Source organism: Semicossyphus pulcher, unplaced genomic scaffold (assembly GCF_022749685.1).
Source record: "Semicossyphus pulcher isolate SPU_LCO1_2020_fin unplaced genomic scaffold, fSemPul1.0.p SCAF_22, whole genome shotgun sequence".
NCBI lineage: Eukaryota > Metazoa > Chordata > Actinopteri > Labriformes > Labridae > Semicossyphus > Semicossyphus pulcher.
Genome location: NW_027211696.1, coordinates 4,414,866 through 4,541,702, shown reverse-complemented (window position 1 = coordinate 4,541,702; position 126,837 = coordinate 4,414,866). Strand labels below are relative to the sequence as shown.

The following is a 126,837-nucleotide window of genomic DNA, read 5'->3' as shown; positions in this document are numbered from 1 at the left end:
CTAACATGATGGACCTTTCGAGGCCTTGAAATTAACCATGTTCATTTGCTGACGCTGTGTTTCGATCAGATCTCGCCATCTGACTGTTATCTCTCTGTCTCCTCCCTCAACAGCAATGTCACTGCATGACTGGCACACCAATGAACTGACCTGGCCCGTCTTTGGCCCTCGCTGGTCACGCGATGCATGAACTTCCTGCCTGCCTACTGTTTGCATGACTTTGCATTGACTCGAGCCTGCAAATAACCAGCTCGGCAGCAGGAGCATGAGCACTAACAACCCTCTGCAGTGTCATGCATTGTAACCCTCCTGACAAGCCTGAGGAGGCGGGGGTTTGGGAAAAGAAAACCCTCACCCTCCTTCAGCCAATTTAACTCCTCTCTACCTTTCCAGCTCCATACCCCTAATACCCCCCTGCTCTTTTTTTATCCACTCCATTCACCTCCTCTCCTCTATCTCTCCTCCCTTCCTAAATCTTCATGGACAAGCCTGCTTGTGCTTCCCCACCTCATCGAGTCTGTTACAACTGAACCTATGTTATGACAGTGGCAGAACATGGCAGTGTAGTCTGTCAATTAACTAATAGGCCTTTTCTCTAGTACGTGTGTGTAACTTGGCATTGGCTTGCTGCTTCGGGATACCTCAATGACATATTTTCACAAATCTGTTTTTGTTGACATGGTTTGAAGAGAGTAGTGCGAGTGAAACGATTGAGAGGTGAAGCCTGCAAGTCGGTCTGCATAACAAAAAAAAAAGGACTCTCTAAACGTGTAGGCGTGCATCTCCACGGGTCTGCTCGGCCTCTCCTCATCATGTTGCTAGACGGCATCTTAGAAGTTTTACCTCAAGTGTTAGTGAGTACAACAAGTTTTAACCTAAAGGAAGAGCTTATTGGGCATTACTGTGACGCCCTGTAGGCTTTAGGGCAGTTTGCAGGATGAGCAAGTCAGTAATGAGTACAGTCAGTGTTTTTAAATGAATAAAATTGTTACAGTTCTGCTTTTACACAGGGTAAAATCCCCCATTAAGCCTACTTGCAATTCTTTAAGAATGAATTTAATATCAGTGTAGCATCTAATGAAATTAGCATCAAACATATATATGATTCTGTTGCTGACGATAACATAGTTGACGAGCAACAAGCTCTGCTCACAGTTGTGCCAGGTTCAATACATTTGACCATAAACCTTATTTGATTCTCATTACCTGAAAATAAAAATGGAACATAAGGATATGAAACTGTACGTTAGCTCACGTAAGCTAATGTGTAGTACATTCATTTGGCTGCATTGCATCAAAGATGCAGCTGATTCCAGATCAAACCGGTGTTCGACACACCTTCAAAGGCTTTTGCAACCACTTCAGAATATTTGTATTTTTTACATTAACGGGGGAAACTTGTCGAGGAGGTCACACTTTACATTTTGTGTAGCTTTTTGATTAACCTCTTATTTAAATCGTTTTGCCAGAGCTTATAAAAAGAGATGATTGAATCCTAAAATTGAGTGCCTTTGTTTAAAAAAAAAAAACAATAATGGATTTTTTTAGATATTAAGACAGCAAGGCATGCCTCTGTTAAAACACCAGTTTTATTGTGTTGTTTGAAAACAGGGAAAAAAATAAGTCCGAGTTGACTTTTAATCTCATGATTAATTTCTTGACTAACAGCTCGTATAGTTGAGATGAAGTAGGCTTAATGAGGGCTTTTCTTCTGTTTTTAACCTATTTTATTCATAATTGTTCTGTTGTGTAACCCTGTTTTAAATCATGCCGTGCATTTTTATCTTAATGGCTTATTTATTCTGTTGCCGCTTGTACAGCAGTGTTGTTACATTTTTTTTTATTTTACTAGTATTATTATATCACCACTTATACTGTTACAATGGGATGTGTTAGTTTCCTTATGACATCAAATTACTGTTAAAAACTGGTCTTATGCAACAGAGGGAGGAGATGGTCTGAAATAACGCATTGTTTTTCTCCCCGTCGACAGAAACATTGTATAACAGTGGTGTCACCTCACATGAGTGTAAAAGTAACATGTACCTCCTAACCTTTCTGGAAGCTTCTTAGAAAGTAAGAAACTTTGCTCTTTTGAAAATATACATTTTCTCATTTACAAAAAAGCACATTTTACACTTTGGATTCATTGAGTTGTTCGTGAATTTACTGTGACCCGACTACAATCTTAAAGTTTTGGTTAGAGAAACGATAACTAAAGCCTCATGTACTGTTTGGGTACGCACGTGCAATCGCATTATAATGCTCAGATTTGTTGATTACACAAGGAGAAACCGAAGTTCCAATTTGTTTCCCAGAAGTGAAATCTAACCTGCAATATAACCTCAAGTTCGGAGGTGATACGTTTTGTCCAGTTTTATACCTTTTTTTTTTCTGTCCAAGTAAACGACTCGCCATTAACATCCACAGCTTGATCTGTCAATTATACTACACAGAGCTCTTTCAACCGTCCATCCCCATTAGTCATTGGTTTGGTAGGAAATGTGTAAATAATGGAACACATTACATGATGTTTAAATTTATATCAGGGATGTTGGGAAAACACTTTATTTAATATCTCCCTGCCAGAAGGCATATTATGTTGTCTCCTTCTGTTCCCCATCAAGTCAGTCACTGTATTATGTTGCTGATATGTGTCTGTGTATACACTTATATTACTGGCCATCAATTAGATAATGGGGGAAAGATTATCACAGGTGTTGCAGGATGCTATGCAGCATGCTGTAACCCAGAATCTTTCCTTAACAGTCGTATTTGAGAACAAAATACTGAATGAGTATTGAAGTAATTGTTACAAAACGCAGTCATCAATTGGTGTATTACTTGAGCTAAAATGAACACCCAGTGTTCCCTAATGTTACTTGACTGCTAATTGCACTGTTGGCCAGTCAGAAGTGTAATAAAGAGATAAAACAAACAGGCTGTCAACAGGTCAGAATCCATCACTACGCGTGCAGTGTTTGCTGTATTTTTTTACTCATTGGCAAACCTTTCTTTACATACTGAAGTAGCAAATAACTTTCCATTTGCCAAGTTTTATATCGCTTGTATACAAACACATTATGTACATACTTTACGTGACAGTGGTAGAGGAGATGTCGGGCCATTTGAGAATGAGAAAATAAAACTCATGTCTAGTTAGATGGATTTCATAGTTATCTGTCCGATGAGGACCTATTGATGAAAATGTGCTTCCTACACTGCAAAACTTGGAAATGACATTGTAAATAAAGCTTGTATAAAACAGGCTCTTGACTTTTTCTTTTACATAACACGATGACCAGTACAAATATTTAAATGCCATCAATAATAATAATAACTTTATTTGTATAGCACCTTTCATGCAAAGATGCAACCCAAAGTGCTTAACAGGACAGGATCAGAATCACACAATTACAATTAAAAACAACAATTTTAATATATGACAAAAAAAAGAATAGCAATAAAAAAAGAACAACCAAATCAACTTGATAAAAACAATAACATATTATCAAAGATACAGTAAAGTGGACCCTAATTAAAAGCCAGCTTAAAAAAGGTCTTTAATTTCTTTTTTTTAAATTCCACAATTTGGGGCCATAAAAACTAAAAGCTGCCACACCAGAATTCTTGTGGAGTGCAACTTCAAGAAGAAAGGCAGTGGAAGATCTGTGAGTACGGGTTGCGATACAGAATGAGAGGCAGTCGGTGATCAATGCAGGTGGTAAATTATGTAAGGCCTTGTAGATGAGTAAAAGTACTTTAAAATCAATTCTAAAAGAAACTGGTAGGCGGTGCAGAGACGAGAGCAGAGGCGTAATGTTAAAAATTCTGGCTGCGGCATTCTGGATCAACTGTAATTTTCTAAGAGACTTTTTGGGGAGACCAGTAAAGAGAGAGTTGCAATAACCCAAGCGGCTGGTGATAAAAGCTATTTCAGCATTTCACACATCTGTCTGGTTTAAAAATGGTCTTAATATTCCTCAGAAGAAAAAAATGATGTTTTTGCAACCTTGTTAAAAAAGCTAATAAAATTAAGATCACTGTCTAAAATGACTCCCAAATCTGTAACATGTTTTAATTTGTTTGGAGAGGCTGCTAAAAACATCTCTACCGTTCTGTTTTTGGGCTGATGAGGAGAATTTCAGTTTTATTACCATTTATTCTTTAAAAGTTTTTACTCATCCAAAGGTCAATATAAGACACTCGAGAAAGTTAAAGAGAGAATTTAAATCACTGTTGTCAGTAGGGACAGATGTGTATAGTTGTGTATCATCAGCTTAACAGTGTTATTTGACATTTTGATGACTGATTATTTTACCCAAAAAGGGAAAAGAGAATAGGACCTAAAATACTTCCTTGAGGAACCCCATAATCAATATCAAATGTTGCTGAGACACAATCATCCATTGTTTTCTACAAAGGTGGAGAGTAGCTTGAGCCCGAGCATTTACAATTTCATATAGCAGACGCTTTAGTCCAAAGCGACGTACATCTGAGAGTTAATACAACACAAGCAACAATCAAGACGGGAGGGAACGAAGTCAGTAAGGGCCAAAAACACCTTCAAGTGCGATCGGACACTGGTGCCAACAGGCAGTGTATAGGGCTGTTTTAATAAAAATAATCATCATCAGCAACATCAACAAGATCAGTATAGTCATCATCATCATGAAAATCCTAGTCAGCATAAATTACATCCTCGATGTCATCATCATCAATACCATAAAGGTCAGAGGTGTTCATAAAGAGCTGGGTCTTTAGCTTCTTCTTAAAGGTGAAAGGGACTCTGCGGACCGAATGGAGTTTGGTAGCTCATTCCACCACCTGGGGACCACTGAGGTGAAGAGTCTAGTTAGCGACTAGAGCCAGATATGTTCCTCAGTTCGAGACCAAAAACAGCTAAAAGAGACTAAATATTGGACACTGAATGATAATGTTAATCCTTTCATAAATAATGAAGAATGAAGCTGGGTCTGTAAATGCCCTGTATATAGTTTCTGCAGGTAGAGATCTCTAAATGATATGCAGAAGAGTGGGACCATAGGAATTGTATTCATAATTCCACAAACACCATTACAGATGAAGTTGTATCTGATATTACTCCAGCAGAAATCATGTTCTTGTAAGAGGTAATGTTTTTAAGTTGTTCCCACTTGCTTGATGTTATTTTGGGGCATTTTTATGCAGACATGTTTTAAAGTCATATCAGTTACAGTTCATCATAAATTGTCCTTATAGAGATACTTATAAGTGTTTTGTTATTGTTGTTTTGTTATTATATCAGCTTATATCATTGTGAAATTTCAGACACTTCCTCTCTTACAAACTGAATCTGTGCACACAAGCACGTACCCTGCCTGGGAAATGAAGCCTGGATGCCCCTCGAGGCTGCAGACACAGGAACTCGCCTGTATTAGTGTCCCATCCGTCATTCCTGAGAGCTTCTTTTTCTCCCTCTAACCTCGGCCTCTGGGTGCTTCCTCCTGACATTTCCCGGCAGAGGTCCAGAGTCAATAAAAATACACTTCTCTGGTTTCTCACCCACGAAGCAAGACAAGAGAGGGAAACTACACCGCAGACAAGAGGACCAGTCAGTGCGATGGACTGACAGGGAGAAAGTGAACCAGACAACTTGGCTGACAATGCTAAAGCAGATTCAGAGCAGCAGGACATTCCCCAACCAAGGGTATAAATATATAAATATTATAATTGTATTATAATGATATAATATTATTATAATAAGTATATTCTTTATAATATATAATTATTGTTATAATACTTTTTCTTATGTCTTTTATCTCATAATTCTGACATCTTCAACTTTTTTTATCTCCTTTGAATTCCGCTGTTTTTGCAGCTCTGCTACATTTGTGATTGATTGTGTTTCATGCCAACAGTAGTGTTGAGTGCGTCTGTAATTTGCCTTTTGGAGCATTTCTTTCCCAGAATATATTTGTTCTATTGACGGGCTATAAATAGAAGTTCAGCGCTGCCATGACCCTTGGAGAGGTAAGTCTACTGTCTTTCAAAGCCGCAAGCTCGGCTAAGTAACTAGCTCATAAGATAGCTTGGCTGATTCACTGGTACGTTGGCTAACTGCTTTTTTTCTGAAAAATGTATTTATCATTTTGGGCATAGATGACATTTTTATTGCTTTGTTGTCTACAATGACTTTTGTCTGTAGGTAAGGTCGAGCTAAATTTAGGCGTACAGTGGTGGTGCAACGGATCATAGTTAATCCATGATCCATTCTGATTACTCCCCATGGTCAACAGATTGATGCAACTTAACTTCATAGTGTGAAATACAGTTTTACTGCCGCTAAATCCTGTCAACACAAAGAAAAGAAAAAGGACACGGAAGCATAAAATCACAGAATCTAGGGAAAAAACTGTTGAAGCACCAGCACAATCTCTCTTTTGACAGTTTCTTTCCACTGGCAATCAAACAGATCAAACATGCGTACTGTGTATGTGATTCATGTAATTTAAACACATTGTTTAGTGAAAATTAAATTGAACATATATATCCATCATTAAAATCAGTGATCACACCTGTGTTTCTCCTGATACAACATGTACATGTGCATTGGACACAGATGGACATGATTTAATAGTGTCTTGACAACAAGCTGCATAATTTACTAAAATAATATAATTGTGGACAATTATTGAGCGGTGGCTCTTCTATATAAAATGGTGAATGTCTCAAACATTTGTGGACACATAATCAGACAAAATATTTTGTGAAATTTCTGTGGCTTTATATTTATTTGGTTACTGGTCCTTTAAATGTTGTAAATGTTAATTATTTATATTGTGTGACCAAACTTGTGTGTATTACTGAATAACAGGATATGATGGTTCAGCTATGACAAGCATGATGTCTGTGGTTGAAATATTTGACTCATAGTGTCAACCATCTATTATGTTGAATAGAGATTGACATTTGTCTTTATCATCCCAAAGCAGAAGAACATCCTGTTGCATTACATTACTCTATTAGATTATTAGCGCCAACAAAACCGAACTTGAGTACTTTCAAGACGCCCTTGTTTGCAAAGGATTGAACTTTTTGATATATTGAAACTGGATGTTGCTGATTCTTAGACTCTGAAATGTTTATCATGTTTCAAATATTAAAATAGTTACTTTACTAATATATTTATATATCTTATACGCTGATGTAAACTGGAATGTATGTGTGTTCTGTTTCCACTTCAGTCTATTTTGTCATCAGTGTTTCAGCTACAAAGAATCAGAGGAGTAAAAATGAGGTCAGGGAAAGTGGATGAGTAAATAAAATAACACGACAGTGCAGACAGTGAGTCATGAACATTATGAACGTGCAGGACAACACACACTTGTGTGGTCCGGCCAGAAGTCACAAACTCTTCTCCTGTTATTTGAAACAGGATCACATGGTCTGAATCACTTTCCATTATGGTCAGATCTCTTCAAAACAACACAGGAATGCACTGTAAAACCTTTACAACAACAATTTCACTTCTCGTCCATTTCAATGTCTCTTTGTTCAAAAGCACACTAAAATCTATACCTACACATATATACTATATATATAAATTGACCTACACACACACACACACCTACATGCACACGCACTATCCCAAAAAGTATTGTTTGTTTCTTTATTTTGTCTTCATTGTTTTAGTTTTTTGGTTAATTTATTACACTTTTATTTATTATTATTATTATTATTATTAATATTGTTGTTTTTTTTGTTTTTTATTTAATTTATTACACTTGTATTTATTTATTTATTTGTATTATTGTTTAATCTTGTTTTTATTTAATTTATTACAGTTTTATTTATTTATTATTATCATTACTGTTGTTTTTTATTTTATTTATTACACTTTTATTTATTGTTATTATTATTATTATTGTTTAATGTTGTTGTTTTTGTTGTTTTTTTATTTTATTTATTACACTTTTATTTAATTTATTAATTATTCTGTATTTACACATTTGTATTTTGGGTATTATTAGGGTGCTGTATATACTGTATTTTTAGTAAGGTAACTAATGTATTCCTTTTTGTCTCATTAATGTCTTAGGGCTGTATCGGATAATCCTCTCACAATACGTCACCGTTTCCTGTGTACCGGGTTCATGCACTTAGCAATAAAGCTTAAAAATAAATAAACAAATAAAGCACACTAGAATCCTTAATTAAAATGACACCTTTATGCCTGCTGACCTTTTCAAGCTAAATAGAAATAATGAAGGTGAAAAGATTAGACAGAACACCTAGTTTACAGAACATTGTTGCTTCTACCAGGAAATGCTGCCAGGAAAAGAACACTATTGTTAATATCCCCCCAAAAAACCGCTGTCATTGATCCCAGATGTTTTCTTTCTTTTCTCAATATTGAAGTAATTACAGGATCATTCCACCGGCAGGAAAATCAGAGCAAACTAGAGCCGTCAGTCCCCTAATGAAAGGGCCTGTTATTATTCCTTCATAACTTAGCGTTTGGCCGACAATATGGGCTTTATGACACTTTCAATTTCCATTTCAATCAGACTGGTGGGGGGCAATGGCCGAGGCCTGATAACACAAGGCTCTCATTGATGCACACACTCCCAACACACACACACATCAGGTGGTGTTTCAGCACTTTGGATTGGAGCCTGGCGGATACCTGACCTGGGGTTTTAACACACACACACACACACACACACACACACAGAATACTCACACTGTCAGCCAACACACAGGCAACCTCTCTGCTTCTACGTGATCATTTTTGGCGTGACTTCAATGAGACACAGGTGAGAAGTGCAGAGGGGAAACTGAAACCTGGTGCTCAGCCTGTTGACACAGTGGGAGAGTAAGAGGAAGGCCGAGTGGCTCTTTGGATTGTTTTGACCCCAGTGTGAGGGGAGCAGCTTGACTGACAGCAGCAGTGTGCAAGAAGCTGCGGTTTATAAAAGGCAGAACATGCAGGCCAACGCAGGGTCGAGATGTTTTTGGAGGCATAAATCTTTTTCACTTCACTTTAACATTTATTTATTCCGGACTTTTTTGCGCCTCCTCTCTGGTTATGCTTTTAAAAATCATCTCGATGAGGGAAAGGTTACAGAGGTCACGAGAGGAACACATCTGATTTGTTTCCCACATGTAAAGCCTGATATTTGAAAACCAGATTCTGAGGATGGAGGATGTTTTTATCAACAGTTTATGGATTCATGATCGTTGTTCAGCCTCCCACCAACTTTTTCTTCCCAGATTTTCTTTTTCTCTTTTGACTCTATCATCCTCTAGACCAGTGGTTCTCAAATGGTCTAGCCTCAGGATCCACCACCTCCTCCTTTATGATGAGTCGCGACCCACGTTTTTAACGAATCAAATTGATTCAATTAAAATCTGTGCAGTTTGCATAAGAAGAACATATTCCCTCTACAATTTATTCAATTAACAAAATGTTTTGTTAATTTTTCAACAGAAGTAAACTAAAAAAAGTGTGACATAAATGTAGGGCTTGTCAACTTTCTAGAATGTAACTACTACTGCACACATGTCATAGGAAACCCATGTTATTCAAAAATAAAAGCACAGCATAGACTTAGCCACAACTTTTTTTCAAGCACACATCCGCGACCCACTGAAAACAGCTCAGCGACCCACTTTTGGGTCCCAACCCAGCAGTTGAGAACCATGGCTCTAGACCAACCAAGCTCATTATAAACCACCGTTTTATTTATAAACCACTTTTTTGTTATCTTGACTATGATTCTGGGTGGCACAGTGGTTCAGTGGTTAGCGCTGTCGCCTCCCAGCTAGAAGGTTCCTGGGTTGAGTCCCGGTCCCCCTCGACCCCGTGACCCTGGACAGACTAAGTGGTTTAGATTATAGATGGATGGATGGACTTTGATTCTGACTTTTTACTTCATGTCACATATACCAACGGGACGTGGTAATGCCAGAGCAATCTCACCCTCAGCCACGATGATAGAGATGTTGTCTCATTGCTTATGGCCGGTCAATGTGCATGAAGAAAGTTTTTCTTCTACTTGGGAGAGCAAAACATAGGGCATCCCAAATAAGCATGCTGATCAGCCGTGTGTTGTTTAGACAGTAAACTAACATTACTAAAAATGTGTTGAATTGCAAAAATATACATATCTCATGATGTAAAATGTTATGACAAAGGGGCTTAGAAAAAAAACATCTTGATTAAAATTCCACATGCATAACTTAGATGAATACCCAGCAGAGCATAATCAAGCAACCAAAACAAAGTGGTAAAAGAAGAAGCAAATTCATTTCAAACAAGAGACTTTGCTGTGAAGGAAAGACAATGGACTCCCAAACAAATCATGATTACTTCACTACAAATACGTTTTGACCACTTGTAATGCTAATGAGCAATGCTTGGGCCTGATGTATTGTTTATTCTTGCGCACAAGCATTTGGACGACACAACAGACATGCTGCCAGTGGTTTCACATTACTCCAGTTACCCACAGGTGGTGGTTACGCTCTATAAAAACTGCAATGCTCCAGCAAAGGCAGGGAGGTAGACCACTACAAGCAGGTGAATGTGGGTTTAAACAATGCATGTACAATACCTCTTTCCAACCAAAATTAGCCTGTTGATGCGGGTTTTTCAGACACGGGAAGACCCGCTAATAAATGCTGATTGTCTGTTTTCCCATTGCCAGTGAAGTATACTCCTGTCGGTCCCTTTTCTGCCTCTCTCTCTCTTCCAGAGACAGGGTTAGTAAACAGTGAAGATGTTACGGTGGTTAGGTCTTTGTTGTATCTATTACTCATTCAGTCTGTTTATCAAACTCAGCGCCGCAAATTTGGAATGATGTGCAAGTGCTGCTTGGATGTAGACGGGCAGAATTTGGAGCTGAGATGACAAGGAGTCACAGAAGTTACCGACAGAGCATCACAGCGGAAAGGGGGCAGAGATTAACGCGTCAACATGGGTTTCCCATCAATGCTGATTGGAGTCGCGGCGATAATTACCCGGGTCTACTGCAGAGTGATTTGACCCGGGTCTGAATGCCGATTGTAGCCTTTCCCATTAAGCAAAAAAGCCAGGTGTTATTGGGTGTTAGCAGGTTTATAAACCAGTGGGAAAGGGGCTTTACAGAAAAACGTTTTTGCGGTTCCCGTCACCGTCTGGATGGATACTTTATTGATCCCGAGGAAAATGTAGGCGTCCAGACCTATGACATCACACATCTGTCAACATTGATAGGAACACAAAACCTGGGTTGACACGTTAATCTCCGCTCCCTTTCCAGTGCGATGCTGCCGCCCGTCTCCGTCCGAGCAATGCTTGAAAATCGTTCCAAATTTGTCGGCTGAATGAGTAATAGACACAATGAAGACATAACCACCGTAACATCTTCACTGGCCTCCATGCTGCTTACCAAAGAGTATAACGTAAGTTCTTTGTGCGTACTATTGTTAACTAACCCTGTTTCCGGCGCATTTGTGACGTCAGACGGTGACCGACAGGAGTATATAAAATTGGCATTTATTAGCGGGTCTTCCGGTGTCTGAAAAACCTGCGTCAACGCTTTAATTGTGGTTGGAATGGGGGATGATACATTAGGTAGCAGCATGCACCTTCAATGTTGGTTTGTAGTCCACCAATAAAACCCAAGAAGAAGAAGATTTAATTCAATATCTGCAAACTGCGAAATAACAACCATGTTTGTGTTGTCACTACTGTGTCAACCTGCATTAAGAGAAGATGGAAATCTCAGCTAAACCAAACGCAAACAGACCTGTAATAGTATACGACTGTGTATTTGTGTGCAAATACAGTGATATACATGACAAATGGCATTGTTGAGTCTAATTTATCAGAGCATGATTAAAAAATATGAGCACCTTTAATTTTAAAGATGTTAGAAAATTGCGTTATCCTAGTTTTTATGTCTCTGTGGGTTTTATCAGAAAAACAGATGCTCTGGAGCTGTATGACACGTGCATGATTCACATGCAGGAAAAACATGATATAAATTGAGTATACCTATTAACACTATTTTTAAAGATGTTTACATCTCTGTTGTTGGCTTTTGCCTTTTCATACCCATAATTCCAGGTGGTTCGTCTGTATTTAACAAGCTTGATAAACCGAGTGCATGTGGGCATTTATTTTACCACATGTACAAGTCATCAAGTTCAGGTGTAGCAGACACTGTACACATTTAAACTCTCTCTTTTAAACAGAAACACACACACACACTCACACACACAGCGAGGCCGAGAGAGAAGAAAAGTGCCGGACCAGAGGGATGAATGTCTGAGTGATCTCCACGCTGTTTGAGCCAGAGTGAGTCACATTGGGCGCCGTGACCACTAAATCAAAGAGCTGTTTGAACAGCTGCATTCCTTCACACCCCTTCATCCTCTCGCTCTCTCGCGCTGTGCAGTAATACTAATTCTGCTTTTGCAGCATGATTACCCCTCTCCCCGTCCCTGGTCGTGTTCTGGTTTGATGGAGATCAAGCCTAATGGAAAAAGAGTGCAGGAGTGAGGTAAGCCGTGCTCTGACTGTGGACAGGTGTCTGTTAGAGGGAGGGCGTAAAGATGAGACAGAGAAGCTCTGTGAAGCTTCTCAGTAGTGACTGCAGCTGATTTATAGAGCCATGACAGGCCGAGTGAGTCATTGTGTAGCTTCCATTACTTTTCACACATACAGATGCCCTCCTCCACAGTCATGTACTGTGGGGCCATTCGTTTTTAGTGGCAGGCACAATAATTGTTTGGACAAACCAAGCGCTGAAAGATTTCTTTTGATTCAGTCCTAACTCTTCTAATATTTGTCGGTTCTTTGGTGATGGTTCTGTATTGCTTGAAATGCGTCCTAACATCACTATGTTAGCTGCCGCTGTAACGGGGAGCTAAAACTGACAGATTACCATTGTGGTGGGGTGTCACCGACTTCCTGCTGTTAAGGGGGGCTGTCAGTGATTCACTGCTGTTTGTGGGACATGCTACGATAGCTGCCAAGTGGGAAGTAGGGTGCGTGCCCACAAGCTAACGAACAGTGTGGACCCACTGCACACGACCAATTCACCTACTCTCATGTCTGCCCAGCCTTGCTTATTGCCATGAATTGAGGAGCCTTTTCAATCAAACCAACACCCCACAAGGTTTATTTACTCAAAGTGTATCACCGTTTTCTTTAAATGCGTGATTACGACACAATGATGGAGAAAAGATGTTAAACAGTGGCGCCGCTTGCCTAGTGCGTGTTATAGTTTTTACAGCTTTTCTCCCTCATTATATCATAATTATCTATTTTAAGAAAAGGGTGTTATACTGTTAGCAAACAGCTAATAATATTGGCCAAGAAGGTTCTGATTGGCCAATAGTGTGATCATTTCATTTCCTGAAAAACCTGTGTAACACAATCAGACACATGCAGTGAATGGATAATCCACCAGGGGGGCAGAATATCAGACTCAGAAGACCTTTCAGTTTTGCCAATTTTGAAAAAGTTAAGGCAAGGAAAACGTTGAAGTTGTTACTGATACTTCAGAAGGAATATTTACTGGATTGAAGCAACACATAATGACCTCATATTTTTTTTAACTTATTTTATAGTAAAACCCTGTTGAAAATGTTTGTATCAGGTTAGATACAGCGGGTGTTTAAAGTAACAAATAATTAAATAAATGTCTGTTAAGTCACTATCTATTGTGGAATGAGGTAACACAATGGTGACTGAGCCTATGGCCCACTGATGAAAGCCTTTGCATTTGCAGTATAGTATTATTATGGACTGGGTGTCTGTGAAATTCGCCGAAAAAATCACAAGCGGCTCCCAGTTAGTGACACGTTTTCCGTTAGCCAGCAGTGATTGGTCTGCCAGAGAGGGTAGGCGGAGCTCAATGGCTGCTTTTCCGGTCTCTGCAAGTCTTGCCAATAAACAGTAATCTACTATGGCTGAACAAACAAAGAAAAGATGGATGACTACAGATACAACTTCAAAAATAAGTGAAAATCCAAAGAAAAAGGAACAAATTGGACACCTCTGGTTAAATTGGGAAGTGTGCCCCATGTTACTTACTTTGAGCTAATGTATCTGTGAATTTATCAATATTCATTTTTTTAGAACGTTATGCATTATGCATTCCAAAAATAAACTAATTGAAGGTTTAAATGTCATAATTGGAAATATTAAGAGTGGAAGTTGATATATTTAAAGTCTTTATTGTGTTGTTTTTTTTACATATGCTACCTGCTTTATCACAATAATGGATCAGTTATTGGCTCTCAAGCTTATAATTTTCTTTTGCAAATTGATTTCCACAAATTATACATTGTTGTACATTATAAAACAAATGTTATTTTCTAAGTTTAAAGACGTTCAAAGAAAAATGTAAAGAATTATTTGAGTTTAAGGGGTTAAAATTGTGTTCTGTTTGACGTGTGCTACATTTTTGTGGGTGGTAATATCAGCTCCACTGAAGTACTTTGAAGGGGTAAAAGAAATTTGTGGTGTATGCTAACGGTAAATTGCTCATCACAACATTTGGCCTGACTTTGATCAAGCTCTTACTGTCACCATTATTACTCTAACCTAGACCTGTGATCCTCCCCTCCTCTTCCATTTTCCAACAACACTGAAACTTCCTTGCTTTAGGGAAGTAAAGCATTAAAAGAAGTTCTCTAACCCTGGCATTTTGCCCTGATGAAGACTTGTTGGCAAAATAAGATTTCTTTGTAGAGGCTGGAATCCTCCATGATTGGGCCTGTGAGCTTTACATGGAGGAGGACGTTTCTGTGGCTCACCTACAGCTGGAATCACACAGCAGGTTAGAGAGCCAAGAAAATCAGATATATCTGTAATTAATATCCCATATTTTGACACCACTAATGGATGTCTGAATATTTGCTGTCATAATGTCATTAATCATTATTTGCACATTTCAAACTTAGCTCTTTGTGTTGTCATTTTTTAAAACTTAAAAGAAATGTCTGAGGCCTGTGGCAGTGACGAATGACTGACACATGACTTTAAGCATATCATGAAAACTAATGGTCTGAATGCACGTGCACTCTGCACATCAGAAGGCGCGCAGCGAGTCTCCTTGGAAAGGCCTGGAAGTTGAGGGTGGAGTTGGAATGATAATCGTAGGAAAGATAATTATTATTTTTCTTTACCTAACACTGGCTTGGAGCAATAAACAACTCCTTATCAACTTTTGACCCCAGCTGGAGACAGTCCTCCATGGAATACATTTCACTGTTCTAACTGTATTTTGCCTTCAGCACATCAAATGAACATAACTGAACATGTTTCATAAGAGAAAATCTAACCATCAGTGGAACAGATAACAGGTAATGTTACACACTTTTATGTCGTATTGTTGCGTGTGAAGTCTTAAACTTAATCCCTATGTAGTGTGAAGTAAATGGAAAGACTGTTGTACTGCTGTTCACAGCTCCCTTTAACCTCCTGACACTGCTTAGATGTTTCTATTATGACTACATAAAATAAGTATTGGATGACAAAAATTCAAGTCATAGTAAAATAAGTAAAAAGAAGTAAATGTGTTTTTATTTTCTTGTCAGACACCTCAACATGTGGACAGGAGAAATCTGGGATCAAACTGCTCCCCTCTAAAGAATGGCCAACCTACCTCAGACCTCATTCTGCGCAATGTTAGTGTTAATCACGTTTCATCTATAGATACTTCTTACTGAATTTGTCTGAATCAATGACTGTATATAAAGATGGACGACACGTCTCCATCTGCTCTCATTGAACTTTCTTGAAGCCAAAATACGCCCCGACGCGGGTGCCGGCATCTTACGCTGGTGATGTGATTTGGAGCCAGAGACTGCGCAGTAGGGATCGGCTGGGGGAGAAACTTCATGGGAAAAAAAACAAATCTCTATTTCTATTCTACATAGAAATGTTGAATCTGTCGTTATCATCACTTGTTTTCACTATTGAAACCTTTAAATGGTTAATTAAAGCAGACACATGAAGGTTGTTTGCATGAAAATGTTACATATATTGGTAATTAAAAGATTAAAATCTGTAAAAATATAATATTGACCCTCTCCTCTAATAACGTTTTTATTAGCATATTGATAACAAGCCCAGAACTTTTCCCAGGCTGGACTCCTACAGTGTTTGAATTAGCTTGGTGTTCAAAGATATCCTCCAATACATAACTCTGTGTATTCATTTTAATTTCTGACTTTGATAAAATGACTTTAAAAATGTCTATATTGTTCTTTGAATCAATTCTCCCCTGAAAAAGCCACTGTAAGTCAAAGCTGGTGTTCTCTGTAATTGACAGAAGCAATAATATTTGAAATTGGCGCCACAGCTGTGGAGAAAGTTGTACAAACAGCTTGTGGTTTTGCCCATTCTACATTCCTACAACACCCAGCGTGCATTGCGCCCCTCCCTCTGAAAGGAACGGCCCAGTGAGAGACGATGGAGTGAAATACTACCGTTTTCGCTGCAGGCAATGTCTCAGAGTGGTACAGAATCTGAAATACGACGAGAATATACCGGTGGATCGTCTAAAAAATCTTTTTGAACGATTTTGAAGGAGACATGATATCGGAGACTGGCGTCCTAGATTGAGAAAGTTTAGTTTGGCGAGCTACCTGGCCTTTACGTTTTACGTAGTCTGGCGGAGGAAGAAGCGGATAGCGTCCTCCAAAGGCACAGAGACAAATTGCATTTTTTTTTGTAACATAATGGCATTAGCTCCCCATAATAACATGATAGGACTGAGGTTGAAAATCAGCAAACTGGCCCTTTAAGAGAGGATGAGATTTGCTATGTTTGGTTCTAATAACTTTTTAGTATGACAGCTTCTGATCACATAGTATCTCCATGTAGACGTGTCATTTGACTTTTTAAAAAAATCTCTTGCAACATTTTATTTTATCATACATTTCTTTTGCATGTTTTCATTTCTGCTAATAACCCAGTTAGTTGTCATATTGACTGATTACAAAATGACCCACAAACTTCTTGAATTGATAGAAAAATAAGTGCATCATTACCTGGAATGTACTTGGATACGAATAAATGAAATCTGAAAAATGTTCCCTAATAAAACGGTAGACACAGGACGGTGGTGGGGGTTGGTGATTAAGGCCCTTTGGATCCAGTACGCGGTGTGTATGTGTGTGTGTGTATGCCCACAGGACACCCTGGATTCCAGTAAATGCTTTTTACCATGAACACCATTTTTGCTTTGATGCTGTGACTAACGGCGCAGTCACACAACCACTTCCATCACCACTAACCGAGCAGCCATGCCTTTCCTGCTACGGTGTCATTTGCTGTTAATGTCACGTTTGTTTTTGAAATCAAACTATTCATGTTTACACGAAGCAGATAATTGAACGTGTTGTGAATATCAACAACTGCAATCATGCGGTCTGCTTCCCCGCGAAAAGCTAAAGGGTCAGCGTGTAAAACTCTGTGAGGTTAAGTTATCTGGAAGGTTTGTTTGCTCATGTTGGGAAATCGCACATCAGAATAGATGGATTACAGTAAGCAGCCAACACAAAAACACCATTTACATCATCACTGTAGTCGGGTCGGATTATGATTTCACACAAATAAAATCTGTGGGGTTTTATGTTATTCTTACTGTCCCCACATCTTTGAACAAAGGAATGTCCCTCTGTGAACGGCTCTGGTATAAAGTCAAAATAAATCAATTTAAAACCACAGCACTGTCTCCCTCTCCACTTTTTTATGCTGGGGAAAAAGGAAGTTTTTAGACATTGTTTACTGGGATTACATAGATGAAGCTCTAACTTCCTATATTAGGCTGCTCCTTACAGTTAAACATCTTAGTCGCTGTTCAGGTTTCCTTTATCACTGACACTGATATTTTATTTTGCTGTTGCACTGTCCTGGGCATCATTTATGTCATGCACATCATCAGTTAGCTTTTTAAGTCTTTTGTTCCAAAGGAATGTACAGAACAAAGACCAGCAGGTAAATAAATCATTTGTAATCTGTAGGCTATCAGTGCAGCAGTCAATATGTCTAGTCAGTCTCGTGACTTTGAGCAATGGCTTCTTCTATCAGTGGAGCTGTTTCTTTATCCTTAATCAACACTTGTATAGTGACGTTTTGTGATATATAATAGCGAACTCCTAATATATCCTTTTATATGAATGGTAAATGGACTGTACTTATATAGCACTTTTCTAGTCTTTCTGACCACTGCATGTCACATCCACCCATTTACACACATGGCAGAGGCCCAACTGTCAATCAGTCATCACATTCATACCTGTGGGCTTTGCCACCGGGTGCCATTTAGAGTTCAGTTCACCTTCGACCTTCCACTTGAAAGACGACCAACTCTACCAATGAGCGACAGCCACCTCATTCTTATGATTGGTGTTAGCCGACATGCCTGGCTGGTTGTAATGACGATAGTACAGTCATGGCGTCAGATTGTATTCTTGTAGAGTAAGATGCAAAGAGTAGTAGCCTCCATGATGCCACCCGTTGGTTTATGTCGGGCATTTTGACTCCACCATCTTGATTGTGAAGCCACAAGTGACCTTATCTGAACGACAGGGTTAATACCAATGACTGTATATAAAGATGGACGACACGTCTCCCTCTGCTCTCACTGTCAGAAATGGAAGCCAAAATAGCCCCTGTGACGGGCGCTGCCATCTTGCGATGGTGACGTCATTTGGAGCCAGAGCTGCGCAGTAGAGATTGGCGAGTGGAGCTGCCGTAGTCACTTCCGCTAACCAAAACACATGTAGGCCATGTCTACACGTAAATGGAATTTTTCAAATGTAGCTTTTTCTCTGCGTTTTGGCCTTTTGTCCACACACAAACGCCGTTTTAGGTAACTGAAAACTGATCTTTTGTAAAACTCTGGCCAGGGTAAAGACTTTTGGAAACTGTAGACGGGGTAAACAGTGTTTTTGGCTTGTGGCGTCAGGCTGTGCGCCGTTATCTCCTTTGTGAAGTGTCACAAATGAGGCAACATTCCTTGCAAAATGACGGACGTGACATAACAGTGATGCTTCTAACCTTGCTAACAGGACTTTTTACATGTGTACACATATATATATGTACAGTTACTCGTACGCTATATTAAGGAACAGAGGCGTCGGGATGCACTATGCCATTGCAGCCCGCCAGGTAGTCTTCCAGCAACAGATTTTTAAGACTTTTGATTGTCCACGATTTTCTTTTTGTTCCTTGCATGACTGGGTTATATTGCCACCTGTTGGTGTGGCATTCTCATGACAGCGTTTCTGTTGTGTTTTCATTTGGACGGGGATTTTTTGGGAAACGAAGGAGGCAAAAACTCTGTTTTCAATAATACACGTGTACATGTAGACATGGCCTTAACTTACTGAAAACTAACAGCGACGATCCCGCATGTCGGCGTGTTTAACAGCTGAACAGCTTCTTGTGTTGGTCTGAAGCAGACATTCATAGGTACGGAAACTTCTATGACTGTAGTGATTGTTTAAGTTACGTCTCCTCTCGCTGTTCCTACTCTGCCAGTCCGGAACAGGAAATGTAAACGTAGCTAGTAATGGGCTAATACACTAGCAATAATAACATATCACATTCAGCAAAAACACAAAGGAGGGATATTTGTACACTTTAACATATGAAATTTTACACGCAACTTTTGTCTTCCCATTCCTGCCCGCTTCATAACCAGTCGTGACCAGACCTCCTCTACCAACCAACACAGACAGGCCATGCAAGTATGCAGACAGTCATACTTCAAATACAGTAAGACATGCGCCCATACACACGCACACACATACAACAGGCACACATAATTGCAGATAGCAGTGCCAGGTCTTTTAAATGAGTTTAATATGCTGTGAAAGAAGTGGACCATGGTTGATATGACTGACCATCTGTAAATGGACTGAGTCACATGAAGTCAAACTGTTACTGGAAGCCTTACACAGCTTCTCCTCTCTCCTCTTCCCTTCTACTCATCTGTAAAATGAATGGACACATCTGTCCAGCAGTCTGTTTACTGAAAACCATGTCTTATGCGGTCTTTATTTGGGATTATAAAAACATCAGAAATGTGTGTAGACAGACTGTGCATCCGCACATACAAATCCTGGACTATAGATAGCAATCTGGAAGCAATTGCCAGTGTGCATACACGCTCGAGCCATTTGTTTATTGCTATTTATGCTTCTCCAACTTTACTTTAGGCTAAAACAATCAGAAACTGAGGTTGTGTTTATACTTAAAAAGTATTAGAACTTCTGTTTAGCAAATAAATAATCACTAATTTCTCATTTTAGTACTCGTAATGAGAGAGTGGGTCACCTGACAGGATCAAATACATCCACCTCCCAGTCTGCGTAAAACGAAACATATGTGCTCGTTTCCATATTGTGAAATCCTTTTGAAGACTGTCTAAAGAGGGAGAATCAGAGGTCTGCTCGGGAAGCCCTCAGAAGAGCCCAGCGCTGTTTGATCTTCACAAACAGAGACGCTTTAAAGTGGAAATGTACAGATGGGCCATAGTATCAGTATTGACAGGGGGTCACTGAAGTCCATAACCGGCTTCAAACAGATTCCCTTTCATGAAATAATAGAGCTGCATAAAAATGTTGCATGGTTTGTTTCGGAAGATTCGTTTCATGTGTATATGAAGGGACAGAAGCAAAGACTATAAAAGGCAAGCATTAAGAATGTCATTGATCATTTTCACGAGATGTTGTAAAACTATTCATCAAAACAATCTATCCATAACCTTCACAATAAAACACAGAATGTTGTTCTGCTCTGTGAGCAGTTACTGTGTTATTTAGTGGATTCCTGACTTGACCCTTGACCCCCCCCTGGACTTCCTCCTGATCCCACTTGTAGTTTTTGTGAAGCGCTTAAACACACGCTTTGATTTTGCTGCCCGTAATCCCAATAAATGATGAAAAAAAGAGCAGCAGTTAACAGGTCCTACCTCTGACATATGTGATACTGCACAGAGCCGAACAGGATGACGTATGTCGGATGAGTATTTATGTAAAATATCCTCTGTGGGCTAAGTGGGGGAGATAATGGAAATAAAAAACAGGTGTGCGAGTGTGTGTGTGTGTGTGCCTCTCTACAAACCACACGCTTCCCAACCTTTTCAGACATTAAAGACGGAGCTGCTGCAGGTGTTCCTTTTTTTTCCTCCATTTGTGCAGATGCAACATAAGCAAAGCTCAGCATACAAACACATGCACACATGAGTAAATCCTATTTTTACCTCTTTTATTGTGAGCTGGAAACAGCTTGGATCAATTACGTCGAGACAGATGTAATTTTAATCAAGCTGCATATGGATGATTGACATTTTCTTTTAACTTACACAACATAACTGGACATGGTTTATATTTTTCCAGTGCTGTCACCGGTCTTTGCATCTGATTTTCACACATTTTTAAGTGGACTTTTTTGTGCCCAGGTGGTTTTTTCTCACCTTTTTCCAGTCTCGGAAAAGGGTGTGAACACAAAAGAGAATTTGAGATTAAATGAGGCTTTTATTTTTGGAAAGATTTTCTTTGGACTAATAAAAAACAGTGAGGCAGAACAGCCAGATCCTCCGGTCTTCAGATCAGAGCGTGCTGGAGCGACATCACTCAGTCTGTTATTCTGTTTCTCTCTCTTGTTTGTGTTTTGGCTCCCATCCCTCCCTCCATCCGTCTTTCCATCCGGTGGTAGAAAATAAAATCAAACAGCTCTAGATGGCAGGACTAAACGTGGTGCAGTGCTGTCAAAGCCCAGACTAGTGACAGAAACAAGTTGGAGAAAACAGAGAAGACTGAGTGGAGGAAAGCACAGCTGGTAATAATAAACATCTCCACTAGGAGGAGCTTTAGCAGAGTCATGTAACAATCAATTGCACACAGATGGACAGAAACTATGCGGTACTGCTCCATCAAGTAAACTATTAAAACATATATGTGTAATCTATATCTATATAATCTAACTCCTCTTCTCTATATTATTTCCATTTTAACTGGCATTATCGTGTCCTCTTGCTCAGCACAGAAATTAATTTGTTATAAATGTAAAAAAGTTGTCTTTTAATGTATATATTTTTTTCTTTTCCCCCCACTGTCAGTGAGTTTCCACAGCTTTGATATCACAGAAAATCGCGTCTGTGCCTCACCCTGTTTCCCCCCCAAGCCTGATCTTTGACTGCAACCATCAACATTTGAAAATGAAGCGCCCTAAGTAATTCCTCGCGACAACAACCCGTTTTGTATTTACTCAGACGTCTGACAACATCAACATGTGTCCGCTGCCCCCGTGTGAACCAGCAGTTCGACGGTAGGCCGCCGAGCATAGAGCCAGAGCGCAGAGATCGGCCCACACTGTGAGTAAAATCCAATACCTGCAATTTTACCTGACATTATCTAGTCCCTTCTCAATGATTTTTAGAGGGTCTGTGATTGAAGGGTAGGAAGGAAGTCAGGGGAGAATTTGCATTGCACAGTTTAACTGATCTAGATTTCGTATTTCCATGTATTTTCTATAAAGATTTATTCTTGTCTCGTGCACCAGTGTCTGGCTCGGAGCTTATAACACAGCACCTAATGTCTGATAATGAAATACAGAACAAGAAAACCAATGATCAGTAATAATATGTCAAAGTACTTCATTTTTGCAGCCCATTAGGCTACAAACACATGGGCCCTAGTTATGCTCCATGAGGAACACCAAACTATTCAGGTATCATACTATGCTTTCCTTTAAATTTATGGTGATAAAACTCATTCTTTGAGTGACCTTGTGTGCTGATCTAAATTAAAACTTGCAGTTCTATGGTTTCCAAGTCTGTGCTCGGATGTAACGCAGAGCAAATTGCTGTTATTGCGGGTTTTCTCATGTAAATGCAGCCAGTTTGTGAGGCATTAACTACCTATGGCATAATCTATCCACGGGATCAGCAATGGCTCCTTTAGACTGCCCGTGGGCTTTTTACAGAGCGACAACAACAAAGTCATCGGTCTGAAACTTAAAATAAAGAAGGTGGTGATTCTGTGAATTAACACCAGGGCTACAAGCTGTTATCAATCGAGCTATTAGTCCGTCTGTTTTCCTTATTGTAAATCTTAATGGTCCTAGAGGTCTGCAGGCTAACACACCTTGTTTATTGACATGACTGATGTGAATGGAGACTTTACATGTCGCGGGCGGGGTGATGTTTAATCAGATTACTGCTGAGTGTGCGTGCGTGTGTCTCTGTGTGTGCGTAACAGACAGAGAGAGAGAGAGAAGGGGGATGGAGGGGGTTTGTCCCGGGGAGGGAGGGTTATTCAGGCGACCCAGGGGGTAGGTAGAGTTGCCGGACGGAGATGCTCACACACATACACACGTCGCGCGGAGAGAGAGAAAGTTGCAGAGTTGTAGAAACAAACACACTCGGCAGGCAGGCAGGCAGGCAGTGTGTGTGTGTTCAGAAAACTGAAGCTTTTTAGACTAGAAAGTGCAACTCGTGGGTGCAACTTACTCATTCACACAGACTCACATTCAGCAACCGAACAACTAGGAGAAGAATTAAGATTTTTTTAAACCATCTTTTTGCTCCAGGTGCGTTGACGCCGCGCGAACCTGTTGCTCTTTTTTTGGCTTAAAACTCTCAAACTTTTTTGCAAACTCGCGTAAACTTTGCTGGAAGACCATGCAGAGAAGGGGTTGCAGTGAAAGCAGGGTGATATGACCCTACGTAAACTCGAATGACCACCTCTGTCTCCCCCAAACACACGTGAAACAGCGGCAGCAGCAGCAGCGCGTCCATGTCCAGGCTCGAGCCAGCATGACTCTGTCCGGCGGTTTGTCGGATACTTGTCAGCTCGTTTTACGCGACCGCATGGAGCCGGGGCTGTGGAAATAACTGAACTTCACTCATGCTTTCTCGGGAATAGTCGCTGCAACAGTCTGGGAAGCGAACACAAGCTGCCGTGCACACTTTTGGAGAGAGAGAGAGAGGGAGCTACGATGCGGGGCACTTTGGGCGCTTTCATTCAGTCCTGTGTGATCCTCCTGGTCCGAGCAGACCAGTGGAGGCTGAAGGACTCCGCCAACTGCGAGCTTAACAAGAAAGTAAGTCATTGTGAATTTAGAATAAAAGTTAAATGCACTACTTATGTGTTGCAAAAGTAGTGGTTATATCTAGTTCTGTATCTGGTTATATTTGGATTTCTTAAATCTGACACATTTTGTTTTATTTTGAAGGACCGGTGTCAGAAAGGACACTTAACTATTTCCTTAAAGTGCCATTTCCCCCCTTTTACTGTTTGACAGTGTTCACCTTTTCGTCTGCAACTGATTACTATGTTCTTGGTTATTTTTGAGGAAATCGATTAACTCTTAAGTTCATAAATAAAGAAACTGTTTTAAAAATGTTCTTTAATAGTCCCCATTGCCCAAGTTATCCTCTCAAAATTGCTATTTTCTTTTCGGCAAAACACTCCAAATACTAAAGACATGTGATAATTTCTAAATATAATTATACTGTACTAAAAATAAATACTAATATATAAAGTGTTTGGCTTGATATAGGCCTGTATCTTAAAAATAATCAGATCCCAACATGTAACTCGACTAATCAACTCATTTTGTGTATTGGCTTTGAGTAACATGTCTTTACACACTGTCCATACAGGTGTGTATATATAACAAAAACATCATCACTTCACGACTCATTCTGTTTGTATTGTATAGTACAAGTGACTGTGATTTCAGTCTTTCCATGTTAACCTTTACGGTGATCCCAATGCTCACAATCCAACAATCTCAGGCCGGATTCAGAGTGAACAGGAAGGCGCAACATTCAGCCCTGTGTCTGACAATCACTGACATGTGTATTGTTGGTTTGGCACTTGGGTCCTAAGTGGCCTGTTAATAAGTCATTATCAGTCTGTTAGGAGTCGGTCTAATAAACAGCCTCTCGCAGACAAAGTGGGGGTTTTGCTGGATGGTGTCAGACAGACTGACTGTTGGTTCACGTTGAGTAGATGGCATGAAGCAACTTTATGTGAGAAATACAGTTTAGCTGTTTTTTATTTAGCTGGTGCTTGATTCCATTTCCTCTTTTTCGGTTATGACTTGCAGATAATATTTCTCTTAAATGTTTACATTTCCCCATTTTAATAATCAATCACTTTATCTACACTCTCAAATGTGAGGATTCCCTGCTTTTCTGTGTGTTTTAACAAAGAGAAACTGAGCAGTTTTGAGCCTTGAGAACATGAAAGGTGCAATTTTACCAAAATAATTAACAGATGAATCAATTCTTAAAAATCCAATTGTTAATCTTTCTTTCTTCCCCCCAGCAAGCTGACCTTAACTCCTTCCTGTGGACCATCAAACGGGACCCTCCCTCGTATTTCTACGGCACAATCCACGTTCCCTACACACGCGTTTGGGACTTCATCCCCGAAAACTCCAAGCAGGCCTTCCAGGAGAGCAATATTGTCTACTTTGAGCTGGACCTGACGGACCCTTACACCATCTCAGCTCTGACCAGCTGCCAGCTGCTTCCTCAGGGCGAGAACCTGCAGGACGTCCTGCCCCGGGACATCTACCGGAGACTCAAAAGACACCTGGAGTATGTGAAGCTCATGATGCCTTCATGGATGACCCCGGATCAGAGAGGGAAGGGATTGTACGCGGACTACCTATTTAACGCCATCGCCGGGAACTGGGAGAGGAAGCGGCCCGTTTGGGTGATGCTGATGGTGAATTCGTTAACTGAGGCTGACATTAAGACACGAGGGGTGCCGGTGCTGGATTTGTACCTGGCCCAGGAGGCGGAGAGGATGAGGAAGAGGACAGGGGCTGTGGAGAAGGTGGAGGAACAGTGCCATCCACTCAACGGGCTTAACTTCTCACAGGTAAGTTTGAAACTGTACTCAATTTTTTTGAAACCGAGTGAGAGGATGTTGGTTGTTTCTGTGGATTTAGCTGTTTTTTAATAACTTTTTAACAATGAATAATGATGAATAGACTTGCAAACTTGTGTGTGAGGGCTTCAGGCAATCCCACTGTCAAATCCCAAGCTAGGATGGATTTGACCCATGCGATTCTGATGACACAGGCTGTCTTGGTAGTTTGTTTAAACTCACAAACACTAGAATATCACAAACAGAAATACATACAAGAGGTGTGGATTTCTTTTATTTAATTAATGGCAATACTTTTTTCTAGCTAACGTGTGATGTCACAATATTGTGTCCCATTTCTTCTGTCCAACACCTAAGCACTACACACCTTATGTTAATTAAGTTTGTGTGGGGCTGGGCCGGAGATACGCCCATACATGTTCTGATCACCTCCTGTAAAGCTACTGCTTTTACTGTGCCACTTCCTGTGTGCTTCACAATGTACTTTAATGTGAATGCAGTGGTAGGCCTTTACTGTAAAATCGCATGTTATGACAATGATATGTGCAGTAAGCTAACGTAGCTAATGTAGCCTTTCTCCAACTAGATTTATACCCCTTTCCCACCGAAATTAGGGCGTTGATGTGGGTTTTTCAGACCCGGGAAGACCGGCTAATAACGCTGATTGTCTCTTTTCCCATTGCCAGTGGAGTATACTGCTTTCGGTCTCTTTTCTGCAAATTGTAATCTTTCCCATTCAGCAAAAAAGGCGAGAGGTAGCAGGTTTTTTGTCCAGTGGGAAAGCAGCTTTAGATACTCTTTGCTCTTTTAGGAAAAGTTGTTTTAAACTTATGGTGTGGATGTAAAACGTTTTATTCCAATGTTTACAGAAGCTTAATGAGAGGATTTGCTCCGCAAATGAAGACTTAATAAAGTGTATTTATGACAGGAAACTTTTGGCAACCAGTGTTAAACACTTTTAGGAGCTATATTGTTTAGCAGGTCATCCTTGGTTTTGTATGTGAGAAAACAAGTGGTTTGGTTAAGAGATGCAGAAGCATTTAATGACATCCAGGTGAAGTCTTTGCCTCGTTTGACACAGAGCACACAACCTGCTTCTCGGACGATTTTCTCTGTCTGAATGGTGCATCCATCCTGTCATTAAGGTGTCGAATGATTCATGCTACGTGATGCAGCTGTTGTTTTTACCTTTTACCATTTTCAGTTTGTTACAATAGTCAAAACATAAAATCTTCTCTTCTCAGGATGCGTAATACTAATGACAAAGACCAGTTGTATATATTCAGAGTAATTTCGTCATAGAACAGAGGCCTGTAGTTTTATCTCTTCCTCGTTTTCCCATGGCTGAGCCGAGTGCAGGAAGGTGTGCTGTTAATAATCAGCTGTACAAACATTGAGGCGTGCTCCACCACGCTCTTTGTTATTAAAGAAAAATGGATCCTAATGACTCAAGTCTGAAATCACCGGAAAAAAAAGGAACCTTGTTCCTCAAACCAGCACGCTTAAGTCCCCCTGTCTGCCGGCCTGTCTGTCGGCCTGTGCCCCTCCTGACCTTTTCAGCATTACAAACATCTCTCAAAGGCAGCAGTCACTATGAAATCATGTTGCGTAGTATTGAGGAATTTCTGCTAATGCTGGTCAGGAGCTAAGGGGATTACACTTGACCATTTACCCTAACACCCAGAAGCTTAAATTGCTGTTATTTTAAAGCAGGCCTACTCTGACTACAAGTCTGTAAACCACCCAGCAGCACTTTTATTAGCAGTCTCCTGAGTCATAGAAGAAATGTCGGCAGTTAAATAGGAATCAATTTACCATTGCAATGTTGACGTGTTAATAAACACATAAAGTATGATTAATAGTTCATAATAAAATGTGTTATCTCTAATCGAGACGTGAGGAATGAATTTAGCTTGTGTTGTAAACCGATGAACAATGAATTCCTTATTTCTTACATCCTCATTCATGTCTCATTTTTGGCAGATTAAAGGCAATAATTTCATGTGTTATTTTCAATAAGTATACGTGTTTTTGACAAGACTGTCGTCACAAGAAATACTGCAACATTAGCTGCTGGTCGACTTTTTTTCTGACAATCATCTTCTTGTGGTTTGGCGAATAATGGTAGTTCTTTTTCAGGGGGGGTAGTGGGGTGTTTTACTTTGACATTTGAGACCAGGGTTTGCATCGTGTTTTCTTTCTCTGAGTTTAAGCAAGAGACAACATTTAATGGGAGGCCACACGGTGATACCTATGGCAAAGGTTTTAATTTGAAGTTCAGCATCACATAATTGGACCTACATCCTCCATGCTTATACTCAGAGAAGCCTATATCACATGTTCTGAAGTGCATGGCACTAGTGCATTTAGGTATATCCCCTTTGCTTGTTAAATGTTGCATGAACTGGGTGCAAAGCAAGGCGCAGGGCTTTAAAGGGGCTGTATTTGGTCTCTTATATTTCCTCAGGTACGCTTTAAATATTACCAGGTTAACAAGTTTTTGATAACTTTTCATTGTAAATGTCTCCTCTGTGTACTGGACAAATTTGAGGTGGATCGGATGAAAGCCCTAGGAGGAGTCAGTTAAAGTATGACTCCTGGAAATGGCACAAAATACAGTTTTTCAACAAAAAAATTTAACTGTTGGACTTCCTGTTGGTTTTACAATATGGGTCCAAGAGGCTTTTTTGTAGGTCTAGGCATGATGCATATGTGTCTCAAATTTCATAAATCTGGGTAAAACGTGCTGCAGGGGCTGAATTTTTGAAAAATTGTAGGGGGCGCCACTGAGCCATTTAGCCACTCCCACTAACAAAACCTATATAAATCTTCCAATTTCCCCAATGGGGACATATATTTACCCGGTTTCATGGCTGCACAAGTATTTTAAGCACCCGAATAAACAACTTCCTGTTCATGACAAACAACATGTTGCCATGGTAACAGAAAGAGATGGAGGCTTATGAGTTTTAAAATGGAGCATGTTAAGGGTCTTGGGATCTTGCTGACCAAATCTGAAGGGGCTACTCCAACGTGATTACCAGTATCATCTCCCATTCTTATCTCTTTGAAGCCTGTTGCACTTGCATCTTGTGCATGACTATTTAGAGGGGTTATTGAAGTCAATGTTTACGTCTGTGTTTTTGTCAGAGAGTTTCCTCAAAAACAGATGGTGTTGGTGTGTGGCCTGGTCAGACTGGAGTTTTTGATCTGTGCAGCAAAGACCCCCGAGTTAAAGGCATGAAAGATGGTAGCGATTAGCGTGTCATCGTCTTAATGCAGCAAGCTGCCTGGCATGACCACTTAACCTAGATGTATAAATCAAGCCTAACCATGCTCGTCTTTTGACGGATCGTACTGTGGTTGTTGGCTCATTGACTTATTTTGCCGTTCCCACATGGGGACGTCTTGTTTTGATATCGGAGAAAGAAATTGGGTGGCTTTAGTTGGATTTGTCATCAGGGCTATAAAGAAAGAAAACCTCCCATCACCATAGCTTTCATTGAATTAGGGCCATAAAACTCAACAATGATTCTAGTGTCCCTGAAACCACCTCTTCCCCTGACACTGCACCAACACAACACACAGCCTGGCACTCTATAATTTCCACACTCAGTTTCAATCTAATCATCAGCAGCTTGATTGACGCCTTCACCCTGCTGGCTTGCGGCTGCCCGCTTAATATTTCTCTAAACATTTTTTTCACAGTTTAGCCGTGTAGTTGAAAAGGGCAATTCCATTTCGAGCCTTTTAGCTCAACTCGACTGTGAGATGTCTAGATAGAGCGTGATGAGTGAGATACGCTCTTGGTGAAACAAAACTCCTGCCTCTGCTGCCATTCATGACTGAAAGTACTGTTTAATCAGGCTGCAGCTTCAGAACTATATGTTTTAATGGTCCGTAGTAATATTTGTAATGTTTTCACTGGCCGTTTACATCTGGCGTGAAATTCAGCTTTAAAGAAAGGGAAAGGCAAATGGAAATTAAAATATTGAATGTATTTAAGCGTTGAAAATTTCCTTCTGTCTTTTTTAAAGGGAGTGATATCCTGCCTGCTTGCTTGTGTTCAATAGTTCAGATGTTGCTACGTCGCAATGTTCATTTTCCAGCAGATTTCTGGCCAGCGTTGATGCTTATATCAACACAAACCCCATGGACAGCCCATTGGATGAATTGATTTTGATTTCATGGTGGTCTCGCAATCATGGTTCATGTTACCTCCCAGACACAGTTCACTTTTTTTTTTTACTGATGGGGCTGTTTGTCCCAACTCATAAAAATTGACAAGGTTTTCTTTTTCTCCAACTTTGAGATTTACTGCTGTTTTGATTAATTACCGCAAAACAAACACCCATGTGGTTGAAGAACTTGTTCCAACGTGTCCAATTATGTCTGTGTGGTGGTTGGATCACCTAAACGATCACCTCACCGATTACTAGGGGTCCTTGCTGTTTGATTTACACCATATCTTGCCTGAATCTTAATAATCATCATATAAAGTTTCATAATTATGTCATTATATCCACTGACGGCAGCAGGGGCGCTATTTATTTTAGGCAAGACAGAGTGAATCCATTATGACCATTTGAGAGACAATGTGCTTTAAACTGTAATACTGATAAACTGTAATTGTGGGAGTACACTTGGTACATATCCAGACGTCTACAGCTGGCTCCCTTTGTTACAGCTGTAACTCTTGATTTTCCTCGCTGATGGTCGCTTTCCTTTTTAGACTGTTTTCCTTCATCTGAGCGTCCAATTTGTTTCTTTTTCTTTGGCTTTTCACTTATTTTTGAAGTTGTATCTGTAGTCATCGATCTTTGTTTGTTCAGCCATAGTAGATTAATGTTTACTTGCAACACTTGCAGAGACCGGAAAAGCAGCCGCTTAGCTCCACCTACCCTCTCTGGCAGACCAACCACTGCTGGCTGATGGAAAACGCGTCACTAACTGGGCGCCGCTTGTGATTTTTTCCACAAATGTCGCCACAGACACCCAGTCTGTAACACTGCAAATGCAAAGGCTTTCATCAGTGGGTCATAGGCTCAATCACCATTGTGTTGCCTCATTTGGCGATAGATAGTGACTTAACAGACATTTATTTACGTGAAAATCCTTGAGATTATATCTTAGAGTGTATCTAGAGCTTAGTTTAGGTACTTAACTTCTCTTAGATTTGGGTTACAAGACTTAATTCTAACAAGCTTAATTCATTTAGAAAATAGGGTGCTTTTTATCTGATCTTACAAGTGATATGTCCATTTTTTTTATTGCCTGCCACTATGAATTAAGCCCATTGAGCTCATTATTTTCAAAGCACAATGAATTATACTTTCTTTACTCGGATCTCTAATCTGGCTAAGCATGACTGCTCTTATTCTCGCGCGGTGCCCCTCGTCTTTTGAAGAGCGGGCTCAGCCTTGCCCATTACACTAAGTGGGCTTGTTGAGGACAACAATGGCCGCATGAAGGCCGGCTTTCTCTGTCACTGTTGTTGGAAACCCGCGGGACATTCCACACCTCAGTGGAGCAGACCTGCTAATGAAAGTGTTGTTTCTTTCCTCCCATCACTGGGAGTAATGGTGCATGGAGAGGTGATGAATGCAGGTCTCAGTGAACGTCTATGAGAACAGGGACGGAATGTTTGAAGCCCATTTTGGTTCATTCATGACGAGGAGGGAGGGGAACGAGGAGAGCTGAGATGCAGACTGAGATCAGAAGAGGGGCCGTTAAGGAAGGAAGGCGTGACTCCGACTCCATTAAAGGTATCATGATGTTACCTCTGTTTGACAACCTTGTACCTTCAGTTGTGGTGTTTTCGTTTCACTTGAACTGACGGGGCTGCTGGGCTCTCTGCTGTGTTTCACACAGCAAGGTCAGATGAAATCCAAACAAACCCGCTTTTATAACTTGAGAGAAAGGCAAAGTTGTCAGCTTGAAAATACAGATGTTTTCTCATTTAAAAGAGTAATTCAGTTCATTTTCAATCCTCGTTTTTCTTCCTTCTCTTCATCTCTGTCTTTGCCCGAGGAGAAACAGAAGTATTTTGCCAACCAGAACCAAACGTAACTTCTCCCTAATTTAAAATTGAGCACAAACCAGGATTGAAAGAACTGGCGATTTTAACCCGAATATCTTCCAGTCTATCTTTAATCAAGAACGAATTTCATGACAGATTTTCAGTTTACACCTCCTCACAGCTCACTTGGGATTAAAGGGTTTAGCTACAGTTTTAAAAAATCTTTAACAAAAATACATCAAAGCACAGTTTGTTGTGGAATCAGCAGAATCGTGGGAAAATGTCTAGCATCATAAATGAGATCTGAGAGGGCATATGTGAAAAGACGTCTCACTCTGCAACCAGAACTGATTGGACCAGATAGATGCTGTCACAAAGTGTGAGCGTCTCAAAGCTCCCACACCCAGCGATGTCCCCGATGGTAATGACCGCTAAGAGTGTTGGTTATGTGGATATTATTAAAAGTGAAGCTCAGCGTCCCGGACAGTACAATGGCTGTCCTTATTTTCCAGCCAGGCGCAGGCAGCACTTCGGGAAGGCCGCCACAGAGTTTGCCCACAGAGGAAAATCTGTTTAAATCCCCTCAGTGATGAGAATAGTCAACAACATGAGACTGATGATGAGTAATGGGTGGAAGTGTGAAACCTAAAATTTGATTCTGGTTTCCATTCGTGCTGTTAGGATTCAATTCAGAATTGGTTTTTGCACCTAATACCTTCCCCTGGCCAAGAAATAGTCCCACTCATAACCTCACACAAACTTTTTAACTTTGTTTTTTTAATAGGAATGGGCATTTAAAGCACCCCCGGTGGGCACCAACACACAAAAGGAGAAAGAGCAGCCACTTATTTTTTTAAATTTTTTTTTAAGGAGTTCCTCACAGAACTTTCTGACGGCTGCAGAAGTCATTTTTCTCCAGTTCCGAATCTCACAGCGCTGCCACGCTTTTCAAAAATTAACCCCAAAGAAGTTACATCATGTATTTATACAATTTTTTGAATTAGACAGCTCATCAACTTTGTTTTCCAGTTTTAGATTTTAAGTCTGAACATCTGGCTCATGGTTTTGATCAAATGAACTGGAGTTCAACTTTTGGCCACGAGATTATGGACAAAGGCATATTGTATTACAACATGCCGAAAATACACTCGCGGCCAAAGCTGACGCTAACAGAGTGTAACATAAACATCAGTGCAAAACTAACCTACATATTCATGGCCGCACACACGATAAAAAGAGTCTGTTGGTGATCACAGATGTCTCTGTAGTAGGTGCAGTAAACAAGTCCGGGCATGTCTCCCTCACTGCTGTGTTTCGGGGGGATGCGTTGAGTCGTGCTGCGTTCAGGAGCGCTCAGAAACATGAGTGATCAGACATGTTTTTACACATTTTTAAAGATCGCTCTCAGGATTTATTAATCGATGTTGGCTCATTCAAATGAGAACGGATTTGAATCGGAAAAATTGATTTTTAAACCCAGCCCTACCTGGCATGAATGCTTTCTTCTTCTTTTGTTATTTAATGGCGGTTAGCAAACAGCTTTCAGATGCACTACAGCCACCGTCTGATGGTCCACCACCATTGTAACCACATTACAATCAGGGCCTGTCAAAACAAAGGAACGTTTTTGATTTTTGAATGACTTTTCGAATATTCAGAAATAATGACCCATCCCTAGTTTTTAAGTGATTGAAAAACAAGATGTAATGTTTAAATGTGTGCACTAGCGTCAGAGGAGGTGGATTTTGGTATAATTGTCCTCCTTTCTCAAGACTTTGTGATGAGCTATGCTAACCATCGTGTAGCATTGCTTCATATATCCTGTACAGATTCAGTCAAACTAATTCTTGGCAAAAAAGCAAATAAGCACTTACAGTATGTCTCTCTATTTCCTGACTTTCCCAGTGGGGAGAGTCCACACTTAAACCTTGTGTATGTGTGTATGCGTGTGTGAACATATGCTGGCATGATGACCGCATTACACAGAAATACACAAGCAGCAAATCTGATTAAATCTCATTTGTCACACTGGAAAAGCCACAACTCTCCGGTCGTGATTCAGTGATCATCCGAGCAGGATGGCCTGCAGTGATGAAATGTATACAGATGGATAGACACAGCCAAAATAATGACAACAGCAATGCATCTTAACCTGTAATGAATTTATTAAGCTCATTAAGGCACTCCAAGTGGGACTTTCAAACTCTGCCAGACTGACTCTTGGCTTAAAGAATAATCATTTTTTATTTGGACAAATGATGAATCACAGGGACTTAAATAGCCAATGAAAGAGTTGTTCCAAGTAAATGTCATTATATGAGATATTAACAGGAAACAAGCAGTGTAATTTCTTAAAACCAGAAAAAGGACGTGCAGTTAGAAAGATTAAAGTCAAATATGTTAACATGCACTTAAGCAGCCTTTCTATAAGATTAATACACTTGCTAAGATGCAAATGTATATTGATTTATTTTAAAGTGATCTGTATTCATTTATAATGTTACTGAACTAAAAAAGTGGGTTTTATTTTGCAGAGAAATAGTTTAAAGTCCAAAACTTTTCCTTGTGTAGCTGTTGCTTGTAGTTTATTATTGTTTGTGTCTGTGTTTGTGAGCACACGTGCACTACTGTGCACGTCTGCAAGACTTCATGTTTGTGTATAAATGAGCATTTGTATGTGTGTGTTTGCGCGTATACACTTCTATGCTTGAATTTCCAACATGTCCTCGTGGCTTCCTCTGAGTCCCTGGTTTCATGTGGCACTGAGGTGCTTGATTTCCCCTCTGCTGTTGACCAAACACTTCCATATTCGATGTCTGACATTCCCTCAGACATTATCTGTCCATCTGTCTGGATACGTGACACCGGAGGCAAAGACGCAGAACTCTTCTCATTTTCCAAAAACCCCTTTGTTTGCGTAAAAGCGCCATAGACAGAAGTTGAAGCATAAAGTCAGCAAACAAGTCATGAAGAGAAGAAGCTACTGAGCAATTGGATCCCAGAGGTCATCAGTGTAGCTGTATGATGTAGTTTCTTTTGATTGATCAAGCCTTACTAGATTCACTTCTTACATAAGTCGCTCATTGCATTTTTCACTTAATTCATCATTTTTCTGTTTCCATAAACTTCTGCATTTTTGTGTTTTTTGCCTCTTAAAGTTCCTTTGAAAGTTTTCGTTTGATCTGCGAGCTGTCATATCAAGGTAGATTAAGTTCGCAAATTTTCCGTCCTTTTGAAAGTCCAGCCATTTGCAACGTTTTGTTTTCCAAGTGCCTTTGATTGAAAGCGGATCGGATGCAGCTGGATGGTGCCAAGTGTGTGCCAAGAAAAAAAAAAAAAGAAGCGCTCAGATCCTTGAAAGTATATACAGTAACACACTCCGGTGGATGAGGCCGTGACTGCTGGTGGCTGCCGCAGGCTCTTCCTGCTTGTGTAACGCTGGCTTCTGCAGCTCAGAAAGGGATTTAATAGCTTGTCTCTGTGACTTAACACCAGGCCATGAAAGCTTCTGCAGGCTGAGGAGCCTCGTGGCACGATCAGTGCTCTGCACCGCTGCTAATGTTTGATACCACTTGATAATATGTAGCGATTGTCGCTTAATGCTCATTATCATTATTTATCTGCACTTTTGAAAGAATACATGAACCTAAAATAGACCAGAGGACATACTTTTAATTCCACTGGACTTATTTTTGCTGCATTTTCTTATCTGAATGGCTGCAAATGCACCGTGTATTAAAACAGATTGATTCTGATTAGACAAATACAAGTCACAGTAATGCTTTAGTTGGCCGAATAACTCCGAGGTTACACTCAAGTTGAACTTCACAATTAATTATTCAATAACTCAATCCACTCCAAAGATTAATGTCTAATAACTGAAATGAAACGAGTACAAATAACCCTGAATGTAATTTTAGGTGAAATAACATACATCTCTGCCACCAGTTTGTTTAAGCGGGCAGTTTTCCATTCACTGTTCCAGCATGTGATTGTGAAACCTTGCAGAGGGCAAACAGCCCGCAGAGAAACACTGGATGTGCCTCCGTCTTCATTTAAGTAAGAAAAGCTCAGCATCCACAAATGTACTTAACACTCACTAACAGCGGCCTTCACATGTTTAAAGCTAATGTAAGTTGTACGTAAGAGCCATTAGAGTCATTACGATGCTAATTTGAATTTCCTTGGGAGCCCATCAGTCCCTCCATTGTTGTGTAAGTTAAGAGTTGAATGCGGCCGAGACTCCTGGGTCATTGTTATTACTAAGCTATGACTAATCGGTGCTGAATTAGCATGTAAGTGTTAAAAAATTAGGAGGGGGTGGGGGGGAGTAATTATATTTTTAACACTTTATCAAGATTTATTAGTTGTTGTGGAAAAACAAGAGTAGCTCAGTTTCAACTAACTGTTACTGCTTGAGGTTTTCAGACGTCTCCTGTTACGTGAAAACACGGCCGAGTTCAGTGAAACCTTCACTCAAAACACTCGTAAAATACCTCGTGTGAGGCTGCCATTGTTTTAACGTGTCTGAGCCCGACAGACACAACTTACAATGACTGCTTTAACTTGAGATTGTGATCATTTGGCTGCTTTCAAACATGCCGCATTCATTATACTTTTGGTGCTAATTAAGGTTAGACATGTAGTGATACTACTTGTTGGGTATATAGAATGCCGCAGCACATACTAGCATTACCACACAATATCCACGCTGCCATGTCGTGTGAATTAAACGTTAAAAGCAATGGGACACTTTGACTCACCACTTCCCACTGTTTGCTTGTGGGTTACCTAGCATGTAAACAATGTTACGGAGCTGTTGAAAAGAAACTTGTCGCTACTTGCTAGCAGAAAAACGGGTGGTCTGGGTGACGATAGCTATCAGATAATATGGGAATAATGATCCTCTTCACATGCGGATACGCATCCGTAGCGAGAAGCGTAATGCCTCTGTCAGATGTTAAACGAATCAGACGACTGTGATCTTATCAGCTGTCGTCTCAGAGCAGGCATGCCGAAACCACCCACTTGAATATATTCAACCTGTAATCCCCAGGAATCCGATCTGCACTGTTTTTAAAACATATTTAAAATAGAGTTTGAAGAATTGGAGCCAAACTGTTCGACAGTAATGCAAACAAATATATTTTCAAATGACTTGTTGCAGAAGTCTTAAAAAATGATCCTACTATTCGAATGCATAAGCTCTCCTCTTAACTGGCCTGGCCTCTGGCTGCTCTGGAATAAATCAAACCCCTCCAACGCTGGTAGAAATGAGCCAAACCTGGCTGGACTTCAGCCAAGCAATATGAGGCCAAAGCTGTCCACAGGCTCCGACACACAGGATTTATAGTTCCTGCCACCTCGAAAGAGTGTCACCTGGAACCTGTGGAAAGATTTCGTGCTGCAGCCGCTCAGTGATTTAGTAAATTTATATTTTAATTGATTGCAAAAAACTGAAATGAGCATTCATTTTCCTCCTTTTTGTTTTGAGGTTACCGTATGTTGATTTAAAGTTAGCAGACTTTGCATACTCCCTTTGGAAAACCTGAGTTTCTTTGGCAGATTAGATCATTTTCAGACACATGCTCGAGTTTAGCGCAGTCATATAAAAACATCACAATCTAATAATTGCGTACAATATATTTAGGCCTATAAAGAGTTCAACTACAGTCAGGAGGTCAGTGTAACTTTATGTTTAACCTGCTCATGAATCCACTTGTGTCTCTCTGGCTCCGGTCCACATTTCAGGTGGCTTTAGTGGAATTTCACAGGTGAGCTCGACACATGAGGGTTTTGTGGGGCTGTTTTCTCCACAGATGTTTGACCAGACTTGGACTCGGTAAGCAAATATCTTGGCGCTGTTAGATATTTTCACACGTACAGGCAGTAAAACGAAGAGTGGCTCGAAACATCGACAGGAATTTCTTTCTGCTGGGTGAATTTTTCAAACAACGCTGCAAAGTTGCTCACTGACACTCTTGTTATTGCTGGCCTGAGGACTACTTTTTCCTTAGAAGTGTTCGCTGCCTGAGTATTAAAGGTTGATTGAATAATCAGTGGTTACACTGCAGATATATTGGCTTGAATTGTAATGCACAATTGTGTAACCCAGAACAAAATTAAGTCATGTTAATGGAATTGCTCAAGGGATCTGCTCAGGAGAAATGATTCAGCATGAATGTTCTGTGTAGAATTTAGCTTTAAAACACACATTCACTCTGTTAACTTAAACAGCCAAACCTCTGGACAATTCTGAACTTTAGGGGGGACATATTTTAGCTATGCAATCAATTTTCTATTATTCTAATGTGTTTCTGAATTACGTTGGTAAAGTTTGTTTCCTTTGAAAAATGTAAACATATTTTAATTTAATTATTTTTCGGAGCCTCTCCTTCCTCCTGAAACGAACAAGCCGTTTTGCCATTCAATGGTTAGACCTTAGCCACGATTGGCTGACAGTATTTGGAGTGACCGTGTAGCCCCTCCCCCACGTGTGCGATCCTACGTTTGGGTCACTCCAAAGTTGTAGAAAACATGGCTGCTCTCGGATCGGTTATTCGGCCTTATATGTACGAGCCAGAATCGTCAGGAGGTATCAGATTGGTAAGTTAAAACCTTGACATGACTACAAGCTAGTGCAAGAAGGCAGCCTGAGGTGAATGACGATTAATGACGATTGGTTGATGTCAGCGAAAGCGAGGCTCTACGTAGAAACCTGCAGCTGTTCTGAACCTTTTTAAAAATGTGATTCTGGAAAAACAGAATTATGCAGTTTTCACTTTTTCACTGTGAACATTAAACACCCAAAAATGTGAAAACCAAGCAAAATGGCCCCTTTAAGGGGCAGACAGCTAAAAATAGAAGAAGCTAATGTAGCTTCTGTGTTGCACCAGTCACATTATTTTAAGCCACATCTTTCAGTGTAACAACTGTCAGGCCTAAGCAAAAGCTAACAAGCTCGCTAACTGACTGTCAACCTTTAAGAGTTGTATTTCTTGTAACTTTTTATCGAACATCATGGTGTGAAGTAGCTGAGGGGATGACCAGTTGAGATAAAATAGAGAGAAGATGGAGCTTATGTGGCTGCCGCTGAGCCGGTCAGCTAGATAAAGGTTAGCTTTTTAGCTAGCAGTAAATCACTCACCCTGTCTCATCCACTGTCAACAGGCTCGTAGCCCCTCTCATAGGTATGAGTTTACCAGGTTTTGGCACATGCATAATTGGGAATTATAGTATTAAACTGTCTACTCACTGTTTCTCCCCAGCATGTAAAACACAGTGAAAACACAGAGCGGTGCCAGCTCTAACAGCCTGTAGTTGTAGCTCCGAGATAAGATCTTCTCAGTGGAACACATTTTGATTAATAGTTGTTGCTTCTTGGATGACTGACAGATATTGGTATGAACACAACTGGAAATGTGATGGTCTGCTGCTCCGACTTGTTTTGCGTCTGTTAAATAAATGGAGAGATGTTGTATAAACCTGTGGTTATGTTTTTCTGTGTGAATCACGTCTGTCCATCTCTCTGCCACTTTTTGTGTGGCTCTGTATGGTTTTGCTTAGAGCCATGTGCAGCATAGAGCCAAAGTAAAGGTGCTTGAATGAGTATTTGCTGAGATAAACGTGATGATGGTGTATGTAAGGTTTTATATGCACATGTTTTTAAGCATTTGTGTAAGCTTCCACACAAGTCAGACCTATAGGCTACATGTTTGTGCAATTGGTTCCAAGCTGTGGATGAATGTTTTCAGGGATGTTTTTTGTGATGTTTCTGTTGACTGTTTCTTTTGTAGGCGTTTATCTGCCTGCCGTAGTTCATAAACTAGTAAGAGCTCATCAGCAAGTCCACTATCTGGCCTTCCAGCTCATTTCACATGTTAATCTGTGTGTCTGTCTTTTCTATGTTTTGGTCCCTTTACAGAAGTTTATACAACCTTGGTGTTATTTGCATAGCTTTGGATACCAGTCAGGATATATACTGACCTTTTCGCCATTCTGGCAGCGTAGCTTTAGCAATGACAAAATCGGTTGGTTGGCCCACCTCTTTGGTCGAGACTGAAATATCGAAAAAAATATATACATCTCGAATGGGTTGACGAAATTTGGCACAGATTTTCGTGGTACCCCGATGATCATATCACCAGCTTTGAAGGTTTTTTTATGAAGTTGACACAGTCGGGATGAGCAGGACATTTAGAAGTAATAATTATGATCCCCAGAGGATTAAACCAAGTGACATGGTTGATATCTCCTCACATGACGTCTCACTTTTTTGTATAAAATGTGTAAAACGCGTATTTATATTTAGCTCAAGGCACTGCTAAATCGCGGTGAGAATCGCAGGGCAACTCACGATACAATACATGGCCCACAATAACGATAATAGCACGATACAGCGATTCTGCGATAATTGATAAATTGCAAGACAATCATGATATCTGATTAACTGAAGAACACAAAGTGCCCCTAGCTGCATCTAAAACTCTGTATAAAACAAAACAGAGACTTTGCACCTTTAAAGATCAGTTATTAGTTAAGTTCAACTTTCTTCATGGTGAAGTATAATTCATAATACTTTAAAGCTGAATTGTGATTTACAAATCAGATGCAAACCGCTCTTTTGTTCCAGTATCTCTAAGTGTGTCTTCCCTCTTCCCACAGCACGTCTTTCCCTAATCTAAAATTATCTTTTTTTATAGTATCTCATATTGTTTGCACATAAGCTCTCATTACTAATTCAAATGTGCGTACCATCTCAGTGAATGGAAAGAGACACTTTTGTGAAAACTAAACTCCCAACACATTTGGGATGCCTGGATGTTTTTCATATTTTGTTGGTGTTTTTAAGTCTGTGGTCGGGAAGCTGTGGGTCTTGGCGACGTCTGAACAACAACAACAACAACAACACAATCTCTTCCTTCTTCCTCCCTCTTATGTCTTCTCATCTTTATCTCTTTTTCATCGTTTTCCCTACGGACACGGTTCTCCCTTCCTCCCGCTGTTTATCTGTCATTATTATTTCATTATTGCCTCCTGTTTTTTCTCTTAACTGATCCGTCTTTCACCACAAGAAACAGAAGCACATTTCTCACGTGGTTTAGGTCTTCATTCTGCATGCCGTGTATGTCAGGTTTTGGGTTTGCATGCATATTAACGTGAGCTTGCCCGGCTGTGTGCTGGTGTGTGCGCGTGGCCAGCATTGCTTTGGTTCTGACTCTGGCCCGGTGGTTTAAGGGAAATGCAGATTCTCGTAAATAGCACTGCGTGGGTTTTTGATTCCTGCTGTGTCTCTCTATCGGACTTCTGCACAGTCAAGAGTTGGAGATTTATTTCTGGCTCAGCTGACCGCTGTTTTTGTTGTCCAGTGTTGGGAACATGTTGTCTTGGAAAAAAATGTACCCATCACCCTGCGCAGAAGGAGGTTTGGTGTCTTAAAGTCCAAAGTGTTTTGTATAAGAGCTGTATCAATTTAAAACAAGTCCACAGATTATTGCACCTATCTGTTTAAGTGACCCCTTGACTTTATTCAAGCATTAAAATGATTTTTTACATTCATACAGCATTAAAACTTTCAAACTTCATTATCCATGTCCTCTTAAAAAACATATAATTAGCTATTAATTTAGCTATAAAGCTTCTGCAGCTTTGTTTTTTTCATCAAGTCACATTGGGTATATAATATAAAACGTGGTTTAACTGTAGAAGCAAGCACATTTCTAATCCCATAAATAAACACTTCTTCTCTTGCTGATCAGAGAATTTTAATATCCAGATTTTTTACAAAGAAAAATACAAAATATGTTGCTCTTTCTGATGTGTGATATATTAATTTTATTTGTTTGAATTTACTGTACTTAGTGTCACTGGTGTTTTCAATTAGCTTTTAAACATGTATGAAACATCCAGTGTATGCAGGGCTTTTATTTTGAAGAGACCGCCCCTTGCTATGTATCTTTTGTATGTCCAAAATAGACTATTGAAACAAATATTTATCTCAAGCTAAATAATATGGCACCTAAGTACCAGTAACAAAATCTGGTTTAGGAGAATTGCTTCTCGGATAAAACACTAAGATTTTGAGAAGAAGTTAAAATGATGGAAGAACGGAGTCAAAATGTTTGGAAAGAAATATTTTAAAACTCTGTCTTTAAATATTTTTAAATAGTGAAATGAAATGAACCATATTAGGACATTATTTTAACATATAAACGAAATCCAATCAATATACCTTTTTTCTTGAAATATATATCTTTATTATTTTTTGTAATTTGACCTTTATTTTACCAGGAAATAATCCCATTGAGAGACAAAATCTCCTTCACAAGGGAGTCCTGGCCAAGACAGCAGCACCAACAGTTTCACAAACAGAACAGACTACAGATTAAAACAAACAGAAAATTCATTGACCAATAACTTAACAGTGTTCAGTAATAAGACCGGCGCATTCACTAATCAAATGATCCTTCATTTTGTTTTTAAAGTCTTCCAAGCTAATAAATTGCTCCACTTTAAGGTGACTGCATGTTGCTCAGACAGGCACGGGCACAGATAGGACCAAAGGGGGCTTGAGCCCCTGCCCTTGTGCCCCCAGAGTCGAAAAGTGCCCTCAATGAAAAAATAATAATAATATATATAATAAAATAAATAAATAAATATATATTAAAAGTAGTATCCACGAAAAATATTCAATTTAGGAAGTACTGTTAAGTAATGATTTTGTCTCAATCAATCAATTAACTTTTCATTGTGTCTTGCTTTGTCATGAAAAGCACACATCACTCCAGTCCCACCCCAGTTTGGTTACAGTGAATGATCACTCAGGTAGGCACTGTTTTAATTATGAAATCAACCAAAACAACAGTTTTAATGTTATTCGTTTAAATTGGTGTGAATTAGTGCATGTTGGTGCCCCTGTTTTTTTCTCTGAGCCCATTGGCCCCAAAAATGTCTGTGCACGGCCCTGAGCTCAGACCAATGTGACAGAGCAAACACATTAAAGTACTTTAAACAAAGACAGATCGAGTTTGAGGAATGACAAACATGATATGTCCATGTGACCGAAGGCTGCAGCCACTGAAAGTTTTAGGAGTCAATAGAGAACATAAATAAGAAGACAGCTCGTGTACCTTGTGAAGAAAGATGCACCAGTGTTACATCCTACGATTATATAGTGAAGACAGAAGATGCAGTGATAGGTCTGAAAACCCAAACCAGACACAAATCGCAATGCCCCATGGTACTCTGAGTCCAATATTTTCAGCAAAGATGAGGTGATCACCGTAGTCGATAACTATAAAAATGTAGCTTGAATGATTTTTTTTCTTGCAACAAAAGACGCATGACAGTTGTTCTTGGATTAGAAAATAATAACTTGATAAATGAAAAATACATTGCCTTTTAGTGACGCTTACCACACTGAGTTAGCCAGATGGCACTGGGTGTTCACTTATGCATTATCAATACAAAAATAATCACAATATTATTCCAATTCTCTGTTCTGAACATTCACAAGCATGAAAGAATGCCTGCAATATGACTGAAAGTATTTCCCTCTGGTTTGGAGACAAACTGTTTCTAACATGGTTTAAGCGATGTTATTTATGTGACCTCAGTAATGGAGCGGTCAGTGTAGGAAGTCCATTAGTGACCGTTAAGGTCCCGAGGAGGTGGAGGGGTCAAACTGTCTGACCTCACCAGCAGCTAAATGTGCGATTTGTCTTCTTCCAGAATCTGGACATTTTTGTGTGTCTTTGGAAGTGTGTGTGTGTGCTCTAACGCTGCATGCACCGAACATGACTAATGCAAAGACAATGAACAAAGCTTGCACATGATGTTGAATCCCTCAGTAGGTTGTTAGTCAGCTACTATTTTCCTGCATAAATGTGGAAAATCTTGATCTTATTTACTCTTTGTTCCCTGTTTGCATGATAACACACACGCAATGTGCAAACCGGGATGGTCCGCGTGTATCCGTGCTAAGTGCTAGCAGCTGTATTGGTTTGAATCTCGGCATGAAACAGCTCGGTAGTGTTGTTCTTGACTCGCGCTGCCCTGAAGATTAACAGTGTTCCTTCACTCGACAGACAAGTGGTCGAGATTGATGGCTGTTTTCCTTGTGGCTCGCTGTGTTTTCAAGGCCCTGGTGTTGTTTCTTCGAGGACTGATGGACTGAGAGGCTGTCCGGCTGCTCTGTGGGGTTAGCTATGAGCGTGTGTGTGTCTTTGTGTTTCAGTGTTGGAAAGAGAGTGACAGAAAACAGCTTGGCAGACAGAAAGACAGAGGCAGGGAAAGTCTGAGTGTGAGTGAATGTGAGTTGGCAGTATTTGTTTTATTGTTATAAAGGAATTAAATAGTTGTAAGGCTTAGAAGTGTTGCTTTTGATGCTTAAGTTTATTATTCTTTCCACATACAAGACGAGCCCTTCTTACACTGCAATGCCGCCACAGCGCTATAACAAAGCTCCGCCATTACCACTGCCATTTTACATTACACCAAGCAACTGCAGCATAAAGCCGCCTCAGTGTGTTTTTACACAGCGTTGCAGAAGTACATGCACACGACATGCAAACAAACAGCACGTGCTTCCCATACACACGATCTGCCGTTTACACTGACACCGTCGCCCCGCCATTCTGCCTCTGGCCATTTTACATTAGAGACAAGGTGTAACATAGGGATGGGCCTTTAAAGCAAAAATACAATTTGATATTCACTGGGAACTATTTTCGACTTAAGGGGAGAGAGCGGAGCTGTTGTGGACTTATGCTAGTTTTACCTGGCAAAATTTGCACTTTCTCCGGTTCTGTATCTCACAGTGCTGCACCCGTTTTAACCTGACGCTAACGCTTTCTTCTTCTCTTGTTATTTAATGGCTGTTAGCAAACAGCTCTCAGATGCGCTACAGCACCACTGTGGCGGTAGTACCGCATTACAACCAGCCGCCGGTAAAAAAAATGGAAATTATATATTTTAAAGATAATATAATAATTGCATGAACTCTTGTTTTTTTACAATAACTTAATGACTATTTGAATATTCAAAAATCACGAACAATCCCTAATGTAACAGAGGGGTGACATTCCCAGCTTGAACTGGCAATGTAAAAGGGGCCACTGTAAGGGGGGAACCTGAATATGGTATTTGATTGTCTATTTAATTCATAAAAGTATTTCACAAATGATACCACTAATACAAAACCAACACCAAGAAATGTGTTTGAACTAAATTTTACAGACTTCACTGAACAGAGAAAAGTTACAAAGATCTCACGATGACGTCTGAAAAATGTTCCACCAAGACATTCAATCTACGATGATTTGAGGAGGTTGAAACACACTAATTATTTGGCATTTCTGTTGGACAATGTAATTGAATGTCAGAATGGTAATTTAAGATGGACAGAAGGGGCTGCCAAAACAGTCAACCAAACTATGAGATGATCCGTTGGTCAGTTATTGAGTTAGCAAATTTTCTAATCACAAACTATAACTAACCATTTACTTTTTTATTCATGTTTCATCATTTTTTCATGACAGAGTGTTTCAATGTAATGTTGGCATGTGTGTGTGTTTGTGTGTCAGAAGGTGTGATGGTTGGGACTCACGTACAGCTTGTTCAGAGTCTATCAAGGAGGATAGAGTGGGGGGTTTGAGATGTTGACGTTTCAATCACCACAATCTCCAACACACACACACACACACACAGACCTCCAGCCATTTGGTTTGAGGCTGATTCCCTGTGACAGCCTAAATATTTGGCTGCGTCCAGGCACCAAGGTAAATGCACCCCACAAGAATGTTTTCACAGGGAGAGAGAGAGAGAAGAGAGAGAGGGAGCGAGAAGAGAGAGAGAGAAGAGAGCGAGGTTTTGCAAAGAGATAAGAAACACAGAAAACCAAGAAATAAAGAAAAGGAAATATATTACACAGCTTCATATAAAAAGGGTTTGTGTTTTGATTATCAGAGTGACCTACATGGATCAAATGTTTATTGTAGTAGACACTGTACACTGAAATATCTGTTAGCACACATAGGCTGTTATTAGTGTATTTTGTCAACGGCTTATGAATAAATGACATAGTACTGCTGAATCATTGTACATTCATAAGCCATGAAATGGCCCAATGCTTCTTACAACTCTCTTTGAATCTATAAATAGCCCTTAAAATATCACAATTTACACATTTTTTAAATATTTTCTGTGTTATAAATGTTTAATAGTGGGGTTCAAAGGAGTTAACTATTGGTAAACTGACAATACAACCAGTTAAACAGTTAAATATATTTTTTTGAAACACATGTTTTGATGTGGTTTGCTGAGTTGAGCCTGAGAGGAGAGCAAAATGATACGAGCAAAAAACAGCGCGTGGGACTATTTCAAGACGACAATGGCGACAACGTTGCTTGTAAATTATACAATGCGGTACTTAAAGATTCAATCTTGAAGATTTCAGTTGCGTTCTCTTTGGCGGCACCTTTGGCAAGAAACAGTGATTGCGGGAGCGCACTTCCCAAATTAACCAGACGTCCACAGTTGGATCTCTTTGTTATGTTTGTTACTCTTGATTTTCCTCGCTGACGGTCGCCTTCCTTTTTAGACTGTTTGCCTTCATCTGAGTGTCAAAATCTGTTTCTTTTTCTTTCTCTGGATTTTCACTTATTTTTGAAACTGTATCTGTAGTCATCGATCTTTTCTTTGTTTGTTCAGCCATAGTAGATTACTGTTTACTCGCAACACTTGACTACAAAACAGCCACATAGTTAGTGATGTGGAAAACACTGCATGCCGCTTGGAAAAAAGCTTGTGATTTTTTCCGTGAATGCAAAGGCTTTCATCAGTGGGCCAAAGGCTCAATCACCGTTGTGTTACCTCATTTGGCAATAGCTAGTGACTTAACAAATGAAATGATTAAATAGAAGATCTTCGGGATTATCACTTTAAATACAGAGGCGGTACAAGAACAATGCAAAACCACATGCGAAGCAAACATCCACAAGCATCCCAACCGGCGGGTCCAGCGCAAGTTTCTCAACCAGCTCTGCTTTCCATGCTTGTAGGGAGAGAGTGTGATGCGCAGCAGTCTGAGAAGATAACGTAGAGGAAGGGGTTTCAGGAGCTACTGGGCTATATCGAGCCTAATTACCAAATCCCATCAAGATGGACTCCAAACTGGGCGTCGAATTGAAGCCCGGTTTGGAGAGAAGAAAAAAGAGCCCAAAACACAACAGGGTAGAGCCAAGTTTGTAGCCCTCACAGCAGACTGCTGGACCGTGCTCACTACGGAGAGCTACGTGACAATTACGTGCCACTATATTGATGAGGCCTTGGAGGTTACATCGGCCGTCCTTCTAACAGAGAGAGGCAGCAAGACACACGGCTGACAACCTCACGGCTACACTAACTGCTACGGTGGAGACGTGGGGACTCGATGGGAAAGTGTCTGCATGGGTCCCAGACTTTTATCCAATGCAGAAAGTACATTTTAATCATGTCGGTTCTAAATGCACATCCTTAATACTTCATCTTCTTTACGCCCCCCTCTTTCTCTTTGAGATGGAAATGTACTTCCTGTACTTCCTTTCATTTGTCTCATATAGAGAAAATTAATAAAGTCTTCAAAGGTCTGCTCTGAGGTCTGCAGAAGCTACAGTAATCCACGATGATGAAGCATTTAAACACACGCACACATTATGCTCATGAATGCACGCACATACAACACAATGAGAAGAGACCTAATCTTGTACAGGTGTATGCACATGTTCATGCAGGAAAACACACATACACACTCAAGCAGCGAGGAGGTCATGAGTGACCTGTGGAATGCAGGGGTCAAATCTTTAAAGACCTGGCTGATAGAGGGGATGTATAGGATCAAAGGGGAGAGGGAGAAAGGGAGGGAGAGATGGATGGAAGGAGCCGAGGGAGGGAGGCTAATGTACAGGATCAAAGGGGAGAGAAAGGGAGGAATGAAATGATGGGAGGATGAGTGAGAGTGGAGGTGTACGGGGGAGGAAATGTGTCGGGGGAGTTGGAAGAGAGGAGAAAAGAAGAGGAAGAGGTAGGGCAGAGCGACACAGTGTAAAAACAATATAGATAACTCAAACGGACAGGTGTGTGTGTGTGTGTGTGTGTGTGTGTGTGTGTGTGTGTGTGTGTGTGTGTGTCTAAATGGTGGGTTTTCAGCCAGGGAGTGAAAGCTCACTTGTGCAGTGGTGAAAGATTTATGCATGAAGCTGTGACCATTTTTTTTAGAGCTAGGTGGACTGGAGTCTTTAATCTTTCTTTTTACAATCGGGATAAAACTTGAAAAAAAATTGAACCTTATAGATTTTGGACGTCATCACCCGGTGCCAAAGCAAAATAAAAACGGTATAAAAATGTGAATAGATACATCTCAAACCATTTGTGCAGCAAATTCTTCTTCTGTAATCTGAGTGTTTAGCATAGCACTTAGTTCCACACATTAACTCAACACATTTCATCTTGCTGTAAATCCAAGCTGAACACAGCTGCTGCCCTCCAATTTTCACAGTAACTAATTTCAGTTGTACAAAAGAAACTCTTATAGCTGTGTCCCTATCCAGGAGCTGCAGCCTTCGAAGGCGTATGCAACAAATGCGTCCTCCGTTCCTCGGGCCACAAAGTTTTCCGCTGAGATTGCGGAGTGTTAGCGGCCGAGGAATACTCTTTAAATGTCAAAGTTTTTGGTTTCAACTCAATCGAATAGCTAGCATTACACATGTTTAAAACACAAACGTGCCCTTGAAACAACTAACTTATCTTTAAAATAATAGGTGAACTTAATCGTCGTTAGTTATGCTAGCTAGTTAGCCCTCTAGCTACCTGTTGCTAGGCGACAGGAGCGGTGTTTGGTGACGCAAGGGTAAGGGCGGGAACAGCTGGTGACACGAACAGGAAATCCTCCGAAGACCAGACTGTCTCATTTCAGTTAGTCTTTTAACGGTCTACGCAGGCTATGGATGACGCATCCTCCTTTGAAGGCTGTAGCCTCTGGATTGGGACACAGCTCATATATATATTTTTTGTACTGGTGCAGTTTTCAAAAGTGAACAACCACAAAATTATCTGATCGCAAGAAGTTTCCATTCTTTCGAAATCAACCAAACACAAACTAGATAGCAACATCTTAGTTTGTTGTCTGCCAAAATCACATACATTAAAATGACATAGTAATGAAAACTGACTGTCTCTCCTCTTCTGATCTCGAGCTATTAAGTCACACTTTTATTTTCTCCTGCCTAGATTATTGTAAATCCCTTTACACATGCCTCAGCCAATCATCTCTCAATCATCTACAGCTGGTGCAGATGCCAGATTATTATCTAGAACCAGCCGTTGGTCCCATATCTCCCCTGTTCTTGCATCCCTCCATTGGCTTCCTGTAAAACTCAGAGTAAACTACAAGATCCTGTTATAACACATAACCTCGCCCCCAGTCTTCTTCTCGTCCACACCGATCCTCTAGTCTCGGCCTGCTATCAATCCCACGTTCCAATACCAAAACAAAAGGTGATCGCGCATTTGTTTGTGTTCATACATTATCCCTTTGAGACCAACTTTTAACTGTGTCTGCTACTTTTTTATTTTCAAAGATTATTTTTTTGGCCTTTGATGTCTTTATTTCAGAGAGAGGACAGTAGATAGTGTCAGAAACAGGGGAAGAGAGAGTTGAGACGACATGCAGCAAAGGGCCGAGGGTGGGAGTCGAACCCAAGGCCACCACATTGAAGACTCCTCTCCTCCACCTCTGTATGTGGGATGCACTATTTAACCACTGAGCTTAACTGACGCTGCCTGTATTTGCTACTTGTATGAAAAATTAACCCGTTCTTTCTGTCTGGAAGATAATATTAACGGCAGGTTGCGTCCAGCAGTAAAAAGAAAACAATGTAGTCAAGTAACCAGCTGTGGGTGTGTGAATGTAGGACTGCCTGTTGACTGAACTTCAGCCTCTTAGAGCCTGTTTACACCTGGTATTAACATGCATGTTGAGTGACCACTTGTGTTGGATTTCACTTACTTCTCTGTATGCATAAAAATAAGAACATGTGCCCTCTATGAAACATCTGTGTCCTCACTGCATTGGGAAATACTGTTCCCACATCCATGCCTTATCCTTCTAAAATCATTACACAGTGCAGTTCTATATTTTTGCCCACTATAATTCACAAAGTACGCTTTCACATGCTGGGGATGAAAGGAAAACTAACAAAGCCAAAGGAAATCACTGGATACAGCTGAGAATTAATCAGGCAAGAATGACAACAAAGCGGTCTGTCACTTAACGTAATTGACGCCCTGGATATGTGCAGTAGGCGGACCTTTAATGTAGTCCAGGACACATTAGCGTACGCTGCTGAAAGAATGTAGCCACATGCAGCCTAGACCACCTAAAAATATGGCCCCAGTGATGCGTCTTAAATGCTGGACTCCTGTTCTTAAGACATGTGATCGGGTCACTCAGGAAGCATGTTCATACCAGGTGTAAACAGGGCCTTTAAATCACTGCTGAGTAAAACTCTAGCTGTGCTGCTGGGCTCCAGATAGCTCTTGTTTTAGGGCTGGCTGCCTGACTTACATTTCAGTGATACCCTCAGTCATGAGTAATTCTGAATACCTATCTATGTCTATTTCAGACTTGATCTCCATCTGTGCTCTCCTCCTCTGAGATTTCACTGATACCACGATTCCTCTCATTAGCTCTGCCTTTCCCGCTCTCCCGCTCTCTTATTGGTTCGCTGCTTTTATCTACGCTGACTTCTGCTAGAAATCATAAACTGTGTGTGTGCATGACAGAGAGGGAAAGAGGGTTGTGTAACTCTTTGATAACATCAGGGATTCAGAAGGAAACAGGAGAGCTGTTGGAAGTCTACATTCATACTTGGGAGTTACTCAGTGAATTGGCTGCAAGTGCTGTGTGTTTCTATGTGTGTGGCTGCCTGAGCTCACGGTTTGTCAACAGTGTAATAACCCTAACCCTAACCCAGGCACACACATGCTCCTCTTTAGTATCATATCAAAATTGAATTGGAAATTGAGTTACTGAAATACTGCAGCTCCAGTTCCAGCGTTAACAATCAGCAAAACATCAATTAACCACAGGCTTCACCACACAAGAGTTTATCTTGGTGTTCCCAAGCTGCTGACATAGCAGCTGATTCAAACTGTGACAGGACCTCACATACAGTTTACACACACGATGCATTTATATACAGACAATTGTGTTGCTGACATGTTGTTTATGAGATTAAATATCTAACACTATTGTATCTGAACTTGTCTGTGGTGTACAAGATAGCAATGTCAGAGTTAAAATAAATGTTTGGAAGTTGCAGGCTCTTGTGTTCTGCTGTTAAAAGCGGTCTTTCTGTGTACTTAGGGATGCCAGTTGTAAAATAACACTAGTTTAAATTAATTGGAATTGAAATATACAGTTTAAATTTGAACAGATTTAACCAAAAACTATGTTGCCAAAGCAGCACTGCTCTGCTCAATGATGGCACCCCCTCTGCATCATGAAAATGTGATGGGACCAGACTACATCAGCTCAGTATTGACCCCTGCATTGGGCGAGACAAACGATAATTTTATCACATATGTGTGATGGTGAAGAATAAATGTATAAATCAGAATTATTCTCGTACATCCTGAGAAGTCCTCTGCGCTTCCTTAACAATGACCAATGGCTGCTTTGATAGTGGTCCTAGGAAGAGTGATGTCATCCTTTGGTTTGACACTGATGCTTTAAAATCTAGAGCTTGGCATAATTGCTATCGCTATGTTGGGGTTTTTTAGCCAGAAGTGAAAATATCTGGATGAGAAGGTGGCAAAGATAAGCAGGTAAATTACTTGTTATTAACTCGGTTATTGATAACTCACTGTGTTGGATCAAATGGGCATGACGTGGGGTTCCACAGGGGTCCATTCTGGGGCCGCTATAGTTCAATCTCTATATGCTTCTGTTGGGTCAAATCATTCAAAATAACAAAGTAGCCTGCCATGAATATGCAGATGATACGCAAATATACATTTCACTTCCACCAGGAGATCATGGACCTGTTAAATCTCTGTGTAACTGTATCGAGCAAATCAACGACTGGACTCTTTTTTCGACATACAAGCATTCGCAACTCTATGGAGTAAAAACGAATTGAATCATCTTTTGAACAATTATTATATTAAAAGGAGATAATTAAACATGTATTATTCACTTTTTGTTCCATGACAAAAGGTGACAGCCCTTCTACTCACATGCTGTATCACTGCTGTAGTTGTATGGAGTAGATGGTCAGTGTGTTGTCTGTGTTTATGGAACAGTTTGAAACAGTCAGTAGTTGTTGTAAAAAGGATATTTGGCTCCAGTGAGCAGTTTTTTTCCCTCTCAATTAAAGTGATCCAGCATTTTATAATTACAATTAGTGTAACCTCTCTTTGAAGATACTCCGCTAAGCATGCTCACCACTTTCCTTGCAAATCCTAATCTAAGCCAACACTTCAGAGCGAGAGCAGCGAGAGTTTTTTCATCTGAGCCGCCGAACACTCCAAATCTCCACATGTGGGAATCTGCCTGTGATGATGTTTGCTCTGGATGCACACACCCACCCCACTCCATCCCAACAAGAGGGGGCATTTCCATGACAAAGGACAATTATTGACTTTCATTGGCTCCGCTTGCTTTGATATCAGCAAGGGGTGTGTCTGTGTGTCTGTGTGTGTGCGTGCTGGAGGAGGCGGGATAGGGGGCAGCCACGGAGAGGAGGAAGAAACAGGGGGGACCTGATGAAAGGAGCCGAGTGGGAAAATGCACCCACTGACCCAAAGTGCACTAACAGAAGAGGAGGATCACAGCGGAGAGAAAGAAATCATTCATTAAGGGTTTCTTTCTTTCTCTCCTCCTGTCTGTTCCCATTTTCTGTTTCCTTCCTCACTTTCTTGCTTGTTTTTTCCTCCTGTCTATTTCTTTCACTTCCTAAATCTCCCCCTTTTTTTTTACTCTTTCTTTTTATCTGCCTATGACCAATCCTCCCCCCTCTCTCAACTCTCCACTCCCTCCTCCCTTCACAGCCATAATTTAAGGGGCTGAAAGGCACGGCGCGCAGAGAAAGAGGAGAAGAGAGCGCTGAAGAAAAGGGGAGACCCTGCAGATGAGGGCCTTCCTTCACGGACGTGGCACAGATGTGAGGGTGTTTTTTGTGAAATGAGTCGGGGAGGGGCGGCGATAGGCTAATTTGCGTGGCATAAAGACGGGCCTCTTTTCATATGCAGAGCGCCACTTTGATGCGCGGCCGATGAAAGCTGGAGGGAGCGCGGAGGAGAGGAGAAGAGAGAGGTTGACGGAGGGGTTCTTTGTCCCCTGACAAGAAGGCATCTGCTCCACGCTGCCCTCCTCTCCTCCTCTCCTCTGCTATACCGAGGCTCCCACAATGGGCCGGCCCGGGAGGGAAAAGTGTCATCAGAGCACCTTAGAAAACAGAACATGAAAAAACAGGGCCGCTTGGGTTGGCCTGGTTGGAGTACGGGTATGCATATCAATACAGAATTCATCTGACAAAGATCTAAAAGTACATGCGTGAACTTGCACACACACACACTGACGAGCACACAGATGCATGCTAAATCGTAAGGACATGCAGACATACTATGGACACATTAACACAGTCCCACAGCTGAAAACACCTCACTTACACTGATTGTTCCCATTCAGAAACAAATAAACAATACAAACTCTCCTCCTTTATGGGAATCAACATCAATGGCTGACAGGGTGAAAGGTGCGTGTGTGTGTGTGTGTGTGTGGTGGTGAGATCAGAGAGAGTCCCTGTGCTGAGGTGAGTGGCGGCGCTTTCTTTGTGCGTCCCGCTGTGAGAAGACCGTAGGACCTCCAGTGTGTTTATCTGTGTTTGTGTGCATGTATGCATATGTGTGTCCCTGCGGCACTGATCACAGGCGGCAGGCTCACCAGGGCCCTGTCAACAAACACTGGCTGATTTCATGCTCGCACAATAGCTGAACCTCTGCAGCGGGGCAGAGAGGGTTTTTGCCAGGAAGAACTCAAACTGTCTCCTTTGCTTTAATCGGTCAGTAAATGTAATATTTAATTCGATCAATGGGTTTTAGACAGCAATGAAAAGAAAATTTAACAAGGATGAGCTTTTATTCTGATATTTTAAGAATCCTTCAATTTCCCTTGTGTTATACATATGATAAGGAGCCCTTTTTACACTGTGGTTCGGCCTCAGGGCTGCAACGAAGCTTTATCCTCATGCCACCTTTGTCATTTTACATTGGACCACAACGTCGACGTAAAGCCGCCCCTGTGTGTGTTCCTAAATGGCGTTGCTGTGTTGCGGAGGCAAAACCTGCGCGAGGTGTAAACAAACAGTGCATGCTTCAACTTCACGCACTGTTCTGCTGTTACGCCCTGCCGGCTCTGCTGTTTACACAGACGCCGTTTCACCTCTGTTACGTCTCTGTTAGTACCTCCGATGCTCAGAGGCGACTTCGCCCCACTATTCAGCCTCCGTGCGTTCTACATAGAAGATGGAACGTAACAGAGGCACCCGCCTTTAACTGGCAGTGTAAAAAGGGCTTGTGTGAATCAAGCCATGCTAGGAGTGAGGCTCTAAGGAGGACAATATTGGTCTTTTGCTCAGTCAAGTGGTTGACCTTTCACCCTATAACCATGGGAAGGATTGATTGGACATTATGTATCAACATTCATTGTTCCCGGAGGATGACTCTGGTAATCCCCTGACTTTTATTCACCGCTAGTCAATGAGGTCAGCAGATTTCCAATAATCCTGTGAATTATCTCAACATATACTAGATTGATTGGAACAAAACTTGAGACATTCATGGTCCTCAGAGGATTAATCTCACTGACCCCTGAATTTTTTTTCGAACACCACCTTCCAAGCTTCATATTTCACTCTGTGATACCTGTGCAGTAGCTTTGCATAATTTACATTTGAAAAAACTTACACTGGTGCTCTGTGCAGGCCCTCATACAGCCTCTGCCTGAAACGACTCGGTCGGCTCTGTCTCTTTAAGAAGCCCCGCCCTTACAAGCCCGGTTTCTTCTGATTGGCCAACAGAATGCTTCTGGGTGGGCGTGTCCTTGAGCGGTATCAGGGGCAGGACATTCTTGTTGTGTCTCGGGCAAATATAGAGTTCCTCCACTTTGTGACATCACAAAGTGAAGCGTCTGGCGAAGTCTGTCTAAAAGGGAGCATTCACAGCAGTCTGCAGACTGAGACTTTGTTAGCAGGGGATTACTCCAACATACTTTTACCCACAGATTTGAAACTTCACCCAAGTTTAGGCTTGACATCCAACATTGTAACACTGTATATGTATTACAATGTGAAACAGCATAATACCGCCTCTTTAAGGTTTTCAAATACTGTGAAATATCTCAACATATACGAGACTGATTGGAGCTACATTTGGTCAACATTAATGGTCCTGAAAAGATACTGATTGTTGGGATCCCCTGAATTTCTTTTCAGCACTGATATCAGGTAAAAAAAGATATCCTCTGGAAGCCGATTTTAACTGATTAAAATCTGTTGCATCACAGCTTCCATCTGTAGTCCCCCTCAGCACCGGAAATGTGTGAAACAATTCTACTTGAAACTTGAAACTTTTCAAGAGATATATAACTATGATGTTTGGGTGGATGGAGAGCCTTAGAGTTTCTATCAGAGTATAAATAAACAGATCAATAACTAGATGTCATTGTCTCATTCTAGGTGATCTTTGCCCTGAACCAGACGTTACTACAGCAGGAGTCTTTGAGGGCAGGCAGCCTACAGGTCCCATACACCACTGAAGACCTCATCAGACACTACAACTGCGGAGATCTCAACTCCATCATCTTCAATCATGACACGTCACAGGTCAGTCTTATCTTATATTATCGTATGTGGCTGTAGTCTTTACTTTCACTGTAGTTAATAAGCTAAGAGTCATTTTGACCCCTTGACTTTTGGGAGTGTCCCAGTGACATGACCCACGACCTATTACCTTCACCCCTAACCCTCTGAATGTCCTTTCAGCCCCCTCTCATACGCCTCCTTTCTAACGGGTTCTTTATACCATTGCCAATTTAGTTCTTCTGTTTCTCACTCTGCTGGTCTTTGTGTTTCCATCTGTTTCCATCTTTTCTTCCTCCCAGCAAAACCTGTTAATTTGGCCAAAAACTTTCATTTTTTTTTCCTGCTTTTGTCGGTCATAGTGTAAAGTGGCAAGAAATTGTACATTTTGAGTGATATGTTTTTAGAATCTCTTTATTTACCATTTATTTCTCTTTAAAACAAAAGAAAAAAACCTCACCTTCTTCTCCTTTTGACTTTGTTTCTTGACTGAACCATCACCCCTTCAACCCTATAGGTCCCCAACTTCAATAACGTGACACTGCCGCCCAGCGAGCAGGTGACCGCCCAAGAAATAGACAGCTACTTTCGACAGGAACTCATCTACAAGAGGAATGAGAGGATGGGGAAGAGGGTGAAGGCGCTGCTGGAGGAACACCCCGGCAAGAGCTTCTTCTTCGCCTTTGGAGCAGGTTGGTGTTAAAAAATGGGAATAATACCTCTGTCCCACCGAAATTAGCACGTTGATGCAGGATTGTCTGTTTTCCCATTGCCAGTCTGTCTCTTTTCTGCTGCGTCACCGTCTGACGTCACAAATGCGCCGGAAACAGGGTTAGAGAACAGTGAAGATGTTACGGTGGTTAGGTCTTTATTTTATTGTTGCAGAAGTTACAGACGGAGCATATCATTGCGCTGGAAAGGAGGCGGAGATTAGAGTGTTTTGTGTTCCCATCATTGCCGATCGGAGCCGAGGCGATAATTACCCAGGTCTGATTGTAGCCTTTCCCACTAAGCAAAAAAGCTGGGTGTTAGCGGGTGTTAGCATTTTTTTTGACTAATGGGCAACAGGGAAAAAGTGTAATATGTCTGTGATCACACAGCGTGAAATTATTTTTCCGGGTTAAAAATGACAAAAAGATAAAACTTTGGTCTTAATTTGTCTCTGCTTTATAAGATTACTTTTATCCCCACTACAAACTGACTTCAAATCCCCCTGTTGATGGAGAGCACTCTTGCAAAGCAGCCTTAGTGTCTTTGTCTGAGCAGATTAACAAACTCATGTAGAGAGAGAGAAAGAGAGACTAAATCCCAGCTGATCAGATGAGAGGTGGAACTCACTAATAAGCTTTCTGTTTCTAATCTGCAAGGCAAACGCCTCCTTTCACGTATGAAAATATAACATATTACAGAGATAAAAAATACATTTCATGACGAATTCTAATTTTGACATTATTTGTTAATTCCGTTTGGAAAGCTGGTGTCGTTAAGCAGCCCTGCAATTCACTAACTTAGCTCAATAAAAGACGAGGCTACAGCAGACCAAAGCATTGATCTACAGCTTCATCAGCTTACGGCACAAATAAAACTGTGTTAGGACTTCCTTCTAAAGCAGAGGCTCAATAAAACATCCTTTTATCAGTTCAGGCCCGAACAGAAACCGACACATGGCCCGCTTGATGCTTTCACATCCTTTTAAACATGTCAGTTCAATACTTTGAATTCCTCTTTAACTATGCTGCACCTCATGAGAAGAGCAGCCTGATAAGAGACTTGAGTTTAAACAGGGAGGATGAAAAGACAAGATAAGAGTGAAGGACATTCTGCAAAGTTTAACTGTGGATGTGTGTGTGTAGGTGTGTGTGTGTGTTGTCTTGTTTCCTGGCTGGACGATGTATATCTAAGGCAGTTGCTCTTTGTTCTGTAGGAGTCGTACTGGTTTGCTTGGCCTCTGGTTGTTTAATCAAAGCATTGTCCCCCCCTAATAAAGAAGACAAGGCTGTTTTGTAATCATTTACTCAGGCAGGTTTTCAGTGTCGATAAAGTGAGTGCTTAACATTTAAACCCTTTCCAGAAAAAAAAGCACAATTTATCTTGCATAAAAATGTAACAAGACATCTTTTGATTCTTCTTACAAAACTAAACCTAACAAATCCACTTATATTTTCTTTTTTTTATTTATTTGTATTTTTTGCCACTTTCACTCTGGACAAATTCAGAATTTAACATTGAACTTTATTTTATCATTCTTTTCATGCAAATTAACTTTATAAGAAAGAGAGGAGATGGTAGAGCAAAGAAAACTGAACATAAAACCAATTAATCATATAGTCACATATAAAAAAAAAAGGTTGTAAAACATGTAAAAAAGGTAAGTAAGTAAGTAAAGTTTATTTGTTATGGCACCTTTCACAGAGTGAGGTCACAAAGTGTATCAGAAAAAATCACCATACAAAGAAAATGTTACATACAAAAAAAATGACATTTTCAGTAGTTTTCTTATATTGCCCAGTCAATGTGTAGATTTTAAAAAGCGCTGTGTCTCATGTTGTTTCTGCATCTGCCAGAGGGCCACTACAATAAGAGTAGGCATGATATCAATTACAGGGGAGACTTAATGTTCTCTGCAATAAGGTGGGAAAAATACATGTGCCTAATATATCGGTATGGAAATCAGCAAAAAGGGTTGGAAAAAATCGACATATCGGATATCGTCAAAAAATCCAATATTGTGCATCCCTAGTACAAAATCCCACCTTTTGTCCTCAGTCGTACACAAGGAACAACAAGTAGACTCTGGTCAGAGGACCTGAGGGATCTATTGGGGATGTACTGATGGCCCAGATGTATTTGGGTGCTTGGTTGTGCAGGGCTTTAAAGACAAAAACAAGGATTTTAAAATGAATTCAGAATTTTATTGGGAGCCAGGGTAGAGAGAAGAGAATGGCTGTGATGTGAGTCGTCCGGCTGGTCTGAGTCAGTAGCCTAGCGGCTACGTTTTGTATCAGTTGCAGACGGGCAAGATTTATTGAGGCAGGTGAAAAGGGAATTGCAGTAATCAAGCCGGGAAGCTCAGCATGTGAGATTTAGCTCTGTTTCTGAAATGAAAGAAACATAAGGTTTTAACATTATAGTTTGATTAACATGTACTGCAGCCATTTAAAATGCACATTTACATGTCAGAATTTTGTCGTTAATCATCAAACTCATGAATGGCACTCTCTGGACTTTTAAGCTAAGTCAATTTACGACCACGGAAACCATAAAAGCCCCCTAAAAGTTTATGATATTTTTATAGCGAGGGGTTCAGACACTTTGGAAAGAATCTGTTCGCCCCAAATTTGATTTAGTTTATTATGGGATACGTATGGAGCAGAGAGGCTCAAATTCTGGTGCCATCAATTCACAGTCAGATTTTCCCTGCGATGACATCGTCAGAAACGTCCTCTTCCAAAGACTCTTTGGTCACTTCGATGCAGAAAAGCAGCAAAAATCTGAGCAGAAAGAGAGGCCTTCACAGTCTGTTGGTCTCCGAGCTGGCAGGAAACAGCTGAGGAAAAGCAGACACACACACATACACACACGCGCGCGCGCACACACTGGAGCCCTAACAAGGAGTACATTTCACGGTGTGTCCCAAAGGAGGTGCCTTTACAAGGGCTTGGTCTTAAAAGGTGTGTGCCTCAGTGTGTGTGTGTGTGTGTGTGAGAGAGAGAGAGAGAGAGAGAGAACTGGTGAGTGAAAGTGATACGGGCAATCAGCCCAGAAGCACTAGTCGTAGACATGCGGAGGGCAGGTTGGGTCGTGGTGTACAAGAAACGGGATGGGGCACATTAAGGTGCTTGCACATGTGCACAGGGCCTACACACACACACACACACACACACACACACACACACACACACACTTAAAAATTCTTCCCAGCCCCTAAGCCATACCCAGGACAGACCTGGGTAAAATGTGTCCTTAATTATCCCTGGAGGGGTCAAAAGACACACACACACGTATATAGACATATTACAATGGAGCCCATTATATTGGCGTACTCGACTTCCATGTGACATCAGGTGTGAGACGAGTCTTATCCGTGACCATCGTATATCTCTTTGAACCCACACAAAAGAATAGGGTGTGATTAGTGTCCATTCTTTTGTGTTTGTTAGCTGTTTTTTTACTGAACTTTCAGGGTGACGTGTGGAAACAACTGCACTTTAATCGTAATGTTATAAACACTAAGTATGAGTCCTTCCCGGCCCATTCCAAGCAGATGACTGTCCAACAATAACTCTGGCCCTGCTTGAGAAAACTTTTGTTGTCATTTGGCGCTCTGTCAAAAAAGTTTGATTAATTGATTGACTCTAAAATCATCCGGACTCGACTCCAAAGCGGATTCAGAGGATTTAGCGTCGTGCTTCCTGATAGAGCTATCACGTATTTAGCATATTTCCCGTCCAGAGTAATGATCCCATTACGCTGCGGGGGTTGGCCCGCAGATTCCTGACTGACCTCTGTGGAAAATGGTTGAGGGTTCTCGTTTTCCCCTGTAATAAGCCTTAATGCCACAACAAGTTTATACATGATGATATATTTCCTTTCAAACTGCCTGGTTGGATGCAGATTGTGCTTGGCCAGAGGAAACTGAAGATATCACAAGAGTTAAGCGTTAAAGTGTTTGGATGGCCTGGTGATTTAGAGTTTCAGGAAGCTGCATTCATGTTTCTTTGTCAGGACAATGAAAGGGCTGTAAACGCTTTTCAGAGATCGAATATAGACATAATAAATAAATATATTAGTGGTTAGTGCTGTCGCCTCACAGCTGTACCTAGTTTGAATCCTGAACTAGGCCTGTCTGTGTGGAGTTTGCATGCTCTCCTCCGTGCATGCGTGGGTTCCCTCCGGCTTTCTCCCTTTCATCCCATCTCTATAGCTCCTTTCCCACTGGTCAAAAAACCCACTAACACCTGGCTTTTTTGCTTAGTGGGAAAGGTTACAGTCGGCATTCAGACCCGGGTCAAATGACTCTGCAGTAGGCTCGGGCAATTATTGAACCGGGTCGACACACTAATCTCCACTCCCTTTCTGGCGTCTGCGGCGTCTGCGACTCCTTGTCATCTCAGCTACAAATTCCGCCCGTCTCCGTCCAAGCAGCGCTCGAACATCGATCCAAATTTGTCTGCCCCAAGTTTGTTAAACAGACTGAATGAGTAATAGATGCAATAAAGACCTAACCTCCGTAACATCTTCACTGTTTACTAACGCTGTTTCGGGCGCGTTTGTGGCGTCAGAAAAGAGACAATCAGCAGTTATTAGCGGGGCTTCGCGGGTCTGAAAAACCTGCGTCAACACGCAAATTTTAGTGGGAAAGGGATATATGTGTCAGCCGTGTGATTGACTGGCCCGCCTCTTGCCTAAATACGGCTGGGATAGGCTCCGGCCCCCCTGCGACCCTGAACAGCATAGGCCGTGTAGATAATGGATGGATGTATTTTGCTTTTTGATGCTGCTGTAGTAAAACAAAATGCTACTAATATGCTATCTTGAACGTCAGTTGCATAACTTAACTTCATAATGGCGCATGAAGCATAAATATCATAAAAGCCTGATTGAAAGAAGCTGAACTGATCACAGAGTGATTAAAAGTGGAACAGTAGTGAAGAAAAATGGCTCCTTTTCCTTGTTATCAGTCTCTGTGGGGAGGATTTTTTTTTTCTTTTTGCGGTTTTGGAAATTGTTTATGGAGAAAGCATTAATGGTTGACAGTCACACGCTGCCAAACCAGAGCTAAGGTTTGCTAACCCTAAATGATTTCTCATGTGCTTACGGCACGCTCACACTCAAACCAACCCGACCATGCCTTCATTTTGTCTTCGTTTTCTATGAGTGTCTGCACTTAACGGACCAAATGTTGGCTATCATTTGGTTGAGAGTTGTATTTTGATTCCTTCCACGGTATTTATATATTTAAGAAGTTAAAGAGACATAAAAACAACAAATCCAGTTTCCTTTGGATAAGTACATCTAGATATTCCGTGACCAAGATATTTATTCGGGTTCTCAAAGTATTTGTTACCATAAAAAGTCAGGGCAGCCTCTGCTTCCCTAAAGGCCCTTCTGTAAGCCATGTGACATTTATCAAGAGTCACTCACACCTCAATCTTGGATCCCATCACTATAGTCTGATGACGATATAGCCTCTGGGGACAACTGTGAACATGCCAGGACGTGTAGCCGGTGGTTAGCAATAAACCACTTCCAGTCAAGACTTCCTTTTTCCCACGTGCCTTCTTTAATTAACGGGTCTTAAGTTTTCCGAAATTTCAACATCATGATGCAGATTAGTAAAAAGTTATAATGTAGCTTTGTCAGGTCTGTCCTCAAGAGGAGAAGCAAACTACTTTTTGCTGAACCGAGGTCAGATCGATCTGATGCATTCGAGGAAGTCGGGAAATTTGATCGCTGAATGGCTTTCGTGACACAGCGTCATGGGAATTTATCTCAAGATGAATCATAAGCCCCTTTTACACTGCTAGTTCAAGGCGGGATTATTACGCCTCTGTTACATTCCTTTTTCTATGTAGAGAGCACGAAGGCTGAATGGTGGGGCGAAGTCGTTCTGCCTCTGAGCCGGCATCAGAGGTAGTAACAGAGGCGAAACAGCGTCTGTGTAAACTGCAGAGCTGGCCGGGCGGAACAGCGCTGTGGGTGTGTATTTGAAGCACGCGCTGTTTGTTTACACCTTGCGCAAGTTTTGCTTCCACAAAGCCGGAACGCTGTGTAAAAACACACACATTGGGCGGCTTTACGCCAGTGTTGCTCGGTCCAATGTAAAATGGCAAAGACTGCATGACAGCGGAGCTTTGTTGTGGCGCTGAGGCGGAAGCGCAGTGTAAAAAGGGCTTTAGATCTGGAGCAGGTTGTTAGCTGAACTTGCTGCAGATGTCTGTTTATAGAGATTAATAAGAAGCTAAATCATCGTCAGATGACTGCTGATGGGAGTCGGGATGTCATTACGGCACATTATGTTCTGCCTCCTTTTGCTCTCCTCACGTTGCAGCCTGCTGATACGTGATTGGTCAATATTACTCGGACTACAAGCGTACTACAAACGGAAACCATAACACTTGCTGTCCCTAAAAATCCACATTCCTGCCTACAGATTCTATATTTCTATGTAGAATCTGCAAATAGAGATTACTCACACCTTGATGTCATATCAGTATACGGACAACTTGACAACAAAATGTCACAACTAGTCATAAGAGAACATTCAAATCTACTGTGACAGATGAGTGAGATTTTGGTGTCCAGACTGTTGCTGTTGCGAAAATGTAGTTTTTCCGATCAGAGTAGCGGTCAGGACGGCAACAGTCAAACTAACACAAATGGTCGCTGGTCAACCCAGAGAAACACACACATCTTTCTCTGTCCCCTCCCTTCTCTCCTTGCACACTTACCCTCTTTTCTTGGCTTCTCTCCTGCACCCTGCAGCATACCTTTAGTTTCATTTTGTCGTGTCTGTCTCACGTCATCCAGCAAAGCTTTTGCAGACTGCATTTTTAGCTTCTTCCCACAAAGCAGAGAGGATTCAAACATGAACTAAGAGCAAGATAAAGACTGGGAGATGATAAGAGCTTCATAAAAAGATGGCACATTTATGTATCACACACCCTCGGTAGTTTGATTGGTATAATCTGGACGTTGTGAGCTTCTTTATGGAATAAGAAAGCGGGGCTTTCTGACTAGCTTGTTGGAATTTGGCACGCTTTCATCGATCTGCTTATTTATTTTCTAAGCACCGTTCCTCCAAAGCTTGCTTTCTGGCTGGAGAATTACTTTTGACAGTTAAAATTTCTTACACTACACAGCGTTTGAATCTTCGCAGGCCTGCGGTGTTTTCCAAGAGTAACTTTTATAGAACTTAACATAAAATGATGTAGTAATATTCACTGTGGTAGAAATATGAAGGTTTGTTTTCCAGTTTTTCGATGCATTACTAAACTGTTGCCCTCTCTGACCCCGCTTTGAGTTTAGGGTATTGTCATGCCTCGCTATACTTAACTGTGCTGTAAGTAAATACCTCCTCCAAATTTGTCTTCCCCCCCATCTGTTTGTCTGAAATACCACGGCCATCACTCACCGTAAATGATGATGTAGAAAAAGCGGCGTATGCTCAGACAGGCATATGGAAGCGGTTATTGCTGCGCTCCATAGGTACAGTAACCCAATCCATGTATACAATCTGAGCCGTGTTCCCTTTATAATCTCTGCCATACGCTGGCACTCCTGACGTTAATAAAATGATGTGTTTACATATCGCTGAAGGCTGAGGGCTCCGTTTCTGCCGGCTCTTACTAATTCTCCTCTTTTTTTTTTCCAGGCTGAACTTGAATGCATCCATGTTTCAGCCTCAGCCCCCGAGCTGCTCAGCACATCATGATTCCCCTCAAACTCCACTCCAAAACCACAAATTTAAATATTTGCGGTGGTGTAATTGCCAGTGTGGTTGACAGGCTCTAACGGTTACTGTACTTTGAAATGTTTGACTCTTTTCACAGACAATTAAGGTTTGCCTTTGGATCTCTTGCTATTTAGGTTGGTAGGGCCACGTTGAAGTGAATACCCCTGGGTTAGTGAGGCTGTTATAAATGGATGGTTTGGCCCGTGCGCTGCGGCTCATGACAGAGGTTGACATGAACTCATAACTCACACGGAGCACCTTGACTTGTCAGTATGTGGGTAGCTTTCGGTGCTGGAGCAGGGAAATAGTCACTTAATACACTGTACTTACTGAGTCCACTGCTGAATCTTAAGAGTCAGTGTGTCACTGTGCTGACCAAGCGAGAATTTTCGTAGTAGAAAAGAAATATTACTTTGAGTGTTAAAGATGGTATTTTTCACCCTCAAGCATTTAATCCTATGTGTAATATAAGTCGCACAGTAATCTAAGAATATAAGTCTGTTTTTGGTGGTTCTCTGGGGGAAAAAAGTTTTTGTATAGCTATTTATAGTGAGGTAACGGATCGTAGTTTATTCGTGATCCATCCTGATCATTCCCCACAGTTCGGCACACGTGATCCTTGGACTGATGCAAAATAAAGTTTAACATCATAATGCAAAATACGTCTTTTTTCTGCCTATAAACCCCTACGCAGAGTCGCAGTGAAAAGAGACAAGACAGAGTGTTTTCTTTGACTCTTATTTGTGATGATTAGAAGTGTCATGCGGACGTGAACGATACTGCAAAGATACCGTGGCAGAACCTAATCCGAAGACCGGATTGTGAAGATCGCGTAAAGTTGGATAATCGACAGATTATCAGTCGAATATGTAACGTTAAACAAGCTTCACCGCGATGCCAAACCTAGCTTGAGAACGGTGATTACGTGGTGCGTTTGTGTGACGTTTTTTTTTTTTAAAGATGATTTTTTTGGCCTTTGGCTTTATTTATAGGATAGCTGAAGATAGACAGGAAATGTTGGGAGTAGAGAGTGGGGGGTGATATGCACCAAAAGATTGGTAGACTGGGAGTTGAACCTGCGATCAGTGCGACGAGGATTGTAGCCTCTGTACATGGGGTGCCTGCTCTACCAACTGAGCTAAACAGTGCCCCTTGTGTCACGTTTTTAATGAGAGGTACAGGGCATCCGCTCCTCTCTTTTCACTCTCACTGCGTCGGCATTTATTTGTAGGAACTAACTGGTTGTTGTTTTTGATAACAATTGGAAGCTTAACGTACGTAAGTTTGTCCCACAGCTTGCTGTAATGTGGGGATATTAACATACTGTTACCCTTGTTACACAAAGTTAATGTCATAACGCTCACTCGTTGTTTTATTGCCTGTGACTTAAACAGCAAATGTAATACACGAGTAGCCAGTGATAAAAATACACACACGACCGCTGTGAATGCTCAGCATGTTAATAGTAGCCACTGCTGCTATGTAAAAGTTGTTTCAACACTATTTCAGTTTCAGTTTTCAAAACACACACATCTGTTTTCGCCCTGTGGAGTTTGCAATCTCACTAGCTAGCAGTGCTTTAGTTGTTGGCGCGTGTCGTCCCCGCTCTTTGCTCCCCATGTCTCTCTTCAGCTGTCAAATAAGGGCAAAAGCCATAAAAATAATATATATATATTAAAAAAAAGTGACTGTTATACACTGAATTATACGGTACATGAGACAAAGGATGAAACAAAGACACTACAACAGCAGTCTGTCGTGTTTTTTGTCACTGTTAATCCCTGCTAACTTAAACCTGAAGGTAAAAATGAGCTTTAGCCGTATGAAGAAATACGAATAGCATCCACCGACCTTGATGAGCAGTAAAACAAATAAGAACAAAACAATAGCTGATAAAATAGTTTCCTGCTGAGTAAAATAACTGCACGACCTGCTGAGTTAAGCTATGAAGCACACAATTCTGTATATTATCCTTACAAACTCTCGCACTTTATTTAAATCATCATATATTTATATTTCATTCTAATGAGATCTCAAAGTTTCTAAAGATACCAAATATACCAAGCCAGACTGTCAGAGATACTGTATGTCTAAATTGATGAACATGACAAAGTATATTTTCATTGGCTTACACTGTACAGCTATATAAACATCGTATTTCTGCAAGTGTAAACATAATCTAGCTTCACTTAAGGTTGGAACAAACGCCAAGCGGTATAATATAAAGTACTGGACAGTCAGACGATGTCCAACAAGTTGATTTTACTCTTATATAACAAGCAGACTAAGAAGAATTCAGGGAATTTAAAAAAGCATGAAATAAAGGTCCTATTAATCCCTTTTGTATATCAACTCTGCTTTAACTACCCCATTGTGTGTCATATTTTACACTCACAGTTAAAGCTGATTGACTGGACATTCCTCTTTACATTCTGCTTTAAATCCCCAGGCCGAAGCTTACACATACCTGGCCCAAATCCCACCAGTGTGTTTTCAAACACCGAGCACTACATCACTGCGGTCGCCTCCCTTTTTTCCCCACTGTTTTTCTTCCCCAGATGGTGTGAAAGTCAAAAACGCCGTGCTTTTTCGCAGCACCTCGCGCTCATAAACAGCCAGTTTACAACTGTTTGGGGCAGTCGCTGACATGAGTACACACATGTCATGCAGCACCATTAAAAATCCAGACCAGACCTACCACACACTTGGTAGCGGCCAAGCAGGGGTGAAACGTCTGCCAAACTTGGATTAAGTCCCGGATTTCAATTTAAATGACACCTTTATACCACAACTCTTTTTTTCAATGTTTTCTGTTTGTAAGAAAATCCTGTAGGATTAATTTATGCTCAAATAAAGAATGTTTTCTTTAATTTTTACTTATTATTACTAGGCTTTTTCTTTTTTCCAGAAGTGGCTGGATTTGGAAGATAGAGTGAAAACATTGTAACGTCTCTATCCTAGTTGACAGGCCACAGCGGTAGCCACTTGTCAATCACAGGCAACCACACCCTAAAGCATACCCTGACTTTAACCATGCAGGACTATAGAAGACTTGAAACTAGAGATTAACAACATAAACTCATAAGGAAAATGTTTACTAAGGTAATAAATGAATTGAGATCTAGGTTCCTTTTTCATGGTTAAATACAAGCTGTGTCCTAATCCAGGGGCTGCATCCTTCGAAGACCGTCTTTGAAGGCCGATTGCGTCACAGCGGCGTGTCCAATTCGAAGGCTCTTTCAGATGTGCCTGACAAACCTGTCCTCCTTTTCCCAGGCCATGAAGGATCCGTTGGGTCCATCCTTTGCTGCCCAATGTATCCTGATATTCATTGTGCACCAATTCAAACGAGATGGCGGACTGTTACGCGGCCAAGGAATACACTTTTGAATGTAAAAGTTTTTGGTTTAAACTCAATCAAATAGCTAGCGTTACACGTGTTAAAAGAATGAAAGGACCTTGAAACTAATTTATGGTACAATAAGTAGGATTTTTCCTTGCATTTTGTCAACAACCCATTCAAACTGAGCCACTCCTCCTGGTCTCCTCATCACCAGAAGCTCACTCTCACCCTCTCGTGTGAGAACACGCCCACCCTGCCGAGCTAACACCGACAGCAATGCGGTTACCTTTGCGCTAGGTTAGCTTGTCCTACCCGGTTTAAGGCACCTACCTATGCAGCAGAACGAAGGCCAATTCTGCATCGCTCTTTCTCCATGTTCACCGGTCTGAATGGGGCCCAGTTGCTAATTTGAACCACTCCCACACTCACCTATGCGCTGTAATTGGCTGAGGGAACCACAACAGCAACCCTCCTGAAAACGTCCCGTGCAAAGCAAAACAACAGAATAGATGCAGAGGGAAGGGTCTCACAAGGGTCTGCAAACACTCACCAACACACATGTATAGAGGCCCATAAGTGATGATTCATATTATCTTATATTTGTAAAAGTCTATATTTTATTTTTCTAGGAAAATCCTACTTACTATACCTTTAAGTTACTGCATTAGTTATGCTAGCTAGTTAGCCCGCTAGCTACCTGTTGCTAAGCGAGAGGAGTGGGGTTTGGTGACGCAGGGGTAAGGGCGGTAACAGCTGGTGATGTAAACAGAAAATCCTTCTTAGACCAGACCGTCTCATTTCAGTTCAGCCTTAATGGTCTAGACACACTACTTCCTAGACCGCCTCCTTCGAAGGCTGCAGGCCCTGGATTGAGACACAGCTACAATCAGACATGTTGCGTCTAGTGGAGTCTCCCCCTGCTGGCCATTGAGAAAATGCAGGTTTAAGGCAGTTCCGCGCTAGCTTCACTTTTGAAACCAGAGGCTACGTCTACTTCTTTGATACAGTCTATGCTTTTTTCTTGACAAGAACCCTTAGTGGCCTTCTGAATTATAACTCTAGTCAGTCAGAAGCACAGGTGAAGTAACGTGACGTAGCACTTCTTGTCTCCCCACCTCCAAATCCTTAAAGGCAGAGGTTCGGGATGGATCGGTTGGTTTAACAAGGCATGTGACTGGGTTCACATTGATATCCTGTTTCCCAGACACAGTAAACATTGTTTGACTGGCTGGACATGTTCTGTATATATATGCTCATTAGTGGTGAAAATATTGCTCCCACTCCCTTTTATTTTGATTTCACCCACTAACAAACCGTCCGTCTGTGTTGATCTTCTTCCTCCTAAGAAATATATTACAAACTTACATGTTTACAATCCTAAATACAACCTAGATAAACATGAAAAACATGTAAGCAGAGGGATGTTAACATGTCAGGAGCGCCTGTGATGCATCATCTGCCACGTCTCTGTCTCTTCTTAAACAGGAGGATAAACCTGTCAGCCCCTCTGAGTAACTAACCGCCTGTTACGCTGCTGAGTGAAAAGCAGCTAAACGTATACATTTTGTTGCACTCATCGGGTCAGAGGCCTCAGTCTCTGTACTTGAAAGACATATTTCATAGAGCCCACACTTCTCTCCCAGTCATAGCAGTGCACGCCTGTCACAACAGCTTGTTGTGATTTATTGAAAGAGTTGAACTCCTCACCCCTGACCCCATTCAAACCCAGCAGTATTTCCTTCTGCACCTGGAACAGGCTCTGAACATGCCTGCCCAGGGGCTAAACTTTCATTTGGACCAGAAATACCTCACTGCTATATGAAAGGGAAAGGGAAAGGAAAATTATATATGTAGCTTGTGAGCAGCAGTGCAGCTATTGATGATTGTGTTATGAAGGAGCTGTCCCTTTTCATTTTAGGGCGAAAACATAAAGGAGAACAAAAAAACTGCCTCGAGGGGATGAAGATATGAAGAGACAGAAGAAAAACATGACTTGTTTGATTTGTGGCTTCCCCTCTCTACCTCTCTCCCGCTCTCTCTCACACTGTGCAGGTCATTGTATACTGTTTTGTTTCACTAGACTGGGGAGTTTGTTGGGTTCACTGTATGAATAAGAAGCCTGTGTTGTTGGCATTGAACAGCGTATGTACATCGTCACACAAGCTGTGCGGATACGTGCGGGATTCTGGGACACCACAGGGCACCGGTTTAAGTTTTTATACTTTTATAATATAATAATTAAAAATACAATCTTTAAATTTGGCATTTCAGTCAACATGCCAGTCCATGAATCATTTCTTGAAATTGAGTGACTTTGAGTTAATTTCTGCGCAGAAATAGATTTTTTTAACTGTGACTTAAGCCGCTTTCCTATTGGTCAAAAATCCTGCTAACTCCCGCCTCCTTTGCTTAGTGGGAAAGGTTACAATCGGCATTCAGACCTGGGTAATTATGTAAGTTCTTTGTGCGTACTATTGTTTACTAACCCTGTTTCGGCCGCGTTTGTGACGTCAGACAGTGACGCAGCAGAAAAGTACACTCCACTAGGAATGGGAGAAGAGACAATCAGCATTTATTAGCGGGTCTTCCCAGGTCTGAAAAGCCTGTGTCAACGCGCTAATTTTGGCAGGAAAGGGGTATTACTTCCTCGGTTTAGGTGTGTGTTTGGTGTTTCGGATATAGTATCTTTTTTTTTTTTTTACTTTTTTAAAGATTATTTTTTGGGCTTTTGCCTTTAATTATAGGAAAGCTGAAAATAGACAGGAAATGTGTGGAATAGAGAGTGGGGGATGACATGCACTAAATGATCAGCAGACCGGGAGTCGAACCTGCAATCAGTGCGATGAGGTCTGTAGCCTCTGTACATGGGGCGCCTGCTCTACCAACTGAGCCAAACCAGCGCCCCAAGAAAAAGTATCTATATGACGACATTCATGTTCAAGGTTATTGTTTCTTTTATCTTATAGAGGTCCTGATATAACTCCGTCTTTATCCATATTTCTTAGTCTTAATTCATTTATGTTCCCCAATGTGAATTTTAAAGACTTTCTTATGTCTTAAAATAGCAAATGAAAGAAGAATAAGAGACCTTTGCACACTTGTTTTTATACAATTATCATACCATCGATGCAGCAATAACACAACCATCTGTATTTAACACAAACAGGCTCAATTTTTAATGAACAGTAACTCCTGTTCTGCGACCTTAAAGATCTGGGGCAAATAAGAGATTGCAATCATGAAAACACGACTTTCTGTTTTTGTTGAGCAGATGCTTTAGTAGGTGCAGATGTAAAACTTGGCCATGTTTCCCTGTAACGCTGAAGTATTCACAGGAAGGCAGGAGACTTTCTAAAAAACTAAGCCCAAGGTTGTATCCGGTTTGTATCCGGTTTGGTTACTAGTTAGTGAGGGAGCGAGGAGAGGTTTAGGGATGATTCAGGATGATGTTTAGTAATTGATAGAGGGGGATTAACGGTGTAACAATATCTGTTGGAAATTGGAACCGAAAGAAAAGACTTTAACAGCGATCTAGGAAGAGATAAGACAACTGAAAAAGCAGAGCCAGTGTGCATTTCCAGGCCTCTATCCTGTGGATCTGCTCTTACTTATACCCTAGACCTAAATCACAGATGATACGCAGGCCTTGTTTGACATCCACAACATCTCCTGCAGATTACTCAAACTAAATAGGCACAAAATTGCACTCTTAGCCACATGTTTTAGATAGAAGCTCTGTGAGAAAAACATCTGAGAAAACTTGAAAGTGGAATTCTGGAATTGCTGGCATCTGACTCTCCTCGGTATCATTTTTCTGGACAGAGAAGGGCCGAGCAGAAAGTCGCAGCGGGGCGCAAGGAGGGGTGTGTTTTCAGAGGAAGCAGTCCTGAGGCCGCAGTGTGCGCACTGCAGGAATACATTTGGCAGGTTCGGATTAGCAAAAGTGCACGCTTGTAAAAGAAATTAGAATTAAAAAAAAAACACTGTTATAGAACTCATGCTGGTTGAATGAGTTCAGTGATTGTGATCAAACCACCAGTGCATGAAAATCTGTAATTGAAGTATAACATGGCGAGTCGTCGTTTGGAGGAAACATGAATTTTCTGCTTTACTTTTCTTTTGGTAAATCATTCTATTACCTTTTTCAAACATTTTGCTGCTATGTGCTCTCTTTTAGATTCATATTTTGTCATTGTGCATGGATATTACATTCAGAGGGCACTCTTATAACCCATGCTTTACTGCCACTGCAAACCAGTGGAACACTGATAAAGACAGCAAATACTTTACATTACACAAATCTTAGACATAATGCTCCGACATTAACTATTAACATTAACGCAATGCCTGCCCAAAGTTATCAACTATATACTATAACAACTTTCACAGCTCTTAACTAGCGAACAGTTAGCTCACATTCTCGTCATTTTACCGACTTAAAAACATCAAACACAGAGAAAATACACTCGCGGCCAAAGCCGATGCTAACAGAGAGTAACATAAACATCAGTGCAAAACTAACTTTCATATTCATGGACGCACACGCGATTAAAGAGTCCGTCAGCGATCACTGATGTCACCGTAGTAGGTGCAGTAAACAAGTCCGGGCATGTCTCCCTCACTGCCAAGTTTCGGGGGGGATGCTGCATGCAGGTGCGCTCGGACATGTGAGTGATCAGACACTTGACCTTTTGTACAACGCCTCTTCCGTCGCGTGAAGAAGGGTGCAAGATGTCTGCGGTATGGCAGTTTTTTGCCACTACAATAAGAGTAGGCATGATATCAATTCCACTACAGTGGAGACTTGATGTTCTCTGCAATAAGGTGGAAAAAAACACCTGCCTAATATATCGGTATCGAAATCTGCAAAAAGGGTTGGAAAATATTGGCATATTAGATTTTATACACAAACATTTATATGCTACTTTTATGGTCCACATGAGGGACTATTTTCAGCCAGCCTGAGGTCAGGTGTGCAGGTATTCCCCAGCTCCTCTTAAACTACTTATAAAATCTCTTTCCACTTGCTTTAATAGTTAGAATATTTGTTTGGAGTAACTCGACACATTCAGAGTGAGCAGTGTTCCAGTTTGTCAAAACGACTCACTTTTACAGAGTATTCGAGCTTTGATCACTCTTTCATACGACCACAGTGAATGAGCCAGTGTGTGTGTGTGTGAGCTGGTGTGTGTGTGTGTGTGTGTTCGAGCGCCATCATTTCTTGGCACAATGTAGCAAAGTGAGGAGTGCACCGAGAGCGGGTGTAGAGGCTATTGCAGCCTGACAGATGTAATCCCCGACACAGCTCCAGAGTGCTGTGTGCCACCACAACGTTTGAGTGAGGGTTTATTTAAAAAACAACCTCACACCACAGGCCTCTTATGTGCTCTGTTTCTCATTTATCCTCAGCATAAATTCAAAGCTGCTCAGCACGATCTCAAGCAAACTCATGCACACAGTTTAGCAATTTTTAACTCTGGTGATAAACACAGTGAAGCACAATTTATGGAGAAGAAAAGGCCAAGAGCCATAGACGGTAATTAAAATGTCGGCATGTTTTATAATCCATCTTTTTAATTGTCACAAGTGGACGAAAAGCTGCAGCCGATTCTGCCTTTTGCATGCAACTTTTACACATCAGGCCTTCATTGTAAGCTAAACAAACCGCCTTCCCATTGTTCCCGTCACATTCCCACAAATTCTACCGATAATGACATTCACTTAGCTGCTCTTTAACAGATAATCAGTCAACATTTGTCTGGGGCACTGACATTAGTCCGAGATAGATGCGTCCTGTTGGAGGTGATTATGTGAAAGTTACAGATGAGGTGAAAGTGAACAAAGCCAGGACTCATATTTCCCCTTCTAAAAACGACTGTATGTTTCAAGTGGTAATCTCGAAGATCTCAGTTTCATTCTCTTTGGTGGCACCCATGGCGACAAATGGCAATTGCATTTTAGATATCCAGACAGTGTCGCATTTGTGACGTCCACGGTTGGCTCCGGTTGTAACTCTTGGTTTTCATCGCTGACGGTCGCTTTCCTTTTTAGCCTTCATCTGTCGAATTTGTGTCTTTTTCTTTGGATTTTCACTTCAGTCCTTTTCCCACTGGTCAAAAAACCCACTAACACGCAGCTTTTTTGCTTAATGGGAAAGGTTACAATCGGCATTCAGACCCGGGTCAAATGACTCTGCAGTAGACCCGTCTCCGTCCGAACATCGTTCCAAATTTGTCTGCGCTGAGTTTGATAAATAGAGTGAATGAGTAATAGATACAATATAGACCCTAAACACTGTAACATCTTCACTGTTTAACCCTGTCTCCGACACGTTTGTGATGTCAGACGGTGATGCAGCAGAAAAAAAACGTATACTCCACTGGCAATGGGAAAACAGATGATAGGTATCTATAAGCTGGTCTTCCTGGGTCTGAAAAACCTGCGTCAACACGCTAATTTCGGTGGCAAAAAGGTATCATTTTTGAAGTTGTATCTGTATTCATCAATCTTTTCTGTTTGTTCAGCCATAGTATATTACTGTTTACTCGCAACACTTGCAGAGACCGGAAAAGCAGCCGCTTAGCTCCGCCTACCCTCTCTGGCAGACCAACCACTGCTGGGTGATGGAAAACGCGTCACTAACTGGGCAGCACTTGTGATTGTTACCGCGAATGTCTCCACCGACACCCAGTCTATAATACAGCAAATGCAAAGGCTTTCATCAGTGGGTCATAGGCTCAATCACCATTGTGTTACCTCATTCAGCGATACATAGTGACCTAACAGACGTTTATTTAAATGAAAATCTTCAAGATTATATCTTTAAAGTTTTACGATGTAGGATCAGGAACATCTCATACAAAACATCTGCCTCAGGCACGTCTTCCCTGTTTTAGCTTTGGCTGAAGAGATTCAGAAAATAAATGGCTGGAACACCTTCATGCCAGACTGAGATACCGCTTCAAGCAGCCCCGGCTCCCCTCCTGTCTTACAGCAGACTTTACATGGGCACCATTTCAAAATACAGTCTACATGGTCTCAATGGAGACGTGTTTGAGTGCTAAACTGAAGGCCTTACAGGATGCTCTTATCCTCAGCTATCACAGTCTGGCATCTGACGATAACATTCCTGTGTTGTTTTGCATGCCTTTTCCCTTTGTCTCTATTCCTGTTTTTCTTTCCATGTTCGATTCAGCGAATACGCGCTGCTCCTTCGTCTCTGCTTCTGTCTGTCTTATATTGCCCCCTTCTTTTGTCCACGTCCTGCTATCCTCCTCTTCCTTCCACCTCTCCTCCAGCCGCCTTTGTCAGTTTGTGACATAGTGATCGGTATCAATTTAACTTTGAAGCAATGACCTGTTGGATTCATCCTGTTTCTTGAACTGTGAGAGAAACAGAAAGAGAAATGTTTGGGTGCTTGAGATGTTAGCATTCTTTGGCCTGACATAAGGGAGGCTTGTTTTATGTGTGTGTGTGTGTTTGTGCCTTTGGGTGCTGTTTTGTGTCTTTCAAATTCACACAGCCATATCGCAGCTGGCTTTTATCACAGCTTTCTCACATCACTGCTATCTTTTATAAAACACAAAACCTGGAGGAATTTGAATGGAGACGCTGCCAGATTCTTCAGATAAGTTGTCAAAAATATCTTCTCTTACAAGATGTGCCAATTTCTTTTACTGCTTTGTGACCTAGGGGGAGTCATAACCGATGGGGATTATTTATCACTACAGACATGGATTAAAAAAACAAATTGTCAATCGAGTTTCTCTTCGTCAATTTATGAGGACTGATGCAGCATTTGGTAGATTTTTCTGTTTGTTCTGATATATATACACACACAATAAAACCATCACTGACATGGAATACATATTTTCTTTAACACAGTGCCAATAAAACTCTCAGCATCTGTGATAGACATATACTTCTGTTATAAATTCTGTTACAAGAAAATTTTAAAGCTGTGAATTATCAATATTTTCAGCAATGTACAATGGCACACTTTTAATTTAGAAGGCAGAAAAGCTAATTGGTATAAAACCACTTTAGATCTAAATAGGCAATATTATCATTTAAAAAGCCTTTATTGAATCAGAGCGTCTCTCGTAAAAAAAACAACATTAATATCAAAGAAATAAACGCAGACTGGTTTCGTCCCTCATCATGACTTCCTCAGGGTGTGGCTAGGAAGAGTCATGAAACAGAAGCTCCTTTTACACTGCCAGTTCAAGCCGGGATTATACCGCCTCTGTTGTGCTCCGTCTCCTATGTAAAACGGACGAAGGCGGAACAGTGGGACGAAAACGTTCCGGAAATGAAGCACGTTTGTTTACACCTTGTGCATGATTTACTTGGTCCAATTTAAAATGGCAAAGGCTGCATGACGGCGGAGCTTCGTTACGGCGCTGAGGTGGAACCGCAGTGTAGAAAGGGCTAGAAAGTTAGGTGAGGTTGCCTTATATATCGTCTCAAGTGGCCTGTAGGCTGAACTACACCAGCATAATGAATAAACACATGCATCTTAAATAGTCAAAATGAAGAAGAATTACATTAAATAGTTAACATGAACAAAGTGTTACCATAAATATTTGATATAATATATTTGAAGTTGTCATTATGAAAAACAAGTTTTGATTGAAATAAATGTGGACAGGAATTAAATAGTTACATCATGTTAAATACTTGTAACATTAGTGATTATTGTAATCACAATCACTTCAAATAGAATATAATTATAGCATAGTTCAATATAATAAAAAAATTGTAATTTTTTTTTATAAATAAAAAGGGGTTAGTTGTGTGGACTTGGAAAAGGCTCATCTCTCATTAAGCCTGAGCAGGCCTTTTTTTGTTGTTTATTTTTTGTATATTTTTATGAGAGAGTCAACACATTTTAAACGAAATCCTTGGCTCGGTGCAAGAGTGCCTGAAGAAAGCCCTTGACAGACTTTTAAGCCTTTGAGAGCACCTGGTACTCACCTGGAGTATTATTATATTTCATTTTTAAGGTGTATTTGTCAAAACAGTTAAAAACACAACCATGACCTTTTCAATAATACCAGTCTGATTAACTCTCTCTTTAATGTAGTTCTTTTTGATATTTTTATTTTTTGGTTTTTCTGGCAGATTTCTATTGAATGAGGTTGACAAAAAGAGAGGTGTGGAGAGTTTATAGTGAAAAAAGGATGCAGTGCATGTTGGGTAAGGACTGTTTAAAAGGTGCCAGGGCTGCAGGAGGTTAAAACAAATATATAGGATTATTTATTTAGCCAAGCCAGCTGCATAAACCTATGGATTATAATGTTGGTTTTATAGTTGGTTGGCCGGCACACCGCTAACAGCTATGATGAAACATCCCCAAAAAGCCTAATAATGTTCCCCAGAGTCCTGCCCTTACAGCATGTGTTCCCTGTGCAGATACGGTAACTGATTTCATCCAGTATCAGTTTGATTGTCCAACAGAGGGCACGGATACTCCGATTTAAATGTTCCACTGACTTTGACATAGTTTTGAAGGAAATGATGACATCATGTTCATAAACAAGGCCCGTACAGTAGGTCATTAATGAGTGAGCAGCAGAAGCACTAAAACAACATGTGGAGGTTTAGTTTGGCTCAGTCAGCCGTTTCACCCTTAAAATGGACGTCTCTGCTACTAAGTCATGAGTTTTTTTCTTCTGGCTTTTTACACATAAGTGGACTAAATCATATGTAGTTTTGTTTTTAAAGCTTACCATTTATTTTTACGAGTGCAGAGGAGGGAGAATTGAGAGATGCAAGCGATTGGGTGCAAATTCAGTATGCTGCACTGGTTAGAGCCAATGATCATTTTTTCCTTGTGGCTTTACGCAGACAAATTTAATCAAACATATCTTTGGTTTGGCTCCTTACTTTCTCTCCTATGTCGTTATATGAAGAATATCCTTTTCCTGTAGGCAGTCTGGATCAAAATGACAATGTATAGCTGTAAGTAACATCTGACTAAATTGATTCCAGGCTAAAATGCTCGTATTTAAAACGACTGATCCGCGGCCCATCCAGTGGCAAAGACTCTTGGTGCCTGCTCGGATGAACATATTAACATTCAGAGACTCTTAGGTCTTAGCGCCACAAGTTGGCCGTGTTACACAAATTCTGCAAGTTTCACTTAAACAAACACAATCACTGCTATCTCTTAATGGAATTGTGGTTAAGACCTCTGCAGAGTGCTTCTCTGCAGCTTTCCTACCCAGTTGCTTTCATTCTGTTGTAGCCATGCTGGCAATGCGGTTTAGGATTGCCACTGTTGGTTGGTAAGTTTACCACTGTTTGGTTCATTGCCATGACATTCTGTATAGACGTCCATGATTCTGAGAGGACCAGTCCAAACCAAACAGAACCCAATCTTGGAACCCTTCGCTTATTGTCTGAGGACCATATAGCTTCCGATGTAGCCAGCAGTTAGCGCTAAAGGCCATCCGACCAAGACTTCCTTTTCCTGTATGCTTTTACGACTGGGCCAAATTAATCAATTATAATGGGAAAACCAGCTTTGTTTTCCAGAGATAACGAGAAAAATAAGTCAAGATCTTGAAAACTTGTATCACGGGAAACGGAGTAAATGAATTGTATGGATGCATGTCTGCTAAGGGCTTCCGTAGATGTAAGCTGATAAGATTTCATTAAGCCTCTTGTGCTTTCCACACTGTCTTCCTGAGTAAAGTCCCTCTCAAACACTAGTGGACATACTCCTGTGATCACAAACCTTCTGACACTAAGATCGCATCACTAGGATCATTGGGATGATGCTAATCTCTATTTACAGATTCTACATAAAAATGTAGAAATGTGTTCCGTTTGAACTACGCTTGTAGTCCGAGTAATATTGACCAATCACATATCAGCAGGCTGCGGCGTATGCAGGAAAAACAGTCCGTGAGGAGAGCAAAAGCAGGCGGAACTTAATGCCATCCCGGCTCCTATCAGCGTCATCTAACGAAGATTTAGCTTCTTATTAATCTCTATAAACAGACATCTGCAGCAATTTCAGCTAACAATCTGTTCTAGATCTAAAATTTAACTTGAGACGAATTCCCTTGACGCTGTGTCATAAAAGCCGTTCAGATTTCCTGACTTCCTTGAATGCATCAGACTGATCCGTTCGACAAACGAGCGTTTTGAAAAGTTTTCTTCTCCTCTTCAGGACAGACCTGACAAAGCTTGAATTTTTACGTCTTACAAATCTGCATCATGATGTTGACATTTCAGCAAAGGTAAGACCCGTTAATAACAACGCAGCACACGGAAAAGGAAGTCTTAACAGGAAGTTGATTATCGTTTACCACTCAGCACGTTCACTGGTGTCCCCAGAGGTGATATATCGTCTCAGACTATAGCCGATGGGATCTGAGATTGGGATGATGTTAAAAGGCTCACATTAGCATTAAGCTCAGAGCACCCCTCTGCATAGGCCTGGAGGTGATAGACAAAAAAAAGGTTAGTCAGAATGTCTGTAGTTTCATGTAATGCAAACTGCCATAAAATCATAAGAGGAATATGAAATGATCATGTGTAATGCTAACATGTTTTCAGCTACACTGCCCAGGCCTGCATGAATATGATCTCATGCAGCAGCTAATCCGGCGGTACGCTCTTAATCTTGTTTGTCTCCATAAAATAAAACTACTAGTCATCCCCTTTTATTGACATTAATAACACAAACCATAAAGTAAAATGTCCTTAAATGCAGCATGCTCCAGTGAATGCTATGGAACTTTTTATTTGACCACATATGATTATAGAACGATGACGTACAGCTTTAAAAGGCTACAATGCTACCATATGTAATTATTCTCAACTAGAGTATTAATCATATTTTCTGCTTTAAGACGACTGCCAACAGTGTCGTGTTTTTTTCAAACAAATTGCATTCGACTGATAAAAGATGAAGTTTTAATTCAATACAGGGAGGAATTCACTGTCCATCAAAGACATGAAACAGGATGATTTGACCAGGCAGAAGAAGAAGTGCTATGTTAGCAGAGCCTGTATTTCCAGATACTTGATACATGTGTTAATATAGCGCTGGCACTGTTTGCAAAACACCAGGATGACTGTGATCACTTCGCCAGTGGGTAACCAATAATTTTCCTGTTATTTGTCTTTGACATGACTGTCACTTTTATTGATGGCTGCTTCCTCTTCACTTGAGGTTTTCTTGTCTGTTAGCGGCTCTGCGATTTTCCAGTCAAACCTCTGGCGGGTTAGCTCGTCCGATGTCCTAGAAATGTCAAATCAAGTATTCAGTCTTTTATTCAGTTTTGACATTAATTTGAAAAGCTTTTTAATATCTCCCTTCCCCTTTAATTTTACACACGATTGATGTCTGTAAAACCGCTGTAGTGTCAAATATCTACATAAGAATAAAAGCCTAAAAAGTGGCTGTTTGCAAAGAAGTCTTCAGGGCTTTATGTCATTGGTAATAAACGTTACTACCAGGAACTTAGACACCCCATACCACAGACTGAAGAAAGCACCAGACACCTCATTGTCATCCTTTCCAAACAAAAGGCTTCATTCAGCTCTTACAGTAGTGATTATGGGCTGCAGGGTTCAGCTGAGTCACAGGGAACATGTGGACATAAACAGCTAGCTATGAGGCTATAAGTGGCAGGATGGCATGTCGCGTTTGTTTATCCAACATGCTGTAATGTTATGAGAACTGCTGCTCAGGCCCTGGTTACAAGTTGTAATGTAAATATTAATGTGTATGGAAAAGGAACACTATTTAAGGCTTACCATACGTTCTAATTATTTGAGCGGCTGATTGTGTCCGTCCTTAAAAAGACATCCAGCGTCCAGACGTGGTTCTCGGGATGCTCCTGTGACGGCCTACAGGTGTACAGAGAGGTTATATTGTTGTTCTATTTCTTGTAGGAAAGATTAGTGTATACTTTTTTTCCATACTTCTGACTCTTTCAACTGCTCTTTTACAATTACTTCTTGTGTTGTTCAAAAGGCTGATTTCAGGCAAGACGATAATGCAGTCGGACTAAGTGGCAGCCACAAATAATGCCTATAATAAGGGACATTTATTGAGGGGGCAAAAAAAGCACCTTATCAATTACATTGTAGAATATATGAGAAGCATCTAAGGGCCTTAAGCAGGAAGTTTGAAACCAGCCTTTTTTGAATGATCAAACACTGGCTCCAAAAATGGCATTCATATTGAATTACTTTGCTTCAGCAAATATGTTTTGTGGTAAATATAATAACCGGATATCTCCTTTCTAGTGATTTTATGGTCGGATGAGAGGAGTAAGGATTTAATAAAACCAAGGGGAAAACAAGGGGGCAACAACGTGTAAGCAAAAATAAGGGATTACTTAAACTAAGGCAAACGTAATGTAGGAACACAAAACAAGCTTCAGAAGAAGAGAAAAGAGAAGCAGATCCTCATATTTAGTTTAACCACTATTTATTAAAATTACAAACAACAACAAACTCTAAAGCGACGAAAACAGCACCCTCCTCAAAAGCACAGTACCACCTCTTTAATGACAAATCTGTAAGTTCTCAACCACTCAAAACTATTTAATAAAAAATGGTGCAGTTTGGACCTGAGACGGAACAAAACATCACAGTATGTCAACATCACAAAACACAACAGCATAATAGACAACCAAAATGACCAGCAGGTAGCAATGAGAGGAAATCATTCCCTCTGCAGTTCATCTAATTAGCAGCATTTTTTCAACAGATAAAAGGAAGTGCAACGTAAATGCAACCACTGTCGGACTCATCAAGTTTGTAACTGTCGCTGGGATTACGAGTGTGAAAAAACTACACTACTACTACCTGCACAGCATACAAAACTCATGTCCTTCAAAATAAAATCGAGCATAGACTTCAAGCACACATCCGCGACCCACTGAAAACAGCTCCGCGACCCACCTTTGAGTCCCGACCCACCAGTTGAGAACCATGGCACTAAGGCACTTTCAGGTGAACACGAGCACAGCCGGATGGCCCACTGGCTGCGACTGTCTCCTCTTTACTGCTCTTTACACTCTGGCCTTGATTAATTAGTCGACACAGGTAAGCTCAGTCTGAAATGACGGATAGAGCAGTACCTGAAGCACGCCAGGTTGGTGCTGAGACTGTCACTATTTGAACAAAAGCTGCGGCAATTTTGTTTCCTCCACAGTAAACAAATGTGTACTGTACCGTTTTGTGGGAGACATGGTTGGAAACAGTAGAGTTACAAGAAGACTTTGCCTGACAGGCTTAATAGTGTTGCGTTTGATGACACAATATATATATATCGCAGCACTCAAAAGGCTAACTCATATGCTACCTGATTGTTATTAATGCTGTCACTTCATAAAGGAGTGCCGTAAACATATACAAACTCTGTACGTTTCTATAACCGTGACATGACTCAATCTGTGACCCTCTAACTCAGAGGTCCCGTGTATGAAAGTGGCAGCATGTAGGGCGTTAGCTGTGAATGAGAGCTTTCAGGTCTGTCCCCGCTCTTTATCTCTACCATCTCCCCTCTCTCTGAGCTGCTGGAAACACATACAGTCCACATATTGTGCATTGATGTACATGTTTCTGGCCCGTTTCATAGATTTAAAATGTATGAAATTGGCCTACATAAATAATCTGTCAGATGTCACAGATGTCACTCCAGAAGTGTGCGTCTCAAACTGTGGGCGGGGCTCTAACATGGGCGGCAGGCCTGTTTCTTATAGGGGGTAACTGAATGTGACCGTTACTGTTTCGTATACATGGAACATAAAGCAAAACCGAAGTGACACATATAGGTGGAAGACTGTAAAAACCTCCAGATCCAAACAATTAGAATCAATTTGTTGAAGTGACATAGTGGAGAGTAAAGTCGTACCCTGTTTATAATCGGGGCACAAAGAAATGTTTTCATTTTGATTTGCCGTGAGACAACCAACACGCAGAAAAACTGATCCTGATTATGTGAGTCAACATGTTTAACAAAGCCATGCGATGGAAACATCTGGGGAGCCAGTGTGGCAGAACCGAAGTTAATACAGTGCAGAAGAATACCATCAAAATCCACAATAACAGCATTTTTACAATTATCACGTGTGTTTTTGAAGTATGGAAGTAGAAAAGTAAATATGGAAGTAGTTTCTGTGTGTGTGCAGTGAGTCACAGTGAGGCCCACAGGCTTTAAAAATGTCCTCTCTGACCAAGATGTTCATGCAAACTCAAACGATCGGACGCACGAGCACTTTTTCTGTCTTTTTATTGCAGTGTTAATTTTGGCAGCTATGTTAGATTTAGCCTCACTCCTCGTCAGTTCTACCTTTAATAGTTTTAGCCTAGTTTAAGTCGACTACAACTCAAAATGTTTTAGTCCAGTTTTAATCAATAAAAAGTCATCACATTTTAGTCATCACATTTTAGTCAAAATGTTTTCTCTCTTATGACCTTCTGCATAGAGAATGTATCCATCACCATTATGAGGTTACTTTTGTTTCTTTATTAGATAATCAGGTATGTTTGTGTGTGTTATGTAAAGTTTGTCATTTGATTTGATCATCAGAATCAGAAATATTTTATTTATTCCCAATATTAGCCAGCATTGTTAAAGGTAGTCACTTTCTCCTCCTAGGTATCACACTAGTTGAACTCTCTTGGTTTCCTTACACCCATTTGAATTAAAATTTTCAGTTTTGATTTACCATAAAATCTGGAATATAAGTCGCACCGGAATATATAACGCAGTCTGTTATTTCAACACAATTTCAATTTATTTTCATTTAAAACACACACAGATTACAGCCTACCATCTGTTTTGGCCATGTCGAGTTATCCTGCAAGCTAGTGGTGCTGTAGCTAAGTTAGCTGGCAGCCTACGGTAAATTTGATAGTTGTGAGGGTGGCGGCTGCAATGGCGATCATGACAATGCATGCCCGTGACGAAGCGTTAGCAACAAGCAAGTTAGTTTTCCTTGTTTAAAACAGCGAGGAAAACACAAAACAGCACTGTAGTGGCTTAGAGATGCAACGTCGCCACTTAACAACCAACAACCTTAGCTAGCTTATAGCGCCATCGTCTGAGTAAAATATCTTAGCACAATAACAGACCTCTCTCTGCGTTTAATACTGGTATATTGGTCCCACTGGTATATAGGTCGCAGCCCACTTTTTAGATGAAAAAAAAAGTATTAAAAGTCATATACACCGAATTTTACACACAACACACCCATGAGGATCGAGGGAGTTTCTGAAGTTTCAGCTGTTAGCTAATTATGCTAAGCTAGCAGCTGCTGGCCAAAAAAACGACAAAAAAACTGTCATCTTAATTATCAAATTTGAATATTTGATGTGACAGTTTTATATAAAATACTAATGATTTTATGAAACTGTGCTTACAAGTATTGCTGTATCCTGATGTCTTGTTGGCTTGAGCTAATTGTTGATCAAGCATCCAGTTTCTTAGCCTGTCCTACCTGTCCTTCAAACTGTCTGTCAGTCTTTTACACTCCCTTTCCTCCCGACAGAAATCAGAGAATGATTTATTGCTTGATACCAACTATTAGCAGAATGAGAGAGGAACAGAGAGGGGCAGTCGTCACAAATCACCTGCCATATTCAGGCCTTAGAGTTCATGCCGGTTGCCAAAGGCTACATCATACATGTGGCCTAATTTCAGGAAAACGCAGACCTTTTAAAACATCATTTTCTTTTCCTCCGTTCTGCCTCGTTCTGAGCAATCAATCATTTTTAATCAAAGATGTCTGAATTTCATTTTTTGTTTGTAATTCCACGAGTGCGGCGCAGCGGCAGGCTGCAGGTTTGGACCTTTTTTTCATTAAGTATGAAACATGTGCTTGTTATAGGACTGGTGAGAAAAATGGTCTGCATGTGAGACGCTTGAAGCATGGGATTCATTTCACCCTTCATGCGGAGAACTTCAATAAAGATGTAGAAGAATAGGCCCTCTTAGAAAAGGGTTTGAAATTGTGCAGTTGTTCCGCACTACTCTATGATTTTCTTGAGGTCACTGCTAAGGAAAGGAATAATTTTTTATTTATACGACAAAATAGCTTCTTCTTCTATTTTTATTTTAAATATTATGAAACAGTGCACAGTAAGAGCAAGGAAAATACTTTCTCTGAGGTTTTTCATGTTCGTTAAACCCACACTCGGCCCCTACAAACACATTGAAGCCTTTGGGGACATGTCAGAATTGATGGCCTACCTCCTGTTAGAATTTGCGTGTGTATACGTACTTGTGTGTGTGTGTGTGTCCCTTTGAAGTTTTGCAGTCCGCCCACCCTTCTGTGGCCCTACATTGTGCCGAACAGCTCCATTTGTCCCACCTTAATCCCCTGACGTAAACTCACATAAATCACGCAGAGTTGTTTCTAAACGCGGGCAGGCTGGAAAACGCGGCCTCTGTCTCCCTGTCTCCCGCTAATTTCCGACTTCCACGGAGAGTTTAAGAGCTTCAGGGTGTTCATTTAACGGATTGTGTGAATTAATAATGATTTCATCTCATGGAAACTGTCGGTATTCTTACACAGAAGCTTTTGGATTATTTAGAGGAATTCAAATGAAGTAAAGACGCCTTAAACACCACAAAAACTTTAAAGGAAAGTTAACGTTTTTCTTTGAAATCCATTAGAAGTAAAACAAATCAATCTGGATTTGGGTTGCTAAGCAGAACTCGCATTTAACGAACAGACAGGTTTCAGAAGAGGGTTTTGAATTCTGCGTCACTGAACCAGATCGAATGTTGACTTTGCTCTTTTCAGTCCCTTTCCATGACTGCATTACACACTGGGACAGAGCTTTAGCCAGCACTTATTAGTTCCAGAGATGGTGCAGCATCATGGCACCCATAGTGCATTTAGGCCGACCTCTCTCCATCGATGGCTCTCGGCCAGATTAAAGTGCCGGGGCTCATTGTTTACACAGCTCTGTGGTGCCACGGCTGAGCAGGCCCAAACAATGAGCCCCTGCTCCCCCTTGTCACAGTGCGGGGAAGAATGGAGACCTCTTGACATGGCAACCTGAAGCCTCAATGCCCCCACTTTACGTAGCGGAGAGGGTCAAAGGGAGAGACAGAGAGAGAGAGCAGGAGGGAGAAGAGGGCAGGTTGGAGATAAGGGAGGAGGAGAATGGAGGGTGAGAACTGAAGGAGGCAGATATGAGGGGGGCTTGGAGAATGATTAAGGATAAGGATTGATGAGCAGGTGAAGAGAAATTAAACAAAGGATAGTCCGTGCAAAACATCGAAGAGAAAAGAGATGAGGGGAGGAAATTACGGTGGGTAAGGGAAAGCAGTAGATGAAAAATAAAGAAATGGGGCGCAAAGAGAGTCGAGCACTAAGGAGAGGAGGCAAGGAGGTAGAAAAGCATGTAAGGGAAAGAGCATATCTGGGTGCTCTCCAACATAACAGAAATTACAGCACCAGACGAGTTCTCCATCAACCTTGTTTCTCTATTAAGATCATGCGAAATGCTTCTGAAACGTTGCTCTTTGCAGGATATTAAATGTAGATGCTTGCAGTAGCTCATCGGTAGCTCTCTGAACAGGCAGTAATCACTTTTCTTTTGTTTGATTCCAGGTCACTTTCTTGGCAACAACACGGTCATTGATGTGCTTCGTCGCCAGGGATACGAGGTGGAGCACACCCCTGCTGGGCAGCCCATAAACAGGTACGTTTACTGCTAAAATACCCTTAAACACACACACACACAGACACACGCACTTCTGCAACACAATCTTCTTGCAAATTTAAATATGCTCTCACATTTTGATTTTAAAAAATAAATCTGGACCTACTTAAGCACGGTTTGTCTTTAACTTTGAAAAATCCTTTAAGTAATGTTTGCTCTATCTGCCACAAAAGGGCCTTTAATCGCAATATGACAGGAAATGGTAAATTGCTCGGGAGACTGATTGATGTATGGATTCAGAGCATTTCAGTATAGATGAACGACGCGTCTCCATCTGCTCTCATTGTACGAAATTTAAGCCAAAAAAGCCCTCGCAATAGGCGCTGCCATCTTGCGATGGTGACGTCATTTGGAGCCAGAGCTGCGCAGTTGAGATCGGACGTGTGGAGCCGCCGTAGCCACTTCCGCTAACCAAAACACACACTTAACTTACCGAAAAAAAGATCCTGCACGTCTGCGTGTTTAACAGCAGAACAGCTTCTCGTGTTGGTCTGAAGCAAATGTTCAAAGATATGTAAACTTCAATGACTGCAGTTCCTCCTCTATTCTGCTAATTCGGAACTGATCGGCTGCAGGAGCCGTATTTGTCAACAGAGCTGTCAATCATCATTTTTACAGCATCAAATAACTAATTAAAACTAAACTTGTCAGCAAATAAGGAACACTTGGATGTAAATCAGCATGATAAGAACTAACCTAACTAAAACCATGTTTGAGAAAAAATTATTTGGCGTGTATTTTGATTTTACAGTTTGACTCATGTCCCATCTGTTAACATGGAGGAGGCGGGCTTTATGACCTATACTGCAGCCAGCCAGCAGGGGGCGATAGAGATGTTTTGGCTTCGCTTGTAGGAAGCTGTCATGTCGTCCATCTTTATACATTTTATGATCAAATTAAAGGTTGAAACAAAGCTTTAATTTTTCCCACAGAAGATTAACACTAAGAAACATATTTGGTTCTGTAAAGTTATTCATGAAGACAAAGATAAAGAAGATTTCTCAGGTCCTTGTAATATTTGGGGGCTTTTCATATTCAGTAATAATTTTTTGTAGGGAATGGTTGAGAAATAGAAAAGCAGAAATGATGGCTAAAAAATGTACAGAATATATTTTCAGAGGAAATCATGATGTGAAACAAGTCTGTGAAAGTGGAAGGCCCATATTTTATCACTTAAAAGGGTGTAAGGTTTCACGTCCCGGCCACATTATACAGGGCAGCGCTGCCTCGTGGCCCTGACAGGAGGATAGATTTCCCCCAACCTTTTCATCGACTGGATTTGAAATAGGAAATCATTTTCCAAGTAAGCACAACTCCATAGTCGGTCTGTGTTCGTTTGCAGATTCAAAACACATGTTCAACTTCTGCTTCGGCCCGTGTGAGAAATATGTCGTCTGCAACTGATCAAAAACTGCTCCCAGTAGTTATTTGTTTAGTGACTCTCCTTCTTCCAAACGTCTATAAACACAAATAATTGTTGTATTGCTTTATTTAAAAGTTTGCCATTGTTTTATTTATTAACCAGCATGATTTACACTCGAGAATCAACTGCTCTGTCATGAACCACAGTCCAACACTAATCACACAAGAGGCTCATTCTGAAGTGGAAGTTTGTGATCACAGAAAAGAAAATAAACAGCCAGAATCAGAGCGATGTTGTTATTACAGGGATAAAGGTACCTTACATGGCTTTAATCTTTCAGCACAAGAATTATAAGCTTAATAATGAGACATTGTTTCCCTAAAGATTTATCTTGCCAATGGTTGTAACCATTGGTTGAGTCATTGTTAGTCTGAACAGAGAAGCTGGTAACTTAATCCATAAGTGATGAGCTTTACAGTTATATTAGCAAGTATTTTTTTTACAATTTGAAACTCTTTATTAACTACCCTTAGTTAGCAGTCTATCATTGCTATGTTAAACTAATAATCTCAAAGACTTTCATTTAAATAAATGTCTGTTAAGTCACTGTCTATCACCAAATGACGGAAGCATGCTCCCGCAATTACCGTTTATAGCCACAGGTGCCGCCAAAGAAAACGAGACTGAGATCTTCGAGATTGTCACTTTAAGTTACTGCTCCTGTAGAACAAGCTGCTTCAATTGTAAAGCATTCTACATGCAACAAACAAACTGGCTTTTTGTCCATGAGCAAGACACTGAATCCCCCAACTGCTCCAGGCACTTGTCCATGTGAAGCCCCGTCACTCTGACATCTCTCCATTAGTGCATGTCTGTGGGGTCCTGTTCGTGCATGTGTGTATTTTCAGGCCTTTTTTTGTAGCATGTTTGTAAAAAAAATAGTATCTCTCTTCTCCTTCAGTTTTGATGATTTTAGGAATGTTTTAAACGTGTGTGCAGCCAAAGAGGAGATATCACAGTCTGGCATCTAATCCGCCCAAAGGGTTCCTGTAAATGAGCTGCAAAACAAATAAATAACAGTAAAATGCCTTTGATGCATTTTCAAAGCAGTTATCTTTGCTATATTTAAAATGTTGCATCACATATAATTTGTGACTATGAACCTGCAGAACTCAAACTAAGCTTGAGTATGCAGTGAAGGAGTGCAGTGTGGTGGTAGGGTAGCTGTAGGGATAATATTCTCAGGGATGTCTCTTATCTCATTGGGCTCTTTTAGTTTTTTCCACTATGTAGATTGCACAGGAGATAAATCTGACAAAACCCCCAGCGGCCACCAGCGAAGTGTTGTTGAAAATGCAAACTAAAGCAGAGCTCATACCTCCTGCTGTGAAGCATGTAGTGCACTCTACCATGGCGCACTGTGCGGGTGATATCTCACTGCAGATCTTTGTATTGTGTGTGTGAGTGAATGAATGAGTGAATCCACTTTCACATACAAACTCTGTGTTTGATGCAGGATCATGAGTCTGTGATGAACCTGCTGTTACCGCAAATTCACCATTCACACAAACTCAAGTCTGCAACTGTGTGCCCATGCATATCTCCGCTAACCTGTAGAGTTATACTGCACCTTGTATAAATATATTTATAACCATAATGATCAATTTTGATGGTTTGAAAGGTTATAAATGAGGGTGTGCGTGTGTGTCCACACCCAAAGGGTCAGGGTTAACTGTGAGTGATTGTTAAAAGTAGTTGCTAACCTCACTTGAGATGCCCAGCAGCTCATAAGAAGCAAGAATGTTTTTAATGTAAGATTTGATTTTCCTCCCACAGTTTTCCAGAAATCTTGGACATGTTCTTTAATAGCCAGCATATCCGTATCCTGCACTTACATAGTAGAAATTCTTCCTCTCTTCTCCTTTCCTTTAAATGAAGTTAGCAAGGAGCAACTGCGCTTACCAGGCTGGATGTGACCCCTTTTTAAAGGAGCAGTTCTCCCCTGGACAAAGCTACTGTCAGTCAAAGCTGGTGTTCTCTGTAATCGATAGAAGCAATAATATTTGAAATTGGCGGCATAGCTGTGGAGAAAGTTGTACAAACAGCTCGTCGTTACGCCCATTCTACATTCCTACAACACCCAGCATGCATTGTGCCCCTCCCTCTAAAAGGAACAGCCCAGCGAGAGACACTGGAGTGAAATACTACCGCTTTGTTGCAGGCGAGAGATACAGAATCCGAAATACGACAAGAATAGTCCGATGGATCGTCTAAAAACTCTTCAGGTCTGCAGTCTACATTTCAAACCTGACGATTTTGAACGAGACATGACATCGGAGGCGGGCGTCCTAGATTGAGGAAGTGTAGTTAAGCAAGCTCCCTGGCCTCTGCCAGATGACGCGTTTTACATAGTCTGGTCGAGGTTTTCAAGGGCCCATTGGAGAAGTGGATAGCGTCCTCCAAAGGCACAGAGCCAAATTGCATAATGGCATTAGTTCACCATAATAGCATGATAGGACTGAGGTTGAAATCGGCGAACTCGCCCTTTAATGCCTTTTTACCCCACAGAAAATCGACTATAAACTTCAAGAAACTGTTGCTCTGAAAGTTTGAAAGCCATAGTCGAGCTGAATTCTCAAGAGTTTAAATGGTTCCCAAATGAGAGTCCAAATCCATCACTTCAAGATGTAATATAAACAGGCAGATTATTTCCTGAAGACCCATTTTTAGTAGAGGATTCCTTTAACGGTCAGAGGTGTACTGTGTCAAATATTATAGAGTCCTTAACTTTGCATGCTTAAGCAGCTTGACTTGTGTCCTCACACCAAAATCAACTTAAATCTTAACCTATATTTGGATTTCACTAACTTTTACCCACCATCACCGCACTGACAGGGACATACAGTACAACAACATAAAGGGGATTAAATATGCTCAATTAAATCTTATTTGTCTGCCATGATTTGCATGAAAAAAATAACGTTCATGCTATTTTCTTCCAGAGTTACTGATAATATTTTAGGGAAGATTGGTGTCGTGTAAACTGATCATACTTTGACAAAATCTCTACTTCTAACTCTTTCTTTCAATGTTATCTTATCTTAGGAGATCATCATCCAGAGCTGCCTCGCCGGACTCTGAACACCACCACGATGAGTCACCCATCCTGGAGCCTTTCCTCCACGAGCTCCCCAACAACGAGGAGGATCTGGGCCGTCCCCTGGAGGACGACCTGTTACCCCACATGCTCCTGCCGCCCGATAGCCTGGAGCTGCTGGAGAAAGCAGAGAGGAAGATGCTGAAGAAGAAGAGGAGGAACAAGCAGAAGAAACAGCGGCACCGGCATTTTAACGACCTCTGGGTTCGCATCGAGGAGAGGTAAGAGGACAGGAGGGGGAAGAACGCGTCACATGGGTTTTGTTTCATCTGTCGTCTGTCCTTTTTGCTGTGTAAACAGGATAAAGAGAAATGTAGAAAAGGTGAGACAAAAGGTCAAAGTTGAGGACAAAAGAAAATGGTTAGTGCTCTGAGAAGAAAGACAGAGGATGTGTTAGAGTCGATGTGTAATGCAGTCGATCCAGCTGTCTATAGAATAAAACTGACACTTCCTGCTGTGGTGCCGCAGGCTCAAACAACCAACATATCAAATCGCCTTACTTTTCATGCAGTCTGCACACACTTCAGCACGTATACACACCCTGCAGTGTGGTATGAGTCCTGACTAGTTTCTAGCTGGTATAAGTGTCTTAAATGTGAAAATAACAGCCTGGGAATTCCTACTAAGTATCCGGTTTTGGTCTCACAGTAGCTCCAGGCAGGGACTAACCGGACAACAAAACAAGCTCACCTTTCAGACAAAACCAGACCTCAGCACAAGGTGTGGTCTGAGGTGAAACGTCTCTTATTTTGTCGTAAGGTGAAAATGTTTTAAGGGATATGATTGTGCATGTGCGCAGGAAGAAAAAGGTTAATTTGTCGCTCCATCCGTCAATTTCTACACCCACTCGTCCTCAACAGTTGGAGGCTATCTCAGCATACTTTAAGTGAATAACAACAGAAACACATATAGTAAGACAACCACAATAATTAACACCAGTTCACCTGGCTTGCACATATTGAGACTGTGGGAGGAAGTCGGAGCACTCATAAAAAGGGCCCGGGGCCTTCTTCTTGTTTAAAAAGCCCCCGTGCTAAACTTAAGAGTTAAGGGTGTGAGCAGATATTGTAATTTTTATCCGGTTATCTACAATTATGATCATTAAATTGTGATAATAATGTGCTGCAATCTTATTGCCAACATTTGATACAAAAGAATAAGAGATAATAGTTTGCGAACAGTCCCCATGCGGGACTCTCCTGTTAAGCATGTAGGGATTATTACCCCTGTATGAACATGCAATTTCCATGCCCAGTATACACTCTTCCAAATTACTGATGGAAAGAAAAATCCAACCATGCATGCTCTGTTCTTCGCAGGAACAGAGGGGGTTTGTGCACGTTTGTGTACATTATGTCTGCAGAAATGTTTTCTCTCTTTCTGAGGAAGCTGACTGTTTGTGTTCACATGTTACAAAGTGTACACGGTGCACGTCTTTGTATATTTAACTTCTGAGGAGGTGGCTGAGTGAGAAAGGTAGAGGGAGCAGAAGAATCTGCAGGAGCACAGTTCTCTGTTGTGTTCGATGCACGGCTACAGGGCCGTGTGTCACGCCTAGTTTTCTTGCACCTCTCCTGGCGCTCAAACCGAAATGTATCTTTCATGATTATAAAAATAACATTACTCTGAATATTCAAATATTTGCTTCAAAAAGCAGTGCAGCCTGAAGCCAAAATACATTAACATAAAGCAACTAACATTAAGACAGTTTAGGTTCATTAAAGGGCCAGTTCGCCGATTTTTCACCACAGTGCTATCATGCTATTATGGGGAGCTAATGCCAATATGGTAGACAAAAAATGCATTTTGGCTCTGTGCCTTTGGAGGACGCTATCCGCTTCTCCAGTGGGCGCTGGAAAACCTCTGCCAGACTACGTAAAACACGCCATCTGGCGGAGGCCAGGGAGCTCGCTAAACTACACTTCCTCAATCTAGGACGCCCGCTTCCGATGTCATGTCTCGTTCAAAATCGTCAGGTTTGAAATGTAGACTGCAGACCCGAAGATTTTTTAGATGATCCGTCGGTATATTCTCATCGTATTTCTGATTCTGTACTGCTCTGAGCCATTGTCTGCAGCGAAGTGGTATATTTCACTCCAGCGTCTCTCGCTGGGCTGTTCCTTTCAGAGGGAGGGGCGCAATGCACGCTGGGTGTTGTAGGACTGTAGACTGGGCGAAACCACAAGTTGTTTGTACAACTTTCTCCACAGCTATGGCGCCAATTTCAAATATTATAGCTTCTATCGATTACAGAGAACACCAGCTTTGACTGACAGTGGCTTTTTCCAGGGGAGAAGTGCTCCTTTAAGGAATTCTTATATTGCTCACTTTATCTAACATCGCATATTTTTGGCCTTCTTATTTTGATAGGTTGTCCACTTTCTGAAATGTTCAAACTATTTTTCTTTCAATTCCATTTTAACTGAAGCTCATTTTCCTACAACAATGCCTTCAAGCAAATAAAAGATAAGGACTGATGATAGACATTTAAATCTGGGAAACTATTTCATTCCTTTTTTGAAAAGATGACAGACATGTTTAGTCTGTTTTAGTCAGTGTTAGACATTATTACGTCTGTAATGCCTATCAAAATAAATGTCCCAATAGAAACAAGAAACAAAACAGTCAAACGGATCCCTTTTCTTGTATATTGGATGTTATATTGCCGTGTCAAATGACTGCTTCACCCCACAGATTCAGACTTCAGGAACTTGTGTGTTTGTTTTGCCTGGTCCTCGTCCCGGTCTAAACCACACAAGCTCTGCAGTCTCAGCATCACACAGGAGAGCAGAAATGATTTAATTGCCAGGCTTGTTTAAAAAAGGAAAGATAAGAGAGGAAGTAGAGACAGTCAGAAAATTCCAGACAGAATACATAATCATAGGAAAGAAAGAAAAGTAGTGTACAAGCAGGCAGGAGGATTAGATTATAAGCATGAGCTGATCAATGACTTACACGCACAGGAGTTTTTTATTTGTAAAAGCTTGGCTGATTGGTCGGTGATGAAGCAGTGGTTTCCTTTGTGGCCTTCACACCATTAATATTTCCATTGTGTCCTTTCTGCAGTCTGCATTTTCCTGCATAGTGGCTGATATAGGGGAGTGGAGAGGGTCCTGCTCTTCTGCTGATTACACCATGATTTTCCTTTCAATCCCAAACAACAGCATAGTGGCTTAGCAGGGCAAATACAGACCAGAATGCTGCATTAAAAAAAATATATATATACATATAGGAAATTCAGTTCAATGAAATAATTACAATGACATTTCTTTGGACTTTCTCAACCCATTTTCTAAACATATAATAGTACAGATGTTCTGATACCACCTGTAGGTGTGAATGTGAGGGTGAAAGGTCTGTATGTGTCAGCCCTGTGATTGACTGGTGATCATTCCAGGGTGCACCCCGCCTCTCGCCCAATGACAGCTGGGTTTGGATCCAGTCCCCTGTTGTTTTTTACTGTCACACAATATAACCTGAAACCAGGTGATTTTTGGGGGCTAAGTTGGCAATCGGATTGATGCGTCCACTGGCATACTCACCAATACCTGATACCTGATATCCGATACCGGATATTACAATTTAGATAATATCGGAGGTCAATACAGGAAAAGTGCGTCTGATATCACATTACGCCTCGCGTAACGGAGCCTCATCTCACTGGCATTATCACCCGAATTTCCCCCCCTGGGGATCAATAAAGGATTATCTTATTATCTCCGACGGCAGCAGCTCCATTACGCGAGGTGGCTTATAAGTGAAAGCATTCCCGATAACAGCGCCGCCTCGTCCCGGCGCTGGTTAACGCTGTGGCTACATAAACGACCAGTCACGGAGCTGACGTGCCGCGGTATATTTACTTTTAGCGGCTACGCCTGCAGCGCACACACGGTGTGAGGTTGTGTGTCCTGACAGGAAGCAGGAGATGTGCGCTTTCTTTCCAAAAGTCACTGTCACCAAGCTGGAGTACATGCTTGTTATTTGATCACATCTGATTGCCATTTGCCTGGCAACATAAACAAATCACCCCACAGCTGTTGCTTTATGTTGTTAAGTCCTGATTATTAAGTAGTCATGTTTTTTCCAACTTATCCCTGCCACCTGAGACGAGTAGGAGAAAATATACAGAAATATTTGTCAGCAAACTGTGCTACGTAGGACCCCATCAAACATAGTAAGAATCTGATGTAATGAAATCATCTAATTTGTCTTCTCCACTCTCTCGTCTTTTCTCCACAGCACCATGGTCCAGTCTCCGCCTCCCCCGCTGGTTCGCATCATCAATGGTTACATCACAGTGCAGCCACCCGACAGAGTGCACAGCCACCACAGCCGTCATCACACATCTTCAGCATCGGCCACCTCCTCACCCTCGGCATCGACACTCGTCTTCCTCTGCACGCTTCTAATAATGCAGATATGGACCGTGTTCCTCTAGTAGAGCAGCAGCTGGGACTCTAAAAACAGGAAGCCCTGTTGAGTATAAACTCTCACACGTGATGGCCTCGTCTATCAGCTCATTGTACAGTGAGTTCTGATCCTGCATCATAACACCCGGAAAGAGAGTGGGGACTCTCAGAGACATGTTCAGAATGAAAGCATGGAGAAAGGATGTGAAATCAGCTCTAGCTGTCTGGAAACAGTACACTCCATGGATGTTAGGTTACATAAAGTTTGTGTTGGTGGGACTGAACGGTGAATTATGCCAATAGAGCACATCTTCTACAAATGGAGGCCTTTACGAGCGTGTAAAGGCGACATAGGGTTTCATTTTGTACACCCACACAGGAGACAGCAGCAGGAAAGAAAAATGACAGCTCACAAACAGGAAGTATTATCAGACATCACACAACATGTCAGCTCCCTAATGGACGACAGCGTTACAATAAACTCTCACCATTCAACATTAAGTACCTCTGAGAGTATAGGAACTCACTGAAGTGACTTTTCAGCGAGTGAACACAAAAAACATTCTTGAAACTATCAGAATATCAAATCCCGTCAGTGAGTACAGCTGCAACCATTTGTCCTTTGTGTTTGTGTGTGTGTTTGAAAAAGTGTGTTTGTGTGTGTGTAAGAGAGAGAGAAACAAAGTCTATCAGCTCTTAACCCCGCCGGCTCTGCGAACAGAAGAGCTCCTCTTCAGACTTTAATTTATTCTTTCATTTTAGAAGAATACTGCATAAAAGCCGCCTGCGGGGGAAATTGTACATATTGTTTCTAAATATTATAGATGTATTTTAGAATTATAAAAAGGAGAATTATCAGAAGTGTTCTTGTTGTTTATATAAATATATAAATAGATATGCAGTATATTTTTAAAAAAGAAAATCAGGAACTAACCACCATAGCCCGAGTCACGTGTCTCACTGAAATGAAAGGGACATGTGACCGTATTGTACTTTATGTATCAGTGTTATCACTTTGCTGTGCTGTGTGCGTCTGCTGAGAGGATTCATGTTTTCATTGTTTAATTTATTTAACTACAATAGTTTCTCTGTAGGCCATATGACACATTCCCAATGCTTTTTTCTTTTTTTAATATTTCTTGCCGTCAATGTCCAAATGTGTTGTTTTCAAATGTTTTCAAGTCTGATTTCAAATGCACATGATTGTAATAATAACCATCATTCAGTTTAAACACGTGAAGCTGTCTACACAGAGAGACGGCATGCAGCATAGGGCTTTAGGTCTTTCACATTTCACTTATGGCATGAAATGATTGTAATAGTATTACCATGACAACAATAAAATATTTATCTAGATTAAAACCTGACTGAACCGAGCTTTTGTTTGGCTGCAAAGAAAATCCATGAAACCTTTTTTTTAAACTCTACTTGCATGGACAACTTTTTTGATGATACAGATGGGGATCGCCAAATAGAGAAATTTCTAAACAGATGTTATAAACAGGGTTGCTTGTTGTGGTAAACCTGCTTTTAGTTAGCATCTAAGGCCCCGTGTCCAAATAGCGCGTTTTTCTGGCAGAAAAGCGCTCAGGCAGGGCGCTGGGATGAAGTGCTCATGCGGTGACAGAAAAAACGCTGCCAGCAGGTTTTGTTTCCATGACAACAATAAGTTAAACTTACTACAGAGCTAACAACAAGCTAACAACAAGCTAACAACAAGCTTACAATGCGTAGGGCACAACATTTACCAGTAACATTTGGTGTCCAGCCAATCTGTGTCCACAAATGGGCTTTCCAGTCTCTATTGTGATACTGTTTGTTTGTCATATGTACAGCTCGGGTAGACAGAAACGGCCAAAACAAGTTGATCCTCCATGTTTGGTGGTAACCAGGGTGAAGAGCGGCACCCCATCTCATTGGTTGCCTTAAAAAGAGACACCAGCGCCTGTCTGAAAAGTTCAACGAAAAAGAGATTTTCAACTTGAAGCGCCTGGAGCGGTCGCACAAACAAGGCAGAGCGGCCTGACAAAAGACGCTGGGTTCAGTGCTTTTTCTCTAGGCAGCCGCATACGCTCCGTCCTCACTGGGAACAATTGAAAAAAGATGCTGCCGCTCAGAAAAAGGCACTATGTGGACACAGGGCCTAAGTCTGCAGTTTCCTGCAGATATACAGAACATTTTAGTTTCTTTTCGCTCTTTGTTTTAGTTTAACATCCAACAACTTTATTGTTTTGGTTTTCACCAATCTCATTAACATAATTGGTCTGTAACGAAGCAAAAAGCTGTTTGTAGCTCAAAACCAAGGATAGTTCAACACACTATAGACTACTTACCTAGCACCAAACAGCACAGTAAACAGCACGGTAAGCATCTAGCTGGTAAAAGTATTGAAGCATTTAGCAGCTAAATGCATTTAGCAGCCACATGTTTTCTCAGGTGTTGGTGGAGACCAAAACAGAGCCATAGGAGAGTAAATGTTACATTGAACATTAATTTAGCTGAGACAAGAATGACTTCATATGAATGCTGTTGTTGCTCAGTGTCCATGAACACATTCACATCATATAAATGTTCGCTTCCAAGAGACAAAAAACAAACAAATGCTGCTTTAAAACATCAGCCATACTATCCATCCATCCAGGATCTATACCGCTTATCCTGTTCTGGGTCGCGGGGGGGCTGGAGCCTATCCCAGCTGTCATTGGACGAGAGGTTGGTTACACCCTGGACAGGGTCAATCACGGGGCTGACAAATAGAGACAGACAACCTTTCACACTCACACCTACGGGCAATTCAGCGCCACCAATGAACCTAACGAGCGTGTCTTTGGCCTGTGGGAGGAAGTTGGAGTACCTGGAGTTCAAACTAAGAACCTTCTAGCTGTGAGGCAACAGCACTAACCACTGCACCACCGTGCAGCCATAAGCCAAACTACATACTCAAATGTTTTGTACATTTTCACATCATATAGAAAATATAAACATGTTAGGCAGTATCGGCCTATTGAAGTTATATCAGTATTTATCGCAAAATGTTGATACATATGCATATAGATGATCAATTCTGTGGTTTTACTCACTTTTACACTTGAACATATAATAAAAAAGGAGCTTTCATTTGACCCTCAGAGTTCTGACTCATTGTCAATAATACTGTGACAATATTTTCAACATGATTTAAATTTCTTATACCTGATCCGAGAGGGTCCTGGGAGCTGTAAAAACTATATCATCGATATTTGCCCACTACATTTCAGCATTTCTGACCCTCAGGTGTGCTTAATCTACAGGTAACACATGTTTCCAAAGCACACAACATGACGGACATCATTGGTGTCTTATTGGTATTGGCCATGAGAGGCAGGTTCCTCGTTGTGAAAAGGGCATCTAAAACTTTAAAATAAGCTCTATCAGTTAAGTAGCAGATTGTTTTATTGTACAAGTGATTTGACCATGAACTTCTTATATGGTGTAGAAAACTCTGAATGCAAATGTTTACATCATAGAAGGTTAAATGTAGGCTACCACTTAAAGATGTTTGTCCAAAAGCACTTTACTTATTGTTGATAGAAGTCAGAAGTCTGGTACAACAACAGCATTGCTCTGGTCGTGTCTTTGGACTGACCTGAACTAATGTCAGAGTAAGTATACGTACATGCTGCCCCGCTGCCCTGACCCAGGGTTCATGGCATGTTTATGTGAGGGTAATGTGCTGTGATAAGGCTGCTATTAGAAGCTGTTTGATGTGTGCATGTGGTCTGCTGCCACAAACAAGGCAGCTGCTCTGCCGGCGCATGTCGACCCTGCAGGAAGCAAACAGGAAGCCAGCGCTAACGGACTCTTTAGATCTACAGGAAATGAGAGTTAATTGATTTGTTCTATCAACAGGAAAAGAAAGCTAATTGACTTGTTAGTTTGTGCTTTGATTTAGGTCACTGTGTGCTAGAAGAGGTCACAGAGGTCTTTATATGACTGATGTACACGAGAACAGGAACAGGGAAACACGATTTGCTGGTATAAATGAGGTGTGAGGTATGAGGGGAGAAGTAACAGAGCATTTTCTGACTCATTTGTTTGATTTTCTGCAAATTAAACCGTCCTGAACAAAACTGCTAATGAGCAGCTGCAGCTAATGGTTGATTCCTGGAAATTCCTTTGGTGAAATGCATTCTGGGAAATGAAGTAAAATTACTGATCGAGCTTGACGGTAGATGTTGACAATACTTTACTTGATTGCTAAACAGCTGGAAGGTGATGGCCATTACACAAACAATATCTGGCTTCTCCCTCTATGAATTATTATACACACCTCTGATAGTTCCATTGATCAGGTAGCTTCTGTTACCTGTCTCTTTCACAAATTATACCCCTGACATCTCTGCCATTGTTCATATGTACGAATGCAAATAGGAGCTTAATGTGCAGGTGTTGCACATCTGTAGCTTTCATTGCCTGATCTTGCACTAGTTATGAGGCCTGCAAAGAAAAGGATGACTTCACTACGAGAGTCATCTCTGCCGCCAATGCAAACTGTGCAAAGACATTAAACCCACATCCAGTTAAAAACAGTACGTGACACTAAACGGGATTTTCCTCTGCTCCGTGTAACACAAAACCTTAAAACAACAGACCTTGTAAGTCAATCAGTCATTCCATAAAAGAATAAACAAACAGGAGTGCAGGTCACTCCTCTAATTGCCTCCCATAGAGTGCTTTTACTGACAGATGATACAGATCATTTACTATCAGAGACATTGCATGAAGAATGGTGGACAATCCATAAGCCAAACACTGACCAGTATACAATTACTTTGAGTCCAATTTGAGTGATATTTTTAGGGTTTTGTACCCTTCTGCTCCCTTACTGTGTTCCATATGTTTGGATTGAGCGCCATAAAAAGTTGCAGTTATGTATGTATGTATGTATGTGTAACATAGAACTATTTAAGGACTCCACCAGTTTGTGTGATTCTTGTTTTCATCATCGCCTAATTAATCACAATATGTAATAAATATACTCCTGACAGACATTTACTGCTTAAAACACTAGCAAACATGAAAATGGGCCTTATAAAAACACACCACGCAGGACTGGAGGTTGGGTTGCCAGATTGGACAAAGTAAACCTGTAGGAATTGAAAGCAGATGTCCGTGCAGATGTCTGTTTCCTGCGGAGCACAGGAGTAGAAAAAACACTAAAGACACAACATTGAAAATCTTTGGTAGTATACAATTAAATTGGGTGTGTAAGACGCCCTTTTAAAACTTTTTTTTTTAATCTAAAAAGTTTGCTGCGTCCTTTATACCGGTGCGACCAGTATACCAGTATAAAATGCAGAGAGAGGTGTGCTATTGTGTTACCGTATTTTACCCGACAAAGACGCTGTCCGGTGTTTAAGTGCACATCTCCGCATCTCCAAGCCGCTACAACGTCTCTTGTTTTCAAAATGCCGCAGTGCTGTTTTCCTCACTGTTTTAAGAAAGAAAAACTAACGTTTCATCACGGACATACACCGTCAAGATCGCCGTTGCAGCCGCCACCCTCACAACAATCAACGTTACCGTAGGCTGCCAGCTACCGCTAGCTACAGCACAGGTAGCTAGCAGGATTGCAAACTCGCCATGGAGAAAAGAGATGGTAGGCTGTAATTTGTGTGTGTTTTAAATGTGTTTTAAATAAAAATAAATTGCAACAGTGTTTAAATAACTTGTATACACATTGTTCTTAATAAACAGCTATAGAAAACCTTTCCCTCTGGGACACCCCCAAAAACAAATTGTGTTTTATATTCCTGTGTGACTTATATTCTGGATTTTAAGGTATTCTTTTTTTTAACTCTGGAAAATCTTGAGTCATCTTTTATTTATTGGCGCTTGCTGCTTCAAGCTAAAGTCCTGATTAACAGTATTAAGTAGGAAATAGGAAGATCATACCTTGTGATGCCTTACCCTTTTATGAAAGACAGATGAATGACTGAAAAAAAACAACAATAAATAAAATGTTCACTTCAAAGCACACATAAGTATCTCTAAATACAGAAAACCTTTATTTTGTTAAGGACACTGATTTTAACTAATCCACTCAAACATTCATCCAACCCATTATGCTGCGTCATGTGCAGCCAGTCCCTTTGAGCATTTTAAGACACAAGGTCAAATCACTTTCCCATTGTTCAAACAAGCTCAGCATGTTATTGTTTATCTGATGTAACTCTGGTCAAACCCTCACAGTCTTGCATAAATAAGCCCATGTGTGTAGAAGAGGTCTCACTGTGTCTATTATTACTGCATCAGTGGAAGAGCCAGAGCAGCGTGTTAACTGAGACCTACGGTAATGAGTGCTCTGATGACTGACTCCTCTGTATATTGATGTAGTAAATCTCCATGGTGTTCAACATGGTATCAGTGCAGGATGGATCTCTGGGAACTCATATAGTAAACAGCAACACTTCCCTATGTTAGAGGAAACTTTATCTTTGATCGTCTGTCAACATTTTAACACAGGCGACAATAAAACGTGTTGGTATAATTTTACCATTCATCACCTTTAAGCTTTAATACTACATCCCTCCCAATCTCAGGACCCATCGGCTAGTTGTCTAACGACGATATAACCTCTGGGGACAATAGTGAACATGTCGGGCATGTCCGGTTTAGCCAGAGGTTAGCGATAAATGACTTACAATCAACTTACAATCCTTTTCCACATGCTGCATTGTTTACCGTCTAGTTGGCGACTTGAGAAGCGACTGTGTTTTCAGATCAAAAAGGATGATCAAGAGGCTTCACTCTGGCTGACTACAGCGGTATGAACCTGAAGAATAACCCGTTTTTTTTGTGATTGACTTTAATTAACGGGACTTACCTTTGCTGAAATAACATCATGATGCAGATGAGTAAAAAGTAAAAATTAAGCTTTGTCAGGTCTGTCCTCAAGAGGAGAAGCACTTTTAAAATGTTCGTTTCTTGAACGGAGGTCGATCATTTATGATGCATTCGAGGAATTTGGGAAATCTTAACGCTAAATGGCTTTTGTAACACAGCCTCAAGGGAATTTATCTCAAGTTAAATTTTTGATGTCGAGCAGATTGTTAGCTGAACTTATATGTAGTTATCTGTTTCACCATATCTGTTTAGATATTAAAAAGAAGTTAAATCGTCAACAGATAACCACGGATGGGAGCCGGCATGTCATTACGTCTCATTGCCCGCCTTCAAACCTACCTGTGTGACGCAGCCTTCTCCCCTGTGCCTGTCCGTGCACATAATCCATCCTCCGCCAGGAAAGTTCATAAAACACATCCAGGTTTCCTGGTATCCATGTCGTGTTGATAAAAACAGAGATGCTAATCCATTTTGAGTTATTTCAGATAAAAAGTCCACTTGCTGTCATGCAGACGGATGACAAACGCGCGGCTCGTTTATAAACCACACACATGTTACACGTAACTGCGCTTCCTTTCTTCTCGTCTTTAGCCACAATTTACATAAACAAGGTTTTACCTCTTTATATTCATTTTATTTTCGTCTTTTGTCCACATCAGCGAGGAAGGTATCCATCATTACCGGCTTTGGCTTCAACTTTTCTCTGAACCTGCAGTCACGTGACACGTCACTCAACTCGTTGCTCTTTCTTATGTTTTTTTCCACTTAATTTCTTTATTATTTACATTGTTGCAAGTTAAAATACACACACAGACACACAGCACTAATCATAAACACTTTCTAATCACGGCCAGGTCTTCCCGGATCCATTCGGGTATTACACATAATGTTGAACAGACCCCGAACCGTTTGACCACGTAATACATGGACTTGAACCCGTCCAGGTCTCGGGTTGGGTCCCGAGACCTCAGGTTCCGGTAGATGAAGACCTCTACTTCAAAGCTGCCAGAGTACAGACACGGAAGCAAAGCTATACACTGCAGTACACAGGGCTACTAAAAACACGTACACCATCACTGACATCAAGTTGAAGCAGTGAAAATATAAAAAATGTACAAACTGAAATGTTTGTACATGTTTTATATTGAGGACTTTTTAAAGTGGTTTCAGTACATTTATCTCGTGGCCTTGTGTGCAGCGGTGCATAACTTAGCTCCTGTGTCCGTACTCCGACTGGCTTCTTGAAACAGGGGCCATGCTGACTGTCATCTTTTGTTCGTAGTACACTAACTGTTGATTAGTACCTCATACAACACGATTTCAAAATACCTGAACCATGCCTTTAAGTCTGCACGTATGAACGATGTTGGTGTTTGCATTGGTTTTGTTTGAGTTTTGTTTCTGTCTATCTAAGAGGGAGAGTTGCTTAATGAGCTGCAAAGAGGCCAGGATATAGTTCCTTTAAAAGTTACCTGCAACTGTGAGGGGCATACATTATGGGGTTCAACTTTTCTGTAACGTTTTTATTGCAGGTAATCAAACTAATAATCTTCAGTTTGAGCTCAAATATATTTCTCAAATACATAACAAAGTCAGAGATGAACAAATGTGCCCTCCGTGCTCTCAGAAAATATAACAGTAGCTGTGTAATCCCTGAACGCTTCACCTTTTCACTTCAGTAGAGGTTTCATAGTAAAAACATTGTCCTTGTCTCTCCGAGCCACTCACGGTTGGTCTGCCTGTGATTGTCAGCTTATAAACAAATGATCCATTTGAGTGCTGGCACTACACCACAGGGTGTCACTCAGTTACAGCCCGGGTCAATGCATCCCTTTCATGGGGAGGGTTTTTTTTGGGGTGTGTTATTGATAGAAGGAAGCCCACACTGGGAGCTCGAACTTGGAGACATAACACACACACACATACATGCAAACCCGTACATTAACATATACTATTACTCACTCATACCACTGATGTACACATGTAACAGGGTAACACACACACACAGCCGCCATGTTAATGCAGTGTAACTACACACATACAGGTTCTGAATGGGTTTGGTTGCTATCAATTTTCACCCTTAATATAGTTTAACTCTCAAACTAAAAGGTACCCCCCTCAGAGCTTCTCCGATTCAGCTGCAGGAATGTGTGCTCCGGGTCAACATTGTCACAGAGAGGGAGAAAGTGACGCTCAAAGTTCAGGATGACTTAAGGAATGAACTTAGCCACTTTCCTCTAACCAGATGTCACATTAAGTGCTCAGTCACTGATATTATAGAAGGTTATTAGCAAATGTTTATCATCTTAGCATCGTTTAGCATCTTTCCCTCGTCTACCTTTCACATATTGCACCAACGTGTGGCGGCAGCAGGTGGAGGTCACATTGCCTTTCTTTGCTGACGCCTTCGTGCAACAAGGAATAGTCATTTCTTCGACAACATGAGAAGGTGTGCTTTATGCCTTCCAGTGGAGAAAATGTGTTAAAGTGCCTTCTAACGGTGCCCTTAATATTATTCACGCTAGCTGAACTAGAGGTCTGCTTTATAAACGAGATGGAATCAGAGGCTTTTACTGTGTCCCTGTTTCTAAGCTAACTCATTTTAGAGAAACGCAGGTTGGCACCTTGTGCAGCAGCTTCCACCATCTGTGTGCGCAAAAGGGTGCAGATGGCAGAAGTGTAGAGCGCTTTAAGTGGTCAGACGACTATAAAGGCACTTTATAAGTGCAGTAAATTTATAATCTATCATTAACCTTTTACTTCCACAAGCTGCCAATAGTCGTCCCTGTCCAGCAAACGTTTCAAAATGTCGCTTTAAGCCTGCTTTGCTTTGAAGAAGCTCCACAGAACTCAGAACTTGAACATTTTTTCCAATTCATTTTAAGTGAATTCTGTGACTTAGTAATTTTTTTAAGGCACTTTTTTCTATCTATCCCTTTATACTGTGATACTACATTTATTTTACAGATGTAGTTACAAATGACAGCGAGTGATATGTTTGAATGTTAAAAGAAAGCAGGAGGAGATTTTTTTTTTTTTTTTTGTTTCTGACACATTGTTCCTCATAGGAGCTTTAATTATCTCAGAATTATGAGAAAAGATTTCATTAAAAAAAAATCTGCTCTGTTTTTTTTTTAATTAACGAGATAGCAGAGCAGAATGGGCTTTCCGTCTGGACAATCGTCGATAGGCTAACAACAGTACCATCTATAATACTTAAAGACACAAGTCTCTGACAGTGTCTCCACCCCAAACCAAATGAAAACAGGATTAAACTCAACAGGTGGGACATGCTTGCTTTCATAAAATCAATATTTCGTCTAATGAGAGCTAATCGCAGGATTTTGAGGTGTATCCTTAATTCAGAAAAACAGACTTTTTTTTCTCTAGTGAACGCAATACACTTCTGTAAAATAGAAATGAACTCCCACCACTGGCTCACAACACAACCCATGTTTGACAGCAGTACTTGTAGCTCAAATAGTGCTCAAGAATGATACTTCATGCTTGTGCTTATTTAAGCTTTAAGCAGGATTTATTTTTTCATTATCTTCAAATATTTACCATCGCTCTGCAAACAGTTCAGCGCCACAGCATCAGTTTGTCACTCTATCAAATTAGAATGTAAATCCAGTAACACGGTGAAGATAAGTGGTGTTTAAAGACGCACACTCAAATAGAGATAATAGAAACATTGCAATAAAAGTGACACAATAACTACCTTTAATATGATTGTTTCTCTGCTGCACTGAGATAAAGATAAAATGTAAACAGCCGCAGCACTGATGAGAAAACACACACACAAATGAACTGGCAGTAAAAACAGCATGTGAAAGTTTTATACTGTTATTCCTTTTGTATATTATATTCTAAAATATAAGAAAATGTTCAGGGCTTTCATAAAATAGGGACGCTTACATGTTTTTCAGTGAATTCACTTTTCACTATAATATGTACAATGCTGCCCCCTGCCTGTGAGCTGAGGTACTGCAGTTCAAACACACTCCATCCAGATAGCCAGACTCCTGCTGCCTCCTCATTCTGGGCTGGGTGGAGGTGACAGCCTCATGATTCGGCCCATCAGGCAGGTCTCATTTCTAAGCTTGTGTTGTATTTCGTCGTACAGATTTTGACAGATGTGACGATGCAGAGCTCTTCTCTGGACTACGGTCAGAGCTCAGGCTGAGGATCGCATCATGACCAATTATACAGAAAGAGAGGAAAAACATTTTTACATCCACATGAAAACAGGCAGATAATTTAAAGTAACATAAAACATAATGACATGATTAGAGTCCTCACAGAATAATAAAGTTAAATGGGTCAGTAAATGGGTCTGCCTGCAAGCCATTACAAGGCCTTGTTGTTAAAGTGCTATTTTGAGAGTTATCTTGGAAGTCTGCATTTTACGCTCAGTTATGTTGAAAATTGTGGAGCAAATTTGATCTTTATTGTCCCCATGAGTGGCAATTATAGTTTTGCAGCAAACGTTACATTAAAAAAAGGAAGAAAGGCATAAATACTATTACTACTACTATATAACAACAGTGGTCTTCTTCACATCCTTCACTTACATTATTATTACAAGTATTAAACAAATATGCATCTAAAAGTAAAAGTCCTGCATTTTAAACCAACATGCTGAAAAGTAAGTTATATTTGTAACATATCTGCACCACAGTGGTGCAGTGGTCAGTGCTGTCACCTCACAGCTAGAAGGTTCCTAGTTCGAAACCCAGTTCGGACGAAATGGGCCTTTCTGTGTGGAGTTTGCATGTTCTCCTCGTGCATGTGTGGGTTCCCTCCGGGTACTCCGGCTTCCTCCCACAGTCAAGACATGCTCGTTAGGTTCAATGGTGACTCTGAACTGCCGTAGGTGTGGATGTGAGCGTGAATGGTTGTCTGTCTCTGTGTGTCAGCCCTGTGATTGACTGACGATCAGTCCAGGGTGTACCCCGCCTCTCGCCCAATGACAGCTGGGATTGGCTCCAGCCCCCTGTGACCCTGTACAGGATAAGTGGTATCGATAATGGATGGATGGATCATCACGGTGGACTGTGATGTCCCCCATATCTTTCCCACTAATAGCAAGAGGATAGTAAAAGACTTACAACAACACATTCAGTAGAGTCTCATAAAGGCCAAGATCAAGCTACAGCAGTTATGAGATAAAAGAAAAAGTAAGAACTAAGAGTTTAAAACTCCAGAGATTGTTGTTATTTCCATCTTTGAAAAACAACCAGAGGGTTGAATCTGAAATGTTGTTAAGAAGGACGGGTAGCGTCACCATGACTACATTTGGCTTTCTTCCATACTTGCCTGCAGTTCATGCTGACAGACTGCACTGCTGATTTCTGGTAAAATAGTACTATCTCTTTATTAAAGTCAAAAGTCATTTGGAAGCAGCTGTGCAACTTCTCATAAAGAGATGTGAATCACCTGTCAGAGTAGGATATGCATGTTTTATTTTTAATACAGCTGAATAATGCTGACCTGTTTTGTACTGGAGTCAAAACTCTGCACGAGCTGCTACAAGTGAACTGTGCTTACTTACTCATACATATTTATGACTACAGACCAGTTTCTCACTTCATGCCCTATATTTTCTTATTTACACAGAAAACAATCCAACCTATACAGCTATTAAAAATGCCATGCATTATACATTTTATATATTATGCATGATGCTTTATCGCCCTGCGGTGCAATGATGTTTTTGGTGTCTTATTATTGCACTAAAATCATGCTTTCCTTTTGTTTCTTTAATTTAAAAAACCACAGCTGTCATGCACCTGAGAGGAGTGCTAGTTATGAGCTTGAAAAGACTAAATAAATGAAGGTAGAGAGGTCTCTCACACTTTCAAAATAACAAGCTCTGTGACTGACTGGCGATCTGGGTGTACCCCACCTCTCGTCTTGTGACAGCTGGGATCAGCTCCAGCCCCCCGTGACCCTGAACAGGATAAGCGGTATAGATAATGGATGGATGACAATATAACACAATGGAAATTTAGATCGCTTTCCTGATTTCCCTTGAGCCTTTGTCATTTTTAAAGACTTATAAATCACTGAATCAATTTTCTATTAAGGATGTAATACCTTCAGCCACTGCAGGCTGATTATGACGTATGGTTTAACCTGATAGAGACACACTCGAGACATAAAGGTCATAGAAGACGAGTGAGACAAGATATACTGTACAAGATTCTGTATCGGAGCCAGTATCCCAAACTCCCTAACCCTATATCATTGATTTGGAAGGAATTCAACCTTTAATGCACAAAATATGTAAGAACAGGAAGAAATGACACCACTTATATTTCATATACGTTTTAAGATGCCTTGAATTACACGTGAAAATGAGCAATGGTGCTGTTTCTGATGAGTCTATAAAACAGATATATCATCTATATTGGAGGATTTGTTTAAAAGTAGTGCTGCTGTATCCTTACTTACACTCCTTTCCCACCGAAATTAGCGCATTGACGTGGGTTTTTCAGACGCGGGAAGACTCGCTGATAAATGCCGATTGTCTCTTTCCAGTGAGGTATACTCCTTTCCGTCTCTTTTCTGCTGCGTCACCATCTGATGCCACAATCGAGCCGGAAATAGGGTTATTAAACAGTGAAGATGTTACGGTGGTTAGGTCTTTATTGTATCTACTACACCAGGGGTCTCCAACCTTTTTTCATCTGAGAGCTGCTTGAAAATTAAAGTGGCTAAGAGCTTCTTGCATTACATCGCTGTAATTGCTGGTGGCGCCCCATATTGATCCTTCTGTCGACTGAAACGTTGGTACCACAGATGAGGGACAAACACTTGTCCTTCACATTCATGAATAAAAACTCGCTTTCCCACTCTGAAAATAGTATGTTTTCTGCTTTTTCTTTCCGTGGCTACCGTCATTGTCCATCATAAATCTAGCTAAACAGGCTAATAGCACCAAACTCCTCACTTTAGCTCAACGAGCATACAGCATAATTGACCCGACCTGTCGATGGAAGTTGCTGCAACTTTGCTGTGATTGGTTAGGTTCAGACGTTGACAAACTTGCAAGGCGCATCCCCATTTTTTATTGACAGCTGATTGGCCTATCCTATTATTTTGTACTGGAGGGGGCGGGACATCTGTGTATTTGATTGAATTGAGGTGGGGAGAGGCTTTAAAGGTGCATCTATTGTCGTCAGGTTTTTTGTACAGAGTCTGTGAACCTCTTGGCGAGCTTCTAATATCCAGGCTGCGAGCTACTTGTTGGAGACCCCTGTATTACTCAATCAGTCTATTGATCAAACTCGATGGCAACAAGTTTGGAACGATATTCGAGCACTGCTCGGACGGAGATGGGTTGAATTTGTAACTGTGTTGCAGAAGATTAGCGTGTCAGCACGGGTTTTTTGTGTTCCCATCAATGCCGATCGGAGCCGAGGCATAATTACCCAGGTCTACTGCAGAGTCGTTTGACCCGGGTCTGAATGCTGATTGCAACCTTTCCCACTAAGCAAAAAAGCTGGGTGTTAGCGGGGTTTTTGACCAGTAGGACAGCAGCTTTAATGTGATTACCTTGGCAGAAATCTCACAAGTGAAGCACAGCAGATACAGATGTGTGTTTTATTTTCATTCGGCATATATCACAAGCACTTGTATTGTATTTCTGTGTGTTAGATGTAGTCATTTTCTGCCGCCACCGTGAATTTCTCCACAAGAATCATTCAATTTTCAACTTTTTCTTTTAAAAAGTCATTTGAGACATTTCATTTAAGGGAAGATGAATTGCAGTATTCAGCTCTGTGTCCTTCAGAGGAGGGAATTTAAGGGAATGACTGTAACCTTGGGGAAAGTGAAATTAGAGGCCTTCGGCTCGTATCGTCCCTAAAGCTGAATCATTAAAACTCCTAACACCAAAGCATACTGACTGCATGCACCCACTTCTCATTCATTAAATTCTGCACAGTGCCTTCTTTGGGGCCTTGAGTGGGATTGATGATGAGGAGAAAAGTCGGCACAACAGCAGCATAAAGACTTTCATATGGTCTCTGTTATCAGGTGAAACACATTACTCTCCATAGCTAGAGACAAGTGTTTCATCCACAATCAAGTTAAATCAGTCAGTGTCGTCTTCATCATACATTCCTTTGCCGTTCCTTTATTTGTAGGAACTGTAGCTTTCTGATGTTTTCCCGTCTGCATTTCACGATTTGTATTCATGCACCTAACCTGTACTCATTTACCCGATGCATGACCAGGAAGTAAACCCAACAGGGATTGATGTAAACACAGCAAATTTCAATCACTCTGAGACGTCAAGATGCAGACAGCAACCAAACACACATTTTCTGAAGTTCCTGTTAGCACGTGACTAAAGGCTGGGATTTTATCTCTGTATCTTTGGATAAAAACACATCAGAGAACGATCCGTCTTGATCTTATTTCCACGTTTTAAAATGTCAAATCTGTCCGCTGTGTCATCTTTCTTTCTGTCATCCCCCTCCCGAATCCTTCCCACCTTTAGCAGCCACGCAAACATTTGTGTTCCTCCCATCCCTCGCGCCGATGCTGCAGCGATGCTTTTAAATGAGTATCTATTAAAATGCCATTATAAGAAATGGGGACTGATGTTGTTCCTGGCAGGACTTTATTGGAGAGTAAATGTAAGCTCCCACACACAGAACACCTCATTAACCCGCTGGATATTTACAGCCCTGCAGCGGGGAGGCATGAAGAGGGATTGAGGCCGTGCTCATCTTAATAGTGTTTCAGCTGATAAGATCCGACTCCCATTCATACCTGCACTTCTAATAGGACTTACTCTGTACCTAATGACCCTCATTGATCCTCGCTGGGTGGCTGCCTTAGACACAAAATCCCAGAAACAAACAGCTGTAGAGGAGCTGGAGCTGGTAGGGGTTGACTGCCTTGCTCAACAGCACTTTAAGGGCTCTAGCTCCAAATGATGTCGCCATCACAAGATGGCAGCGCCGATCACAGGGCTACTTTTGGCATCAATTTCATATAATGAGAGCAGATGGAGATACGTCGTCAATGGTTGGATCCACGCAGGGGTCTTCTTTGACAGGCTATATTCAAGACACATAAACTACTGGCAGAATATCCCGGGAACAAACTGCAGTGGGATGATGGGATGATTTCCATTTTTAAACCAGTAATGTTATTAATAAAGGCTTTTAATCAATTTAAGACAAGAATCTGAGCTTTTACCCACAGGACTGTGAAAGATTTTAACAAACACGGTGAACAGGTGTTTCCTGCTGGTGTGGCGGAGCTTTACAATGAAACACCATAAAAAAAAAAGAAATGTCTCTTTGTATTTTTTTAAAAAGAAACTAAAGACGTGTCTTTTTAATTAGTCTTTCAATTAGGGTTTAACTGTTTTGTTTAATTCATTTATTGCTATTATTTTCTCTCTTTTTAAAATGTTATTCTTCTCAATCTCTCGTTTTGTCAAGCTCTTTGGGCTGCAATTTTGAAGTTATTATTATTATTATCAAATGAATTTGGATAATAACGCTTAAGAGGAGCAAAAAGCTGTCGGAGTATGTGCACACTGGAGTCACAGCCCCCTTTTACTCCACTCTCAGGTTTATTAGCCATATTGAGCCACTACACAGAAGCACAGGGGTAATATTAGACTAGGTGACATGAGTGATCTCCTCTCTGCTTGTTTCAAGTTGGCCCGTTATTGTATGCAATTTTTTTATATGTGGGCATTATTTTTTTTACAAGCCACCTGGAGCAGGTGATTTAACTGAGACTCCATCAACACTTTGTTGCCTAAGTTTTTAATGAGAACTTTTATGTGAAGGCCTTCTTGTAGGCACATTTTCAAGGCCTATGTTTGTTTCCACTGACACATATTTTTATCACAATACTAAGCTACAGAAGCCCTGAGCGGACGTGCATCTTGACATTTATTTACTACGTTTATCCTATTAACGAGTAATTTCCAGTTGTTTTCTCGAGATCTCAACATATTTTTCTCCTTATCTCAAGATAACAAAGCTGACTCTCTTGTGATAACAAGATCATTTTCACAGGCTGGTCATTACAGACCACCACCTGCCGTGCTGCCATTGCCCGCACTAATGAGGTAAGTTAAGTCTGTTTCTATGTTTGTTTTGTGCCTTTGCAACTCTGGGGATACAAGTTCTGATCATCAGACGTTATGGTGATTCAGCGTTGTTGTATCGACATAATGAAATACATAATCTTGAGAAAACAACCAGAAAAGTACTCGTTATCACGGCAAAGCAGAGTTAATAAAATGTATGGATGCTGTCTGCTTAGGGCTGCCATACAAGGCATATTTATGTCCTTTTTTCTTTCTTCTCATCACCTGCTTAAAGTGATAATCTCAAAGATCTCAGTTTCGTTGTCTTTGGCGGCACCTATGGTGATAAGCGGTAATTGCGGGAGCACACTTCCCAGATATCCAGACAGTGTTGCATGTGTGACGTCCACGGTTGGCTCCGGTTGTAACTCTTGATTTTCCTCGCTGACGGTCGCTTTCCTTTTTAGACTGTTTGCTTCATATGAGCGTCGAATTTGTTTCTTTTTCTTTGGATTTTCACTTATTTTTGAAGTTGTATCTGTAGTCATCGATCTTTTCTTTGTTTGTTCAGCCATAGTAGATTACTGTTTACTCACAACACTTGCAGAGACCGGAAAAGTAGCCGCTTAGCTCCGCCTACCCTCTCTGGCAGACCAACCACTGCTGGGTGATGGAAAACGCGTCACTAACTGGGTTCTGCTTGGGATTTGTTCCGCAAAAGTCTGCAAAGATGCAAAGGCTTTCAACAGTGGACCATAGGCTATTTTATGTCTGTCTATATTAACTTTGTTACAAGGATATGTTGAGGAATGATTGTAATCACATAAGGCAAGGCAAGTTTATTTATATAGCACATTTTCAGCAACAAGACAATTCAAAGTGCTTTACACAGAACAACAAAAGCAAAGAAACACATCATAAAACAGGACATTAAAAAGCAAAGTGAAGATGAACTAAAAACAGCTAAAACAGAAGCCAAAATATAAAAAGATAAGAGTTAAAGCTACAGTGTAGATATAAATAATTAGAACAGTTATTAAAATAAATGTATTAAAATAGTTTCATAAAAAGCAGGCGTGAACAGGAGAGTCTTCAGGCTTGCACATAGTGACGTCAGCAGCCATTATATCCCCAATTATCCCCAATATTATATCCCCAATTTCCTTCCCATGGTTGTCTGCTTGAGGAAGGTTGAAACATTGCTTATCACTTTAAAGTGAGCCAAGATTCTACAGTGTGTTTGGGTACTGCTGATTTTATTTCCAGCATCTATCCCACTGAAGTTTTATGGATGTGTAAATGACAACTGTAACTTATGGAGAGTTCAGCTACACTAAAATCCTTGTGCAGCAGCGTCCTGTTGACGTGTCAAATTGAGTGTACACTGACATGATGAATATGGTGGTAAATGTTGTGTGACAGGGAAAGTAAAGCATGTCTGTGATCCCCAAGTTGCTGAGCAGACAGCATGGAAAATATATGACTTCATTTATCATATTTTTGGCCACCTTCATTTCAAAGATTTGCTGTCAGTCCAACACATGGACATGATTACTACATTAGCAATGCACTCTAAATGTAGGTAGTCAATGCTTTAAAAGAAAATAACACATTTCACAATTATGTTTTAATATTGAAAAGAAATTCAAACATTTTGTTCTCTTGAACACGACACAAAGGACACTTCTGGTGCAAAGCCGCCACCATGAGCAGGGGAAATGTTGCCAAAAGTCTGAGGGCAATCATGTGGATGTGCTGCATTAATTCAAAGTCCAGTCACACTTTGGACACATTGGACAAATAACCATTTAGCATGCTACATTTCACTGAGTATTATGATTTGATGGGACACATTAAACAAAGCGTCTTGCCTGAAGTTAATGGTCTCAGAGTTTACCCTTTGTTGTCCTTCATCCAAACACAACACTGTCCATTAAGCTGTCGGTTGCTCCTGTTAACTGGATGTTTTGTGACTTAGATTGTGGCACAGAAAGCCCAGCATGGCAGGACATACTACAAGGCCCTGATCAAGACATTTCTACTCTTTCCTTTCCTCTGAATCCATCACCTCTTTGTAAACGCTCGGCTACCGGCTCCTCTCAAATTCCAAACCATTCTCTCCACTTCTCAACTGTTAGTGTGAAGACTCTCCAACTTCCCCGTCTCCTCACCTCAGGTTCTTCTCAGAGCAAGTGGGGATAACATTATTGAATACAAAGCACCTGGGAGCGGCTCCTCAACCTGCCAGGATCAATTTCAAGTCAGAGACTGTGAAAAGTGGCAAAAAACTGAGTGAGACTGTGAAATAGCACTCTGTCCCCGGAACTCCACAAATATAGTGCTGCCTTCTGAAAGGTCGCAAAGAATAGGATTCATTTCAGACAGTGTTGTAGCCACTGGATGCTTTTGTTGCTGAAAATAGTCTGTCAATGGGTTCTCTGTGTTTGAGCATTGTGGAGTGAAGCTCTGATCATCACTGACCTTCTGCTAGATGTTAAAAACCCCCTCCAGTGCAAATCCAGTGTTCAACCTTGTAAACATCTCCATGTGGTGTTCTTCATGTGCTACAAGACATATCAGGGACAACATAAGCAGTCATCTCCACGGCTGGGCCTGTCTGCTTTTAAGCCGCAGTGTACCAAGGACAGGCTGAACAACACGTTTTCAGATTGGCAAGCTTGAGACGCCACAAACCTAAGGAGCCAATCCTGTTAATGGACAGGGTGACGCTATGCGTATCATTATGTGCAACCTATGGCAACCACTTTGGCGATGCGCGATTACGTCATCGTAAGTTTTTGCTCCTCTTGATTATCATTTATACAGTGCCAAATCACAACAAGTTATGTTATGACACTTTACAAAAAGAGCAGGTCTAGACTGTACTCTGTTTTATATTATTTAGAGAGAGAGCCAACATGAATCCACTGTGAGCAGTACTTAGTGACATTCAGCACATTGGCAACTTCCTTTTAACAGACAGAAACCAGACTCACTGGATGGGCCGAAAAATGGGATAGAAGGAGATGCAGGATAGAGATAAACAAATGAGGACTTACGGTTACAATTCAAATAATAATACTAGTAAGAATATGTGTAAAATTAGCAATAACATGTGTAGTTATGATAATACAAACAAGACTGATGATTTTAGCAGTTGGAGTCGAGCAGAGCAGGAGGCGGTCTGCAGCAACGAGACAAGGGAGCTCAAAAACCCCCGGGAAGATGTATGGTTAGTATATGAGGCGGCTGTGGCTCAGTGGTAGAGTCGGTCCAATTTCAATCAGAAGTTGGTGGTTCAATCCCCAGTCTTCTTGTCGAAGTGTCCTTGGGCAACTCCTAATTGCTCCTGGTTGCACAGCTAACAGTGTGTGAATGTAATTAGTAGTCACTTAGCAGCCTCCGCCATCAGTGTGTGAATGTAGGTGTGAAAGGGTGAATGTGACATGTAGTGTAAAAGCAGCTTTGAGAGGTCGCAAGACTAGCAAAGTGCTATATAAGTGTAGTCCATTTACTATTTACACCTAGAGGTGTGTCAGGTCCCCCGGCAGTCTTAGCCTGAGCCAGCCCTAACTGTAAGCTTTATTATCAAAAAGGGGGGAAAAAAACATAAAAGCTTCATCTCTAAACTCCCCTATCTGTGGATGTGAAATCAACTTGTGTCTTCACGGTAGATTAAACCCTGAGATTCTGTGTAAACAAACACACTTCAGCAAAATGTTATGTTGGCTTAAGCCTCCAAAACAGCGCAAGAGGACGAATTAACAGTCTCTGTGTTTACCTGCCTGTCAGACATCGGTCTGTTGAGACAGCAATTAAAATGAATCCTGCTATCAGCTCTTTTCTTTTCATCCCTGCTTTCATCGGCTGCCTTGGCCTTTGAGTTACATAAACAGACGAGTGTGTGAATGTGTGTAAGGTGCCTGCATGTAGTTGTTTATCATTCTGAGACGTATCAGCTCCCAAAAAATGACCATGGCACCGAAGAGTGCTATTTCCTGTTACCTTTTGTGATTTATAAATGCTTTAATTGCAATGGCAGTCTATTTATCTGCACTCATTTCCACTAAAAGCCTCTCTTTTAAAACGAGTGTCCGGGCTTTCATCGAACCGAGCCGCCACCTCTCCTAATAATCCACCTGCACTGCTCCGGCTCCGTGTAAATAGCTCGTGATTGCATCTCGCAGTGTTGTGTGTCGCGCATTCATTCGGGGACAAAAGAAAAATTGTTTTCCTGCGATTTCAACTTTGTTTTTTTTAAAGGACAGGAAAGGGACACACTCCAAGAATAGTTCCTTTGTCTGTGCTGGGCCTCGCCGTGAACAGATCTCATCAGGTTTTCATGGAAATCCAAATATCACTTTGTGGGGGAAATTTTCATCTAAATGCAGGACGGCAATTTTTAAAATCCCTGCTGGCAGATAGCTGCCAAAACCAACCCAGAAGAGGATCGGAGCAGTGAAATGGAGAGATGTGACCTATTCAGGACTAGTTTGCATGCCAAGGCTGCAGAAAGCTATGAAAACTGTTATTTAGTGAGAAGATGTAGCATTTTTTTCTCGATATATTCATGCAAAAAATCTGAAAAATGAAAATGGCAAGACTTACAAGACCAATATTCAAGCAAGTTTGTAAGAAGAGGACCAATGAGACCATTAAAAAAAGTCTATTTGTATAAATAGACGACTTTAAGCCTCATTCACATTCCCTTGACAATAGATGGAGGATCGCAGCCCTCACACTCACCTTGAGTCTACGTCTGCAGCACATGCTTGGTGATAATTCCAACAGGACGGGGGAATAAAACCTCTGAGGTTGCTCTGACCTGAAAATCTCATTAAAAAGGCACCTCTGTATCAACCATGAAATATTCAGCTCATGTCGAACAGCTTATAGCCTCCAAAAAAAGAGGCGAGGATAATCCAATCAATCAAACGGAATCATTTTTAATAGCTTAATCATTCGCTGCATATCCATGAAGGCTTAACCACAGCCTTGTTTTAGAGCTTTAGGGAAATGATCGAGGTTCAAGGCTCCTCTGGTATTCAAGAGCGACGCTGACACGGCAGAGCATGGAGCAGATGAACCTCATCGACTCCCTGATCGCAGGGAGAAGGCAGAGACCGGAACAGGAGATACAAAGGTGCACGTCAGAGCTGATGCAACCAGTGACCCTGAAGTAGGCATGGCTACGTCCGTCCAAAAGAGGCCGACGGTGATCCGTGACAGAGAGGAAAGGCCTCCTGCAACATATCAATATACAACACTAGATGGCAGTTTGACACAGGCCAGTTTAGTTTTTCTGGATACCTTGCAGAAAAGCTCAAATTCATTTAACAACAATCACTGTAATTGCGGTTGTTTGGTGATGCTGATTGAAGCCGTGTTTACCTCCCTGCAGATTCTTATCAGGTTTCGATTGTCCTAAGCCTCATTTGATTTCCAGATCCTCGTCTGGAATATTAAACTTGCTTCAGTAAGTGTGTGTGTGTGTGTGTGTGTGTGTGTGTGTGTGTGTTTGTGTGTGTGTTTGGGCAGCCAAACAGATGTCTGGTTTCAATATCAAAGGTTACGATAAGGTTTTAGATTTCATACGAGAAGAAATCGGTCAGGAATGTTATCCAACAGCATCCTTTATTGCTTTTCTTAGAAGCTGGAGAAGATATTTGAAGCCTTATTTAGCAGGTTCAAAGCTCTCACAATCACGATGTCTGACTTTGTCCTGTAGATAACCAAGTGTAACTTAACACCAGGATGAAAAATCTGTATTTAAGAGCTGTTTTTACCCCTGACCGCACCTAGAGACGATGTCACTGGGTCCTGAATTGCACATGTTCCTCAGTGCAGTAAGGTGAAAACGGATAGAAGCAGAGACAAGAGGTTTTTGTTTTTTTACAGAGATACCATTTATTATTTTTATGCTCTTGTTAGGAGTGAGGACATCAATCCCTCCATCCATCCATTTTCTATACCGCTTATCCTGTTCAGGGTTGCAGTGGGGCTGGAGCCTCTCCCAGCTGTCGTTGGGCGAGAGGTGGAGTTACACCTGGACTGATTCGCAGTCAATCACAGGCGGGGTTTGGAGGGTTACTTTAAAAATGTATTCCGATACAGTTTCTAATTACCTGTTAAAAAATGTAATCAGTGACGTAATCCGAATATCACAATATTAAAGTAAAGTAACAAATTACTTTCATTTACTTTTGGATTACTTAGACAAGAGAAAAGACACACTCAATACTTTTGTAATGCACGAATGCCCGTTTAAATCAATTGTGCACATTTAAATGTGCTTTGTTAAGAATGCTGTTCCCACTACTTCACACTCAAACTTCAAGTAAACTGCCATAAACGTATTCCAGTCTGCGGCTTGTGTTTTCACCAACACCATCCCGGCCGCGGCCGTCACAAGAAACACAAACAACTTTTTTGTAGTCGTCTTTAGTGGAAGGTTAGCTAACATTTTTTCTGTGCAGCTAACGTTAGCGGTTGGTCTTACCTTAAAATGTTGCGTCCTTGGATAATGACAGCACTTTCACAGCCGGAATGCATCATTTGCACTGTGCTGCCATGTTGCTCCCATTTTCTCTGATGATGATGGTGAAATTTCCACCCGTTGAAAGCATTTCTTTTTTCAACACAGGCCATGGCAACCAGAGACTGTTGATGGCAACTTTGAGGATCGGTGTGTGAGACGTGTGTGTGTCGCATGGTGCGCAGGTGCGTGGTGTTATCAGAGCCAGTCAGACAAATGGTTTAGAAATGAGACGCCACATGTTATAGAGCATCTCTGTATTATATCGTCTTCATTTTAAAATTGTAATCCTGCCAGTAATCCCATTTTTAACAAATGTTTCTGTAACTATAACAGAATACAGTTACCTTTTTTTTTGTTTTTTTGTTACATAACACCGTTACTTGTATTCCGTAAGCCTGGTCACAGGGCTGACACATGGAGACAGACGACCACTCACACTCAAATTCACACCTACGGACAATTTTAGTGTCACCTATTAACCTAACACGCATGTCTTCTCATGTTTTTTGGTTTACATTTGTAGTCTGTCAGTGATGTGAGCATTGTTTACCAATCATATTTGAATGGGCTCTGGCTGCATGCAGGAAAAACGGTCTGCCTGGAGATCAAAGGCGGAACTCCCTGGCCAAAATACAATCCCACAACCCATTGACTATCACTGAATAACAATGGCAAAAATAGTTTTTAATCCCTATATTGCAGTGTCTGCATTTAAGTGCAGAAAACTATCCGGCCGTGGATGTTGTCTCTGTCAGGTTGTAACAATGATCAGTGTACAGACAGGGAAGACTGGACCGGGAACTCCCTAACCCGTTGTTCTGGTACCTGCTGGCTTCCTCAGAAGCCCTGAGAGACACCTCTGGTTTCCCTCAGAGGCTTTATTACCGACAGACAGAAGCCGATGAGTTCCTAGATTGGGGAGCAGGTAGAGATGTCTGAAAGCAGCGTCTAATAAAACATGAATCAGGTTTGACAGCAAATGCTTAGCTGTATAAAGGACGCTGACAGCTTCTTCCTATGATATCATGAGCCGAAGTGACACTTCACTGCCATACCTGGTGCATGAACTGCAACTATTCCTGATCAATTTTTGCACTTCTGTGATTTTATTTCAGCCGCATAACGAAGGAAAAACAACAGGGACCATTATGGTGAAAGAATGTCTGCGCTGCCGTTGACCCCCCTGTGTCCTGCCCTCTGTGCTTTGTGTATATACTCTGTTTTCATTAAATCCAGTTCACACTGCAGACTAAACGTGGCAGTTTCATTATATTCTTTAAAGTCCCCAGAAAGAAACCAGTGCCCCTGTGCTGGAATACTACCGGCCTTTCTCAGACAGTTACTTTATCAAACAAAAGCTGTAAAAATAAAGATCTTTGTGCTGGATTTGGATCCACAGGACCACCAGAGCGGGTAAAACGGACATCGTTCATTCGTGGTGCATATTTCTAAACTAAATTGAAATTGGTCAAATAACCACAAACCAAATGACACAGCGAACCCAGAGGCCCTGAAGCAGTTGCCCGCTTTGTGTGATGGGTAATCCAGCCTTGGCAGAGGCCTCCTTAGGGATGCTTTCCTAGGACACAATGCGGTTCACAAACACATTCGGTACAAAAGGGAACAAGCCTGTGATTTATTCTAACCTGCAGACAAAATGAGAATCCGTCAGAGTAATCACATGCTTTTTGGCTGTAACCTCGGCTGAGTGCAATCTATACCCACTGGTCCCTGGTCTACTCTAAAAACCACTGGCACAATTATCCAACAGACCCTTCAGAATAAAGCGAACAAGCTGCAGGACGAGGCGTTCGGGCTGAGCGGCAAGCTGAAAATTAAAACACTCTCAGAGCAGAATAACTTTTAATACCCCCTCATTGAACAGTCGAAGGGGTTCATAATGGGAACTGTAATGGCACATCGGGAAGGAGACCCTGTAGGGACGGTCGTGCCTGAGCAACAGCACAAAGAATTGATTCACCTTTGTCTGTTAGCACTCATGTGGATGTGTTTCATTAGAAGGGAAATTGCTAACATTCAAAATATTATGAGTTTTAAGTCTCTCATAGAAATGACAGTGCTCTGAGTGTTTGCCCTTGTTCCACCCGACAAGACTAGATATTCATTTCTGCCTATTCAGAATCAGCTCAGAAGTAATCCAAAATAAAATGGGCTGCTTGCAAAACAGATTAGAGACTTTTACACTTTAACCTCCCAACACACAATTTTACAGGTTAGCCCCAAAGCCTCTTTCCCATTGGGGAAAACACCCGCTAACACTCGTCTTTTTTGCTTAGTGAGAAAGGCTACAATCGGCATTTAGACCCGGGTAATTATCGTCTCGGCTCCGATAGGCATTGATGGGAACACAAAAACCCGTGTCGACACGCTAATGTCCACCCCCTTTCCAGCACGATGCTATGCTCTGTCGGTAACTTCTACGACTCCATGTCATCTCAGCTACAAATTTCACCCGTCTCTGTCCGAGCAGCGCTCGAATATCGTTACAAATTTATCGGCTGCGAGTTTGATAAACAGACTGAATGAGTAAAAGATACAATAAAGACCTAACCACCGTAACATCTTTACTGTTTACTAAGCCTGTTTGGCGCGCAGACGGTGACGCAGCAGAAGTATACTCCAATGGCAATGGGAAAAGAGACAATCTGCATTTATTAGCGGGTGGGAAAGGATTATATGCACCTCTCATTGTCATCCCTGAAGTGCTTTAAACAGTTTCCAGTGTCTTTTACACTTTGTCTTCACATCCCCTTCTTTTTAACTCGCTCACCATCTTGTGCGCATAGTGGAAGCGCCCTTTATTATTTTTCTCTCATGCTGATTTTTTCTTTCTTCCTGTCCTTGGCATTTACTCTGAATCTTGCAAATATTAAGATGCGATTACTTGAGGGAAAAACAGACCGTGTGTAGGCTTTATTTTTTATTTCTTGTCCTTACCTTTGACACTTTAACCAAGAAGCTTTTTTTTAGAAGGCAACAAATCCTTTTGCATATTCACATTCTGATGTCGTTAACGCTGAGAGAGAGAGGGAGGCAGATATTTGATGCAGTAGGAGCACCTGTTTATGCTTTCTGCTGTGTAGTTTTCTCTCCCTTAGGTCTCAGAGTGATCAAATCCTACTGATAATATTCAATTTACCACCATATCTCATGCCTGCAGCTATAACCATCCCTTTCTCTGATTGTCTCTTAATTTCAGCTCTGCTTTCTCATCCTGCCTTCATTTTGCTCTCAGCTGTTTCCTGCTGCCTTGCCCAGTGTACACATGAAGAAAACACAGCTTCATTATCTCCTCTGAATAGAGAAAAAAAAAACGCAGAGCAGAAAAGGTAGATATGTGGATGATATGTGGATTTTCTGGTGTAAAGGAAGGTGTGAGGATTCAGAGGGGAAGAAATGCTTCTGTATTCAGACCTGTTGGTGGCAGTGTTGATGCTTGCAAAGATGTGAGTGAACCCTTCCCACACACGTGTCCCCTCTGATAAATGATATGGATAACGGTGCAGCCCAAGGCCGAACGGGGGCCTTAAGCTGAATTTGATTTGGAGGTTTGGAGACCTTTTTATTTCTTGCTGGTGAATCCACAATACACAAATTGATTTGTCACTGGAATACACAATGAGATACACACTAAGTAATGCTGCGTTTTGTTTTTATATATAATGCAGGTTTTGCTGATCATTTCAGAATTCACCTGTATCATCGTGTCTCCATGTATTTCAAACTGTGTCAAAAGATTGCAGCCGGAGTTCCTGACGCGCCACGAGCACACACACACACACACACACACACACTTCACAATCTTACAATATCTCTTCCTCCATTTTTCACACTGTGCGGCGGACTGACCATCTGTACTGACGGCAGTTTTCCCCGTGGGCCGCTCACCCTGCGGGTCCGCGGCAGAGTCCGGCAGCACTGATAAGAACAGATTAAATTTGAAGAAAAAGTCCAGCGCTGTTCAGTCCTGCTGCAGACTGTCTGGTCGGCTCCATCCAGGTGTGCATTCAGAAGAGCGACATAATAAAACAACCCCTCTCATGAGACTGCCGCTCTCTCTCTCTATCTCTCTCTGCCAGCTTCACTGTCGCTCTCTTTCACTCCAAAATGATGAGGACTGACTGATTGTGTTGTGTATAAACTGGGACACGGTAAGTTATACAAACTGATTTCAGGTAGCTGTTCTGTAACTCCTCGGAAATACCAGAATGGCAGGCGTCAAATGCAAGTGGAACGGGTAACAGTCAGGGTTTTACTTCCATTAACAGTTACATTAACGGATATTTACTTCATGAATGTCTATCAGCTTAAGAAGGAGGAAGGTTTATTTTTATAATGACATTAATGGTGCTTTTATTTCTGCCATTAATCTCTCAACCCTCTCCAGTCTGATTGTCTGCCTCATGATTCATAGAGCTGCCCCACTTGACTGTCTCTCCTCTAACTAGAGAGCATTCATCATTAATGATTACCCATAACACCTTAAATAGCTCAAGTAAAAGTATGAACATTAGCAAGCATTAGGTCTAGTTTCAGTTTATCCCACTGAGGATGTCCTAATAAGATATAATACACTCGTGATATTAACAATTTACTGACTGTAATGACGTTAAAATCTGCTATAAAGCATCATTAATTCAAAAGGCCAGTTAGATGCTTAAAATTGATTTACTGTAAAATTCAATATATAGGATGCACTTTTAATCCTTTTTTTCACCTAAAAAGCGGGCGACCTAGATACTGGTGCGACCAATATACCAGTATAAAATGCAGAGAGAGGTGTTACTGTGTTACGGTATATTACCCAGATGATGGCGCTATAATCTAGCTAGTTGTCGGTTGTTAAGCGGTGACGTCACATCACCGCATTACTATCCAGGTCCAAGCCGCTTAAACGTCTCCTATTTACAACACGCAGCGGAGCTAACTTGATTGTTGCTTACGCTTCGTCTCGGACATGCACCGTCATGATCGCCATTGCAGAAGCCACCCTCACAACAATCAACATTACCGTAGGCTGCCAGCTACCGCTAGCTACAGCACATGTAGCTAGCAGGATTGCAAACTCGACATGGCGAAAACAGATGGTAGGCTGTAATTTGTGCGTTTATAATGTGTTTTAAATGAAAATAAATTGAAATAGTGTAGTGGAGTTTATACATGTTTTTATTATTAAATAGCTTCAGAAGACCTTTTTCCCTCTGGGAGACCCCCAAAAACAGACTGCGTCTTATATTCAGGATTTTAAAGTAAATGCTAGAAAGATGTTTATTTGCTGCATTCATTATTGTTTAATTCGAACTACAACAAAGTATCTCATCCTATCACTGTCATGATTTCAGGGACATAACATTAACCTGGGACGGCTTGGTACTGCGGCAGTTAGCACTGTTGCCTCACAGCAACAAGGATCCAGGTTCAAATCCTGGTTTGGATGGTGGGGGGCCTCTCAGTGTGGAGTTTACATGTTGTCTCCAAGCTTGCATGGGTCCTCTCCAGCTTCCTCCCACAGTCTCCACAAACATGGGTAGGCGGCAAGTCTGTAGGGACTTGGCTTGGGAACCGGAGGATGGCCGATTCAAATCCCGGTACAGACCAAGCATGGCATTGGGGCTGGTAGCCAGAGAGGTGCCAGTCCCTTTCCTTGGCACTGTTGAGGTGTCCTTGAGCAAGGCAGTGCTCCATTAATGCATGTCCATAGGGTCCTGTTTGTGCATGTGTGTATTATGGGCCTTTGCGTGTGTGGCATGTTTGGACTAACAGAGTGGGAAAAAATGGATTTCCCCTTGTGGATGAATAAAGTATCTCTTCTTCTTTTCTAGGTTACTTAGTGAATCTAGTTGCTCATGGGTGTGAATGGTTGTCTGTCTCTTTGTAGTAAATCTGGCCCAATTTTTTGCCCTTAAAGTTCACTCACTACATGTTAGGAAGAGGTGTACAGCAACATTAACTGGCAGGGACCATCTGGTACCGGAAAAGAGCCATGGACTCTGACCCAGCCCAGCCCACAACTGTCATGAGGTTTTGTCTTGTATTTCGGTGTTCAGTTATTATTGTTTCACATTGTCATTTTGTCTATTGTCATGAGTTCTCATCGTTTAGTTTTGTATTTAGTTTATTCTGTGTTCTTGTCAGTATTTAGTCTTGTTTAGTTTAGTATTTCACTTGTTTCTCTTTTGTTAGATCATTTCCTGTTTTACTTTGTCACCTTGTCTATCGTGTTGGTCCACTTCCTACCTTTGTGTTTCCCGCTTGTTTGATTGTTTTCACCTGATTGTCTCACCTGTGTCTGATTAGCCTCACCTCCTAAGTTTATTTAGTCTTTGTGCTCCCCTGTCTCTGTGCTGGTACATTGTCTTTGTCTTTGTCTTTGTCTTTGTCCGTGAAAACCTTATGCATGTTCCTGTGTTTGCCGATGTATCGTTTTGGATTTTGGATTTTGGATTGCCCGGCTCCTTGTGTTTTTGCCTGTTTTTGTTGGATCTTCAGTTGGATTTTTGTTTTATTAAATCATATAAGTCTGCATCTGGGTCCTCACCTTTTTGGGAACAACATACCGTGACAACAACAGTTGGTGCCATGGAAACGCAAGAGCCTGCAGCAGCGGTGTTACAATCTTAAACTTGACTCATAGCCTTAAGAGTATTTTAAGAGCGCCTTGAAACCGACTATAGAGTATTTGAATCACTATCTCACAAAAAATCTGTTAATTGCTGGTCTGAAGAGCAAAATTATTTTACCTGTTAACTTGTATTATGAACAAAATTAAATTCAGAGAGAGCAAGAGAGTCTCTCTGTCAGCAGGCAACAGTCACATGTGTGGCTGATGATAAACCAGCGGCGGGTTTGATCAGCATGTGATTTTACCTTTAAAGTTTAAGACTACTTACTAATTTTCATAGTTTATAAGACTCCATAAATGTATTTTTTAAGGTTTACAAAATAATAATAATGATGATAATGACAATTCGCAATCAGATTATCAGTAATTACAGATACAAATAATGAATAGCCTACATAAATCATCAGCTGTGCAAATAAAAAAGGTGCATATGGTTCTCAGCGGCACAGGGAGGAAACACTGTTACTGTGTGTTTTATTAGAATTAATACAGTGCACATGTTTGCAGACACAAACAGCTGTTAAAACCAACTGACAGCTGATCCAGCGGTGATCAGCTGACATGGTCATCACAAACCGACGTCGCTTCACGGAACGCTTCACGAAACGCTTCAGAGGAAAAGAGCGTATCATGTCTCTTAAATCATACTTCCTCATTTCGTCTTTCCTCACCTGGTTTCGTCCTCGCGTCTCTCCATGCATCTCTGGTGGGAGGGACTACGACGCAGGTGAGGGATGCACGGATGCAATTTAAGAGACATGAGGAGCAGCCCCCGGTCTTTTCGCTGCTCACGTCACGCGCCTGCTGTGGCGTTCCAGTCTTATATGGTCTTTGCGGATGTTTACTTGACGAGTAAGAACCAAGTTTGCATTAGCACTTTGGCCCTCTGTCACCTCGCCTGCCAGTGTGCAACTATCTTAAATGATGATGTTAAATTAAAGGAAAAAAAATTAAAAACGAATGCGTGCCAGCCGTCAGCTGTGCGGGACAAGACCAGAACATAAAGACGGCCAGTCCACCCTTTTAAGGAATTCACCTTTAACCATGCGACTTTTTAGTGTGTACTTGACGGTGAGCTAAATGCTAGAATCAGCATGTAAAGGCTAACAATAGTAACATCCTATTGTTTGGTAAAGGGTCCCCAAAGTTATTACTTTTAATTCGCTTCGGACCATCGATCGCCAGCTCATTGGTTGTTTCAAATTGTCTGAGAATTTAAAAAATAAACATTTGGCAGGACTTTACTTGCAAAAGGTGATGCAGAATAATGCAAGAAGGTGTTGTTTTTGCAAAACACAAAAGCCATCACCATTTTCTCCTTTTATGACAGGAGGACATTATATGAAAAGTCATTAGAAGGAGCAACAGTTGAGGGCAGTGTAAAAAAAATGTAAAAATCTGTTTAATGGCCTAGAGCTGTTTACCAGCTAAGGAGCAAAATATAATTAATAA

General features: G+C 41.1%; 1 protein-coding gene across 1 annotated transcript; it reads left to right on the top strand.

The window, feature by feature from the left end:
• The first annotated feature begins 23,382 nt into the window (after positions 1 to 23,382).
• Positions 23,383 to 96,599, top strand: trabd2a (TraB domain containing 2A). Its single transcript, XM_069673346.1, has 7 exons — positions 23,383 to 24,100; positions 25,333 to 25,893; positions 55,696 to 55,842; positions 56,336 to 56,510; positions 86,213 to 86,303; positions 90,793 to 91,065; positions 95,084 to 96,599. Exons 1-7 carry the CDS (start codon positions 23,996 to 23,998, stop codon positions 95,280 to 95,282), a joined length of 1,551 nt encoding a protein of 516 aa, XP_069529447.1. The 5' UTR covers positions 23,383 to 23,995; the 3' UTR covers positions 95,283 to 96,599.
• The last annotated feature ends 30,238 nt before the right edge of the window (positions 96,600 to 126,837 follow it).

What these genes read in the sequence shown, in the direction of transcription:
- trabd2a (XM_069673346.1), top strand. Translation starts at nt 23,996, where the DNA reads ATGCGGGGCACTTTGGGCGCTTTCATTCAGTCCTGTGTGATCCTCCTG. An exon ending in ACTGCGAGCTTAACAAGAAA is followed by an intron (nt 24,101 to 25,332) that starts GTAAGTCATTGT and finishes TCTTCCCCCCAG; the next exon opens with CAAGCTGACCTTAACTCCTT. An exon ending in CTTCTTCGCCTTTGGAGCAG is followed by an intron (nt 56,511 to 86,212) that starts GTTGGTGTTAAA and finishes GTTTGATTCCAG; the next exon opens with GTCACTTTCTTGGCAACAAC.